The 108,196-nt window shown below is 41.1% G+C and overlaps 1 protein-coding gene across 3 annotated transcripts; it reads left to right on the plus strand.

The window, feature by feature from the left end:
• Positions 1–18,865: 18,865 nt before the first annotated feature.
• LOC144591998 (hippocampus abundant transcript-like protein 1) lies at positions 18,866–82,377 on the plus strand. 3 transcript variants are annotated; one of them, XM_078396135.1, is made up of 12 exons: positions 18,866–19,213; positions 40,944–41,039; positions 42,701–42,763; positions 53,860–53,987; positions 54,430–54,544; positions 62,481–62,699; positions 65,059–65,172; positions 65,983–66,054; positions 67,511–67,623; positions 68,113–68,210; positions 75,322–75,467; positions 79,569–82,377. In XM_078396135.1, the coding sequence occupies exons 1-12, from the start codon at positions 18,947–18,949 to the stop codon at positions 79,776–79,778; spliced, it is 1,641 nt and encodes a 546-aa protein (XP_078252261.1). In that variant the 5' UTR covers positions 18,866–18,946; the 3' UTR covers positions 79,779–82,377. The 3 variants fall into 3 exon arrangements, with proteins under 3 accessions (XP_078252261.1, XP_078252263.1, XP_078252262.1); XM_078396136.1 differs by lacking the exon at positions 18,866–19,213 and adding an exon at positions 39,417–40,254; XM_078396137.1 differs by lacking the exons at positions 53,860–53,987; positions 54,430–54,544.
• The last annotated feature ends 25,819 nt before the right edge of the window (positions 82,378–108,196 follow it).

Raw genomic sequence — 108,196 nt, forward strand, 5'->3', positions numbered from 1 at the left:
TGGACTTTTCCTTTTGCAACACTTTCAAATAAAATAACGGATGTTTAGATATTTTAATGCTGCATTTAATTTACAGAACTTGTTGTATAGAAAAAGCTCAAAAATGTGACCAAAGTGACATTCAAATCCAAACAAATTAGAATAAAAAAAGGCAATATTATTTTATCCTATGGTGAATGGGGATGAAAAGGAAATGCCCTACTTAAGACATTTTTATTTGAGGTATTGACAATTTACTTCATGCCCAGATATATAGTTAAGCTTCAGTTAACTTGCAACTCTGAATTGTGTTAAAATAGAATTCAAGTTAAATTTGAACAAGTGGTAAAACTTAGTAGGATGCACTGAATAAAATGTGTGCATCGACCTGGAGATAATGAATGGAGACTCTGGATTAGATCACACGACTTTCGCATCACCCTCTTGGTTCATTCACTGACAACACATCCTCCCATGGTTTTCAGTGGCAGTTGCAAGTGCTGGTATAGTTACCCAAACAATCAAAGAAAACATTATTGCTACAAAAAAAACCCAATAAATTTCACAAGCATTATCCCATGCAACACACCAGAATTAATTCCAAAATACAAATGACTCAGACATAAATTTCATTTTTCAGGTGATAGACCACGGAACTCAAGTCCTCTGTTAACTGTATCTTGAGAATATATACACATCAGCAATGCTGGATTTCAGCATTATGCTGCTTACACTTACCGTATTAATGCCCTTTACGAGCATGTGTCCATTACTTTGTAAGCAACACATATCAACATTATCTTTAGTGAACAGAATAGGAGTGTGCTGCCTCAACGTGCAGTTACCATGTAACTACAGAAAGTGAATCACCCCTGATATCCATGCACATACAGTACGTATTGCCTTCAATCAATGGCAGACCTCTTTGTTGCAATTGAACCAAAGGATAGCTGATTGGCCACGTAACTTATTTTCTGACCACTGAGTGATAACTCCAATGAGCTACTAAATCATTGTTTGCAGCATGTGGACAGATGAAATGTGGTAACATGGAACATTAATTGCTGAAATAACATTTCTGCTGCCGGGAAGAGCAATCAGCATGTGTCACATTGGATGGATGTCAGGGTCTTGCCACATGGCCTCAACATCCTGAAAGGGAAGACTGTTGTCACCGGCTTTGTGATCTGCCTCTTAGGAGCACAGACATGAAGTGCTTTCTGTTGGGCAGTTTGAAGAATTCTTCCAATTCAATAGCAGTAATCAAAAGATCAATTTCTCAAACTCTTGACTGCCCTGTATTACCATCACTGTGCGTCTTTGGCACTTTGCAGAAATAAAAAGATGCCAAAAATGTAGAATTGCAGAGGCTGATTAATACACAAAAGGACACAAAGTGCTGGAATAACTCAGCAGGTCAAGCAGCATCTCTGGAGAACATGGATAGATGACGTTTCGGGTTGAGACCCTTTTTCAGACTGAAGATCTATCCATATTCTCCAGAGATGCTGCTTGACCTGCTGAGTTACTCCAGAACTCTGTGTCCTTTGGTGTTGAAAATATAACTGATCCAAAATAAATGAATGAAATGATGCCATATCAATAGAATAATTAGTCACCTTTCCCTTGTCTGTCTTTTCTGTGCATTTTCTGTTCTAGTGATCCATACAACTTGCACACAATCAGCACAGGCTGCCTGGAGAAGATGGTGCTGAGGATGACCCCGAGCAGATCTATGGATGAATGAATGTATTAATGATACTTTATTAACACATGTGACAGGTCACAGTGAAATTCTTTGTTTTGCCAACCATACACAACGTATGCAAAGAGTCACCACGTAAAGGGTGCCGACAAAGTTACAAAGTGATCAATGTAAACCCAATGGTCCCTCTTTGTCCTAGGCAGCGCGTCCTCGACCGACCTCCGGCACCGACCATGGGTCCCTGATCTCCCATAGTCATAGAAGGTCCATCTGGAGCAACACCAGCCTATTGAGGACATTGCACTCCACTATCTCTGGCAATGGGTTAGTAGAACAAATACAGATTTCCTAGTCAAGTCAAGTCAAGTCAATTTATTTGTATAGCACATTTAAAAACAACCCACGTTGACCAAAGTGCTGCACATCTGACTAGGAAAAAAAAAGAAACATACAGTGGCAGGCAGCCAAACACAACGGCACGGCCATCTTGAACAAAATGTTAATTCAATCACCCACAGTCCAACAATAAAAGCACTAAACAGGCACCCAAATTACCCAACCCCAAAAACCCCCCAAAACACAGTCCAACAATAAAAGCATTAAATAGGCATTCAAATCACACACCCCAAAACCCTCAAAAACACAGTCCAACAATAAAAGCATTAAATAGGCACTCAAACCACCCAACCCCAAAAACACACAAAAAAAGTTCCTAAGTGAGAACTGCTGATTGATGCTCTGTAATTATGTACCAGGACAGTGTCACTGTTAACATTCTGCTGGAGAACAGATTTATGTAAATTCTTGCAACTTATTTACACGATTTAATCCAAATTACTAATAATTGTCGTTTGTTTTTTCCATTGCAGTAGAGATGGGGATATTTTGATAGTGAATGGCCTGCAATCCTTTCAGCTGATGTGATTACTATATTTGTACAGATCTGGGTGTGCAGCTTGAACAGTACTTGTTTTGTCAGGGTGTGGTATAAATGTTCAGTATGACGTCCGAATGAGAAAGATTATTGGATTATTGCCAGATTATTAGTTTAGATAATCGCAAAGTACTCCAGGTTACAACATAAAGCATGAATTTAGAACTTTTAACATAGTAGCGATCATAAGAACATAATATGTTCTCTATCAATGCTCTCTCTATCAATGAGTGGCTCTCAATTTTAAAAGCAGATATCCTTGGTGAACAAAGGTACATTTTAAGATATGGTTTAGAAGAAAGGAACGGATTAGGGAGGGAATTCTGATACTTGGGTTCTTGCCAAATGAAGGCACAAACACTAAAATAAACATTCAACAAGAATGAACAAGAAGCCTGAAAATGAGGAGCACTCATATCTCTGAATGTTAATAGAGGCACAGGAACCTGTGGATGCTGGAATGTGGGGTATGAAACAAGCAAAGTGCTGGTAGAATTCATCGGGTCAGGCAGCATCTCTGGAGGGAAATGGACACTTAATGGTTCCTATTGAGACCTTTCATTGGGATTGAATGGATAAAGGAGAGAGAGGTGATGGGGAGGGCGTTGAGCAGGGCTGCAGAATACAAAATCTGATAAGAAAAGAAGGGAAACTAAATAAGGGAGCAGTGGAGGGAGGAAACATGGCTCCCCCCCCACTGTGGTTGATGGAGCCTTCACCCGCATGGTCTCCATTTCCAGCACTGGCTCTCAACTCACCTCTCCCCAGACAAAACAGGGATAGAATTCCATTGGTCTTTACCTTTCACCCTACCAGCCTCCACATGCAGCAAATCATTCTTTGACATTTCCATCAGCTACAATGTGATCTCACTATCACTGTCACAACTTTCCCTGCCCATCGCTTTCTGCTTCCTGCAGGGACCGCTCTCTCCACAACACTTCTAGTTTGTTGATCCCTCCCTACAATCTCTCCCTGTTCCTTGGCATTTCCCCTGAAACTGTGGGAGGTGCAACACTTGTCCCAACACCTTAGAGGTCAGAAGGTCATGTTGCAGTTATATAAAATGTTGATGAGGCCACATTCACAGTATTGTGTTCAGTTTTGGGCACCATGTTATGGCAACTATGTTGTCAAACGGGAAAGGGTGCAGAGAAGATTTACAAGGATATTCCCAGGGCTCGAGTGCTTGGCTATAGGGAGAGGTTGAGCAGACTAGGATTCTATTCCTTGGAACGCAGGAGGATGAAGGGTGATCTTATAGAGATGTACAAAATATGAGGGGAATAGAATGGGTAAACGCATGGAATCTCTTGCCAGAGTAGGGGAATTAAGAACAAAGGGACATAGGTTTATGGTGATGGGGGAAAGATTTATTGGGAACCTGAACGGTAACTTTTTTACACTGAGGGTGGTATGTGTACAGAACAAGCTGTTCGAGGAGGAGTTGAGGCAGGTATTATCACAACATTTAAGAAACATTTAAACAGGTAAATGGATAGGGTAAGTTTAGATTAATATGGGCCAAATGCATGCAGGTGAGACTAGTGTAGTTGGGGCATGTTGTTCGGCCTGGACAAGTTGCATTGAAGGGACGATTTTTCCACGCTGTATGACTCTATGACTATGACCTCCACTCTCACCACCAACGTGAAGGGTTAGAAGAATTAATGATAATGTTAGGAAATCACTCATATTTATTTTCCTTGTTTTTCACTAGGTTTCACATCCAACCAGAGATAGGAGACAGATTAATAACTGATGTTTCTCTGTCAACTGTGGTGGAGACACCAGAACTCAAGTGAATGCCTTACCACAATGACCCAACCGAGATGAAGGATATCCTGTGTGGGCAGTTACTGAACCCATTCTGCATCTCACAACTCTTGTAACTGCTAGGAATTATCAGGAGCAACATTCATTATTTTAATATTGTTAACGAGATGAAACCACATGTAAATATTTCACTACTTTCCAGTAATGAAACATTTACATGTGGTGGTTTTGGAAACTATAAAGCACAACTTAAATTTTAATTGAAATGGTAAATCAACATTCTGCACCTCTCTCCATTCTGCCTATAGTGATTTAAAAAAAAATGTGTTACCTGAAACACCTTAAGCAATTAACCTTGACCAAGCTATATTCACTGATAATAATTTATATATTCTGTTAATGCTTTGCTTTTTCTAATTAATCCCCCCCAGTTACTCTCTTCCCCTCACCTCTCTTCCGGCTTTGTACCCCCACCCCCACTACAATAAGTCTGAAGAAAGGTCTATGTCAAAAGATCACCTATCTACGTTCTTCAGAAATGCTGCCTGACCCGCTGAGTTATTCCAGCATTTTTGTAAATCAGCATCTGCAGTTCCTCGTGACCCTCCAGTAGTCGATCTCATCTGCCCCCTGACCTTAAAAATAGGAAAAGATATATAGTAACGATCATGCTATAGTCCCTGCTAAAGAAGAGACACAGAAAATGTAAGCAAAATGGTGCTGTGGAAATATTAATAAAAGATCAAATGCTTGGTGATTAGACGAGGAAAGTCAGACTTGAAGTCGGTTTAATTTTAACTCAAGTGTTTCATTAATATTTGTCCTATTCATGGGAGATTACTGCAGACGTTCAAATAGCAGGTAAGAAATGGATGATAATGTCGGCAGTCACATTAAAGATCATTGGGAATAATAGAATCATTGGGAGATTTATCCATCTATTCACTTAACAACATAGAAAAGAATGAAATATCCAAAACTCCAGAGGACTCCATCTTCGAGTAGTAAGCCTGCAACAGTAAAGGTGTTGCTAAATCTGGTTATAAATAATCAAATAGATTAGGTAAATTAACGAATTGAAAGTCAAAGCCTTAGCAGTGGTGTTCCAAAATGATAATGTTTATAATCTGCATTAGATGCAGAAAGTGATCAGAGTGCATATTACACAGTTTTGAACTAGTTGGCACATCATACCATGGTAACCAAATACCTGCCATTAGTTTAGCATGATCTAGCAATGATTTGATATGAAAGATATTCCTTTGATTAGTTTAATTATATCATGATAGATTAAAAGTAAATGAAGTGTGATTTGGTTAAATGTAGAGTGCCTTTTAGCAAACATCCAGAATGAAGTGTGTTTGACTGCAGCATGTAATTGACAACATGTACAATAATTTTTAATTTCATGGGCTACATTAGTCAGTTATCTTAATCGGTTATCTTAGAAAACTCACATGCAAGAAAAGTGAGCGGTATGGTGGCGTAGCAGTAGAGTTGCTGCCTTTCAGCGCCAGAAACCCGAGTTCGATCCTGACTGTGGGTGCTGTCTGTAAGGAGTTTGAACGTTCTTCCCGTGGGTTTTTTCCAGGATCTCCGACTTCCTCCCACACTCCAAAGATGTACAGGTTTGTAGGCTAATTGGCTTGGTACAATTGTAAATTGTCCCTAGTGTATGTAGGATAGCGTTGGTATGCGGGGATCGCTGGTCGGCGCGGACATGGTGGGCCGAAGGGCCTGTTTATGTTTCGTATCTCTAAACTAAACTAAAGTAAAAAGTAAAATTCAGATCTATAACACAAATTGTTTTGGGGGTTAATTTCAGTGATGATTTAATTCTATGTGTGATGTGCCAGATGCCATCTAGAAGAGAGTCTAGCATGTGCACAGATTATAACCAATGCAGAGCCGACAGAGTATGAGATCGTTCAGTGTGGGACTCTTGATCATGTGTGGTTGAGTAAGCATTCAGCAGCCAAAGGACCTTCACACCAACAACTACTCACTTCCCCACTTCCCCATTACCAAGCCACCACAATTTAAAGATTAGTTGCTGATTGATTTCTACTAGTTGTTGCTATAACTCCACAAGATTTTATAGATCACAAATAGATTGCCCACGGATCTAAATTTATTAATTTCCAGTTAGTATTTCAGAAGTCATAATATTTTTGCTACATGTTCATTGTTCACATGTTGATTTATCGCCCCTTCCCCCTGCCCCAGCCTGCCCATCCCCAAACCCCATGCTATATGCATATTGTATCACTGTGGGAACTAGATGTTAAGATGGATGATCAATTACTTGAAGAAACTTGAGTTGTTTTCCAGCAAGTCATTTGATTTCCTCCCTGTCATACATTTTCTTTTGCTTTTTACTTTATAAATGTTTATAAAATCCATAACATTTTCTTTTATGCTACCGTTTTTTTTTGCAAACAGGTTAGACCTATGAACTCTCTGTAAAGGTTCTTTCCTCATCCAATATCCCATTGAAGCATCTTTGATGTGTGAGCCACAACAATACCATTAACTACAATTAATTTTATTACCGTGCACAAAGAAAATCCATATACAATAAAGGCTACATGGTCACTTACAAACCATTTTGGCCAGAAGGCAGTGGAGGCCAATTCTCTGAATGCATTCAAGAGAGAGCTAGATAGAGCTCTTAAGGATAGCGGAGTCAGGGGGTATGGGGAGAAGGCAGGAACGGGGTACTGAATGAGAATGATCAGCCATGATCACATTGAATGGCGGTGCTGGCTCAAAGGGCTGAATGGCCTCCTCCTGCACCTATTGTCTATTGTCATTGAGCAGATCCTTTCCACCAGCAACAGACTCCCTAAACAAATGTTCTATTCAGAGCTCTTTTGTGGGAAGTGATCAAGTGGACAAAGAAAGATCCAAGGTTGTGTCTCAAACTACCCATCTACCCACCCTGAAGAAGTTTATGGTTCCCTCATTAGCCAGCTCAGCCCCTTCAAACCTGGAGAGGGAATATGGCATCCATGATTCCAATGGATTGTCTAAGAGCAAGGAGTTTTCTAATGTCTTAATTGAAGGAGTGAATGTTTAGGGCTTATTGACTACAGGATTCTGAAACAGAAATTGTTCAGAGATGCTATTAGTTGCAATTAAGATTCTGTGAAGTAAATATAACTACTGGTTGGCTCACATTACTGTTGCCTAATGTCTCAGATGCCAAGAAAATTGGGAAGTGTCCAATGAGATAAGAAACAATGGGTATAGTCTCAGACATCTCCAATTGGCATCAAGTATCTCAGATCCAGATAGAAGAGCCTATGGTAATAAGGGATAATCTGAGGCCTGGGTTAAATCTGAGGAATACTAAATTACTGAAAAGGAATACTGTCCATTTTTTTGTTCTTCTCAATTCATCTTCACTGTCGTACATTCCAGTACATATCAAGAATTTAATAATTTCCCCTCTTCGTACTTTGCTTTTTCAGTCTGAAAAAGGGTTCTGACCCGAAAGTCACTTATCCCAGTATGTTCTCCAAGGACGTTGCCTGATCTGCTGAGTTACTCCAGTGCCTTATGTCATTTTTTGTATAATGGTTAATTAGTTCAATTGTTCCTTTATTAACCAGCATCTGTAGTTCCTTGTTTCTGCACATTACTTTTTCTATTTGGTTTCTGCCTGAAGATGAATTTAGGGCCAGGGTATTTTTACATTTCAACATAGATCAAACTGCTACCACATTGTTACTCTCTAACACCCCCTTCCTCCACCTACATCTTAACTAAAAACCTACGAACAGGAAATTAAATACAGAATGTAATTTAGACTAAAGCCATACTTCTGGGTTAATTTAGTTTAGTTTAGTTTATTATTGTCACATGTACCGAGGTACAGTAAAAAGATTTTGTTGCGTGCTATTCAGTCGGCAAAGAGACTACAATGATTACAATCAAGCCACCCACAGTGTAATGATACAGGATAATGGGTATAATGTTTAGTGCAAGATAAAGTCCACATAGCAAAGGTCCCATAACCACCGGGTGGCGCCAGCAATGGCTGTCTCGCCAACAGACTGTTTGTCCCTTCCTTCTTTTGTTATTTGTTTATATATGTTAAATGTAGGTTTTAGTGTTCTTCAGCTTGTTATATGCGGGGGGTGGGGGGAAACTTTAAAAAATCTCTTACCTTGATGGAGATGCGATTTTTATCCGTATCGGCCTAACATCGAGGTGTTGGTGGCCTTTGCTGGAGACTGACTTCGAGAGCTCCACCCTGGGTGCCTGCGGACTTACCATCACTGAGCCCGCGATCCTTTTGCCAGGGATCGACCTCTGAGCTCTACCACGGGAGCCTGCGGACTTTAACATCGTGGAGCTTGCGGTCTCTGGTCAGAAACCAATTTCGGGAGTTCCAAAATGTGTAGGAAAAAAACTGCAGATGCTAGTTTAAATCGAAGGTAGACACAAAATGCTGGAGAAACTCAGCAGGTCACCCATTCATTCTCTACCGAGATGCTGCCTGACCTGCTGCGTTACTCCAGCATTTTGTGTCTACCTTCGGGAGTTCCAAGTCGCAGGAGCTTCGACTGCCCCGACGTAGGAGCTCCAATCGCCCCAACGCGGAGGCTTCGATCACCGGCTGCGGGAATTTCGATCACCCCGACGAATGATTCGACTGCCCTGACTGCGGGAGAACAAAGAGGAAGTAGATTAGACTTTATTGCCTTCCATCTCAGTGAGGAGCGTGGGGAATCCGCTGTGGTGGATGTTTATGTTAACTTTTATGTAGTTGTGTGTCTTGTTGCTTTTTGTTTAGTATGGCTGTATGGTAATTCGAGTTTCACTGTACCTTAATTGGTACATGTGACAATAAACTGACCTTGAAACCATGAAACATATTTCTCCATAGTTGTGAATATTTCTGTCTGTCTAATTTACATTTCAATACATTTTGCATTCTTGTGAACTTTTCTTTCATAGGCATGTGCATCATCAAGGGAGGGGTTGGAGAAATATTTAATAATATCAAATCTGGAAATTCGTCACAAATAGCAAGGCGCTAATAGATTCAATGATACTTTATTGTCACATGTACCTAGGGGTAGTGTTTTTGCATACAACCTGGTTAAATCATGTTGCAGACCTCACCCATGCAGCACACAAGTGTCGCCAGGTTTTGGCACCGACAAAGTTAGAGAAGGTCCTTCCTATCTACTGCCTGCCGTAGCATGTTGCAGCAGGCCCCTACTTCATCAACCCCCCCCCCCCCCCCACCTCGCCGCCGGCTACTCTTTGTTTTCCGACAGCTCTCCCAGCCGTGTCCCCCTTCGTTCTCGACGGCCCTCCTCCTTCTCTGACAGCTCTCCCTCAGCTCTCCGATGGTCTTCCCAGCGCTTTGACAGCCCACCTCGCTCTTGGCGTTTGCTCGCAGGTCCCTCCTCGCTCCCGCATCGACGTCTGAGGTGGGTGGGCCGGGCCTACTAGAGGGCTTGGCCCCGCTCCCTGGGAACATTCCTGGCACGCTGCTCACCGGGAACACTCAAATAGATTAATAGGATGCTGTGCAGTTATTGTGTAAAATTTAAATGTTAAAGTTATTTATAGCTGCAAACCAAACAGGCATCTAATGAGTGTTTTATTATTTTTTAATTAGTTGATGCACTCAGCACTGCTGGTTATGATGTAATGAAATTTACCAGGGACAGGGAAGGCCTCCTCTCACTTCCTAATTAATCCAATGACCATTCACCAGGGCCAGTTCTTGCTGCGTGCCACAAATCATGTCAGATTTAATCTCTGGTTTGAACTATCAAATATAGAGAACTAACTTGTAGATAACCACAGCGCGTTCATAGATTTTACGGAGAAGATACTGCTGCCCTCAGCATCCTATAAAAGCTATTCCTGACTCCTCAGTTAAGATATCATATCAGTTAAGATGATTCCAGACATAACTCATTATTATTCTGCCAGAACGAATGTAAATTGTGGGCACTGTCTAGTTGCGCAAGCTTTGCTATCAATCAACACACTGCCGATGACTGCCAATGGTACAGAAGTTCCGGGGTAGCTCATTGAAACCTGAGACTGGAGCAGACTTGGGCCATTGCTTGTGTTGTCACTCAACGCATCATGTCATTGGCTCAACAGACCTGCAACCTATTGATGTTTAGCTGAATCTAGGTGTATTAAGAAAATGGGTGATGGTAAAAACCGAAGTGCAGTTTACCACATAATCCCATAAGTGCAATCCGAATGAGAGGGGAATGATTTAATAGGAACCTGAGGGATAACATTTTCTTCAGAGGGTGGTAAGTATTTGGAACAAGCTGCCAGAGGACGTAGTTGAGACAAGTTCTATAACAGCATTTAAAAGACACTTGGATAGGTAGATGGATAGGAAAGGTTTAGAGGGATACTAGACCAAGTGGACCCGTTGGGCCCAAACCTCTCCTGCATTGGTGCAGCACCTCTCCTCCCCCCTCCCTCCTCCCCTCTCCCTCCCCTCTCCCTTCCCTCTCCCTCCCCTCCCCCTCCCCTTCCCGCCTCCCTCCACTCCCCCTCCCCTTCCTCCCCCATCCCTCCCCCTCCCTCCTCCCCCCTCCCTCCCCCTCTTCCCCTTCCCCTCCCCCTCCCTCCCCCTCTTCCCCTCCCCCTTCCCCTTCCCCCACTCCATCCCCCTCAACTCCCCTTATCCTCCCTCCTCCCCTTCCCTTCCTCCCCCCTCCCTCCACCCCTCCCTCCCTCGGAGATAGATTTAATCTTTAAAATATGAATAACTTTAAAATATAACACCAATTTCAATGAAACTTCTTCCACTCGCACCAAAGGGACGACGGTGAGTAAGGTGGGCCTAAAATTGTTGCGCTATTGTGTACCATTTTGGTTGTAGTTCAGGAACAAACAAACAAACAAACAAGAGTTTTAGTATATAGATGGGTTAAACATGGGTAAATCAGACTAGCTTAGGTGGGGCATCTTGGTCAGCATGGACAAGTTGGGCTGAAGGGCCTGTTTCTGTGCTGTATGACTCTGTGGCTCTAAATCTGTAATTGAGTGGGAGAATTGTAAAAACGAAAGAGGACTTTTTCCATCATAAATATAAAATTAATTACATTGTGTTGGAAACTCCATTGCATGCGAAGGGGAAAGTAACAATTCTGCAACCAACTGAAGATCAACAGAAAACTGGTGATTTAAAGAGCAGATGATGGGTGGAAGCAGTTTAGGAGATGCTGAGAGTCGTGACATGCTATCACTACTATCTGTGGCTCAGTTAGCCGGCAACACTCTTCTCCACCACTCACCACAAAAACTCCACTGTTAAGCGCCCCAAATTGAACATATCAAGGTTCGAGAGGCAGGGATACCAGGAAGACATTCCCAATGGTGACCCTGTACTTGTCCCAAGAGTCTTTGATTCCATTCCAAAGCATTCTTTTCAGTCCAACTTCTTCACTAATCCCAGTTTACAAGAGATCAACAGAGCAATATATCATTGATGGAACATGGAAGCAGGCCCTTAGGCCCACCATTGATCACCAGTTCATACTAGTTCTATGTTATCCCACTTTCGCATACACTCCTTACACACCAGGGCAATTTACCAAGGCCAGTGAACGTACAAACCTACACGTCTTTGGGACGTGGGAGGAAACCGGAGCACCCTGAGGAAACCCACGTAGTCATATGGAGAACGTGTGAACTCCACACAAATTGCACCTGAGGTCAAGACTGAATCCGGGTCTCTGGAGCTGTGAGGCAGCATTTCTGCCATCTGTGCTGCCCTCAACTAATTGTTTTTCTTTTTTGGGGGGGAAATTGAGAAACAAGAGGCTTTATGAAGAGGCAGTGTTATAGACATACATAGATTAACAAAGAACAGCACAACATAGGAAGTCTTGTGTCCTCTCGTATTTGAATTTTATACCCTGGGAAAAAGTTCTACCCTATCTATGCCTTTCATAATTTTATGGAGTTTCATGAACTTGTATCCCTTATGAAGTCCTATAACCTGGTGAAGGGGGACTTCAGACACAAATTCATAATTTTGTTTCACACATCAGGGACCCAAAATTCTATGAAGATGCATCTTAACTTCTTGATTCTCCAACTCAATGCCCTGATCAATGTAGGCATGCATACTATATGCCTTATTTACCACTTTTTTTTGTATTATTCTTGTATTCTGTTGTAGATTCTGTTCATACTGAGGTACAATTAACATGATTTTCACTGCACAACAACTCCAATAATCAAGCACATCACCACTGTATCTTTAGTGACATCACAAAAGCCTTTGACTCCATTAATCAAGGTTTGGCTGCCCCTAGAAACTTGTCTTCACCACTGCGATATTGTACATCACCTTGTCTTCACCACTGCGATATTGTACTTCACCTGCAAAACCTTAGAGTAGAAACAAAGAACTGCAGATAGACACAAAGTGCTGGAGTAACGCAGCGGGTCAGGCAACATTTCTGGAGAACATGGATAGGGGACATTTCAGGTTGGGACCCTTCTTCAGTTTAAAGAAGCGCCCCCACCTGAAACTTTACCTTCCATGATGTCCAGGGATGCAGTCTGGCCACTGACTTACTCCAGCAGTTTGTGCCCTTTTACCTCCAAAACCTTTCTCCACAATTCACAGGATAAATGAGAAATTGTTCAACCTATGTTGCCTTCACTGCAGAACCAAGGTCACTCCAGATTCAGTCATTAAACTTTTGTAAACAGACATTAGAACGTGTACTTGTTTGGAGCCTGAACTGCAAGTCATCAGCTACTTTTTCATTGAAACAAATAAGAGAATGGCCTTACACTAAACCATCAGCATGACAAAGAACCTCAACCCAGCTTCCACTGTGCAATGCCAGGACCCAGTCTTACTTGTTCGCAAGACCCTGGAAAATGCAAACTCATATCAAAGGAACCACCTTTTGGTAAGAGTAGACATCACTGATGAAATTCACAATTGCTTCCAGTATGATAGCATAGCTTTTGGCCATCTGGGGACAAGAGTGTGTGAAGTTTAAGACTTCAAACCAGTGCTAAGTTCATGAACTACCAGCATCAGTGATCCCTGTGCTGTGGATGCTTCTGAGAGTTGGACCCAACAGACATTTTACAAAAGAGATTACACTAACGTCCTCCAAATATGAAGAATGGCCCCGGGCCGAAATGTTGCCTATCCATTCATTCCCAGATCCTGGCTGTCCTGCTGAGTTACTCAGCCACTTTTTGCTTTACATTAACATTGTCTCAACAAAATTCTCCAGATCCACTAGCAGAATAAATGAACGAATGTCTATATTTTCTATAGCTGAGTAGTTCTTATGATATGCAGTGAGCTCAAATGGACAAGCTACACTTTTTGAAAGCCTGACACATATCAGTTCATAGAAACAAGGAACTGGTTTACACAAAACAACACAAATGGATTTCTTCAGAAGGCTCCCAACCCGAAACATAGCCCATCCATGTTTTCCAGAGCTGCTGCCTGACCCGCTGAGTTATTCCAGCATTTTGTGTCCTGATGTGTCCCTGCAGTCTGCAGTTAGGATTCCGTTTAATCAAGTGGATTAACCTGACTCCTAACTGCAGGTTCAGTTCAACTAAGCACTATTACTTATTCATGATATTGATTTACACCAGGAGACACGAGCGATGTTTGCCTGTTGGTTGAGCCATCACATTCCCTCTTAATATCAGTTATCAAAACGTTTTCAGTTTCTGACAGCCCTGAAAATTTATAAGGGATTTTCTCTCAACATAATTAACATATTCCATATTGAATGATGAAGGAGTCCCAAAATCATTCCTCTTTCATATTCCATCATAAAATCAGATTGCCAGGAGGATAGTGAACAATAATTCAGGAATGTTCCCCGAAGATTCCTTAATTTTTTTTAAATATCAGCAGCAATTCCTTGAAATTCCTCGTCCACAAATAGTCAACATGGTAAAGCAGCATTCGGGATGGTACGGAAAACCTTGAGTACCTTTGTGTGGAGGATGCAAAAAGCCAGTGTAAATAGTGGAGGGAGCTGATCACTACACGAGCTACCCATCCACCCACTCACCCCATCAAGCACCGTCTGTCCCACAACTTGCATGGACTACTGATCTCGCACTGGGCTCATCATTCACCACGGAACTGGCAGAACTGGAGTGGAAACCAATCATCCTCGATCCCAAGGGACTGCCTAAGAGTGGGGAAAAAAGCCCACGTAAACATATCATTGAAATGTCTCCTTACTGTGTATTTGGTGAATCTAAAGACAGAACAAAATTTATGTCTAGCTTGCCTTGTTTTAAAATTACACTAACAAGGTCTCACCAACATTTTAAAAGCAGCTCCTCTTTAATCAATGCTTGCTTGTCTATGACATTCATTAAAGTAGGGTCCCTCGCATATTTAACCTATACATTCTACATAACCTTGAATTAAAGTTATTTTCAAACATATTTTTATACTCCCAGCTATGTACTTTCCCCCCTGACCTTATGACAAGGTGGAGCTGTTAAATATATATTCTGCCTGATTAAACTGAATCCAATTGCAGGATCAAACTAACAGTACTGTTACTTATTCATGAGATTCGTTTACAGCAGGTCACGGTACCTGTGTTTGCCAGCTGCAAGCTGAATGGCTTCAACCTTCAGATTCACTCAACTTGAAAAAAGAAGATAATATTATTTGTTATCTCAGACTCTGGCTTATCCTAAATTTATAAAAGGGCTGCTGTCAACATAATTTACCTATCTAGAAAGTTCAGTGATGAAGGTGGAAAAGATCATCTTGTTGCCAAAGCAGTCGAACCAAGCACAAGTATGTCTTTTAGTGGATGTCTTTAAGGCTAGAGGGGCAAAGTTCAAAGGAGATATGTTTTTTTAACACAGACAGTGGTGGGTGCCTGGAACATGATTCTGGGGGTAGTGGTGGAGGCAGATGTGATAGTGGTTTTTCAGAGGCTTTGTGATAGGGACATGGATATGCAGGGAATGGAGAGATAAGGATTATGTGCAGGCAGTTGCGAATTGGTCTTGACATCATGTTTGGCACGGACATTGTGAGCTGAAGGGCCTATTCCTGTGTTATATCATTCTATGTTCTATGTATGTTTTAAGATTTTGACCTACAGAATCATATACTATCTTTACAATACAATACAATACAATACAATATATCTTTATTGTCATTGTACAGGGATACAACGAGATTGGGACTGCGCCTCCCATACGATGCAATAATTTAATTAATTTAAACAACAACAACCCAATGAAACAAATTGTAACAGTTTTAAGACAGAATAAAGTACAAGTAGATCTGTGCCGGATCACTGTGCGTTTTGACCATCCGGCTCAGCAGGACCGGTTCATAGCAGCAATGGCCCTGGGGATGAAGCTGTTCCTGAGTCTGGAGGTGCGGGCGTAGAAGGCCTTGTATCGTCTGCCCGATGGAAGGAGTTCGAACAGACTGTTGCAGGGGTGTGAAGAGTCTTTGTGGATGCTGGTGGCTTTTCTGAGGCAATTTTCTAGAGAAAATCGTTCAATTTTCTTCAGAATCAACATGGTATTTGTGTTTTATGATTAATTGTTTCTTTTATCCCACTTTTATCCCACTGTTTTATGCTGCCTAGTTAAATTGAATGCCATCTGCAAGTTGAACCAATTGAGTTTTATTTTAGGACTTTAGCATTATTAATCTAACAGTCATTATTATTTAACAGAAGTATAGGTGTCAGTTTAAACCTGTCATGGAACTCTCGCCTTTAAGTTAGAGTACGATAAATTCAATCCCTACTCTTGGATTGTGGTTGACATTTCAGTGCAGTGATCCACGTCAAATGTACAGTCTTCAACATGTTAAACAGAGCCCAGTCGACTCCATCTAGAGGAAGAGCAGTATCTTCTTATCCAAAGTTTATCCCTTAAGCAATACCATGAAAATGGATATAATCTGTTGCCCCATTGTCGATGGTGTGAATTAATTGACTGCCATATTTCCTACACGACAAACTACAAAATACAGTAACATCAAAGTAATTAATCAGCTGATGGATATTCTGAATGTTGTAAGAGTGTTTTATTAATGCAGTACCCCATTTTAGACACGTGCCAACCAATGCATATTGAAGAATTCATTGAACGATCTCCATCTCCACTGTTTCATTATAAAACTTATTTTAGCCAATATTTCCCTCAGTTTTAGCTTTTGTAATCAATTGTGGTGAATTAAAATAGTTCATAAAAACAATTTTAATCACAAATTATGTATAAATTCCTAATGATACTGTGTTGGTCTATGTAACACCTTGTACGATTTACAAATGATAGAAATGTTTTTGTACCTACTGCATTTTGTCCTATATATCAAAAACTTCTGTAAAATACAGAGATGTGCAGAATTCCTCCAGTGAGCAATGCCAGTGAATGAAAATAAAATATTTATCTCCACCTTAAAAATTCCAAATGTCCTGGCCTTCGCTCCTGTCTGTGGCAATGAACAATAGTTGGAGAAAAGTAGCTGTTCCTTAACCTGGTGATGTGAGCCTTCAGGCTTCTGTACCTCCTGTCTGATGGAAGAGTAAGAAGAGGGTGGAGGGGATGCTTGATGATAGATGCCATCTCCTTGATGCTTTTGATGGAGCGGAGAGTTGGGCCATGATGAACCAGTCTCTGCTGTCTTGCATAAGCGAGTTCGGTATTACACTTGCGTGTGCCCAGGTCATGGGTCATTCGGGATAAACCACGGCATCTACAGTTGCAGGCTTTGACATGGTCCGACTATAAGAAACACAACACTGTGAAACTATTGGATGGAATTGCCCCAAATGGCATGATCATATTCTTATCAAAGGCTAGGGGTGGGCGATCATCTGATACACACATTGTTAGGAAGAGTGGATTTTTGAATTTAGTTGATCCTGGGGATTGCATAATGGCAGATAGAGGATTTCCCATTCAAGAAGACTTGATGTTTCGTCAAGCCTATTTAGAGTTTCCCCCTCCCAGCGGTAGTTATCAGCAAATGACCAGAGAAAAGGTACACAAAACCAAGAAGGTTGCCAATGTCCGCATTCATGTCGTCTAAAGTGGTTTAAGATCCTGAGAAACACTTTACCCATCATTTTAGTTCCACATATTGATGATATTTTCACCGTCTGGGCAGCATTATGTAATTTACTGTCTCCATTGTTGTGTAAATAAGATGTTGTTGCACTTGCAGATCATTTTGATCAGGTTCAACTTTATGTTCAACCAGATTTGATATGAGCTGAAATCCAGAACTCAATCAGTGAATGTACAGAAGTTCATACAACTCTTAATTTCTTTCATTTCATCACTTATCTACCATTGTTTCAGTGTACATTAGCCATTAAGTTCACTAGCAATGCCCTTCGTTTATCCCGAATGACCTTTGACAATTCTCATGATTCCTTGTGTTTATCGAAATACCGGACTCGCTTATTCCTGTGTGTCTGAATTGGCATACCAGGCCATGATGCAAACAGACAGGATACTTCTACAGTACATCTGTAAATATTTGTTAAGGTATTCGGAGACATACTGAAAGTAGAGGCGCTGGCATGCCTTCTTCTTCATTGCATCAATGTGCTGGTCAGCTGAGATGTTAATGTCCAGGAATTTGACACTGCTAACTCTTTCCTCCATCGATCTACCAATGAAAACTGACATATGGTCTGGGTATATCCTGACATCTCCTTTCTGAAGTCAACAATCAATCCCAGTATAGACACAAATTGCTGGAGTAACTCAGGCAGCATCTCTGGAGAAAGCAATGTGACATTTCAGGTCGAGTTCCTCCTTCAGATCTCTTGACCCGAAACATCACCTCTTCCTTTTCTCTGAGTTACCCCAGCGATTTGTGCCGATCTTCTGTGTAAACCAACATCTGCAGTTCCTTCCTACACAATTAATCCCTGAATCTGTATTTTTAAAAATTCTCATTAATTTGTTTTCTGTTATTTTATATTATAACGTCTTTATTAAAACAAACTGCAGTATATGGCCGAATGTGGTCAAGATTCCTGTACATTGCATCTATGACATGGAGGAACTGCAGATGCTGGTTTAAACCGAAGACAGACACAAAATACTGGAGTAACAGAGGGACAGGCAGCATCTCTGGATAGAAAGAATGGGTGACGTTTCGGGTCGGCACTGACGCTGGGCCGCAAACCGAAATGCCACATATTCCTTATCTCCAGAGGTGCGGCCTGACCCGCTGAGTTACTCCAGCATTTTATGTCTGTCTTCGGGAATAAAACCCCCTCAATTCCACTGCCAGCAATCTTTGTGCGGGTGCACGTGCGATCTATAATTTTAGAATTGGCTGCAGTGTGCCATTGCCCTACATGTAAGGCCTCATATATATAGATGTTTGGATTTGGCGCCAATACCTCTTTAATGAAGGAAGTGCACGGCTCTCGCGTTGCTGCGGCCGGTGTCACGTGCAGGCGGCGCTGACCCGGGGACGCTCGAGCGGGGAATGTGGCGACTCCAATGTAGCGGCGGGGCCCGGGCTCACGTTCGACCGCTCCATGTGTGACAGTGGCGAGTCGCCGCTCTGCACAATCACAGGCAGCAGCAACATCACCGAGAGCAAGACCAGCAGCGGCAGCAACAGCAGCATCACCGAGAGCAAGACCAGCAACAGCCGCGCCGGCCCCCACACGCAGCAGCAGCAAGCCGAGGGCGGCGAGCGCCTCTCAACCCTTGTAAAATGTGACAAGATGACACAGGAGAAAAAGAAAACAAGCCGCGCCGTCATGCTGGCTAAAAAGATTATCATGAGGGATCCATCTGTGGTAAGTAGACAATATTTCAGCAGGCTTTAATTAAATCATTTTCGCAGGTCTTTTGGAATTTACGTCTTGCTTATTCAAATATTGTGACACGGTGGACAAAAATCGAGTAATTTTTATTTAAACTTGTCTCGTTGAAGACGCGTGGGTTTTTTTTAGCCGTTAACGACTTTTTAAATGGCTGATGGGTTGCAAAACAAAACTCTCCTTCCCACTATTAACTTGGAACTTCATTATTGCAATAATTGGCATCGAAATATTTGCAGAGGATTGCTTTAAGTTTTAACGACTTGACCCAGTTTTAAATAATGGGCTATTGTTATGAAAATAAATCACCGATTCCGATATTTTGCTGGCTGCCGATTGTACCGATACCGTCACGACCGTGTATCTTTTTTACGACATTCAGATCAAAAGTGTAACAAAGAACTTGAAGAATTTCATACTCTTCCGCGAGAGAGAATCGTCGCGTGTCCTTTTACAGGGTTTCCATTTCCATTTTTTTAATGAAAGAACCAGTTTTGCTCTTGGTACATACAGTGATTACCTACCAAGTGATTGGTTGTGTGTCAGTTTTTGGATAAATGCAAGTAGACATTGATTAAATATGTCAATGATACATAATAAGTAAATATTAAGTAAAAACCATTAATGTTTGTTGTCTCAAGTTCAGAACTGAAATATTTTAAGTCGCATGGACACACTTGTGTTGCTTATTATTGATAGTTGCAAGTTTCAAACTTTTTCATCGTATTCAGCTGAATACCAGCGATGCAATTGGGACCATTTGCACAATCGTTAATAATCTAGGTATTCCTAATTGGTATTTTGTAAAGGACATAGCCAGAAGCCTGGATACTTGAGTGGCTTCAGATTTTTGGTACTCCAATAACTATTGCACATCTAAATTGTATTCTTGGTTTCTCAGCAGATGAATGCGTTTAAGTTTTCAGACCTCCAGTAACAAGAAATTTAAGTGCGATAGACCTTCACTTTACTCGCTGATGTAACTAATGGATATTGTAAGGGTGCCTGGAAACGGAAGTGTGTGGTTTGTGAAAGTTGAACTAAAAAAAACCAAAAGCAGACAAAGCTGAATTTGCAGATCCTTTTGTGAATAAGTATTTATTAAATAATAATGATTAATAATACTTATTTAATAGAGTAATGCCCCATTAATATGCCATTGTTACATTAGAGACATAAGGTATTGCAAATGGTGGAATCCTGAGCAAAATACAGTGCTGGAGTAACTCAACAGATCAGGCAGCATCTGTAGAGGAAATCGACAAGGTGACATTTTAGGTCAGGACCCTTTTTCAGACTTAAATTTAACTGTTTGAAATAAATCTTGCATGCCTTTTTGGGATTGCCTTTACAGTGCAGAATCGGGATGATTAGTTCAGTAAATTGTAGTTTACTAATATTTAGATTTGGGTTAATATTGTTTAAAATGTACTGGAAGTTGTTTAATTATAACTTTGAGTATGGAGGGAGTGGCAATGCACAAAAACAAGTATATTTGCTTGTAATGTTTTAAATTGTTAATTAGGTATATAAAGTATACAAGAGATTATCAAAACATAATACCATTGAACACTGACCCGGGTAGGCTGATCACACAAGCTTTGTTTGGAGTCCCATCTTAAAGGCTCATTAAACCTTTGGCTCAACTCAAATTTCCAATATTCTGCTTTTAAATTTCATATAACTGGCAAGTGCAGAAATGTAGCTTACAACAGTATCTTTTTTCCATAGTTGTATGTATGAAAAATCATTATTTGTTATAATTCTACAAAGCTTTAAATCACTGCTAAAATTATTGCAGCTGCAAAGAGGTTTCCTGTTAACTAATTTCACAATATTACACATTAAGAAAGACACAAAAAGCTGGAGTAACTCAGCGGGACAGGCAGCATCTCTGGAGAGAAGGAATGGGTGACGTTTCGGGCTGAGACCCTTCTTCAGACAGGTTCGGGATAAGGGAAATGAGAGATATAGACGGTGATGTGGAGAGATAAAGAACAATGAATGAAAGATATGCAAAGAAAGGTAATAATGATAAAGGAAACAGGCCAATGTAAGCTGTTTGCAGGGTGAAAATGAGAAGGGGAGGGATAGAGAGAGAGAGAGAGAGGGAATGCTGGGGCTACCTGAAGTGAGAGAAATCAGTATTCATACCACTGGGGTGTAAGCTTCCCAAACGAAATGTGAGATGCTGTTCCTCCAATTTGGGTTTAGCCTCACTCTGACAATGGAGGAGGCCGCGGACAGAAAGGCCTGTGTAGGAATGGGAAGGAGAATTAAAATGGGAGATCAGGTTGGTTCAGGCAGGCTGAGCGAAGGTGTTCCGCGAAACGATTACTGGTGTGTGTAAGTATATATAAATTAAAAAGTACTTGGATTTTCTTTATCCTTTATTCTGGGGATATGCACTTAAGAGCTATAATTATCATTATTATATCTTGTTTTACTCGAGCCAGAAGGCTGGTTCTAATGTTAGAACATTAAGGTGTCGCATGGATGCATTTCTTCCTTCTGCCAGCTGTCCCTGTAGTGTTTGTAACCTGGCTCCAACTCTTTGGTGGTTCCACTCGTGTTCCCTTTTTAAACTCTTTTTTATTCACAAATTCTCTTTTGCTCATTTGCAGTCAGGAACTGTGCCAGGTTCTGTTCTAGGCCTGTACATAATTATTTTGCATATAAACTTGTGGGCTGTTGTCAAGTTTTTTTGTTATCCCTTGTAATTGTAATGTTGTGATGAGTTGGCTATAATTAAGCATCAAAGATTGCTAGGCAGCACCCTCCAATCCTGACGCACTCCTGATGAGTAAGAATCCAGTTTGGAAGCATACCTTTACAAAATTGGCTTTCAAGTATTGACCCAAACTCGTTCAATTAAAGCTGTTTGGCAATTCTGGCATTATTAAGAAAATGTTAAGGGTCATAACTTTTTATCTAGTTTAATACCTATTGAGGGATATTACAACTTTTGTTTAATTTAGAGATGCAGCATGAAAATTGGCCTGTGGCCCAGCGAGTCTGCACCAACCGATGATCGCCCATACACACTAGGGACAATTTTACAGAAGCCAATTAACCTAAACCCCCCCACATTTCTGGAATGTGGTTTTAAACTAGATTGGCAGGGGGGTTGGATTTGTGCAGGACAGAGGCACGTGAGAGGTTAGAAGCTGGTATGGATGGTGGTGTGGGAAAGGTTAGTGGGCAGAATAGGCAAGTGAAAGGCAGAGAGCGAGGAAGGAGGGTTGGTTTAAACTCTACGTATTTTAATGCAAGGGGTCTGATGGGTAAGGCAGATGAGCTGAGGGCATGGATAGGTACGAGCAACTGGGACGTTGTAGCCATGACTGAAACCTGGTTAAGGGAGGGGCAGGACTGGCAACTCAATGTTCCGGGGTACAGGAGTTTCAGGAGAGACGGGGGTGAGGGAAAAAGAGATGGGGGGGTTTGCATTGTTGGTTAAGGAGGATGTCACTGCTGTGTTCAGAGGTGACATTACGGATGGTTCGTCTAGTGGGGCTATATGGGTGGAGCTGAGGAACAAGAAAGGGATGATCACCTTGTTAGGGGTGTACTACAGATCCCCAAATAGCCAACGGGAATTAGAAGAACAAATGTGCCGGGAGACTGCAGACCGCTGCAGATCAAATATGGTTGTTGTAGTAGGGGATTTTAACTTTCCGAGTATAGATTGGGAAAATCATAGTGTGAAGGGTTTAGATGATGTGCAATTTCTCAAAAGTGTTCAGAAGAGTTTTCTTAAGCTGTATGTGGAGGCCCCCACACGTGAGAGGACAACGCTGGATCTAGTATTAGGAAATTGGGAAGGGCAAGTTAATGAAGTGTGTGTGGAGGAGCCTTTTGGGACCAGTGACCACAATTCGATTAGGTTTGAGATCGTTATGGAAAGGGACCGAGAGGGTCCATGTGTTAAAATGCTCAACTGGGGTTAGGCCAAAGTGTACTCAAGAAAGCTCAGGATGCGTTCGTCCCTGTTAGAGTGAAGGTCAAAGCAGGAAAATGCAAGGAAGTTTGGCTGATGAGGGAAATTGAGACATTAGTCAAAAACAAGAAGGATGCATGAGACATGTATAGGCAGCTGGGATCAAGTGCATCCCTGGAGGAGTTTTGGGAACTAAGGAGTAAACTAAAAAAGGAAATCAGAAGGGCAAAAAGGGGCCGGGAGATAGCTCTGGCAGGTAGCATTAAGGACAATCTGTAAAGATTTTATAAATGCATAAGGGGGACAAGGGTAACTAGAGAGAGAGAGTGGGACCTCTCAGGGATCAAAGCGGCCACCTCTGTGGAGCCACAGGGTCCTAAATGTGTATTTCTCCTCTGTATTTACTGAGGAGAAAGACTGTAGGACGGAGGAAATTGGAGCAGTCACTGGAAGTGTCTTGAAAGTAGTCAGGGTTACCATTGAAGAAGTACTGAAGGCACTGTTGTGTTTGAAGGTAGACAAATCTCCAGGGCCTGATCAGATATATCCGAGAACATTGCAGGAAACTAGAGAGGAAATTGTTGGAGCCCCGTTTGAAATTTACAAGTCGTCCTTAAATACAGTAGAGGTGCAGGAAGACTGGAGGGTGGCAAATGTTGTGCCTCTTTTCAAGAAAGGTTGCAGGGAAAATGCAGGGAACTATAGGCCGGTGGGATGATTACGGTTCCGGAATAGGGGTTAAAATGAGACAGAGGACTGTGTATAGGATTTCAATCGTCCTTGTCACAAGACACTGATTGCCATTTTGTACTAAGCCTTGATTGGATTCTGAACCTGTGTATTATCCAGATATATTTGTTCAATATTGGGACTGAGGAATGCAACATGATGGCTGGCCAAAAGTTCTAGCAGCATAATGAGGCCATGTGGAGACGCTGTCGACTGATTCCAGTCAAGTCCTTGACAGATGCATCTAAACTCCAAGGTAGAACCGTGATGAATTATACAGGATAAATGGATATGCAGGGAATAGACGGATATGGTTTACATGCAGGCAAGAGTTGTTCTGACATCATGTTCGGCATGGACATTTGGGCCGAAGGGCCTGTTCCTGTACTGTACTTGTCTTCGATTATTCATATTGTGACAGGGGTTATGGGGAGAAGGCAGGAGAATAGTAGTAGTTAGTTTATTTATCATTCCACTACTTACAGAATGAGATTGGTAGGGAGAGATAGATCACAATTACAATCATACTTTATTAGCCAAGTATGTTTTGCAACATATGAGGAATTTCATTTGCCATACAGTCATAACAATAAAAAGCAACAGGACACACAAAATACATTTTAACATGAACATCCACCACAGTGACTCCTCCACATTCATCGCTGTGATGGAAGGTGAAAAAAAAGTTCAATCTCCCTTTGTCCTCCAGCAGTCAGGGCCTCTAACCTTCCGTTGATGGGACGATCTTGACTCCCGTAGCCGGCGGCGGGCCTTTCTCATTGGGGCGATCAAGCTCCTGCATCGGGGGTGGGGTCTCAGCTCCCCCATGCCGGGCGATCTACCCCAGGTCGTGGCTTGTTGAACGTTGTGCAGCTTGGAGCTCCCGACGTCGGTCTCAACACGAGACTGCGAGCTGCTTGATGTTAAAGTGCGCAGGCTGTGGTTGGTGTGTCGATCCAGGCAAGGAATCGCACGCTCAGATGGTAAGTCCTCGCAGGGGCTCAAAGTCAGTCCCAGGCAAGGCCTCCAGCTCCACAATGTTCGGCCGCAGAGTGACCGGAGATACGATCCAGAAAACAAATCGCATCTCCGGCAAGGTAAGAGATTGAAAAAAAAGTTTCCCCAACCCACCCCCCACATAAAACAAACCAGAGAACATTAACACAGACTTTTAAAACTTATCAAAAATAACAAAAAAAAGTACGAAAAGGACAGCCAGACTGTAGGCGAGGCTGCCATCACAGCGATACCGGGTGGAATATCAGCCAAGATTGAATGGCAGAGTAGAATTGATGGGCTGAATGGCCTCATTCTGCTCCTATCACTTATGAACATGATCTATGGAATAAGGATAAGGGAGATCAATGTACGATAAGGGTGATCAATAAGGGAGATCCAGGTGTGGAATGTGGCTAAAAATAGTCGTTGATATAGGGAAGCAAGAAATGAGGGGTTCAGGTATAACCACGTGCATATTTAGAGGAAGAAGTTTGCTGTCATTCATCCAGCCTAGAAATTATGGAATTGAGCTACTTTGTATCATTTTCAACATGTATAAGATGGGCAATAAATGAATGGGTCCTGTTAGCAAGTCATGCATGGGACCATTTGAGAGGTTGATGGGGGATGGGATCCATGCAGACTACTTTGCCACTGAGATACATGTCATGTTCCTATTTCGTGAGCTCTCAATCACTAGTCATGTGCTGTCATCAATATACTAAAACTCTCATTTGTTTCTTTGTTCCTAAACTACAGCCAAAACGGTACATGATAGCGTGACAATTTTAGGCCCACCTTACACACCGTCATCCCTTTGGTGCTAATGGAAGAAGTTTCATTGAAATCTGTGTTATATTTTTTAAGTTATTCACATTTTAAAGTTTAAATTTATCTCCTGGGGAGAGAGGGAAGGGGGGAGTAGGGAGGATAAGGGGGGGTTGAGTAGGGGGGGGGGATGGGGAAGGGGGGTGGAGGGAGGGGAGGAGGAGGAAGGAGAGGGTTCTGCACCAATGCAGGAGGTTTGGGCCCAATGGGTCCACTTGGTCTAGTTGTACCTAAAGGTAGAGAGCTCCAAGGTAGACACAAAATGCTGGAGTAACTCAGCGGGACAGGCAGCATCTCTGGAGAGAAGGAATGGGTGGCGTTTCGGGACGTGACCCTTCTTCAGACTGATGATCAGTCTGAAGAAGGGTCTTGACCTGAAACGTCCCCCATTCCTTCTCTCCAGAGATGCTGTCTGTCCCACTGCGTTACTCCAGCATTTTGTGTCTACCTTTGATTTAAACCAGCATCTGCAGTTCTTTCCTACACACGGTGTAGAGCTCTATTTGTTTTGGGGAGAGATTCTTCCCCCTGACTTGCCCTCCGTGTTTGGACTGTTGTTGCCTGTCCCGCTGAGTTACTCCAGCATTTTGTTCCTATCACCAAAGATTTTCGGCGGAAGTGGCGGCGCCTAACGGCTGCGGCTCGCTAGCAGTCTGTTCGTCTTTTTTCCTTTTTTTTGTTGTGTGTCGGTGTTGGGATGTTTTTTGTTTTTTTTTGGTTGTGTATGTGTGGGTGGTGGTGGTGGTGTGGGTGGGGGAAACCTTTCTCTTTTAGGTCTTCCTCACGGCGCGGGGTGCGCCTCGGCCGCGGGGCCTAACAATGCCCGGCGCTGCTCGGCCGCTGGACTTAACATCGCCCGGCGCTGCTCGGCCGCTGGACTTAACAGTGCCCGGTGCGGCTCGGCCGTGGGGCCTTCCATCGCCCGGTGCGGCTCGGCCGTGGGGCCTTCCATCGCCCGGTGCGGCTCGGCCGCGGGGCCTAACATCGCTGGTGCGGCTCGGCCGCTGGACTTAACAGTGCCCGGTGCGGCTCGGCCGCGGGGCCTAACATCGCCCGGCGCGGCTCGGCCGCGGGACTTTTCAGCGCTGGTGTGGCTCGGCCGTTGGACTTAACATCGCCCGGTGCGGCTTGGCCGCGGGGCCTTCCATCGCCCGGTGCGGCTCGGCCGCTGGACTTAACATCGCCCGGTGCGGCTTGGCCGCGGGGCCTTCCATCGCCCGGTGCGGCTCGGCCGCTGGACTTACAATCGCCGGTGCGGCTCGGCCGCGGGACTTAGCTGCGCACGGCTCGGTCGCGGGGCCTTCCATCGCCTGGTTCGGCCGCGAGACGTCTCAGCGCCCGGTGCGACTCGGCCGCGGGGACTTCCATCCCCTTGCGGGGACTGTGCGGGTCGGTCGGGGACGAGCTGTCTGTCCGTGGGCGTGGGGAAGAGAGTGGAAGTTTTGTTGCCTCCATCACAGTGAGGGGGTGTTTGGAGTCACTGATGGACGTTATGTGTTGGGGTCATGTGTCTTGTGTTCTTTTTTGTGTGTGACTGCTCTGTAGTTTCGTTCGGTACCTTGGTACCGAATGACAAATAAAGCTCTGTTGACCTGTTGTTGAACTGTTGATTAGCTTCCTCGATGTTTTCGTTTGTGAAAATGCAAAATATTTCTCATTGGATGTTTTGATTTTGGAACCTGGCAACCCAATGGGACCCAACATTCATGTCTGGTTTGGGTCGGTCGGTCGGTCTCAATGTTATATTTGAGTAGATCTGTATTTCAGATCACTTAAGATTCTTTGACAAATGTTTTACAAATAATGCCAAATGAATAGCCTGGGAAAAGAACTTGTAAGTTAAATCCAATAATCTGCAAAAATTTTAATAGAACCTGTTTTATTTGATATTTTTAAAAAATCCTTCAGCTGCTGAAAATCTGAAATAAAAATAATGGTGAAATAAAAATCCAGTGTATCAGGCAGCATCTGAGGAGAGAAAAACAGTTCAATTGAAAGGTTAATTGTTTTTAACTCTCCACAGATGATGGCTGACTTGCCGAGTATTTTCACTCGTTCTCTATTTTCTCGGGTGATGATGGTGCCTATGTTTTGCATGTGGATATTTGAGTTTGTAACTAGAGGGTAGTTAAGAAAGAACCAGTGGACGAGCTTTGGATTTTCAACTGACATTTGATACAGTACCAGACGAAAGGTTGTTTCATAAAAGGGAATTCATAGGGTTGGGAGTGACATTAATGTGCATCGGGGATTAATAGTGGGTAGTGCAGGGATCAGTGCTGATCCCTCTGCTATTCATAAATTATATTTTAATATGGATGAACAGACAGGTTAATGTACTTAAACGAGCTGATATAAAAAATTGCTTGTGGGTTTGAATCATCATAGAACTGCTGTGGCACAAACAGGTCATTTTACTGATCAAGGTCCTGCCATTTCCTCATGGAACAATCTAATCTGTCCCCGCCCTCTTTCTTTGCAGCTGCAGATACGTTTCCTTCAAAATCCTATTAAGTTCTCTTTTGAATGTCCATCGTAAAGCTTTGATGCTACATAAGTGTTATGGTGTTCTTAAGCACCCCTTAGCTGCATCCTTAATCATAGTTATTGAAATTCTGTGTCCATAGTTCTCTCTTTGCCCGTCCCTCTTTACTCATGCCAACATTACATTTACCATCTTCCAAGCTACTAAGACTATTCCTGAAGATTTTTCTTGGCTTATCTGCATTGGATTGACGGAATTGTCAGCTTACATTCTCTAGGAATTTCATTGTAATATTACTTTGTGTTATTGGAAACTAATTTTTCTCTCCATTTCTGGAAAATTTGTATTTTCTGCTGAGATGTATGCAATTTTTATTATAACTAGTGGTTTCTTTAGTGCCCTATAATTTTTTTTTATTATTGTCTCGATGGATTAGCATTAACGTTTTTGTTATACTCTTCCTTCTCTTGTATTATAGAAGCTATTTACATTACTAAAAATCTTGCTCTTTCACTTCCATAATTTACCTTGTGCGCCTGTCGATTTTTATTCTCCCCAAAATAAATCTTGCAGTCACAGGTTTACTACTCTTCATGACAGCTTTATAAGCTGCTGAACACGATACTGTCCTTACCATCCTTGGTTGGCTTACTATTCTCATGGAGTTTTATTTTACAATAGAATATATATTCAGGGGGAATTCTGAAACAATTCATTAGAGTCTGCCATTGTTTATTTCTGGCATACTGCAAGTGCAGAAATCTTGCTTTTTGATTCTTCTGCGATTCTTGGAATCAGAATTCGTTTCATTCTGAAGACATTTTCCCGAAGGACATCTTCTCGTGAGACCACTTGATCTGGAATAATGAGACAGTATTAATTAGTGAAGGTAGACCATGTGAGACCCAAGTTCATGTAGGCAACGTGTATATCAAAAAGTCAATTTACTGTATGAAATGTGAATAACACGCCATTGTCATGATAACACATTCAGCTTCTTAGATAACTGGAGCACATATGCAATACACAGCAATGTGGGTATTAAGATTCATCTACTACATAGTGCACAGCAATTGCCACCAGTGGTACAACAATCGCCTGTGGAACATGGGGAATTGAAGATAACCTGGACAGCCGCTTTTCTGTTCAGATTATTTATGGAAATGCTCCTCCTGACAGCAAAAGCAACCTAATTTAATGATGACCCACACCTTTCCCACTGCCGAGAGTTTTGTCAGACTGCCTTAAATAACATTGGGTAGGGAAAGTCTGTTACAAACTAACCTCTGTCTGGAATCGAGAATGTAGGCTGGTTGCATCCAACAGCAGGTTCACGAGAGTTGACCTCTACCGTTGATCTCTTGGGGCTATCTGCTCATTTTTCCGTGGATGTATCTGAAGTGGTTTCTATTCTGTGTATGCGAGACATCTCTGTCAAGATCTTCTGGAGCAGTTTTGGAAAATATGTTGCCTATTCCCATTTTGTATTCTGCCATTATTCAGCCTTTTCTAACGTGTAGAATGCCAGCCAACACTTTGTTTTGCCCTTGAGCTCTATGGAAAGCACACATCTGTGGTATTTATCCCCAATCTGTTGTTGGGCTGATCTTTTTTTCTAGGCACAATTCAGGCAGGGTATTTTGAGGAATTAATGCATGTCTGCATGCATTCAGTATTTAACCAAGTGTGGCATTGAGAAACCCAAGTTAAACTCAAAATCCTCAGCCAGCTGCTACTGAGTCCTTCCTTCCAGCATAAGTTCAGAAGTGGGGTGTTCACTGATCTGTGCAATATTCAATCTCCTTCAGTTCCTCTGCCAAATAAGCAATCTTTGGCTGCTTGCAATTAATGGTTCAATGGTTTCTTTGCAACAAGACCAGTTCAGGCTTTGCTATAACAAATTTATTACGTAATAAGGTATTATTCCAGTTCAGATGCTGGTGGCTGCAGTTTTTAAAAAATGAACGTTAGCAATGTGCTCTGAGTGTCCTTTAAATCTTCATTATTTAAAAACTGAGTCCAGAAATTGGATCACATAGCTGCTCAATTGAAATAAACACTACTGAATGAAATAGAATAATGAGTATTTCTAGGTCACTTTGGCCCATTCATGTAACCCTGCATGGATTATCCATCTGATTCTGTGATATTTTTGGGGGTTTGTTGTCTAATACAGATCATTCCTGTGCAATGCTCCTTTCAAAGTGTTTACAAGGGAAATTAAGGTGTATTGTATGAAGGAGCAGCATCATTTAGCACTCCAATTGGTGGTGCACCTGTATTTGATATGGAAAAGGCAAGAAACAGAAATGAACTTTGGGGATATGAAGTGTATGGCTTTATGTACTGAGATGCAAAGCAGGAGATGAAGCTGGAGACACTGGTGGATTGTTAACAATTTAACCCAAGTGCAACAACGGTAAGGAGACTTAATTGTATCCAGGGATGAAAACACAGAACCATGGAACACCACTCCTAGGAGTAATAATAATTCTATATAAAGTACAAGAATGTGTTCAGTTTCATTTTCTATAGTGTCCAGGAATATCAATTGAAAAGGTTTGGGGAGATGCAGTTCAATTATGCTTGACCAAATAAGTAAAAATCCACTGGTTCCAGATGGCCATAAACTTTAGAAATGTCGCCAAAATTGGGAGAAGATACGTAGAATATTTAACTACCTCGGAGTGATGAATGCATCAAGGAAGGTGAGATTTTTGGGGGGAGGGGTGTGGTTATTTAAGGAATGTGGAATACAGTATGAAAATGAGGGATGAAATGTACAGTAAAGAGCATAATGACCGGTTGCATCATGGCCTAGTTCGGCAACTCCAACGCCCAGGAACAAAGAAGATTGCAAAAAGTGATGAACACGGCCCAGTCCATCACAAATACTAACCTCTCCACCATCGAAGGGATCTACAGGAATTGTTGCTTCAAAAAGGCTGCCATCATCACCAGAGACCCACACCACCCTAGCTGCACTCTCATTTCACTCCTGCCATCGGCAAGAAGGTACAAGAGCCTGAAAATTGTAATGTCCAGGTTCAGGAGCAGTTTCTTCCCACAACCATCAGGCTATTAAACGTTACAATCTCCAAATAACATAGGAAGTACATAGACTTGGATGCATTGTTTTTGTCTTTGCACTATTATTATATGCTGAACTTTTGTTTATTATGGTTTTTACAGAATACAGTGTTTACATATCTGTTGTGCTGCTGCAAGTGGGAATTTCAATCTTCTGTTTTGAACTTAACTCTTAAATTGAGAAATTATCAATTTTTAGGAATTGACTAGATGGTCTGCAGAGATTTTTCCAGTTGTCTCATTTCCTATGTTCCTGTTCATCCTCCAAAAGGCAATGGTGTAAGGCCAGATTGCTAAATTCTGTTTCCATTTTGTATCCTCTGTCAATATAGTGAATTTTTAAGCAGCTGCTTCAGCATAAAATGGCCCTGATAATTGAGAAAATTGTCTATATTGTTAATCACAAATATTAGTGGATCTGATCAGAGTTATCTATCTTGATTATTTTTCTCTCTTGGTTTCTGGAATAGATATTCCATGGCTAATTGCCATGGCATGTTTGTGCTGCTGCAGTTGCCAATTGGAAAATCTATCCAGACTGAATTCTTCTGGAAAAGGGAACCCACTCTGACCTGACCAGTGTATCAAATTAGGTAATAACATTTTACAGGGAATAGTAAACTCGATAGCAAACTTATTCAGTACAAATATGATTCACTTTTAAAGTGAAATTGCTGTTTTGCTTTGCAGAAGGTGATTCAATAGTTGGAATAGTCAATTAAAAACAAAGTAATTCTCCTGTGCAGGAAATTGGACATGCCATTATAGTGCTTTGAAAATGTCCATACCAAATGGTGAAGCATTGCCATGGCTTGCGTGCAGATGTCAATAAATGTCCGCAGTATAGTTCTAAGACTTCATACCTGTGAATGAAAAGGAGGAAATTAGCTTATTACAATCTGTTCTAAAGGAATTGCAGTTTGGACAAATTTCTTCTGACTGTTGGTAAAATAATTGCAAAAAAGTGAGTTGTTTGAAAAACTAATAAACATATAAAAAATCTCTAGTATTCTTTACTGGCATTAAACTTGAGATGTAGAATGCTTTTTCAAACAATGGACTTTTTTTTACATTGAGCATGGCTCTTGTTAAGGTGACAACATATATTGGACCCGGGGTGTTAATTTACCTGAATCTGGAGAAATCTAGGATTTTAAACTAAATTGCAAGACTTTGGAGTTTTCCAGAGCAAGCAAAGTTTTTGACCAGTGTAACTATAAATGCTGACAATATTTTCCAGCCTTGTTGCTACCTTCATCATTGCATATTTGCAGAGGAAAGTTCATCTGTGTAGTTTCTCAGATAACTTTTATGTTTTCTATTATCACTCCCGCAGGAAATTTACCTGTATATCTCCAGATATAACAAACAAGGCTTCACTGGGAAAGGCAGCTTTGGAGCTCCTAGATGGTAACTTATCGACAATGATAACCTTCGCCTTTGGTGAACTATCAGCGTGATAATAAGCTTTGTTTTATTTCCCTGGCAGTATTCATGGCTCTGAGCCATGGAGTTGCTTGGTATAATGCAGGATGCCACTTTGTTTATACAATCTGTCATTTGTTCACGATGCCCAATACAGTTTTTTTTAGTTAACATTGGTTTCTCCAAAATAATGAGACATGCTGCCGGCTCTTGAGAATTTATTAACCCAATCTGAAATGAAGCCTTCCTGTGGCTTGTTTTAGTGAGTAAATTAATTGATACATTGCTTGCATGTTTTTGTTCTATTGGTTTTTCACAATGAAAAATATATTTTATACTTAACTTTTCTGTACTGAATGTGCATAAAGTCCATGCACCATAAATCCCACAAAAACATTGAATGCCACATTGTCCTTGGGTTATTTTGGGATATCTGAAGTGACCCAACATTTCTTTTAATAGCACCCCAAAATACTAGACTGGTGTATTGTTGGACTGTGACTTGATTTAGTTCAGAGATACAGTGTGGAAATGGCCCCTTCGGCCAACCGAGACCACACCAACCAGTGATCCCTGCACTCTAACGCTATCCTACACACACTAAGGTCAATTTACAATTATTCCCAGCCAATTAGCCTACAAACCTGTATGTCTTTGGAGTGTGGGAGGAAACCGGAGCTCCCGGAGAAAACCCAAGCAGGTCACAGGGAGAACATACAAACTCCGTACAGACCACACCCGTGGTCAGGATCGAACCTGGGTCGCTGGCACTGTAAGGCAGCAACACTACCACTACGCCACCGTGCTGACCTGTGACTTATAATCTGACTTACAAGTGCTGACACAAAATCTGTATTCCCATTGCAAAATCTGCTTTCCCATTGCACAATGTTCTCAGAGCTGTTAACATGTTATGATCAAATCATATTTTGCTCTTTTTCGCCTATTCCTTAAAATATGTCTGAGGTAGTGGTCTAAAATTGATCAACAGGTAAGCTGCTATAGAAAGATATGCAAGATGTCAGAGGTCCCTTCAAGCCAGTGAAACTTGCACAAAGAACTAATTTAAGGTGGGGACACGTCTGTATATTATGGTTGTGTGATTTGAAAGAGATTATAACCAGTTCTTTCCACATCGAGTATAATGAAGAGCAGGCCTTTTGGCCCACAATGTCTGTGCCAAACATGGCACCAAGATCAATTCTTATCTGCCTGCACATAATCCATATCCCTCCATTCCCTGCATATCCATGTGCCTATCCCAAAGTCTCTTAAATGCCCCTATTGTATCTGCCTTCACTGCCACCCTTGGTACCACTACCCTCTCTGTTTTTAAAAACAAAACATACCCTCTATATGTTCAAAACTACTCAGGATGGTATTTGAAATTACCATCCTGGGCAAAAGACTCTGATCATCTCTGATAATTTTATATTCTATCAGTCTCGCCTCAACCTTTGGCGCTTCAGAGAAAAAAAGTCTATCCAACCTCTTGCAGCTAATATCCTCAAATTAAGGCATCATTCTGGTAAACCTGTGTACGTTCTCCAAAGCCTCCGCATCTTTCCTGTATTGGACGACCAGAACTGTACGCAATATTACAAATGTAGCCGATCCAATGTCCTATAAAACTACCATGACTTCCTGACTTATACTCAATACCTCGATCACTGAAGGGAAGCATTGCACTGGTATTTTGTGCTGGACCAAAATAAGGAATAACAAAAAGTTGTTTTTGTACTGACCAGTGTAAGAAAAGAAAAATCTGCAGGTAGAAAAGAGTTTCATATTTTACAGTTTAATTTTTGGCTTGCAAAGCAAAGTCAATCAAATACCCGAGTTAATTTTTGTGACTGCAATTAGAGGGTTTTTCAATTAAAGTGAACTAATTAAGTAACAAGGTTAATCCTAATGTCAGTGCATAGTTACCAAATTTTGTAATTATATAGTACATCGGAGTGCTGGAAGTGATTGGGTATGGAATGTGTGGTTGATGTGATACTTTATGAATTATTGTTCACATTCAATCATGCATTTGCTTTGACTAGACCTTCAGCTATCTGTGCTTCAAGAGGTAATATAAAAATATATTTTGGACAAAATTTTGCTGGCTACATGCAACTTAAATATTAGATATGAAAACATTGCCAACTGATCCCTCCTTTAGCCAAAGAAATTTGTACACAGAATATTCACTCAATCTCATTAGAACATTAGAACAAGTTGGTTGCCATATTCATATCTAAACATAATTTTGGTCAAACACAAATACTTGTTTAAAACATGCTTTGTTCATCACTTTGGTCTATTAAACACATTCTGAAAGTCACAAAAGCAGAACCAACAACCTCCAATTCCACACCTACAATTATACTAGTTTTGGTGGGGAGAAGGTCTCTCAATATTGCAATCAGATAAAGTAGTTTTCTGGTCGCTCAGTTGCATTTCTGGTGCTTTAAAACAAACTTAAGAAATATAACTTTTCTTTCTATCTTTGCTTCTGAAAGCTTTGTTTAACTTTGTATTGTGACTGAGAATTAAATCTGTCAGAAAATGGCGCACTGATCTTGGGTGACCTTTTAAGCATCAGAAAGTCCCCATTGTTCTTCCCCCTCCCTCATGGTGGTCCCCCCACGCTGGGTCCTCCTTTGTTCCTTCCCTTGGCAGCAGCGTCTTCGCTTCCACGTGTCCGTCGGTCGGTGTCATCATCGACCGCCGCACCGGCCTCTCCACTAATGCTGCCGGGTCCCCTCCTGAGGCCTCCGTGGCGTAGGCCCGGGCCCCAGCTGTGGGCTCCAACAACCCGGGCTATGACCCGCGAGATGCGGTCCCTCCAACCCGGGCTTCTCCGTGGCCACCCGGGAGGCCACAGCGCCTCGATGACGGCCTCCCCGGCAGGAAGCCATCTGTCCGTGCGGCCCGGTGAGAAGCAGGTTAAAGTTTACGGTCACTGTTGTCCCTGATCTTTTCAGGAAGGGCAGCTGATGTATGCAGAATATTAGGATCTCTGCATGTCAGACATAATTAATACTCTGAAGTGGGAGAGAGATTCAGTTTCCTCTTGAGTAAAAGGCAGTAGGCAGCATAAGAACATGGATTAACCTGGATTATAGGTTTCATGATTGTTCAGAGAGTGAACATGAGTATGTGTACACTTTTGGCTCTACTTGTAATGCTTAACTAACCGCGAGCTATTAATTACTGACTGTTCACTGGCACCAGATCCTCGCTGACTGATGCCATACAATTAAGAAGTTTGCCCAAGTCATTCATTCTATGGCAGTCCACTGTGCCAGCCATATTTTAGTTGACGTGGCAGTCAACTGAATAGGGATGAGGGGCAAAAAGGTTAAACCTCTCAGCAATATTTCATAAAAAGAAACCAGCCATAGTTCATGCATATCAGTCTCCTTTACTGACCATTCCTGACTCCGATGCAAATCATGAAAGCCAGAGCCAAGGTAATCATGCTTGTATGGTTTCATACATCCAATCAAGACTAAAACCATAAAATATTGACAACACATCCTGGCGTGCATTTGTTTATTGCCTGTTACTGCTTCTACCCTAACCTACGGCTTTTGTGTTCTCTTTGTTTTAATTAACATTAAGCGTGGAATGGTGATTCACGCATTCACCTACACACTTAGCAGTGGAAAGTTAAACTACCAGCCCACACGCACATCTTTGGTGTATGGGAGGATATGAGAGCATCGGAGGTCAGGATTGAGCTCGGGATGCTGAAGCTGTAAGGCAACAGCTCTACAGGTTGCACCACCATCGGGCTTTCTAGCAACATTAATTTTGCAAAAAATAGTATTAATTCTACATAGCATATTCTATAAATGCAAACTTTTTAGAATTTAGTGTTTCAAAGTATAATTTGTAATGTGATTTCTGATGTGAAACTTGCATGACAATATGATTGGCTGCGACACTCCCAATATACTCCAATGTAATGCTTGCATTACGCTGAAAAGTCTTTTGGGGATCTTAACAGCATGTAGCTTGAGTGCGGGGATGGAAGTGCTGCTTGGTATTATTGAATTAAGATTGAGATTGTTTGTATTGAAATGTAATTTTTGCTTCTAAACTAGTATTGTTATTGATTACCTGTCGAGGACAATTGGTGTTGAAGAATGGTCTCGACCTGAAACATCACCTAATCTGTTTCTCCAGAGATGCTGCCTGATACGCTGAGTTACTCAATCTTTTTGTGTCTGTCTTCTGGTGTTTTAAACATTCAGGTGACTTTGTATTGAGGTAACACCATTGTTTGTTGTTAATAACCACAGCAGTTTTCTTTAACTATTTTTGCACACATTTATCAACCCAAATTCTAAGAATCCATCGTATCTTTGCCAGATCATTCCTGCCAATGGGCAAGACATGTTCAAAGACGGAGGTATAGTGATAGATATTTAATTGCGAGACATCTGTGTTAATTGCAATATAGAAACATAGAAAATAGGTGCAGGAGTAGGCCATTCGAGCCTGCACCGCCATTCAATATGATCATGGCTGATCATCCAACTCAGTATCCTGTACCTGCCTTCTCTCCATACCCCCTGATCCCTTTAGCAACAAGGGCCACATCTAACTCCCTCTTAAATATAGCCAATGAACTGACCTCAACTACCTTCTGTGGCAGAGAATTCCACAGATTCACCACTGTGTGAAAAAAAAAACGTTCTCATCTCGGTCCTAAAAGACTTCCCCCTTATCCTTAAACTGTGACCCCTTGTTCTGGACTTCCCCAACATCGGGAACAATCTTCCTGCATCTAGCCAGTCCAACCCCTTAAGAATTTTGTAAGTTTCTATAAGATCCCCCCTCAATCTTCTAAATTCCAGCGAGTACAAGCCGAGTCTATCCAGTCTTTCTTCATATGAAAGTCCTGCCATCCCAGGAATCAATCTGGTGAACCTTCTCTGTACTCCCTCTATGGCAAGAATGTCTTTCCTCAGATTAGTAGACCAAAACTGTACGCAATACTCCAGGTGTGGTCTCACCAATGCCCTGTACAATTGCAGCAGAACCTCCCTGCTCCTATAGTCAAATCCCCTCGCTATGAATGCCAACATACCATTCGCTTTCTTCACTGCCTGCTGCACCTGCATGCCTACTTTCAATGACTGGTGCACCACGACACCCACGTCTCGCTGCATCTCCCCTTCTCCTAATCGGCCACCATTCAGATAATAGTCTGCTTTCCTGTTCTTGCCACCAAAGTGGATAACCTCACATTTATCCACATTACACTGCATCTGCCATGCATTTGCCCACTCACCTAACCTATCCAAGTCGCGTTGCAGCCTCCTAGCATCCTCCTCGCAGCTAACACTGCCCCCAGCTTCGTGTCATACGCAAACTTGGAGATGTTGCATTCAATTCCCTCGTCCAAATCATTAATATATATTGTAAATAGCTGGGGTCCCAACACTGAGCCTTGCGGTACCCCACTAGTCACTGCCTGCCATTCTGAAAAGGACCCGTTTATTCCTACTCTTTGCTTCCTGTCTGCCAGCCAGTTCTCTATCCACATCAATACTGAACCCACAATACCGTGTGACAATAGACAATAGGTGTAGGAGTAGGCCATTCAGCCCTTCGAGCCAGCACCGCCATTCAATGCGATCATGGCTGATCACTCTCAATCAGTACCCCGTTCCTGCCTTCTCCCCATACCCCCTCACTCCGCTATCCTTAAGAGCTCTATCCAGCTCTCTCTTGAAAGCATCCAACGAACTGGCCTCCATTGCCTTCTGAAACAGAGAATTCCACACCTTCACCACTCTCTGACTGAAAAAGTTCTTCCTCATCTCCGTTCTAAATGGCCTACCCCTTATTCTTAAACTGTGGCCCCTTGTTCTGGACTCCCCCAACATTGGGAACATGTTTCCTGCCTCTAATGTGTCCAATCCCCTAATTATCTTATATGTTTCAATAAGATCCCCCCTCATCCGTCTAAATTCCAGTGTATACAAGCCTAATTGCTCCAGCCTATCAACATACGACAGTCCTGCCATTCCGGGAATTAACCTAGTGAACCTACGCTGCACGCCCTCAATAGCAAGAATATCCTTCCTCAAATTTGGAGACCAAAACTGCACACAATACTCCAGGTGCGGTCTCACCAGGGCCCGGTACAACTGTAGAAGGACCTCTTTGCTCCTATACTCAACTCCTCTTGTTATGAAGGCCAACATTCCATTGGCTTTCTTCATACTAATCTCTTAAGTTTGCATACTAATCTCTTATGTGGGACCTAGTCGAAAGCCTTCTGGAAGTCCAGATATAATACATCCACTGGTTCTCCCTTATCCAAGCAGCTATGTGAGTACTATTGTAGGAGTAATCTGTAAGACCTCTTGTGTTTTTTTTAATGTGCAACACAATTCATGGCTGGCTGCATCTGTCTGATATCAGCAACCAGCTTTCAAGGTTCAGATCTGTCAAGAAAAACCTCCTGCTCTATGTGACTAAGTTTTGTTTCAGAGATGTGACGAAGTTTCGTTTCAGAGATATGACTAGGTTTCGTTTCAGAGAATAGAAAAATCACATTGGACATTGTAAAATTACCATATAAGGCCATAACGGAAAGCCTCCGGTGCACTGTTAGGGTATAAATGTGTGTGTGTATGTAAACGATCCCTTATATGGTCTTGTGCATTTGGGCTAAGTTGAGGAGTTGGTCCAAGTTAAACTCTGTTAATCATTATCTGGAAAAGAGATACCCCCGATGTGGGGGCTAGATCTCCCCGAAGCGGAGGGCTCGACCGCTGGCTCTGGGAGCCAAGATCGCCCTGACAACGGAAGGTTCGAGTGCCCCGACCGCGGGAGAACAAAGAAGGGAAGTAGATTGAACTTTTTTGCCTTCCATCACAGTGAGGAATGTGGGGTAGTCGCTGTGGTGGATGTTCATGTAAAACATTTATTTGGGTGTCTTGCTCTTTATTGGAGGCCGCCAACTCCTCGATGTTAGTGTTGTAGTCTGTGACCTATTAACAGAAAACAGTCAGACAACCGAGTTCGTTTAACTTCTTTATTGCACTCACCAAGGTGGGAGAGAGTCTAGTTGCAAAAACGTCCAGTGACACTTGGGCAGCTAGTGCAGTCTCTCTCTCTGATTGTTTACATACACACACATACCAGTGCACCGGAGGCTTTCTGTTATGGCCTTATATGGTAATTTTACAATGTCCAATGTGATTTTTCTATTCTCTGAAACGAAACCTGGTCGTATCTCTGAAACGAAACTTTGTCACATCTCTGAAAGGAAACTTAGTCACATAGGGTAGGAGTTTTTTCTTGACAGATCTGAACCTTGAGAGCTAGTTGCTGATATCAGACAGATGCAGCCAGCCATGAATTGTGCTGCACATTAAAAAAAACCACAAGAGGTCTTACAGATTACTCCTACAGTAGTACTCACATAGCTGCTTGCCCAATGCTAACCCTTACATTAGGCCGCAGTGGGGACGGAGATACAATATGGAAAAAAATCACATCTCCTTCGAGGTAAGAGAGTTTTCCCCTGTAAGATACATTACAGCTGGAGATGTGACAAAATGTTGTGCTTTAGGAGGGAGCTCTTGTATAAATTAAGGTGGTTAGAGGATAAGGATTTGAATGCGAACTTTGAGTCAGAAGATCATGAAGGTAGAAGAATATATTGTATTCCGGAGATAGACACAAAATGCTGGAGTAACTCAGCGGGACAGGCAGCATCTCTGGAGAGAAGGAATGGGTGACGTTTTGGGTCGAGACCCTTCTTCAGACTGACCGGAGATGTTGGCAAAGTGAAGGATCATAAATTTAAATAGGAATCAATTACCGTGATAGCACAATCGCCAAACTAATTGCATGGTTTAAGAGAGAATGCATGATGTTGTAACAACTTAATTGGGCTTATCCACCGTCTCTATTTAGCATACAAAATGCTGAAGTAACTGTCAGGCAGCATTTCTGGAGAACATGGATAAGTGATGTTTCAGGTTGAGACCTGTCTGTATTTAGCATCGGCTGTAATTTACTATTTTTTTTACTTAATATGAATTTATCCATTAGATTAAATATCTGTATTGCTGCGAGATAATACCACCGAATGTTTTGCTTTAAAATTGGCACAAAATAATGGATTGCACTGCCGTTTAATCATTTTTGTTCCTGTAGTAAACTCCTTTAACACTTTCTTCATTGTTTTTCAGCAACATGGGATTGGTCGGCCTAGTGTTTATCATGCAGTAGTCGTCATCTTTTTAGAATTCTTTGCCTGGGGACTGTTAACCACTCCAATGCTAACAGTAAGTAAAATATGTTTCATGGCACACTTTGCAATTATTTCATAAAACACAATATATCCTTTTACTGAATTGGCCCAGTAGTAAGGACATAACATTCTTTTGGAACAATGAGCATTGAAAAGTGTAATGAACACTTTTTTGAATACAGCAATGTTCTTGATATGGAAACCCTGGCACTGGAAATGAAAATTTGTGTCCTAAATTAGTGAATACAATTTTCTACTGTTTGCCAATTTACTAATAAAGTCATTGTGACACTTGTTACAATGTCCAAGAAATTAAGAACATTCCCCACTGAATTAATGTCTGTTGACAGTCTTAGATTTTTCAACTGCTCAGATAAAACCTTTTTAAATGCAAAAAAATGATAATGTCATCAGTGATTTTACTTTTTTCAGTCATTTGTTTTTACACTATTACGGTTACCTGTTATAACATTTATTGAGAAGGTAGGGTGGGAGTGAAGAAAAGAAGATTGATTTATGTTCGTACTTTTGTTCCTTAACTATTTGCAAGAACTAGTTGTGGGTGCGAAAAATCTGTAACCAGGCAACTTTTTCTTGTTTTATCAATATTTCTATATTTTCTAAACCGTCTACAATGGTACCTTATGTCTTTTTTCAGTGCCTCGCTTAATTGCCTATTACTTGCTTGTCTTTTCAGCTAAGCTATTTGCACTTTTCCTTTTCTTTTTTGCCTCACCAGAATTTTCTTGCGCCATCATCAATTTCCTGCTTTTCTATGTAGCAGCCTTCAACTAAAGAGGGAAGAATATAGTCTAATCCTGGAGTAATTTCATTTATTGCTCCAAGCAGAGAGCTACACAATACCCAAGAGAAAAACTAAGCTGTCTAACACTTGCCTGGCATTGCATTGTCAGTACTTGATATTTTTTTCTTTAGCGAATGAAGATCAAAAATGCAGTAGAGTTGCTCATAGCATCAGCACTCTGGGTTTAGTCCTGGCCTTTGCACAAGTTTCCTAAACACTTTCTGCTTTCTTCCTTCATCCTGAGATCATGCCAATTGATAAGATAATTAGTTGCAGTAAATTACCTGGGGTGTAATCAGAGTGGAGTTGGTAGGCATTTGACAGAATAGATTACAGGGAAATGGAGGAATGGTATAGATGGAAGATAGACACAAAAAGCTGAAGTAACTCTGCATCTCTGGAGAGAAGGAATGGGTGGCGTTTCGGGTCGAGAAGCTTCTTCAGACGTTTGTACATTCTGTAGAAGGGTCTCTACCTGAAACGTCATCCATTCCTTCTCTCCTGAGATGCTGCCTGTCTCGCTGAGTTACTCCAGCTTTTTGTGTCTATCTTTGGTTTAAACCAGCACCTACAGTTCCTTCCTATGGAATAGGTTTGTAGGTTTGTTTGGCCGATGGGCCTCTTTCCATTTCATGAAAAATGTCAATATCCTTGTTTGCTGATCTTCACCACCCATGTGTGTAAAACTTCTTTGACTTACAGCATTTGTTGCAGTCCGTTTACACTAGTCTACAAATGTGGCTTTTGGTAAAGCAAGGCATGAGAATCTTGGTTAATTTTGTTTCTCTCATAGTGGAAGTGTTATTTGTTAACCTTGTGTTTGAAAAGAAACTATTACCTTGTATTTTCTCTTTTTTTATACGTAATGTTTTTTCTTTTTTTTTTTGCAGGTTCTGCATGAAACCTTTCCTAAACATACATTTTTAATGAATGGCCTTATTCAGGGTGTAAAGGTAAGAATGGCTCTGCAATTCACTTCACAAAAACAAAGTTGGATATCATTTTATAGAAATGGATAAAGATGTGTGTATCACATGTGAGACTGGCAAATGCTTATGCAAATCTATCACAATACATTTTAAAAGTGATGTTGGGATGATTGAATTTTCTCACAGAAAATACAGAACTAAGTCAGTGCACTGTTATCTTGAAATTCCCCACTGCACTCAGTTCCTGCTTTACAGAAACAACACGTAACTTATGAAATGCACTATATTCTAAAGAGCCAATTCTGTTTGGATACGATCATTTATATTTTTAAAAGATGTTTGCCAAGAATTTCCTGACAAAGTTTAGCACATGTACATAATTCAAAGAACAATACAAGAATGTTAGGATGGCATATTTTTTATTTGTTTCTGGAAGCATTTTATACTAGTCACTAATATTCTAAAATGCATATTTTATTTGATAGTATGGCTATGTGGCTGAAAAAATTAGCCTCCCATTTTACACAAAAAACATAACTCTAGTTTATGTTTCTGAGATTAATCTCAGAAATAGTTAATGTCCCAGTTATTAACTTCAGATTTGGTCATGCTGTTTTTATACTCGTGCATTGTTGAATTTAGTTCAAAATATTTTTGGAATGCTGAATACATTCTTTGACAAAATCATTCTGTGGTTAACCTGCTGTAAGAATCGATCAATATGTAATTCACACTGCAACACAGCAAAGGCCTTGTTTAGTTTTCTCTTCTGAAGGCAGTAGCCACACTGGCAAAGCCCAGAAGTCTAGGCTAACTGAGCTGCTGAAAGCCACCGACTAAAAAGTTCGTCAGAGCTATTCAATTAGGGATAGGGTAAACCAAGTAACATGAGAGTTAAGCTACCTCATTTATGTCATGTTTAGCCTTGTAGTTCACTCACAATACTTTGATGCCCTGGAATTTGGGGGCAGTCCAGATTCCTGGATGTTACTATGGGCACATTTTAATGCACATGCCTGGCATTTTGTTGAAAGTGGCATGACATTGTGGAATCTATTTTGCAATGACATTGCTAGAAGCAGCATTTGACAGGCAGTATCTCTTCTTTACAAACAAATCAGCTTTGAGGAAATTCTTCATTCCTATATTTTACATTCCTGCTCTACCAATGCTGCAGCTTTTCATTTGGCAAGAGTTATAGCTGTCATAGAAACCATACTGATCCCTATCTAATCTGCCAGAAATTCAAAGGAATTTTATAAACAATTATTTGTGTAGAAACCAATCCATGGTTGGGGAAAAGATCAATGTAGTGGCTTGATTTTCCATCGGGTTACACAAGAATGTTCTGTTGCATGCTTAGACTTGCTTACGGATGGATTTTGTATTTGTCTGAGAAGAGAAATTTACCTATACATCTCCCGAGGCTGTAACCTGTGAAAAATAAAAGCACCTTTCTGGTGAATAGCGTATCTCTGCTAAATCAATCTTGCAAAGGAGTAAATGTCCAGAAAGAAAGATAAATATTTACCATATTTATGTTTGACACAGAATAGTGAGCTCCTTTGTTCGTTCCTAGAATAGTTATTGATTGCACATGTCACCTCGTCGTGTAACACTGACCCTGACACGTCATGCACATACCAAAAGCCAAGCTTATCGGGGATGTATGAAGTGCTCAGAGATACCAGCTCTGAACAGGTCTCAGTGTTTGGTAAAGCATATATTTGTTTATGGGGCTTCTTCTAAGCTGTATAGCTTTGCTCATGGGTGGGTTCGATACTTGTGACAAACTATATGACATTGCTGCGTGATTGGAAGCTTGTAAAATGGAACCATATGTGGAACTAGAGAGAATATAATGCTATACAGAAGATTAAATATAAAGGTGCCATCATCTAACGGGTCATTGCTGTCTCTTCTGACAATATCATTCCAGTCAAGGGGAACATGCATCTCTTCAGTGTGAGTGCAGTGATGCTGTCAAAGTTCCCCACGGGTTAGCTTTGTTTGTGCGTCATCTGCAGCATGTTTGGCTAATGTCTCTGCCATGATTGGTTAGCAGCTACATGTCCTAGTCACGCGAGAGTGGGATGGAGCCACAAATAGCTGAATCTGAGAACCAGATGATAAACTTTTAAGACAGAAGACAAGGGAATGGTGCAGTGTTAAGAGTTGGTGTTGCAGTTACTGGGATACAGCTTTTGAAGGTGCATTCAGTGATGTTATTCACTTGAGATCTGAACTTTCTCTGACACTGTTGGTCCTTGGGGCTTGACTCCTAATCACAAAAGGTTTTTGACAATGCGTTTGAAGGGATTTCACGTGTCTTGTGAAGATGGGAATCTTCTCTCTTAATTTGTATCTTACCTGTCATGCTCTCTGATGTAGCTCCAGAAAACTATGGAGCAAGTTCTTATTTAATGCCTTTCCTAAATGTTATCCAGATCAGAATGATGCGCAGAATGCCTGACAAAACCTTCTGCAGACACAATGCACCTCTCTCTTTTAAAGGTGTACACTGGCAGGTCAGCAGCACAGGGTAGCTTCAAATGCTGCTGTCTCCTCCCCATGCACAACCACATTTTAAACAAACTGCATTTTTTTGGCGTACATGCAACAAATGTGTAGACAGTACAAAGTTGTTGTGCTATCCGCATTGGAAGCAGCAGGTGGTCGGAAAACATATTGTGAACCGTTTATCAGTTTTTGAGGGCCATCTAAATTTGTCCCTTTTTTAACTGTAATTTCTGAGAAAAGTCAAAAAGGTCTTAGTTCTTTGACCTCTCTTAAACATCTCCATTTACATTGAGTATTCAAATAATATATACATCAGTATAAAACTATATTAGTCTTTGGGTCTGAAAATATGTTTGATTTTCAACCAGATAAACATGCTACCTGCAGTGCTTCATGGATATTATATAATGCATTTACTAAAATCTATCTTCTGTGGTTATTGGATAAATTATTTAATAAATTACAGAACTAAATAGACCTGTAAGTGCCAGTTTTGTTTTCTATTTGATGTTGAGTGGCAATTGTCAGCAGAGTGGTTACAAGGGAACAAACAGGTTCAAGGATCTGACTAGTAGAATAGAAAAAGGCTCACTCGTCTGTTTAGGTGCAAATCAGTTTTATTGGCAAGAGAGGACAAAAGCAATACTTGTCTCGGTATGCGCATGATCCCGTTTTACAGCAGGACACGTCTCTCTCGCTCTCGTCGGAGAACCCCTCGTACATAAACTTGAACTAACACAGCGCTACAGACTTGGCGGGCAAATCAATACACACAGCGCAACAGACTTGGCGCGCAAATCAATACACAGCGCTGCTGGTTTGGCGCGCAAAGGTTTAAATAGAGCGCTGTCGGCTTAATGCGTGGGATTTTAAACAAAGAGCTGTCGGCTGCAGCGCTATGGGTTCTAAATATAGCGCTACCGTCTGCAATACTATGGGGTTTAAATATAGCGCTACCGGCCACAGCGCTGTGGGCTTTAAACATGGCGCTATGGCCACAGTGCTATGGGTCACAGACTGTTTGAGAAAATGCTTTTATAACAAGAGTTGATGATTATAAGATTACACACGTTCTCGGTGCTCTTTGACTGGATAAAGGCGACTGTTGCATTCTATTCCTAGCCTTTGTGTACAGATTGAAAGTACATGACTACATGTTCAAGAAGGCCGGTTTCATCGGTGCTAAAATTTTGCTGTCCAGAGATGGATTTATGTATTTTCAAGGATCGTTATATAAATGAATGAATTATACTTTATTGTCACATGTAATAGAAACATAGAAAATGGGTGCAGGAATAGGCCATTCAGCCCTTCAAGCCAGGACTGCCATTCAATATGACCATGGCAGATCATCCAGAATCAGTACCCTGTTCCTGTTTTCTCCCCATATCCCTTGATTATGTTAACCCTAAGTGCTATATCTGACTCTCTTGAATACATCCAGTGAATTGGCCTCCACTGTCTTCTGTGGCAGAGAATTCCACAGATTCACAACTCTCTGACTGAAGAAAGTCCTGGTTCTGGACTCCCCCAATGTGGAGAACATTTTTCCTGCTTCTAGCCTGTCCAATCCCTTAAGAATTTTATATGTTTCTATAAGATCCCCTCTCATCCTTCTAAATTCCAGTGAATATAATCCCAGTTGATCCATTCTTTCATTATGTGTCAGTCCCACCATCCCGGGAATTAACCTGGTGAACCTACGCTGCACTTCCTCAATAGCAAGAATGTCCTTCCTCAAATTAGGAGCGCAAAACTGCAAACAATACTCCAAGTGCAGTCTCACCAGGGCCCTGTACAACTGCAGTAGGACCTCCTTGCTCCTACACTCAAATCCTCTTGCTACAAAGTCAAGTCAAGTCAAGTCAATTTATTTGTATAGCACATTTAAAAACAACCCACGTTGACCAAAGTGCTGTACATCTGACCAGGAAAAAAAAGAAACATACAGTGGCAGGCAGCCAAACACAACGGCGCGGCCATCTTGAACAAAATGTTAATTCAATCACCCACAGTCCAACAATAAAAGCACTAAACAGGCACCCAAAATTACCCAACCCCAAAAACCCCCCAAAACACAGTCCAACAATAAAAGCATTAAATAGGCATTCAAATCACACACCCCAAAACCCCCAAAAACACAGTCCAACAATAAAAGCATCAAACAGGCACTCAAACCACCCAACCCCAAAAACACACAAAAAAGAAACATCCATCAAAGAAACATCCATCACAGTGAGTCTCCTCCAGTCCTCTCTCTCCTCACTGTGATGGAAGGCCACAATGTCTTTCCCTTCTCCCGCTGTGCCTCGCCCGCAGTCAGGTTGTTGTGGTTGCAGGCCGCGCCGGACGGTCCACAGCGGGCCAAGCCCAAGGCGCGTCGCGTCGCAGCCGCTCCCGCAGCCTCCGAAGACGGCCGGCTCCGCTGATGAAAAGTCCGATCCGGGGCGGGCGAACACGCTGCTGCCGCTGTTGTTGCACGTCGGGGCGGTCGTGGCTCCCGACATTGAAGCCCCCGCCCAGCAGAGAAATATCCCGCGGCCATCCTAGGCCGCGCCGGACGGTGAAATGTCCGCGACCCATGCCCCGCGATCCGGGGTGGGCGAACACGCTGCCGCTGCCGGAGCTCCCGATGTCGGAATCCACGCGGCCCGAACCTAAGGCGAGTCGCAGCTGCTCCCGCAGCCTCCGAAGACGGCCGGCTCCGGTGGTGGTAAGTCCGATCCGCGGGCTCCGCGAACCAGAGCCCTGGAGGCCGACAGCTCCAGGAGTTGGGCCGATGGTAGGCCGCAGCAGGAACGGAGACACGGCCCAGAAAACAAAGGTCGGGTCTCCGTTCGGAAGGGACACACTAATTTACAGTGTTAGTTTCCCCCTCCCCCCCACATACACACATAGTACATAAACACAAAAACACCACATCACAACTACAATTAAGACAACAAAAAACAACAAAAACACAAAGACAAATGGACCGCAGGTGAGCGGCAGCTGCTAGGGCAGTGCCGCCATTTTGTCCAATATGCTTTTAGCTTTCTTCACTGCCTGCTGTACCTGCATGCTTACTTTCAGTGACTGAAGTACAAGGACACCTAGGTCTCATTGCACCTCCCCGTTTCCTGATGTGACACCGTTCAGATAATAATCTGTACGAAGTTGCAGTGAAATGGTTGGCTTTGCATGCAACCATGTGTCGCCACATGTCTGGGTGTACGACAAAGTAACAAAAGTACCGAATAGTCCGATTTACGTCAAGTTTATTTGTCACATACACATACAAGATGTGCAGTGAAATGAAATGCACCGCACGTAGCACCAGGCCCCACTCCATTCCCCTTTCTTTCTCAGCCTCCCCATCCCCCCCCCTTTCCAGGCCCCACTTTGTTCCGTTTGTTCTCGGCAGACCCCAATAGCCAAGCCCACCATCATTAGGATATCAGTTAAGTGAAAACAATTGATCTTTGAAGTACTGCCTGATTTCCACCAGCTTGCAATTATTTTTAGTCTTGGATTTGCATTGTCAGAATACAGTTGGCAGACAATAGAAGCACATTAGCAGGCAAATAGAAGCACAACTTGCACACAGGAAGGACAAATGATCTCCACCGTTAATTGTATAGCATGAAAACAATAGGGCAATGATCATTTCCTGACAATTATCTCGATACCTTACAAGTCATTTTCTTATCTGCCTCCATTAAAACTTTTTTACATTACCATTCAATGGATATTTCGGATATTGCAAATAAAAAGAACTGAAGAAATTATGTATTTGTTTTTCAGATGCTATCCTGACCTACTAAATGTCATCTGTTTGTTATGTTTTGTTCAACTCTACTGTGCAGTATGGTTTTTTTTGTTCGTGTAATGTGTGACCGCATTACATTGCTTCTGCATTCTATTTCCCCATTCTATTCTGCATTCTATTTCCCCATTGTTAAGGAAAGAAATTAAGCAGTCAATATTCTTGTGATGCAAGATTAAGCAGTACTGGATATTCTTGCATTTAATTTCACTTAAATGTAAATAGAAGGAATATGTGTAATTCCAGAGCCTCTCCTTTTTCAATCCAGAGATCTGATTTGTTTAACACAATCTTATTCTGGGAATTTTAAATGAAATACAAAAAATGGGATTATTGTGTTTTGGGGAAGTTATTTAAATGAGGACAGTCCATTTTCTTGGAAATGGTCTATATTTCTTCATTCTCATTGTGAATAAGCTCATTGCCTAATGTCTGTGGTTCATGTGAATTAGATTCACTGAGTACATGTTTCTGCTTCAATTATTAGTGGATTTTAAATCTCAGTGTGTTGAAATCCAAGTATTGATTTTTCACTGCAGTAAACTTAAGACATTCTTTCTGATTGTACAGTAAATGTTCTAATTAGAAAAAATACAATGTAGAAATCAACAACAAATACATATTTACATTGTATCTTTAATGTAGCAAAATGTTTCAAGTAATTTTGCCGAAGTATTCTCAAACAAAAATTGAGACTAAACCAACGAAGGAGATATAATGCAGATGAATAAATCTTTGTCAAAGTAGTACATTTTAAGGAACATAAAATTGCAGACATGTACTGAGATGGTGGTTTAAGGTAGAAACAAGGGACTGCAGATGCTGGATTAAACAAAAGGACCGTGCTAGAGTAACTCGGCAGGTCAGGCAGCATCTCTGGAGAACATGGATAGGTGACGTTTCAGGTCAAGTCACCTCTTTAGACTGATTGTGGGGGGTGAGAGGAGAGTCGGGACAAATCGTGGCAGGTAATAAATAGGTGGACATAAGCGAGGGGAGGGGGGATTGATCGGCAGATGGTTGCTACAAAGGACAGATTAAATCGGAAAGTGCGGGACGTAAGGATTGAAGAGTTACAAATCATGAACCTGGAGGATGGAATGTTGGGGAGGGGAGTAATTCACTATTCCCCTCCCCCTCCTCTCGCATTCCTTCCTCCGGTTTCACAATCTTTGATCCTTTTACCTCACACCTTCAGTTTCTAATCTCTGGCCTTTGTTCCAACCATTTGCCTATCAACCTTCCCCATGCCTGTGTCCACCCTCCTCCACTACCTTCCTAGCTTTGTCCTGCCTCTCCTCTCCCCTAGCTTTCTTTCTCCTCCCCTTACAATCAGTCTGAAGGAGGATTCCGACCTGAAACATCACCTATCCATGTTCTCCAACGGTGCTGCCTGACCCGCTGAGTTACTCCAGCAAATTGTTTCCTTTTGGCGTTTTAAGATGTTTGGGGCTGGGTAGCTGAACGTACTGCCACCAAAACATGTCTGGTTACATCTTGAAAGCCCAATAATCCCTGAAGATGGTAGCACAGTAGATGAGGTGATGAAGAAGGCATATGGGATACTTGCATTGGTAAGGTCATAGAATATTGAAGTAGGGAGGTTGTGGTACAACTGATAAATATTGGTTAGGCTGCAGTTGATGTCTACCTGTCTGTAGTTCTATTTGCAAAATGTGAGATGGATGTGATTGCTATGGAAAAGATGCATACGATATACACCAGTATGTTACGTAGGATGGAGCATTTTAGTTATGAGAGAATTTATTTTCTTTAGAGCACAAGAGGCGGAGGGTGACCTGATGGTGTTATACTAAATGATGAGTGGAATGGATAGGGTACATAGTAAGAAACTTCCCTCTTGTGTCTAAAAGCCAGGGGTAGGAAATTTAAATCCGAGAAAAATCAGAAAAAACGTGGGCTTTTTTTACCCCCCATATGTAGGCTGCAGGTATCTGAAACAAACTGCCTTAAGTTTGTAAGATGAGCTTTTGAATTGCCATTGTATAGAAGGTTCGTGGCCAAGTGTTGGAAAATGCAACTGGTATCAATGAGTACTAGTTGGCGTGGATATGTGGGTTGGTGGGCCTGCCTCTCTGATGTATTGCTCTGACATTTTATAGTTTATTTCAAATTTCTAGCTTCCACTACATTATGCTTTTTAAAACAATCATATTACTAACTATACATGTACAACATTTTGCATTTGATTAATCTTTCAAATGTCTTTTATCTTGCCCTTTAATGTTACATTCAATTGTGGACAGGGACATTTACTCACAGCTACCTTGCGTGTCTTTTTGTGCCAATCTATCTATGTACCTGATATGAAATATTAAGTAAATAATTTGAAAATTTGGTAGATTCTTCTGCATCCGAAGTAATTAGACTCATAGAGAGATACAGTGTGGAAACAGGCTCTTCAGTCCAACTTGCCCAAACCTGTCCTATCCATGTACCTGTCTAACTGTTTCTTAAACGTTCGGATGGTCTCAGCCTCAACTACCTCCTCTGGCAGCTTGTTCCATAAATCCACCACCCTTTGTGAAAAAGTTACCCCTCATTCCTGTTAAATATTTCCCCCTTCACCATGAACCTATGTCCTCTGGTCCTTGATTCCCCTATTCTGAGCAATTGTTTTTAATCCAAAGAGAAAACATGAAAATGTGTATGACTGAGCTGCTGTGGTCTAGAGTTTATGCTTGGCAGCTGGGTTTCCGTTTATTTATCTTGGAATGAGCGAATTGACTTTCTTTGTTCCAATCGGTCTGTAATCTGGAGACTAGACATTTAAGAATGCAAACCGGACCTTTCAAAGGAAGTTGGTGAGGCATGAGACGTTGGTTCCAATCTACACCATGCATTGAGTATGAATAGCAAAGGAACGCCTTTGACAAAAGGCCATAAAGTCTGGCTGGTTTGCATATATGATTGCTTTCACCCGAGAGGGAAAGCATCAGTTTCCGACCTAGTGCTTGGAATTTCCATCTCCCCCTTGAGCTTTCTAAAACAATAGAAAATTGCCACTCTATTGTGAAGTAGATGTGTGGCCGTTTATAACAATATTAAAAGGCTTTTAAAATCAGCACTATTATACATTGTACTGTGATCCCAAGATTAACTGTCGAAAATAATCGGGTGGTGTCAAAATTGTAAAAGGTTTGAAACTAATGGGATGATAAGGGGGAAATCAATCTATTAACAGGAAGCAAGGTGATAATTTAAATGTTGCATTGAGACTACCTTCATTTTAATGGTGATTGTATTTTAATCACCCGACGTGCTGAACTTACTGAAGGTATGAGTTAAGTGCCTTTACGATCCTGCTTTTGGATCAAGAGATGTAGTATGTTTCCTTCTCCTCTCCTGAAATACTTCTCTAAATCCACCCTCTCCTTCAGCAAGATCTGCTTACTGCTTTACCACCTGACTGCCATCTTTGCTTACCCCAACCCTCTTGTTCCTCCCATCACCTTCCACCAAACTTTGCCTATCCACTTCCCTCTCACTTCATTGCTTGTCCTGTTGGGCTTTTACAACCTTCTGAATGGGACAGACACAAAATGCTGGAGTAACTCAGCAGGACAGGCAGCATCTCTGGAGAGAAAGATTGAGTGATGTTTTGGGTTGAAACTGATGTCAGGGGAAAAGGAGGTACATAGATAAGGAGGTCCATAGATAAGTAATTGTATGGTGTGAAAACATGACAAAGAGAATGGAGATCAAGGGAATTGTAAAATAGATCATTGAACTTCATCAACTTCACCAATTTCCATCCTGCACTCAAATTCACTTGGACCATCTCCGACATCACCCTACCATTTCTAGATCTCACCGTCTCCATCACAGGAAACAGACTATTGACTGACATCTACTACAAACCTACTGGCTCCCATAGCTATCTTGACTACACTTCTTCCCACCCTGCTTCCTGTAAAGACTCTATCCCCCTGCTCCCAGTTCCTCTGTCTACGCCACATCTGCCCCCAGGATGAGGTGTTCCATACCAGGGCATCGGAGATGTCCTCATTCTTTAGGAAACGGGGGTTTCCCTCTTCCATTATAAATAAGGCTCCCACTAGGGTCTCCTCGATATCCCGCAGCTCCCTCTTCCCCCATTCGTAACAAGGACCCCTTGTCCTCGCCTTCCACCCCATCAGCTGTCGCATACAGCATATAATCCTCCAACATTTTCGCCACCTCCAATGGGATCTCACAACTGGCCACATCTTCCCATCTCCATCCCTTTCTGCTTTCCGCAGAGACTGTTCCCTCTGAAACTCCCAGGTCAACACGTCCCAAACCACTCCCACCCCAGGTACTATCCCTGCAATAACAGGTGATGTAGCACCTGTCCCTTTACCTCCCCCCTCAACTCCATCCTAGGACCTAGGTTGTGTTATTTTGTGGTGCTATGTGTGAATTCAAATTTATTTGATTTGCTTGAATAAGACATTTCTGTGTTTCAATTAGCTGTTTGGTCCTTGCGTATTTCAAAATTAAGATAAAACGTACTTATGCAGTACAGTCAGAAATCCAAATTTTTTTGTGCAAAAAAAACTGCTTTTTTCAGCAATTAGGACTAATATTCAATATTAAGGAAATGTATACATATTTTGCTTAGAACAGCTAGGTGAAGGTGGCAAATGGTTTAATTGAATTTTGGGGGCTCTGTATAATAGCTAGTGTGCATTACAGTTTTATCATTTTTTGTTCCTTGTGATGAAGCCTTTGGTTGTAGTAATGTATAACTAGTCAATTTTGCGTAATTCTATGCTTTCTATCTCCTTTTTAGGGTTTTTTATCATTCATGAGTGCTCCACTAATAGGTGCTTTGTCTGATGTGTGGGGGAGAAGATCATTTCTCTTACTAACGGTGTTTTTCACATGTATCCCAATTCCATTAATGAGGGCAAGTCCGTGGTAAGTGTGTCAAGTTATGATCACATGATGTTCGGTATGAGAACTAATAGGAAGGATAGGATTGCAAGAAAGTACCTAGGTTGCAGTTTTAACAGTTATATAAATTAAAAGTGGGTTAATAAGTATCCTGGAAATTAAATAAATTAGTATGTGAACCAATTTGTATTGTCTCAAAATGTAATGTGACCAAGTACGATACATCAAAGTATTATTAAGCTGCAAGGTAAAGGTACATTTGGTATGAGACAGGACAGGGAGTATTAACAGTTTTGAACCACCTTATCTTCCGAATGAAAACAATTTTGGAGAGAAGTATTTTCAAGTGATCATTTTTTGGATTTAACCCGAGAGTCAGAAACAAAATCCCCAAGTTAGAAACAGCCAGGTAGCTTGTTTGTATTGGAGGTGTAGTTTGTAAGGCTTTTTCTTTTGTTTTTTGCAGGTGGTATTTTGCAGTTATTTCAGTGTCTGGAATTTTTGCTGTCACTTTTTCAGTGATATTTGCATATGTAGCTGACATTACACAAGCACACGAGAGGAGTACAGCATATGGACTAGTAAGATTTTTTTTGCATTTTTCTGCACATCAAAAACAGTTGTTTATGTTTTTTTACTTTTGTACGTTCATCTGGTCATGTTCATCTTTTTCCCTCTCACCCTCCTTTTGTTAGAATATCTGTTTAAACTTATTGCAATAATGACTGTTCTTGGGGAGTGACTTTGTGGCACATTATATTGACATGAGCCTGGTTTCCATTTTGCTGCACAAATGACCTGGCTCTGTTTGCAATCCCTGGAAGGTTGTATTCTAGCACCTACCTCCTATTGAGGTCATATTTGTGGTTCAGTGATAATTGTTCTCGTGTCAGGATCCAAAGTTTGCGGCTGACACAAAATTCGGAAGGTGGGGTAGATAGTCTTGGGCTACAGGATGACTTTGATAATTTGGTAAAATAGGCAGGCTGATGACAGATGGGATTCAAAGCTGAAAATGATGCTTTTGGAGTGGGTAATGATTGGACATGCATAATGAATGGTAAAGCCTTGGAGTACAGAGGAATACAAGGCCTTGGTCTACAGGTCCAAGAATCTTTGAGTGTAATAGCTAAGGTGGTGAGGAAGGCAAATGGATTATTTTCCTTAATTGGCTTCTCATAATAATAATAATAATAATAATCCATTTATTTTATATAGCGCCTTATCACATGCTCAAAGCGCTTTACAAAAACAATTAACATAGAAACAAACAGACAAACTATCCTGACGGAAAAGCGGCGAATACTCAACGCCAGCGTCCTCTCACGTCAGGGTCCGGCAGTAGACATTAAAAAGCACAAGACACAGATATAATTTTTTACACAAAAACAGCCATCACAGTGATTGCTCTAGGCATACCCTCACTGTGATGGAAGGCAAAGTCTTATCTCCTCCTCATTCTTCTCCCGTGGTGCCACGAGGTGATCGAGGCTCCCAACTTTTTGAAGCCCCCACCGGGCGATGGAAAGTCCCAGGGTCGAGCCGAGCAGGCCGATGAAAGTCCTGAGCCCCCACCGGGCGATGGAAAGTGCTGCGGCCAGGCCACGCAGGGCGATGAAAGTCCTGAGCCCCCACCGGGCGATGTAAAGTGCTGCGGCCAGGCCACGCAGGGCGATGAAGGGCCTGCGAGCGGGTCGATCGTACCTCGCGCTTCGGGGCGGTCGAAGCTGCTACGGCTGGAGCTCCCAAAAGCCGGTCGCCAGCCAGGGACCTGCGAGCTCCCGATGTTGCGGTCTGCAGGGCCCACGGCCGAAGCCTCCGAGATGGTAAGTCCAGGCCCTGTGACCGGAGTCTTTGAGGTCGATCCCAGCTGGAGGCCCCCGACTCCACGATGTTAGGCCGTAGCGCGAACGGAGATACGACACGGTAAAGGTCGCATCTCCGTTGAGGAGGAGATTTGAAAAAAAGTTTCCCCCAACCCCCCCACCACCCCCCTACATACACAGAATTAAAAATAAAACAAAACGTACATTTAACAACGACAATGACAAAAAAACAACAAAAAAAAAACAACAACAAAAAAAACGGAGAGACTGCCGGTGAGCCGCAGCTGCAGAACACAGCCACGCCCCCTGTTCTCATGGCATGTAAGAATAGGAAAGTTACGATTACAACTTTGATTGGTCTACAGCTGGAGGTCTATGTGCAGTTCAGGTTGCTATACTATTGGAAGGACGCGATTGCACTGAAGAGGATGCAGAGGTCGTTCATCAGGATGTTGCCTTAGATGGATGCTTGGGTTACCAAGAGAGAGTTTGAAAAGGCTGCAATCTTTTTGATGCAGTGGAAGCTGAGGGGGACCTTGTGTGTACAAATTTGAGGTTCATTGATATTAGGAAACTTTTTACCAGAGCATACGTTCAGAGTAAGGTGAAAGAAGGAATCTGAGGAATTAATCATTTTACCAGAGGATGGTTAAAATCTGTGATGCACTGCCTGATTGTGACAGAGACTCTCACAATGTCTAAGTATTTAGATGAACATTTGAATTGCCAGTCCATAGAAGGCCATGGACTAGGTGCTGTAAGTGGAAAGAGTATAGATAGGTAGTTGATATCAGCATGGACATGGTAGGCCAAAGAACCTGTTTGTCCTGTATAACTCTTGACTCCATCACTGTGTGATTGTGGATCATAATTTAGGCTGATTCCTCAATGCAGCAGCAAGGAAGTGCTCCACGGGTTGCAGGATCTCTTGCATCTATTTGAGAGGGCACCTCAAATAGATTTGAAATATCCCATTCATTATTTGGGAGAAAGCAGGTGGATTGTTGCTTGTGTCATATCATATCTTCCCAGTATCGTAATAGAATCCCTGGTTATTATATCCTGCATTTTTAGAGACCCTGCAAGGTTTTGCACAACTGTGGCAGTGCTGCAAAAGTATATATGAGACCGTGATAAAGCCTAACAAAATCAGAAATGCAAGTTCTTTTTAACGCAGATGAAATGGAAGCAGGTATAGGCTACTTGATATCTTGAACTAACTGTGCCATGCTATAAAAACATGGCTAATCTGATTGTCACCTCAGCATCGCTTTACTCTCAGTCCCCATTAACCTTTCAAGCCCTTGCAAATTATATATTTATCTAACTCTGATTTAAAAATATTTAAAGCATGCTTTCACCATCTTTTTGAGGAAGAGTTCCAAAGATTCATGTGAAACCATTTTGCTGCATCTCTGCCTTGAATAGACATCCTCTTTGGCCACTCACCCAACCTATGTATATCCCTTTACTACTTACTTTCATCTAACTGTCACCAGAAAATGTTGTGACCTTTGGTTTCTTCATCCTCGTCATCCCTTCATGTTTGTTTCATCATTCAATGTAATAGTCACTGATCATTCACTTCAGTGCCCTGTTCCTGCTGACTTCCCATATCTCTGCTTGAATACCATTAATGACAGACTTCATTGTCTTGTGGAGAATTCCACATGTTGAGCATATTCCATTTGGAATACCCTCCCTGCATTTCTCCAACCCTGTTAAAGTATTATATCTTTCATTGACAGCCCCTCATTTCTCTATCCCAATGAATTTAGGCCTAATGTACCCAATCTCTTCGTGTATGCCAGCCCTACAATTCCATGAATCAATCCGGTAAATCTTTATTTCACTGTCTCCATGACAAGATCATGCTTGTATAAGGAGACCAAAACTCCAGATGGGGTCTCACTATGGTCCCGCACAACTGCATCAGGACATCCTGTACCTATACTGAATCACCTTGTAGTGAAAACCAACACTCACTAAAAGAACAAACTGGTGCAGCTGAGTACTTGCTTTTAGCATTTGGTGTCGACGACAGCCAGCTCTCACTGCACCTTCTCTTAATTTAACATTATTCAGGTAATAAGATACAAGGAACTGCAGATGCTAGTTTACAAAAAAAAGACACGGTGCTGGAGAAAACTAGTGAGTCAGCATCTCTGGAAAACAAAACCTCCTTTACCCCCTCCCCTTCTTCCCTGTGCCCCACCAGGACGAGCATCCATTTTCTACCCTCCCACCTCTATTTCTTTCTCTGGCTTCACAATTTGCACTTTTATCATTATCTCACACTTTTGTCTCTTCATCTCTGGCCTTTGTCCAATCATCTGCCTATCAATGCCCCCCCCCCCCCCCTCAGCTCTCTGCATCTATCACTTGCCAGGCTTTGTCCTGCCCCTCCTCTCTTCCAGCCTTCTCTCTTTTTACTCACCATAATCAGCCTGAATAAAGGTCCCCACCCGAAACGTCGCCTATCCATGTTCTCCAGAGTTGCTGCCTGACATGCTGAGTTACTCCAGCACTTTGTCTTTTTTCTTGACTATTCAGATAATGTCTTTCTACATTTGGAATGAAGTAGGTAAAAATTTGAATCTCTGCCTCCTTTAATTTGATTCTTTACTACTTGGATTTTTGCAGATGATACAAGATGTTTATAAAACTTACACGATTACAATATAAAATGCTTTTTTTCCCCCCTTCTATTGGAAATTTGCTTTATTTTTAGACCTAAGATATCTTTTGGCAAATTCTTTGAGAGTTGGGACAGAAAATAGCAGCTCTGATGAACTCATTTGAAGCAAGAAAGTGTATTGCATTATTAAAAACTATTGCTACTTCATTGTACCACCAACAATGTAACAAGTTTTTTTAATTACTACATGGCCACTTGAAATATATTTGTCCTTGAAGCTTTGAAATGATTTTAAAATTATATACATCTCATTGTTGCTTTTAATGCTATGTTGTTACTGTTGAATCTGCTCTTATTCCTTACACTATTGCCCTCAGCTGAGGTTTTGTTTAATAGGGAATCCAGTTCTACAGAAACAGTCTTGTACCAAAGCAAAGGGCAAATTTCCACAAGCTAAAATAAGGTACTTGGAATTACAAATCATGTTATCCATGAAATCAGGTTTAGAAAGAAGGCAGCTTATAACCACTGAATGAACTCTCTGTAGTATCAATAAAACCAGGGATTTAACAGGACCCATTTGTTTTTGGGTTTTTTTAATCAAAAAATTTATTCAATTATTAAAAATAATATTTACAATACCTTAAAACAAAACAGAATCCACCACCACCACTGCTCACCTTCCCTCTCAAGCATGTTCTGAAGTCGGTCTGAGACATCTTGGACCCCGGCACCAGGGAGGCAACACACCATCCTTGAGCCTTGCCTGCCGCCACAGAATCTCCTGTCCGCGCCTCGGACAATGGACTCACCCACCACTGGCTCTGCCAGACGTCAGTCGAGTCTCATCGCTAGGATTGGAGCCACTGACCTGTCCACCGCTCGGACTGGAAGCGTCGCCTGCCCCGACAGCTCCCAAGAAGGTGTACCTGTTTGCAAGAGGAGCTTCCACTGGGCTCTCCTGCACCCGCTTCATCCTCTTTCTTTCTGTCTCTACCTGTCACACCTCCTGCACTCTTGGAGTGACGCTCTGACTGTAGGTCATGTCCAGGAAGCTTTCGTCTTCCCGGATAGACCACAGGTCATCCAGCTGCTGCTCCAGTTCCCTAACTCGGTCATTGAGGAGCTGCACCTGGACACAGTTCCTGCAGATGTAGTGGTCAGTGACACCAGCTGTGCCCCTGATTTCCAACATCCTGCAGCATACGGACTGCACTAGCGTCCCTGCCATTACGCTTAAATATTTAAATTAAGCACACAACAGAATGTGTAGCCTCCTCGCCAAAGACTCTTGAGTCAAAGACTCGTACTTTACTCACCAAGGCACTTCGCCTCAACAAGGCCGCTCCCCAACAGCAATCCAGAAGTGTAATTATTGCAAGATATAAAATTAATAAGAATGATATGGAGGTTTTTGTGCAGATGTTTGCAGTCTGTTTTACTATTTGGGAGATTTTTTTAAATTGTAGTTATGTTGATTAAAGTATTCTTTCACGGTGTAACTTTAACCAAATGTATAACGTGTGAGGTATCACTCTAGATTCAGCCATTGTGGTATCACTTGCATCTCATTCTCGTACTTTAAAATCATTTGGGCTGTGAAACTGAAATTGAATCCATTTACGTGCAGTGATATACTGGCATAAATAAGGATCCAAAGTGCATTTCCACAAGTTGATTTTCTCCAAGTCATTGGCTTGATGCTGCGTAATATTTATGCCGCAAGGTAATCTAATAGACTTGCCTTTTCCAAAAGGTAACATGGCAAATTGTATGAATCTGCCAGTAGTAATCTGATTTTTTTAAAGATAGAAGGTTAAGAATTTTTATGGGCCAAGATTTCTAATCCTCCAGTTAACTCATTAATGTTTGCAGTCAATTAATAAATATGCAACTGTTATTTCCAGAATCTATTCAATTTTTTTTAATTTAACCTCTTATGGTGGTTCCAAGTTGTAGGATATTATATTCATGATGTGGATTTCTGTCAAATCAATTGTATTATCTTTCCAGTTTTTAATGCATGAAACATGAACGAATTTAGTTTCGCCATCCTCTTCAATATTTGCCTTTCAGTTTAAACGATGCATGTTAAAAGTCTGAAGTGGTTCATTTTAATCCTTGGGTTTGGTTTCCTCTTTTCACATCATCTGATTTGGTCCTTTGCTACAAGATGGTTTATATCTGATCATAAACTGTTGATTCGTGCATGCAAGACAGAATTCAGTGATGTGCAGTGGGATGTGATGTTCTAAAGAGAAAAAATAACAAGGTTAAAATTATTTTAAAGCCATCTACCCACAGAATAAACAGATCATTTTGTCAATAAATGCAGAACAGCACATGGCCTTGCACAGTACACATAGTTCAACGCAAAACATTGTGGAATAGTAGTCTGTTAAATCCATTCGGTGAAATGTGTTTTCTGCTCAAATCATCATAGTCTCAGGATGAATAATTGGGGGATGGGGAAAAAGTAAATTAATTACATACAGAATTATTTCCAATAGTTGTTTGGAATATGTAGAACTACCAAGGTTGAAGAGCCATTGACCAAAAACACAATTCCTATCCCAGTGAATTTTAAGAATATTTTTCAGTTTTGTCAACTTGCTTTGAAAAATATCTGAACAGAAAAATGTAAAACTTGTCTTATGCTTGATAAGCATTCTTTAAAATGTAAGAGCAGTTCATTCAGTTTTTGTCAAAGCAATTACAGATAAAACACAACTTATTCCAAATTACATACAGGATTCTACCATTATCTTCCATATCTAAGAATATACATTTGCAACTTCTCATTGTTCCATTATGATCCCTGTGATCCGAGGGTAATTGCAGATACCAAAATAGAGAAATGAAGGGAGAAAAAAAATCAAACTTTTAAATATTTTCTGTTTGCTTTTTATTATAAAAAATGAACTGCCATGCTACAAAGATAAAGTTGTATTTAATGCTTCATATTTCAAAGTGAAATAATTGCCACTTCATTATTTGCCTATTAGTAATATTAACTCTACTGCAAGCGACCTTCTAATGTCACAAATGCAGCATCGTCAGGCCTAAGTGTTTGAAGTGTTAATGCATTCACAAGGAAATGTTATCAATGATTCAGTAATAGTAGTAACCAGCAAAATGTGCCAGCAGTTAATAATATATAATATTTAAAGTGATATATTAGTTCCTCAGTTAAGACAGATAATTGGGCAATCTTTATGGTCTATTGGTCAAGTGTCTTTTAAAACATGTTTTCCATTAAAAAATAATTGAAACGGGTCTAAACTGGATTTTATCTTGATAGGTGAAGATCATCGATTAGCTGGAGTTAGCGATGTCTATTCTGAATTGTGTATATTTTGTCACTATTTGCTATGAGGCTTTAAAATGACGATGATCTTGTGTGAACGGCAATGTTTTTGTTTAGCTGAGTTCTATTTACCAGAGCCAATAATTCAACTTGGGTGCCAATTCAGATCCTTTTCACTTCTGATGCCAATTTCAAGATTCCTGACTGGGAATTTCTGAATGATTCCTGATTGATTGCTGTTTTTAATTTTGATCCAGTTCTTTTAAAGAACTCTCATGACAGCTCGGCACCTCATTGTGTAGACGATTGTAATGAGATTGACGATGACCCAAGTTTTATTTCATTTAGTTTTGTTGTTCGTGCTCCTTCACTGGACAACTGTGAGGACATACTATGAAGCTCAAATGTTGCAAGTGAAATTTGTTAACGGTCAAAGTATGGGATGGGTTCTTATCAAACCAACAAGTCAAATTATGTCTAAGAAAGAACTGCAGATGCTGGTTTAAATCAAAGGTAGACATAATTATGTGTCTGGTTTGTTGTGTCTATTGAAGCTAGTTGAAAATAAATCAGTCACTATAAACAGACAAGCCTCTTTACATAGGTGCATATTAATTCCGTCATAATGTATCTTTTGCCGTGCTTAGTTCATGGATTTTGCCAGAATTGTTTGCAGAAAAACACAATTGTTAATGGTATTTTTAAGTAAAAGTGATTTTTCTTTCTCTCACTCCTCCCTCCTTCAGGTATCAGCAACCTTTGCAGCAAGCTTGGTAATTAGTCCAGCCATTGGTGCTTATCTTTCTAGTAAATATGGAGATAATCTTGTGGTACTTGTGGCCACTGTGATTGCAGCATTGGACATCTGTTTTATCTTAGTGGCCGTACCTGAATCTCTTCCTGAAAAGGTGCGACCAGCTTCACGAGGATCACCATTCTCCTGGGAGCAAGCAGACCCTTTCTCTGTAAGCATGCATCAATGTGTATATAAACTGCAATTACCACAGTCTAACATTGGTTGCGGAAGGCAGCAAGGGTAATAGGCACAGTGCCGCAGCAGGAAGAGATGCTGCCTCAGCTCCAGTAACTCGGGTTCAATCGATCGGATTTGATTAGCATAGGTGTCGGGTTATGGGGAAAGGCAGGAGAATGGGGATTAGGAGGGAGAGATGGATCAGCCATGATTGAATGGTGGAGTAGACGATGGGCCAAATGGCCTAATCTGTTCTTATTCCTTATGACTCTTTTCGTTATTAGCTGTGTAGAATTTGAAGGTTTTCTCTGTAACCATGTAGATTTATCATGTGCTTTCAAGTTCCAGAGATGAGTTGGTTGGTAGATCCATTGGCTTCTCTACATTACCCCCAATGTATACTGCTAGAGTGTTGGGAGAATCAGGGGAAGTTGACAGACTTGTGAGAGGGAACTGATTAACAGATATTAATGATTTGGATGAAGGAATTAGGAGTAACGCCAGCAAGTTTGCAGATGACACAAAGCTGGGTGGCAGTGTGAGCTGCGAAGAGGATGTTAGGAGGTTGCAGGGTGACCTGGACAGATTGAGTGAGTGGGCAGATGCAGTATAACATAGATTAATGTGAGGTTATCCACTTTGGTGACAAAAACAAGGAGGCAGAGTATTATCTCAATGGTATCAGGTTAGGTAAGGGGGAAGTGCAGGGAGACCTGGGTGTCCTTGTACACCAGTCACTGAAAGTTGGCGTGCAGGTACAGCAGGCAGTGAAGAAAGCTAATGGCATGTTGGCCTTCATAATGAGAGGATTTCAGTATAGGAGTAAAGAGGTTCTTCTGCAGTTGTATAGGGCCCTGGTAAGACCACATCTGGAGTATTATGTACAGTTTTGGTCTCCTAATTTGAGGAAGGACATCCTTGTAATTGAGGCAGTGCAGCGTAGGTTCACAAGATTGATCCCTGGGATGGGGGGGGGCTGTCGTATGAGGAAAGATTGAAAAGACTAGGCTTGTATTCACTGGAGTTTAGAAGGATGAGAGGGGATCTTATAGAGACATATAAAATTATAAAAGGACTGGACAAGCTACATGCAAGAAAAATGTTCCCAATGTTGTTGCAGTCCAGAACCAGGAGCCACAGTCTTAGAATAAAGGGGAGGCCATTTAAAATTGAGGTGCGAAGGAACTTTTTCACCCAGAGAGTTGTGAATTTGTGGAATTCTCTGCCACAAAGGGCAGTGGAGGCCAAATCACTGGATGAATTTAAGAGAGAGTCAGATAGAGCTCTGGGGGCTAGTAGAATCAAGGGATAAGGGGAGAAGTTGGACAAAGGTTACTGATTGTGGATGATCAGCCATGAATGGCGGTGCTGGCTCGAAGGGGTGAATGGCCTCCTCCTGCACCTATTTTCTATGTTTCTAAATAAGTGGGGGAATGGGATTATCGGAATGCTCTGGGAGCTGTAAGAACAAATGGCAACTTACTCTGTTAGAAGGAAAATAAGGGACTTAACTATATGTATAAAGTTTTATCCATTTTCATTTTTATTCTTGTCAAAGTAAGAGTTACAGGAGTCAATGTTCTAATTTGCCTGACTTCTGGATCAAGCTACCATGAGGTAGTAGTTAATCCATCCAAAGATGATAAATTTTGTAGAGTTTATAACATTAATTCAGATTTAATGCATTTTAAGAAATAGTAGACATTTTATTGAATTGTATAATGGAGAAGCTCAGTAACAAAAGTTGATTATTCGCACTCTTGCGCAATGAAAGTTACTACTGCTTTATTCCGTTTTCACTGTAGCTTCAATTGAATCATCAATTATCTAATTTTTGAATAGTTTTGTCAGATAATGTGTCATTGAAAGTATTTTTTTTCCCCATATTTGATTTTTTTAAAATTATAGTGTCTCATATTGACAGTAATAATAGATTTGTCGGGAAACTTGCACCATACTCCCTTGGGTTTGCTATTCTCCATTAGTAGTGTGTTTGTCAGAGATGGCCAACCTATTTGCCTGCTGTCTTAGTTTTCATTTAGGCCAATCTCAACTTGCATCCTTGCCACTGGTTTGTACCGCACTTTCTCCTTGTCACCATAAATATAAACGATGATCTACATTGCAATATCTATATTGATCCATATTGTATATTGTCTCATCTTTTTTTGGTATTATTTCTTTAATCCTGATATTCCTGCACAGTTCTGTACTTTATATTTGTTCTGTCATGCTAGTCAATTTTAGGATCCTGGGTCAAATGTTGTTTGTTTCTGATCTATCTCAACACTTAATAAGAATAAGTGACTTAAGGCTGACTACATTTACAAGATTTTTTTTTTCTGTTGCAGTCCTTGAAAAGGGTTGGAAAGGACACCACTGTGCTGCTAATCTGTATAACTGTGTTTCTCTCATACCTGCCCGAAGCTGGACAATACTCTAGCTTTTTCCTTTATCTTAAACAGGTTCGTATAAGATCATTCACGTAGTATTTCTTGATCTCATGTTCAGCCTCAGTGGTGCTATTTATTTGGCCAGCAGGGTTATTGGATTTTGGGAGAGTTAAGGATATAAAAAAACGCCAATTTTTCTTTCCCGACCAGCTGGTAATTATGTGAAAGTGCTCGTATAACTTTTAAGCTACGCTTTATTCTTGGGGGAAAAAATTCTGATGTGCATTTCTCGTGAATACTTGTCTCAAACGGCCATTTGCTGTCTTCTGTGGTGTTAGGGGGCAACTTTAACAACATCGTTGTAAGTCACCTCTGTTATATGTACAACTAATCTATACCTAATTTATATATGAAACCACAATATAAGGAGTTGAATTATCCTGAGAAAACACTGTATTTGAGCTCGATGTCAACCGATTAGTTGATTGGGGATACAAGCTGGGCAACACAATTTGGTTTTCTTTCATTTTAACTATTTTTGTGCCCATGATTCCTCACAATGAACAGGAGAACATTAGCTTTTTATCCCACCTTTCTTTGGCCCGACCCTCCCGCACACCTCGCGTTAACTAGGGAAGATGAGATCATTTGAATATTTTTTGTGTTCCCTATTAAAGATCAATAATTTCCCATGAGCAAAAGCAGCCGAATTTTGCCTGCCAACTTACAGAATATCCACCAGATACTTGACCAATTAAATCTAAAAATAAATAGTTGACAATCCCAATTACCGAGAACAGTTTATCTACTACTGTGACTGCAGGTCACAGGGTAGTTTCTTCACTAACTACTTCCAACTAAATCTTTTGATTATTTTCTCAGGTTATCGATTTTTCTGCTGGGAACCTTGCCGCCTTTATAGCTGTGGTAGGAATCCTCTCTATAATAGCACAGGTGGGTATTCAAAATGTTTGTACATTCTAGTATTTTAAAACATTTAAATGAAAATATTGCTTTGAAAAATTAAAACTAAATATTCTGTCTTTTATAAACTTGCGATGTGAAATCTTGTTTATTTAGCTACTTGGGACTTCAGAGATATTTGAACTAAATGTAATTAAAGAATGAGGATACAAATTGGGGGAAAGTAAATGTGCAATTAGAAATAAGCTTTACCGTGTCTTTTCCAAAATATAGTTAGTTCTGTTATTTAACATATTAAACCTAGCTTTTGCTAGTTTCCTACGAGGATATTATGTTGTTGGAGGACAGCATGTAAGATGTATTTTTAAATAGCAGATCTAATTATAAAATAGCACTGGTAAAATTTCATTCATTTTATTTTTCATCAATTTAGTTTTATAGACAATAGGTGCAGGAGGAGGCCATTCGGCCCTTCAAGCCAGCACTGCCATTCAACGTGATCATGGCTGATCATCCACAATCAGTACCCCATTCCTGCCCTCTCCCCATACCCCCTGACTCTGCTATCATTAAGAGCTCTATCTAACTCTTGAAAGCATCCAGAGAATTGGCCTCCACTGCCTTCTGGGGCAGAGAATTCCACAGATTTACAACTCTGAGTGAAATAAATTTTCCCCATCTCCGTTCTAAATGGCCTACCCCTTATTCTTAAACTGTGGCCCCTTGTTCTGGACTCCCCCAACATTGGGAACATATTTCCTGCCTCTAACGTGTCCAATCCCTTAATAATCTTATATGTTTCAATAAGATCCCCTCTCATCCTTCTAAATTCCAGTGTACACAAGCCCAGTCGCTCCAGTCTTTCAACATACGACAGTTCCGCCATCCCAGGAATTAACCTAGTGAACCTACGCTGTACTCCCTCAATAGCAAGAATGTCCCTCCTCAAATTTGGAGACCAAAACTACACACACAACTCCAGGTGTGTGCTCACTAGGGCCCTGTACAACTGCAGGACCTCTTTGCTCCTATACTCAACTCCTCTTGTCATAAAGGCCAACATGCCATAACTTTCTTCACTGCCTGCTCAACCTGCATGCTTACTTTCAGTTTAATGATGTTTTGGGTTGGAGGAATTCTAACCCACACTGATTTCAATGTATTCACTTTTATTATGCCAGTATTTTGCTTTGTTTATAATTCTGTTTCAATTAAAGGATATCCTGCTAAAGATTTGATGTAATCTGTAGTTCTAGTTTTTAAATTCATGTTTTTGATTTTCTGTTTATATCTCTTTGACATGGCAAATTTATTGTTACAAGTTGGCCCTTGGCAACTTTGGATTTTTGTTTTGTTGCTGATCCAGCTGGTTTGCCACAAGTATTTTATTGCCTATCCTCATTCACATCCTTCATATTAATAGGTACAAATATTATTTAAAGGCAAATAGATTCATTAATATTTTTCCTGATTTCTGTTTCCACAGACTGTATTTCTTAGTATCCTAATGAGGTCCATTGGTAATAAGAACACTGTTCTACTTGGTCTCGGATTTCAAATGTTGCAGCTGACTTGGTATGGCTTTGGATCCCAGCCCTGGTAAGCAGCCATGCTTCAGTGAGGTGCTGGCATGTGTTCAGTAAAGTGCAGTCATGCATATCCAGTAGTGCTAGAAACAACTGGATTTTGAATACTTAAGCCCCCAAATTCCTCCTTTTGAGAAGCATATTCTAACTATGCATGACGAATGCCTACTTGTAAGCAGTAATCACTTGTTTTCATAACATCCAGAAAAAAATTCATGCATTTCTCGAATTTGTACTATTTCTGAAATTTAAAAGAGATTGTAGGAAAGAAAATGGCTACAATCCTACTCATGGGTCTAATTACGCAAATTAAATTTATTGAATTGAATCGACCCGAAATGTCACCCATTCCTTCTCTCCAGAGATGCTGCCTGTCCCGCTGAGTTACTTCAGCATTTTGTGTCTATCTTCAGTTTAAACCAGCATCTGCAGTTCCTTCCTACACTAATTTTATTGAAGAAAGATTCTGATGTTATTCCCTCATTGTTGCTTACTGTTTTAGGATGATGTGGGCAGCAGGATCTGTAGCTGCAATGTCCAGTATTACTTTTCCAGCAGTTAGTGCTCTGGTTTCAACTAATGCAGATTCTGATCAGCAAGGTAAGTGACTTTGCCTAAACTTTTGTATTGAGGAGGCAAAATTAATTCATTGTCAACACTGGAATTTAGAAGGATGAGGGGGGATCTTATTGAAACATATAAGATAATTAGGGGATTAGACACATTAGAGGCAGGAAACATGTTCCCAATGTTGGGGGAGTCCAGAACAAGGGGCCACAGTTTAAGAATAAGGGGTAGGCCGTTTAGAACGGAGATGAGGAAGAACTTTTTCAGTCAGAGAGTGGTGAAGGTGTGGAATTCTCTGCCTCAGAAGGCAGTGGAGGCCAGTTCGTTGGATGCTTTCAAGAGAGAGCTGGATAGAGCTCTTAAGGATAGCGGAGTGAGGGGGTATAGGGAGAAGGCAGGAACGGGGTACTGATTGAGAGTGATCAGCCATGATCGCATTGAATGGCGGTGCTGGCTCGAAGGGCTGAATGGCCTACTCCTGCACCTATTGTCTAATGTTCAACTTGAAATTTAACTCTTATTTGTTGATAATTATAAAAGTGTTCCACATATCAGTTCCGTAGTTGTCTAATTTGGAATTCATGACACCTTAACAAAATGCTCTGGAGATCTGAGTAAAGTGCAGATATTTGTATCTGCTGCATTTATTACTTCAAGAACATCAATAAGTTGGTCAAAAATAATCTTCCGTTCACAAAACAGTGTTAACTTTGCCTGATAATCTTGATTTTTTTTTTCAAAGGTGTCCTTCTATTTTATCTTAAATAATAGCTTCTAACATTTTTGCTACATTAAGTTGGTCTGTAGGTTTTTACTATCTCTGTCTGTTTTCTGAATAAAGGGGTTATATTTGCTGCTTTAAAATCTCATGAAACCGTGCCAGAATTCAGGGAATTTTAGAAACTTGTATATTTGTTATCCCACATGTCATTTTTAAAATCATACCGTGAAGTCCACCAGATCCCTTTGGATCTATCAGCTTGCAGCCACTACAAATTTATCTGCACCATTTTCCCAGTAATTTGAATTGGCCAGAGAGCCCTCCTTTGCAATTCTTGATCTCCTCTATTTCTGGAATGTTGCTTGTATCCTCAAGTGAGAATGATACAAAGCACCTGCCTCATTCATCTGCCCTCTGCTTTTCAGCATAATTGATTCCCCAGACTAGTTTTCCATAGGACCAATGGTCATTCCGTAGGCTCTTGTTTTAAATACCTGTGGAAGCTACTGGTCTTTTTCAGGGCTACCCGTTTACACCTTTATTTTCTGTTTCAGTTTATTCTCTGTAATTGCAATGTACATAAATCCCAAGTGTCATTGGACTTGCTGTATCCAGTTGTTCACCATTTAGAAAGTTCACTCTGCTATCCGTTCTGTATTTGAATTGGATAGCCATTGTTGAAATTTATTTACATAGTTATGGTCATTCGAGTAATTATTTCTCTCTCTCAATTTTGTACTTGTTTCTTCACCAAACTCATCGTAGAATATTTTTACACCACAGAGGCAAGCCATTTGATCCATCAAGTCTATGATAATCTTAATTGCGCACTCATCACACCCTGATGCACATTTTGTTTCTAGATTTGTGGCTTCCTTTCATCATTTCAATAAATACAGTGAATAGTTGGGGATTATCTGATGCTTGCCATAACCTGCCCATTAGAGTACTTTTAATCCCTACTTGGATTTTAGCCATTCGTCATGTTCTCAGTGGTGCCTCAATTATAGACTCTTAATTTTCCAACAACTTAAGTTAACCTTTCTCATCTAGGATTGTCTTGGCATCTATTTATCAAAAATCACAATTGTGAAAACAGTGAAGAATTGTAATTTACATGCTGAAATCCCTGTGTGGGATTAATCGGGCACAATGAACTTCAACGCAGCTTTAACAGAGTTCTCGTGCATAACATCAACATAACTTTACTATTCTCAGTTGCAATTCACAATGTTTGAGATTTGATTGAGTTTATCATGAGGCCATGAACTTCTGTATTATCGTTGATCAAGCCACCTAATTCTAGCTATACAATGAGACAAATTGTATGGCTGAGCCAGTGGTTGTAATCTCCTAATTGGCTTCAGATTAGATATCTGCTGAGATGTTTACAAGGATTTTCCAAAGCCAACCATGGACTAATCCATAGCAATAACACACAGGCTTCATGCATAGCTCACTTTTATGAGTGAGGACAACAGCTTTTTTCCCCAAGAAATTACCCAATTAACAAATTTAATCCATAACAAGTGGTGTTTTTCACAGTCACTGTTTTATTAGCATTCTAAACTAACAAACAATAGCAGTAAACGGATCTTGGCTTTGTGGTTAAATTTATTTGTAAAGGTTTACGATAATTATTCTCACAGTACGATGGATAGTTTGGCCAAGCATTTATGTACTTTTATGTACAGAGACAAAATTACTTAATTATGTGGGTGTGTGAAAAATAAAGTATACTAAGAGAATGTTCTCTTGAGATTTCATACAGAATGGAACCCTTACAAATTCTGTTGCGGCCAATGTGACTGATCTTCGAGTAATGATATAACTTCAAATTTGTTTACTTTGCTATCTCCATTGTAATCCTTCTGGGTGGGAAGATATATGAAACCTATTTTGGTTAAAGTAATTACCAAGAAACCTATTTTTGATTAGAAGGTATGGCAAACATGAGCCCCAATGTTAAGAGGTTAAGTTTAAACCTTTGCTCTAAATATCCATTCTGTTACAGAGAAATACAAGTATACCAAAATAAGATGGGTTTTATCATAAGCTAAGAATAGCTAAGTTTTCATCGTAATCGTTTCCCTCATTGTAATGTCAGAGGCCTGCAATGATCATCTGTGGATGAAGAACAATTATCTATGGGTGGATTGTTTGTGGTTTACTTAGTGTTGGCTCGGGCTTTTATTTTTGTCTTCTGTCATTAAATATTTAATTCTTCTCCAATTTCTTGGACTCTGCACAGTGTAACTGAGGAAATATACAATAGTAGCCCTTGTGTCAGATGGGTGTCATTATTCTGTTTGTCTTCATATATTGAATTTCTCAATGTATCCGATTTAGCAAGAAAATGGGTTTATTTCATTTTTAAAAGGCTCATTATTCTCTATAGCATTCTGTGGATTTTGATAAGTGAATCTGTTCCTATACATTTAATCTCGACCCAAAACATCACCCATTCCTTTCCTCCAGAGATGCTGCCTGACCCGCTGAATTACTCCAGATTTTCTGTCTATCTTCGGTGTAAACCAAAATCTGCAGTTCCTTCGTACACACTACAGAGTTGGTCGTTTTTGTTATATTTTAAATGGAATCCTACTCCATATGGTTTTCTACTTTAAATTTGAATAAATGACATGGCATATTTTAATCCACAAATTCAAAATGGTTACAACATATGGAGAACCATTTGGCCTATCAAGTCTGTCATATTTAAGAAAAAGCAATCCAACTTGTTCCACCCCACAGTCCTATAAATTAAGAACTTAAACATGCATCACAGGAACAAATCGTTTGACCACAATATTCGTGCCAACCATGATGTCAAGTTAAAATAATCTCCTCGGCCTACAGGTTATCCTTATATGCATCTCCTTATACCCATCTAAAGGCCTTTTAAATGCCACTATCATATCTGCCTTCACCACCACCACCCTAGCAGCGTGTTCCACCACTCTGTGTAATAAATCTTGACCCACACATCTTTAAACTTGCCACTCTCACCTTAAAGCTATGTCCTCTATTCTTTGATGCTTCCACTCAGAGATCTCCCCTCAGCCTTAGACACTTCAGACAAAAACAGTACAAGTTTGTCCAATCTGTCCTTTATAACCAATACCCTCTAATCCAGGCCGCATTCTGCGAAACCTCTTTAGCATTTCCTTCAAAGGCTCCCTTCCTGTAATGACTGACTAGAACTGCAGGATCGAGGGGGTAAACACAATATACGGTATGGGAGTGGATGCATTGCAAGGGATAGTTGTGGAAGTAAATTCAGTTATAGCATACAAAGAGGAGGCCACAGTTTAAGAATAAGGGGTAGGCCATTTAGAACTGAGATGAGGAAAAACTTTTTTAGTCAGAGTTGTGAATCTGGAATTCTCTGCCTCAGAAGGCAGTGGAGGCCAATTCTCTGAATGCATTCAAGAGAGAGCTAGATAGAGCTCTTAAGGATAGCGGAGTCGGGGGTTATGGGGAGAAGGCAGGAACGGGGTACTGATTGAGAATGATCAGCCATGATCACATTGAATGGTGGTGCTGGGTCGAAGGGCCGAATGGCCTCCTCCTGCACCTATTGTCTATTGTTTCCATTGGCATGGTTGTTTTTATAATGCAATTTTTTTCCCTTCTCTATACCAAGTTTTCTTAGGAACTCAACTATCACGTTATAGTAGAGGTACCTGTATTTGTACAGCACAGGAGTTTTATGCTTTTGCAACTACTTTCTCAAGTTGCCGTGATTCTTTTAACAAAATATACATGATACCCTCAAATCTCTGTTCTTGTACATCTTTTAGAATTGTTCTCCAGTTTATTTTACTTTTTTTTATGTTTCGAACCCAAATGTAACATTTCTCATTCCTCAGCATTAAAATGTAACCACCACTCATCTGTCCATTCTACCAGTCTATCTGTACCTTCTTGAAATCTCTTGTTGGACCTCCAATTTTTGTCATTTGGAAATTGTCTTGTGCACCCAATTCCATTTCATTCTTTCATGTTAAGAAAATCCCTAGTACCAACTTCTGGCAAACACTATGGTACATTTTCCTGCATTCCAAAAGTTAACATTTCACTGTTATTTTTCCTGTGTGACGTCTCAGTGGAGCCGACTCGATGGGCTGAATAAATAAACTAATTCTGCTCCTATGTCTTATGAAATTTATTCCATGTCCTTTAGACTTGATACCAAACCTATTTTGTGGCATCTGATCAAATACATTTTGGAAGTCCACCTAAACCACTCCGTTGACCTGTTCTTGCTCAGAAGAAACATTCATTACCTTAAATGATTTGTGCAGGCTAACTTCTGGTCATACTCTTTCTTATTCACCTATGTTCATTTGTACCATTTTATTTCCCATTTCTTTCCTCTTATTTTCCAGTAAAATGCATTGCGTCACATCTCCCTGAATATCATCTGTTATTTTTTTAAAAACTCAAACCCCTGTAGGTTTGTTCCTCATTGCCCTTGCTGCATTTCTAAGAGGCATATGCCTGCACACTTTGAACTTATGCCTTGTATGTTCAAGTCCAGATCATTAACACTTACCCTTGGGGTACACGACTGCATACTCCTGTTTGAAATCATGTCATTTCAGCTCTCCTCTGATTTGAACTTCAATAACTTACCAATTTCTGCAGATGCACTGTAAAAAGCATCCAGGTGCATTTTGGCTTGTTGTGGCAACAGTTGTGCCCAAAACCTGAAGAAATTGAGAACACAGCCCAGTCCATCAGGCAAACCAGCCTCCATTCCAGCCCCAGCCCACCCACCAACACCATCTATATTTCACACTGCCTTGTGACAGCAACCAACATAGTCAAGGACCACAGTTTGGTAATTCCCCCTTCTCTCTCCTGTCGGGGAAAAGATACAAAAGCTTGAAAGCACATATCGTCAAATTCAATAAACACTTCTTCCCACTGTTATCAGACTCTGATAACATGACCTCTTGTGCTATTGATGAATTCCCAATCTTCCAATCCACCTTCTTGTGGCTTTTACATTTTTTAATTAACTGCACTTTCTCTGCAGCTATAAAACTCTATTTATTCTCGCTATCTCAGGCAATCTCTGGAGATAATAAACAAATACCAATTGATTTTCTGTCAGACAATTTTGTTGGATGTAATAATATCGCCTTGGATCCTTCGTTCATTGTGTGATGTGCATGATGCCACTGTTTCTTTAGCCCGGTGTACTTGTCTACTGTTGTGATTTTTTGAAAGTCTATTTGTTCAATCCTCATTAACCCTGTAGGATAGAAACAAAATGCTGGAGTAACTCAGAGGGTCAGACAGCAGTTTTGAAGAAGAGGGTAAGGTGATGTTTCGGGTTAAGACCCATCTTCAGACTGAGAGTAAGGGGAAATGGAAAAGAGCGATACAACTTGATACGTCACCTATTCCTTTTCTCCAGAAATGCTGCCTGACCCGCTGAGTTACTCTAGCTTTTTATGTCTATCTTTGCTTTAAATCAGCATCTGCAGTTCCTTCATACACAACCCCTGTAGGATACTTCATCAAAAGACTCGTGTGTTGGTCAAAAGTGATTTGCCTCAGCCTGTATTCAGTTAATTGTATCCCAGATGTCTAAAAGCTTTCAGAATTAGTTTGTTTAACTATTGATGGTTCTGAATATTAAAAACTAATCTGTGATTAAACTTGCATCGATATAAAAACCAGTGATGTTGGATATAAGATCATTCGGCCAAAATTCATTGTCGGGTACACTGGGAATAGAATAATGAAATTCTAGCTGCAATTTTATAGGCACTTGCAACCAATAAATATACATAAATAATAATAAATTATAATAGTTAACCAGATCATAATAGTGCAAGCCGAAGTATATAGTTCAACCAAAAAATAATCCATAGTAGTTCTGTGCTGAGTTCGGATTGTGGTTAGGATTGTGCATTGTGGTTCAAGAGCCTAATGGTTGGTGGGAAGAAGCAATTCTTGAATCTGGAAGCAGCATTGCAGGTATATTGTGGGTCTTTGATATTAGCTGCCTTTTCAAGTCGGCGTTTCCTGTAGACCTTCTTCATGGCAGGGAGTTCATACCTCTAATGGAAAGGGCAATGTTCACCACTTTCTGCAGTCTCCTTCCTTCTTGGGTATTGAGTCCCCAAGCCAGGCCTTGATAATGATGACGATATTTTACTTGGGCCCAAGGCCAGGATCTTGGAATTCGAACAAAGCAAATCAAGTAGTGATGAGTGAATTTGTTCAAAATCTGGACATTGCTAGAAACTGGAGTTGAGGAAGATAAATGACCCACGATCTTATTCAATTGTGGAACAGCTTCAAATGCTTTAAAAAAAAAAAAACACTCCTATATAATCTAAGTACAACTTCATTCATTTCTGAAGTAATGGTGTTAATTAATAATCCAACTTTAATGTTTTAAAGGTGTTGTGCAAGGAATGATCACGGGAATCAGAGGGCTGTGCAATGGCCTTGGGCCTGCTCTGTATGGATTTATTTTCTACATGTTCCATGTGGAGCTGGATGCAACCACTGACAAAACGGTCAATGTGCAAGATTCCAAAGTAGAGGTAAAATCTTAAATATGATGATTTCTAAATTAATATCTGGTTGTGTATTTGTGCTAAAGTTAACCAATCTAATTCTATAAATGCAGAAATTGACCTTGATTAATCACAGGTCCTCCTCGGGTTACAACAAAATTTTGATACTTAAAATTGTTTGTAACCTGAACAGTTTAAGTCAGAAGTGCAGCCTCTTGGCAATACATTTAAATAAAAACCCGGACCAATCAGTGTGTTAAACTCAACCATTCGCATGTTGCTGTGAGCTGAGTTCCCACACAGCAGAAGATGCCTGCACCCCAGCAAACGGCAGCAGATCCATCCCACCAGTCTCCCTAACACTCATATATCGGCTGTACTCAAGTGATGCATTCATAGCTGGGGAGGACCTGTATACATTTATGCTGTAGATCATTGGTAAATTAATTTCAGCAATCAATTTCTTTAAAAATCCTTGATATTCCAATGTGCTTTTCATTCTTTGTTGCACATTTGTATCAGTAATCCTGAGTTTCATTGTAATGTTGTATTTGGTTATTGGGATTAATCTAAATTGCGTTTTCACTCCAAAATGTCAAGTAACTAATGCCATTAGTAAATATACCTCCTCCAGGTTGAGACTGAATAAAGGCTCTTGAGCTAATAATGCTGCACTGTGCCTAGAATTTAGCCAGTCTTGTCTCTTCTTCAAGGCCAGAGCACCTTGGAATCCCACTCATTATCTCTTGACATATGTTGTCTCCCAAGTTACAAGAAGAAAATAGTCTGTTCCACGATTTTATTAATTGCTCTGTATTTGTATTTTGCTGCTTGATGTGAACATTCAACCTTTGCTGAGAAAGTTAACAAAAAATCATGGTGAAGAGTTTTATGTCCCAAAAATATGTATAATGTGACTGTCTAGTAAGGTATTATGTATGAGGAGCAAAATAATAACTTTGGAGATCTCTTCAAACACAAGCAAATCCTCTCCATGGTTTATCCATTGAAACAAATAACTTTTCAATAAGAAATGTCTCGTATCGTAATAGATTTTCTCCAAACTTTAACTGCTATGTGACTTAACCTCTGATCACATGTTGCCACATTTCCTCTTAAACCTCTTCTGAACATAAAACTTGCAATGATTTACTATGCCTTGCAGTGATCATTGTCATAATGGTAGAAAGATTATCTATGACAGTGTTTAATTTTGTCTGAGTCAGAATATTCAATACTGACGTATGTATTCTATATCTCTAGCTTTTTTTGCTTGTTATGGGAATTGTTTTGAAACCCCCAAAATATCAATATTACTGTCTAATACCTCTCACATGCACTCACCCATACTCTTATCTTTAGGCTGATTATTTTCATTAGCAAATTACACTTTAATTAATGTGTAAGAAGGAACTCCAGATGCTGGTTTAAACCGAAGATAGAAACAAAAAGCTGGAGTAACTCAGCGGGACAGGCAGCATCTCTGGAGAGAAGGAATGGGTGACGTTTCGGGTCGAGACTCTTCTTCAGACTAGTTAGGGATAAGGGAAACGAGAAATATAGATAGTGATGTAGAGATAAAGAGCACTGAATGAAAGATATTCAAAAAAGTAACGATGATAAGGGAAACGAGATATATAGACGGTGATGTCGAGAGATAAAGAACAATGAATGAAAGATATGCCAAAAAGTAGCAATGATAAAGGAAGCAGGCCATTGTTAGCTGTTTGTAGGGTGAAAACGAGAAGCTAGTGTGACTTGGGTGGGGATGGGATCGACAGCCCAGTGGTATGAAAATTGATTTCTCCCACTTCAGATGGCCCCGGCATTCCCTCTCTATCCCATCCCCACCCAAGTCACACTAGCTTCTCATTTTCACCCTACAAACAGCTAACAATGGCCTGCTTCCTATATCATTGCTACTTTTTTGCATATCTTTCATTCATTGTTCTTTATCTCTCGACATCACCGTCTATATATCTCGTTTCCCTTATCTCTAACCAGTCTGAAGAAGGGTCTCGACCCGAAACATCACCCATTCCTTCTCTGCAGAGATGCTGCCTGACCCCCTGTGTAACACTTTCAATTAATGTTCTAATCTGCAAGAAAAACACTTGTTATTAGCATTCAGACAAAATTAGCAAGGAAAACAGCACCACTGTTAAGGTGCTCACATTTTCGAACTGGTATCTCCATAGGTCCTTTGTTATTCTGCATCACATTTTACCCGTAACACCTTTTAATGCCACCTTGAAACTCCTGGTTGTTTCTCATTGTAATGTTGCTCAGTGGTGACATCATGTGGATATATAGGGAAGTACCCACTAGCATCATGCAGGCATGATGTGTTGCCTTTCTGCTGCTTCTCCCAGCTTCTTCATGGCAATCACACTGTCAGTTTATTCTGCATCCACTTTGTGAAGAGACTTAATTTATCCTGCTGAACATTACAAAGACTAATGACATTGTAATTTGTCTCCCTATCACATTCAAAATATTATCTTGATTCACCACCACTGTGTCCCAGATTAAACCAGACAGTTTACAATCTTTTTTGATTCTGAACTAAACTTCTAATTCTATATTTATTCTTGTTACAAAGACCATTTCCACTGCCCTAGTGCTATGCCATCATGGTCTCAACTTCCACTGCTTCGCCGATGATATCCAGCTCCTCATCTCCACCAAGTCAATCTCCACCACCACACACTCTACACTGACAAACTGCATCACTGAAATAAAATCTTGGCTTCAATCAAATTTCCTCAAACTCAACTGCAACAAATCTGAAATCATCATTGGTCCAAAAACGCTCACCAAATCCACCCAAAACTTCATCCTCAATATTGATGGTCTCCCTGTATCCACCTCCCCTACATCCGGAATCTTGGAATCATCTTTGATCAAACCCTCTCCTTCGACAAACACATCACAAAGACAGCCTTCTTCCACCTCAAAAACATTGCCCGTCTCTGTCCATGCCTCTCCTCCACAGCTGCAGAAACCCTCATCCACGCCTTCATCACCTCCCGTCTGGACTACTGCAACAGCCTCCTCTATGGCGCACCCTCAAAAATCATCAGTAAACTTCAATACATTCAAAACTCCGCTGCCCGTCTACTCACCCACACCCCGATCCGTGACCATATCACCCCCGTCCTTTACAAACTCCACTGGCTCCCCATCCCCCAGAGAATCCAGTACAAAATCCTCCTCATGACCTACAAAGCCCTCCATAACCTGGCCCCATCCTACCTGACCGACCTCCTCCACAGGCACACTCCCACCTGCACCCTCCGCTCTGCTACTGCCAATCTCCTATCCCCCCACATCCGGACCAAACTCAGATCCTGGGGGGACAGGGCTTTCTCCATCGCTGCTCCCACCCTATGGAACTCACTACCTCAAACCGTCAGAGACTCCTCCACACTCACCACATTCAAAACATCACTGAAGTCTCACCTATTCAGTACTGCCTTCAACCACTGAAGGTCACCTCACCCTCTGTCTCCTTTCTCTGTTCGTTTACTTATTTATCTATTTATTCACTTCCCTATGTTCTCTAAATCCCTGTAAAGCGTCTTTGAGTATATGAAAAGCGCTATATAAATGTAATGTATTATTATTATTATTATTATTATTATGCCTACTTCAATCTATCTGTCACTGAAACTAATATTAACAAAGTTTCTGTTTAACAAAATTTAACTTTCGAATGCCCGAACTGCCTTTTTTATTTGGCTTTTGAACATTTATTCACATTTCTCATTTTTACTTGTTTCATCTCCCATAATATTAATCTTTGTTGACATACATAGATTCTTGCTCTCTGCAACCTCCTTAACCCCCCCCCCCCCGCTAAATTTAGTTGATTAAAGTTCTTGTTCAGCTATTTAAATTTCATCCTTGCTTTGCAATCTTTCCCAATTGCATCTTATTTCAGATACCTCTTCTATGCTAACATGTCCACTCCTTTTCCCCCATCCCCCCTGCTTGAAACCCATTCGGATTTGATCTCTTTCCTGTCTTGTTTAAAATGTTATTTAATAGTTGTTCTGCATTTAATGATGTTTTTAGTGATCTTCTGCTTCAGTCATTCATTCATTGATTAATATTTTGTTCATTCAGGATTCCATTATCCCTGGACCACCTTTCTTGTTTGGAGCCATCATAGTCCTTGTAGCTTTTTTGGTTGCCTTATTTATCCCTGAGCATACCACGTCTGTTAAAGCCAATAATGTAAGGAAGCATAGCAGTAGTCTTGGCAACATTTCCACCACTCCTCCCATTGGCAGTGATGAGGACAATGAGCCACTGCTGCAGGACAGTAGTGTATGAAAAGACCTGCTGTATTGGCTTTGAAGAAAAATAACAGATCTAAACAAAGAAAGGTGTGTGGAATGCGAGTGGATCTTCTGGACGTTCAAAGACCAAAGGGAGCCATTTTGAAGAAGGACTTTAAGATCCGTGAAAGTTGATGTACCAGGATGGATTTGTCTCATTTTTATTGCAAGCTACTTGATCAAGTGTTTACAGCACTGCCAGTTCTTCAAGTACTTGTTCAAAGTGTCATCCTGATGGTGGAAATTCCAGTTTATTCTGGTAGTCAAAGCTCAGATAAATTAGGAGAAAATGCATTCAGATTCATATCTCAGGGTTGTATCTTGTGCATCAGTGGAAATATTTTGTGCAGGTTCATCTGATCAATCTATGACCCCTTAATTGTGAACTCTTCCCTGATTGGATTTCAGTTTTGATTCATTTATCTGCAGGTAGTATGGACTGTTAAACCTTAACAAAACAAAATCCATTGTAACCAAGACTGCATTCATTTCAAGCCACATTTGTTTGTGTTAATCCCTCTTCTCCAAATGGAGCCGAGGCAAAGAGAAGGGACCTGAATTGTAACGTATATATTGATCTTTAAAGATGGCTATGCAAATCGCAAGTTCAGCTAACTTTGCAAAATTTCGAAGAATGCAATCTTTTAAATTGCAGCCCTAACATCCCTCAGCCTTCTTACAAATTCCAGCAGAATAAATAATGGGATTGTGAAGCTCACTATTTTGGCTACTGTGCAGATGAAGCAGAGTTACCTTTGTTACAATAGAAGCAGAGTTACAATAAATGAGTTATAAATATGTGATATACTGGCAATTAAACTGTTTGTAGTCAAAGAAATACTAGTTTCTTTTAATTTTTTTATGGATGGTTAAATGAGCATTTTAAAATCTGCAAATCCCATGAGTTTCATTTTGTGAGAAGGCTGTGGCTTGACAAATCCAACTTTATTTTCAGGTACAAATGCAATTTGACCTGTGAGAGTAATTACAGTTTTGTAAAGAACAATATGAATACATATCTAATCATACTATTTTTTGACATAAATTTTATATTTAACATTTAAAACAAAGTATAATGGGGAATTTAGAGAAACCTTTTGTACTTCTGGAAAGCTGTCTATTATTTAAAGTTCAAAGGGTTTTACTAAAACTGAAGAAAGTTGTCCAGTTTGGCGGAATAACGATCTTTGTTCTTTCCTTGCACTTGGCCTCAGATGCTAACTGTGCACAGCCTCAAACATGTTAATCTGCTACCTCAGCTTTAGCCTATCTGCTGCTTCATAGGCCTGCTAGTGTTAATTTTCACTTCTTTGCTGACGTGTGCTTTAAGGCACTAGCCTATTTGGACGACATTCGGTTTTAAACTTTTGTTTGAGAGGTTCTCTTGGCACGTACAAAACTTCTTTAAGGATGTTTATGAAACTTGTGTTTATTCTGTTTGAAAGTTGCACGCTTCCAATGAAGAATTATTGATACAAATGTATATGAATAAACTGACAGATAAAGTTGTTCCATGAATTCAATTTTATAATCACAGAAGTCTAATTTGTTAAAAATTGTAATTAATATCTGACTGTGGCATTTGATAACCATTGCACTCTTAAGACATTTATTCATAATTTTGTCAAATGAATTTCCCTTAATGGTCTTGTAAGCCAGTGAAGATCTTATTTTCATATCCTCTCAGAAATACTAATTTCAAAAAAAATATTTTTCAAAATTGCCTGTGAATTTTCTTTCCTCCAATGAAACCAGTACAAAAACTAGGTGTGCCCATTAAGTTTTTTCTTTGATCCTTGACTATTTTTGCCATCAAATACTAAATGACGAAATGCACTGAGCAAGGTTATTTTGTGGTTATATAACACCTTAAAATTAGGTAATCATGTACTTAATAATTTTAGTTTCTGTTTATTGGGCTCGGAATAATGTGTGGAAAGGAAAAGCAAAATTATGACTGTCTGTAATTGTGCTTGCCATCTCAAGAGTTGCTGTAAGAGAGATGTTATTTGTTGTAAAATTGGGTGTCAATGACACAGTTCTGGCTTTCTTAAAGATATTATTCACCACTTGTAAATTTATTCACCACTTGTAAATCACAGTTGGTTCTTTAAAAATATTTATCTTTTAACAAGTAAAATTTCCCACCTGAATGCTCATCTTCCCCTTACTATCCATTCCGACCCTTAATTTCAAAAATAAAAAATATTCTAGTATCATTATTTTTTAAATGCGCCTGGTAGTGAGTTAGAACTAAATTTCTAATTGAGAACTTCTAAATTAGTTTTGAATTTAAAATGCAACCCCTCTAATTTTGGTTACTTTATGGAACAAGGCAATGATCTATATTCATACGTGTTGTGCTCCAATACAATATTGTGAAGAGAATTCCTTAAAAATATTTTGCATTTTAAGAAGTATTATAAAATATATTTTTCTGAACTAGAAACTCTCACAGCAGGGAAATGCAGAAAAATTGACACTGGTATTCGTATCCTGCTAGTTACATTACCACTTTCTTCAATTGTGCCTCATCCAGAACTGTATATAATGTACATATAAAACTTAAGTAATTTATTAAAAATAAGTATACTCAGCAAACCTGTACTTGTGGTGGTGTGCTTTTTTAAAAACTAGTTCATAAGATCATAGGAGTAGAATTAGCCCATTCAGCCGATCCAGTCTACTCCATCATTCAATCATGGCTGATCTTATCCCTCCTAACACCATTCTGCCTTCTCCCCATAACCTCTGACACCCGTACTAATCAAGAATCTATCTATCTCTACTTTAATATATCCACTGGCTTTGCCTCCACAGCCTTCTATGCAAAGAATTCCAAAGATTCACCACTCTGACTAAAGACTAGTTATTACTTAATTACACTTGACACATTTCTGATAAAGTTACTTGAGGAATTGTTATATACATTCCTGCCAGAGAGTGCAGAGGAGATTAACCAGGATGGTGCCTGGGTTGGAAGACTAGTTATGGCAAGAGTTTAGATTGGCTAGGCATGTTTTCCCTAAGCAAAGGGGGCTGAGGGGTGGTCCGATGAAAGTAAATGAGATTAAGAGCCAGCGATGGGGTAGAAGCATCAAAAACAAAAGGGCATAGTTTGAAGATGCGTGATAGGACATTTTAAACGGATCTGAGAGGCAAGTTTATTTTTTGTAGAGGTGTTGGATTGAGATGACAGAGGTTGTGATAGAAACAGATGCTATTATATATAAATAGTACCAGCTGCCTCTGCATTCCACTTGTCTATGTTTAGTACAAATGACTGCTGGCAGGATCTAAAATCAACAAAATAAAAGTCCTGCATATCTAATTTTGCTGTTGGCCAGTCAAATATTAAAGAGACACAAGACAAAAGAGATTGCAAATGTGAATCTAGAACTAAAAACAATGCGGGAAAAACTCAGCTGGTCATGTAGCATCTGTGGAGACAAAGGACATCAGCTGGTATTTTGGGTTGAGACCCTGCAGGGCCAAGTTCTTCCAGCATTCTATTTGACTCGTACCACATGCTGCCATCATCTGCATGTTTAAAAAGATTAAACATATAGAAAATTGAACTTTGTTGTTTTTTTGGGAAAGTTGGAATCTTGGTACATTCCTCATAACAGCACTGAGTAAAATGTGTAACCAAAGGTGTCTGTGTGGATTTGTGAATAATGTGCAGTAATCTATTTTACGGGACACCTAAACAGTAATGGTTCCCTTTTAACTAGTGTTGATCTTTTACTCCTTGTCCCTTCTCTCTCCCCCTCAATGTTCTGTTCCTTTCACAATGCAACCATGCAGCTTGTGTCAAAAAGATGGAAATATTGTTTCACGTACTGGATGTAAAATTATGAGGAATTTAAGAACTGGAGGTGCATGTTCACCTGTCCTGAGTATATATTGTAATCAGATAAATGATCCCAGTACAAACTTACCTGTTCAAAAATTGAAAGGGGTTCTGAATTTAGAAATTGAAAGCAAGAATAGTAGAGACTAAGAATAAAGAAGTTGATGATAAATTTGCAAATGATTAATTTCAGGATGTATGCATTGAGCATGAGGGGAAAAATGTGAAAAGATCATTTCCCTAGAATATAGGGATGGAAATTAAAAGGCAATTAGTTTTGAAAGCATTACATAGTTATAACCAGCATTGAAATGTTAGACAATCTGAAGTGTTCATGCCTCAATACCAAATTAAATGCAACTCACTGACACAAAATTTGAGGCAAGTGTTATTTTTCTATTTGATTTTCAAAAGGCAAAAGCTTCCATGAATCAAAATCCTTTTGAAGATTATAAAGTCTTGTCAATTTTTAAAAATGCAGTTCAGAAAAAGTAGTTAAAATCAAAATAATAATGTTCTCCGCTGGTAACATATTTCCAGTCCTTTGACAAATAATTATGCAGGCCTCTTTCATACTTCACTTGTAATCTCTTCTGATATGCAGCCATTCGTTTGGCTGCTAAATTATCTCTCAAATAACTTTTGATGGTCGATGAGCAGTCATCCTGAGTATACAAATTATGATACAGACAGCAGACTCAGTTTTCGCTGTCTATCGATTTACATGAAAGCTGTGTGCATTCTCACCTGTGTAGAAAGGAACTGCAGATGCTGGTTTACACTGAAGATAGACACAAAATGTTGGAGTAACTCAGCTGGACAGGCAGCATCTCTTGGAAGGAAGGAATGGGTCTACTGCATTCTCTACTGATTGACCAGCACCATATAATGCTTGGAACACTCATTGGATAATGTGGGGAAAGATGAAGGAAATTTGTTGGAAACAGCAGCAAAATGGCATTGTCCTAGGGATGTGAGCTAGTTTGGCCCTGTGCATAAGATATTTGTAGGAATACTTAGTATGGTTCATTCATTAATATTTGCACTGTTATTAACATTCAGTGACAGAATAATTGTGTTTTGTCCACTGGTGATTGAAGTTGTATTTGTAGTGCTTGGGAGATGGAAGCATTCATTTCAACTATTGCCAGAGTGGCCTTGCAGCTTGAGAAATACATTTTTAGACCAATGGTGAGGCGGTGCAGTTCCTCTGAAGCTGACTGAACATTCTCGTGGAAGAAGGGGATACAAGGAAAGAGGACACACGTCATCCACGTCTGAGATGAATGTTCATTCGTTCTTTATTGTCGCATGCACAGCACAATGAAGTTCTTTTGCACAACCTTCAAATGCGCACTCGCCATATTTTAGCGCTGTTTAAAAAGGAACAGTCCAAAGTTCTTAGTGTTGTAAGTACTGGAGTGCCCCAGATCCAGGTAAGCCCCAGGCTGCTGCAGGCCCGTGACCCGGTGTCTCACCTCGCCCCACCGCCTCCGTGTCCCAGAGGGCGTCTTCTGCAGCCAACCTTGAAGGCACTGGAGGCAATACCCAGGTCCCGCTCCCAGCAGCCCACTCCTCGCGTCCGTTGTCACCAGCAGCTCCCTCCTCGACACTCCGGTCTTCCCCCTGCACACAACGGTGACCCAGGCCCGTGGCTGCGGGCGGCCTGCCAGGCCTTCATTATCAGCGGCCTCTGGGTTTGTCCTTTTTCTCAACCAGCGGCCGGATGTTCGCTGCGGTGGCTGGGTCCATTCTTGTGCAGGTCCTCGCAGGAGATTCCCTTCTGCGCTGCAGAATGTGGTGGCCAGAGAGGCAAATGCATGGAGTGAAGGCCATCGTACAAACAGTGGTTTGCATACAGTAGTAGAAAGCAGTATGGGTGAAGCATCTGCACTGTTGACTACTACCGGGAGAGGGAAAGAGTATCTCATCCACCAATTCCCCACAGGATGTTACCTGTCAGTGTACTTCAGGAAGAATAGGCAAGGACTATGATAAGATTGTCTATTGACAAAGACTAATGATTGTGCACATCGGTACTCTTCAATGAAAGATCAAATCACGATTCTTTTTCTTTCCTTATTTGATCTTGCCTGATCTGCCATGTACTTCCAGAATTTTCTGTCTTGTCCAGATCATTTTATCCCTCTTGATGTATCGGTGTCTGAAGTTTAGACTCCTGCTCTTCACTCTGAGTTGCAGACTCAGTGAATGCTTGGTTGTTTAACATTTCACTGGCCTCTACAATACATCATTCACACTTTACTTAATGATTTTTGTTTATTATCCAAGCATTTTTTTTTTCTGGTTTGGAAACCTTCAGTTACCAATTTTAGTTGTCCTCTTTATACTCTAATTGTAACTTGCTCAAACCACTGAGAAAGGGCTACCGTGCTCACCTCCTCAGCACCTGAAGTCACATCTTGATTTCACAATCCCTGTTCCCCTCCACTGACCCACCACAGATTGCTGAAGCCTCAGTCCACTGCACTTGTTCACAGTAATCTCGGTGTCGAGGCTGGTCTGTTTGTTATCCCAGTGCTGCTACATCTGCCCCTGTTATCACTGTATATCCAAAGCAACATATCTCTTCTCTATGGCATGAACACACAACTCTAACTTTGCGCCTAGTATACTCTTCCTCATTCGTTAAACTGGGTTTTACCTTGATGCTAATGGTAAACATTAGAGCAAGGAATGTGCAGGTTGGTGAGATCATAGTGGTGCCTCATGAACATTCAATTTTGATCTGTCTATTGAATTCATTTAGTTTTTTTAGAGATACAGCATGGAAAAGGACCCTTCAGCCCACCAAGTCCACGCGGACCAACATTCACCCCATTCACACTAGTTCGATCTTACACACTACAGAGGCCAATTAACCTACAAACTCGCATGAGAGGAAACCCACGCAGTCATGGGGAGAAAGTGCAAACTCCACTCGGACATCACCCAAGGCCAGGATCGAATCCGGGTCTCTGGTGCTGTAAGGCAGCAACTCTACCGCTGGAAGGCAGCAACTCTACCGCTGGGCCACTATACTGCCATTTATCACAATGATAATGTCATACAACTCTAAACAGTATAATTAGATTCGAAGCAGAACTCCAAATTAATGGAAGTCACAAAAAATTGCTGGTCTGGTACGTATTTGAATGATACACATTTTTAAAATGTTGAACAAATCTTGATGTAGCAACAAGCAGTTGTTAAATGTTAATCTGTTTGTGGCATAAAGGTGAAAGCAGAGGGGCACCTACCTGTCTGCTTGTCCCTGCATGAAAATGGCTGAACATATTTTTACATTTGGACAATTTCCATTAGCAATGAAATGAAGCTTAAATAATCATCAGCCTAATTTTGAAATAATACTTAAAGCACTGGGATTCTAGATTTTGAAATATAGATATAATTTCAATGTTAAATAGCAGAAACTGTGGTGATTCGAAATTCTTAACTTTATACTTTGCAGTGTGGGGAAGTGAGGCGTCAGTCATTTTGATCTGCACCATGATAATGGCATCCTCTAGTGGTGATCAGTGTTGTGCCAAGAAGTGAACTTAACTGGATTGTATTTTGAAAGAATACAGAGACTGCTGGAATTGGAGGAAAGATCTGAAACATTAACTCTGGTTCTCTCTCTAGTGGTGATGCCTTATCTGCTTAGTATTTCTGTTTTTATTTCTGTTTTTTTTATGAGTTACTTGAAAAGAATAGTGCACGCTTGATCTCTAAGTGGTCCCCTCTAGAGGGAATTATGCAATTATTGTAATGTGGGATTTTTTCAAACATTGTCGTTTTTCTGAAACAATACATCCCAAAAGGAGATTCCAATAGTGTTCACGGAAGATTTTCTGACGATAGATAGTTTTTGTTGACAGGAAAAGACACGATTAACCTTTGTGTAGATGTGATTGGCAAATACTTTGATACATATGGTTAGGTTTAGTTGCCTCCTCCCCTCACCTCATTACCCACAATTCACAGCTGTTCAAGTGTTTCACCCATATTTTGTTTCTGTACTTTTTCTGAAGGACACTTATTAAAAGCTGAATTGTAAGAAATTTTTGAACACCCTACTTAACCATTATTACTTTCATTATCCAGCTGTTAGAACAGCAGAAGGCAGGGCATGATTGAATTTAAAAAGCTCCCCCTTTGCGATTGGATCCATCACTTTCTAACAAACCATAATCAGTGAGGATCGGCAACAATACATTCTCCATAAAAAAATCCTACCACTGGTGAGCCACAAGGATGCGTTCTCAGTCCCTTACTGTACTCCCTTTGCATTCACGACTATGGCCAAATTCTGTCTAATGTCATTCCCAGGTTTGCCGATGACCCCACTGTACTAGGCTGGATCTCGAACACTTAGGAACATGGTGTCAAGGCAATAACTGCTCCCTTAATGTTAGCAAGGCGAAGGAGCGAGTTATCAGGAAGCATTGTGGAGTACATACCCCAAACAGTATCAAAGGTGCCAAAGTAGAAATGATCAGGAGCTTCAAGTTCCTAGGTGTAAATAGCACATCCTGGATCTCTCCTGGACCAACCACATAAAACCATGGCCAAAAACTACACCCAACACAATACTTTCTCAGAAGACTAAGGAATACAATACAGTAGACAATAGACAATAGGTGCAGGAGTAGGCCATTCAGCCCTTCGAGCCAGCACCACCATTCAATGCGATCATGGCTGATCACTCTCAATCAGTACCCCGTTCCTGCCTTCTCCCCATACCCCCTCACTCCGCTATCCTTAAGAGCTCTATCCAGCTCTCTCTTGAAAGCATCCAACGAACTGGCCTCCACTGCCTTCTGAGGCAGAGAATTCCACACCTTCACCACTCTCTGACTGAAAAAGTTCTTCCTCATCTCCGTTCTAAATGGCCTACCCCTTATTCTTAAACTGTGGCCCATTGTTCTGGACTCCCCCAACATTGGGAACATGTTTCCTGTCTCTAATGTGTCCAATCCCCTAATTATCTTATATGTTTCAATAAGATCCCCCCTCATCCTTCTAAATTCCAGTGTATACAATATATCTTTATTGTCATTGTACAACGAGATTGGGAATGCGCCTCCCATATGATGCAATAAATTAATTAGCTAGTCAGTATTAATTTAAACAACCCAATGAAACAAATTAGAACAGTTTTAAAACAGAAGTCTGGCATATCGCCAAAGATTATTGCCATCTTCTGTAAATGCATCCAATAGACAATAGGTGCAGGAGTAGGCCATTCAGCCCTTCGAGCCAGCACCGCCATTCAATGCGATCATGGCTGATCACTCTCAATCAGTACCCCGTTCCTGCCTTCTCCCCATACCCCCTCACTCCGCTATCCTTAAGAGCTCTATCCAGCTCTCTCTTGAAAGCATCCAACGAACTGGCCTCCACTGCCTTCTGAGGCAGAGAATTCCACACCTTCACCACTCTCTGACTGAAAAAGTTCTTCCTCATCTCCGTTCTAAATGGCCTACCCCTTATTCTTAAACTGTAGCCCCTTGTTCTGGACTCCCCCAACATTGGGAACATGTTTCCTGCCTCTAATGTGTCCAATCTCCTAATTATCTTATATGTTTCAATAAGATCCCCCCTCATCCTTCTAAATTCCAGTGTATACAAGCCCAATCGCTCCAGCCTTTCAACATACGACAGTCCCGCCATTCCGGGAATTAACCTAGTGAACCTACGCTGCACGCCCTCCATAGCAAGAATATCCTTCCTCAAATTTGGAGACCAAAACTGCACACAGTACTCCAGGTGCGGTCTCACCAGGGCCCGGTACAACTGTAGAAGGACCTCTTTGCTCCTATACTCAACTCCTCTTATTACGAAGGCCAACATTCCATTGGCTTTCTTCACTGCCTGCTGTACCTGCATGCTTCCTTTCATTGACTGATGCACTAGGACACCCAGATCTCGTTGAACTCCCCCTCCTCCTAACTTGACACCATTCAGATAATAATCTGCCTTTCTATTCTTACTTCCAAAGTGAATAACCTCACACTTATCTACATTAAACTGCATCTGCCATGTATCCGCCCACTCACACAACCTGTCCAAGTCACCCTGCAGCCTTATTGCATCTTCCTCACAATTCACACTACCCCCCAGCTTAGTATCATCTGCAAATTTGCTAATGGTACTTTTAATCCCTTCGTCTAAGTCATTAATGTATATCGTAAATAGCTGGGGTCCCAGCACCGAACCTTGCGGTACCCCACTGGTCACTGCCTCCCATTCCGAAAGGGACCCATTTATCCTCACTCTTTGCTTTCTGTCTGTCAACCAATTTTCTATCCATGTCAGTACCCTACCCCCAATACCATGTGCCCTAATTTTGCCCACTAATCTCCTATGTGGGACCTTGTCGAAGGCTTTCTGAAAGTCGAGGTACACCACATCCACTGACTCTCCCCTGTCAATTTTCCTAGTTACATCCTCAAAAAATTCCAGTAGATTTGTCAAGCATGATTTCCCCTTCGTAAATCCATGCTGACTCGGAATGATCCCGTTACTGCTATCCAAATGCTCAGCAATTTCGTCTTTTATAATTGACTCCAGCATCTTCCCCACCACTGATGTCAGACTAACTGGTCTATAATTACCCGTTTTCTCTCTCCCTCCTTTCTTAAAAAGTGGGATAACATTTGCTATCCTCCAATCCACAGGAACTGATCCTGAATCTATAGAACATTGAAAAATGATCTCCAATGCTTCCACTATTTCTAGAGCCACCTCCTTAAGTACCCTGGGATGCAGACCATCAGGCCCTGGGGATTTATCAGCCTTCAGTCCCATCAGTCTACCCAAAACCATTTCCTGCCTAATGTGGATTTCCTTCAGTTCCTCCATCAGATAGATGCTAAAATCTAAAAGGCATCCCATTGTGTTGTATCACAGCTTGACTTGGTGACAGTTCTGCCCAAGACCACAAGAAACTGCAGAGGATTGTGGATGTAGCCTGGTCCATCAAACGGTTCAGTATCACTATCAGCATTATCAGCAACTCCCTGTATACTTTATGCTGCCTCAGAAAACATATCAATTCCCCAGGATTGCTCAAATAAAGGCAGTTAACGACCTGGCCAGTATGCAACATCAGGTATCCTTGTGTGTAGTTATAGAACATGGAACAGTACAGCACAGGAACAGGCCCTGTGGCCCACAATGTCTGTATGGAACATGATGGCAAGACCTACAATTACCTGCCTGCACATTATCCATACCCCTTGATTCCCTGCATAATCCATGTCCTTATCTAAAAATCTCTTGTGTGTAGTTATAGAACACTATCATATTTGCCTCCACCACCTCCACATCAAGCGTTCCAGGCACTCACCACCCTCTGTACAAAAAAAAATGGCCCTGCACATCTCCTTTAAACTTTGCCCCTCTCATCTTAAAACTATGCCCTTTAGTATTTGACATATCCAAAACAAAATTATTGCTTTTTTGTCATATTCTTACAGCACAACTGATATGTAAAAATAGTATTGAAGAAAGGTCTGGACCTGAAAAGTCACCAATACATATCCTTCACGGATGCTTTCTGACCCATTGAATTAATCCAGCACTTTGTGTGTCCTTTTTAGGAAATACAGTAAATTTCTTTGAGCATTATTTTTGCAAATTTTTGTTGTCTGTGTGTCACTGGAGACACCAACCTTTATTGCCATCTTGTTTTCCTTTGAGGAGGTTGTAGTGAGCCACCCCTCTAATTGCTGCAGTCTGGTTGCTGGTGGTATTCCTGTGGGAATACTGTGGGACGGAGATCCAAGATTTAGACTTGGCGACAGTGAAGGACAGGTGATGGATTATCATATCATATCATATCATATATATACAGCCGGAAACAGGCCTTTTCGGCCCTCCAAGTCCGTGCCGCCCGGCGATCCCCGTACATTAACACTATCCTACACCCACTAGGGACAATTTTTACATTTACCCAGCCAATTAACCTACATACCTGTACGTCTTTGGAGTGTGGGAGGAAACCGAAGATCTCGGAGAAAACCCACGCAGGTCACGGGGAGAACGTACAAACTCCTTACAGTGCAGCACCCGTAGTCAGGATCGAACCTGAGTCTCCGGCGCTGCATTCGCTGTAAAGCAGCAACTCTACCGCTTCCTGTGTGCTTGCTGTCCTTGAGAGATGCCGTCAGAACAGCCTGAGTGAATAACTACAGTGAATGTTGTAGATGGAATACACTGCAGTTATTGTGGTGGAGGGAGAGAATGGCTGATGGTCTGGTCAGTGGGCAACATTGTCCTGGTTGTTTTTGAGCTTCTTGATTGTTGTTGATGCTCCATCGATTAGGCCTGTGGATGCTCCTGATTTGTGTCTTGTGGATGGAACAAGTCCCAATTTTGTGGTCAGCTGAAGCAATGTTATCTGCTGCTGGCCTTGAAGTACAATTCCTCCAAACATCTCACAAGTCTGTGACTTGTCTGCTCAGCAAGAGAATGCATGCCAAGAATGCTTTGTTCTGGCCTCTGGGAAACAGAACAACAACTACATTAAAGATCCTCACAACACAATTTTTTTAACTCTGCTAAGATTAGGGAGTAATAAAGATAAAAACATAATTTCAAAAAATATTTATATTTAAAAAAATCTTATGGTTAATCTGAAGGGGGGGGGAGTGTGAACTGAATGTTAAAATGGTGCTGTGCAAGACCAGCGACAGTCTCTGGAGGAAAGAATCTGCTATAAATCATTGTGAAAGAAGTGGGAGGTGCAATCAGCATGAATCCCAGACCTTTAGCCACGTTGGAAGTGGTACATGAGTGTATTTAGGCACATGGATATGCAGAGAATGGAGGGACATGGATTATGTGCAGGCAGATAAGAGTTGGTCTTGGCATCATGTTCGGCATAAACATTGTGGGCCGAAGGCTGTACTGTTCTATGTAACTGACAATAATAATAATAATAATAATAAGCATTTATTTTATATAGCGCCTTATCGGGTGCTCAAAGCGCTTTACAAAAACAATCAACATAAAAACAAACAGACAAACTATCCTAACGGAAAAGCGGCGAATAAACAACGCCAGCGTCCTCTCACGTCAGGGTCCGGCAGTAGACAACAAAAAACACAGGACACACAGATACAATTTTTACACAAACAGCCATCACAGCGATTGCTCCAGGCATACCCTCACTGTGATGGAAGGCAAAGAAAAGTCTTATCTCCTCCTCATTCTTCTCCCGTGGTGCCACGAGGTGATCGATGCTCCCAACTTTTTGAAGCCCCCACCGGGCGATGGAAAGTCCCAGGGCCGAGCCGAGCAGGCCGATGAAAGTCCTGAGCCCCCACTGGGCGATGGAAAGTCCCAGGGCCGAGCTGAGCAGGCCGATGAAGGTCCTGAGCCCCCACCGGGCAATGGAAAGTGCTGCGGCCGGGCCACGCAGGGCGATGAAGGGCCTGCGAGCGGGTCGATCGTACCTCGCGCTTCGGGGCGGTCGAAGCTGCTACGGCTGGAGCTCCCAAAAACCGGTCGCCAGCCAGGGACCTGCGAACTCCCGATGTTGCGGTCTGCAGGGCCCACGGCCGAAGCCTCCGAGATGGTAAGTCCAGGCCCTGCGACCGGAGTCTTCAAGGTCGATCCCAGCTGGAGGCCGCCGACTTCACGATGTTAGGCCGTAGCGCGAATGGAGATACGACACGGTAAAGGTCGCATCTCCGTTGAGGAAGAGATTAGAGAAAAGGTTTCCCCCAACCCCCCCACCACCCCCCACATACACAGAGTTAAAAATAGAACAAAACGTACATTAAACGATGACAATAGACAAAAAACAAAAAAAAGACAGAGAGACTGCTGGTGAGCCGCAGCTGCAGAACACAGCCACGCCCCTTTTAGCCACAACCCCAATGTGGCTGTCATGATGGAAGCTGTTCACTCAGTAGTTATCCATGGGTTCTGGTGCTTTAACAAGAGAACGGGGAATGGATTGCCTGCACTGGTAGGAGTATGTTCTGAAAATTAGTATGAACTCTGCTGATTGCAAAATAATTTATCAGTCCTATGGAGTTAGCAGCAGGAGGCAGTAAGACTATGTGAGCCTGGCATTCAAAAAGCATTTTATTGCTTCTTACTACGTACTAAGCATTTATGTAGAGATAATAGAGCAATTTGACAATGCAATTTATAACAATCTTTCCTGTCCTAAAAATATATCCTACTGCTTGTTATTAACATCCATCATTTTTGCACTGTCAGAAAAGTGAAAGGTAGAAGTCTCCCAAACATCAACGATACCTTTAGAGTCTTGGATGGAAGAAACATGTTCCCTGCACCTGGAGTTTTAAGCACTTTAAGAATCTTGTTAGTTTTGATAAGGTCTTGTCTCTGGCTTTTATCTTCTGAAGAATGCAGTCCAAGACTACTCAATCTCTACTCACCTGTGTAAGGGGTTTCTGCGCCGAGCTTTCGCCCGACCTAAGGTCCCCGTGCCTTGCTCTGATCCCTTGACCAGGCCGCGCACACTGGTTCCCCGTGAGTGGTTCGACCCACTCACCCCCTACGGTTCTAGACACTGGACTTAGATGCAGGAGCGTTTATAGTGCAGAAAATTCAACCAGACCAGATTTGAAGACCAGGGTTTAAATGGAAAAGGCTTTTATTGAGCGCTTGGGACTATTGTCCATGAATACTTATACAGTTCTATAAGACATATCTATAAGACACATACCGAATTACATGAATACTTTTGACTATGAATTCTAAAACGCACAGTTTTACAAGACATATACACGACTGTAAGATGGGGAACGTACGACACATCGCAAAATTGACCAACACATATTCCTTTACACACCCACGTTTATTCAAACCACCCTCCCCTCTACACTAAACTATGTCCAGGATATGCAGGATCGGAGTACATGCTCACCATGGGGCTATTACTGGGGTTACTGGCTGTTCATGCTGCTTCTCCGCTGCTTTCCGTGAGGGTCGTGCTTGTCCCCTGAGTTTCTTCCTTCCGTTTCTTGCGTTCCTTGCAGGTTTTCTTGCAGTATTTCTTCTCGAGTTGCGTGCCGGTTCCTCTCTTGCACTTCGCTTCTTCTTGCCTGTCTTTTCTTCCTCCTGCATCCGTTTGACTTGAGTTGCATTGCATGAGTTTAAAACCCAAAAGTCGTGGCCAGTTATACTATTCTGACCCGTCCTATCTCCCGCCAGATCTTGGGATCTCTTTGTTTAAAAGATATGTATGAGTTTTCTCTCTGATCTGCGCTTATGTCCGGTGGTACCGGGGATGGCCAGACGGTGTTAATTGGTATTTCGTTGCGAGATGATGGGTTTAACTGGTTTCCCATCACCTACCAGGTAGTTTTCTATGGGCTATTGTGCCCCCCTTAACGAGATTAACTGTGAAGGTCGGCTTGGGGCATTGTGAGTATGCTGATGACAGTGCCCCAGTGTCTGGACTTCGTCCTGGTTTCGCACGATTCTGCATGGCCAATATCCATCCATTGTTCTGGCCGTGGCTTTGCAGAAACCTAGAGACTGGGCTGTAAGGTTTTTTGATTTTTGTGGCTGGACACGAGGTCCTGCGGCCACCTTAGGACCCACGGATTGTGACATCCCCTGGTAAACTGACTGCAGCCTTTCTCCGCTATCAGCCCCAGTCTCCCGTTTAAAAATGTCCAAACTGCAGCTCTTTGGTTTGGTATTGCTTGCAGAATGAGGGAAAACTTCTCAAATCTTACACCTGACAAATCTGCCATTCTTGGAACACGTAAGTGAATCTTAACAACACTTCATTAAATGATAAGTGCATCTAAGGGGGCCAGAAGGCCAGAACTGTACACAATATTACAGTTGACCCTGGACAATTGCAATAGCAATGTCAAGAGCATAGGAAATCGCAAGAGCTCTTCTCTACTCTGTATTCAAACACTCATAGAAGCTAATATATTATTTGCACTGCTAATCACTTGCAGCGCCAAGATGTTGATGTTCAACGACTTTTGTATCTGCCTACCTCAATAACTTTTCTGTATCTACTCTACCCAATTTCCCTCTATTTAACAAATATTGTTTCTATTCCTTATACCAAAGTGGATAACCTTCCATTTATTGGTAGTGATTTATTATTTTTATCTGTATTGAAAAACAATGAGAAACTTTGTTTATCGTGCAAGAGAGGCAAATCATACCACAGCACATCAGAGAGCACATAAGAGAAAACGGAGGCAGAATATATATTACAGCTGCAGAGAAAGTGCAGAAAAGAAAAAAACTAAGGGCTGCTACAGACTAGATTGGAAGATAGGGAATTTAAGAGTTTGATAACAGACGGGAAGAAACTGTTCTTGAATCTGGTGATAAATGCTTTCAAACGTTTAAATCTTCTGCATGAGGGGAGAGGGGGAAAGACCAAGGGGACCAATGACTAATCAAGGCTATTGATTACTTTCGTTGCTTTCCCAAGGCAGCATGAAGTGCAGATAGGGTTGTTAAGGGGAAGGTGGTTTATGTGATGGACTGGGCTGTGTTTGCAACTTTATGCAATTTTTTATGGTTTTGGCAGAGCATTCAATGGTGCATCTGCAGAAATTATAAAAAGTCACTGGCAACAGCCAATTCCCTTAGCATTTTGAGAAAGGGGTTGTTGTGCTTTCTTGGCTGTAACATCAGTGTGCTTGGAATAGGAATAATTATTGGTGATATTTACACATAGGAAATTGTAGGTCTCAACCATCTCCAATTCAGCACCTTTGATACTGACTGGGGCTTGTACGCCACCCTGCTTCCTGAATTCAATAACCAGCTCCTTTTTGTTGACATTGAGAAAAGGTTTGTCATCTTGATGCCATGTTACCAAGCTCACTTTCTCCTACCTGCACACCACCATTGTTCACGATCCAGCCTACTGTGGTGGTGTCACCTGCAAACCTGTAAATGGAGTTAGAGCAGAATTTATCTGCACAGTAGCCCCCTACCAATGTGCTGAAAAGGATGAGTTTGAGAATTATTATGGAGGATGTTTTGTTGCCTATCTGTACTCATTGAAGGCTTTGGGGCAGGATGTCAAGGCACTAGTTGCAGGGAGGGGTGTCGAGTCCTAGGCTCAGGGGTTTGGAGAGGAGTTTAGGGGAGATGCAACGAGACCTGGGTGTCGTGGTACACCAGTCATTGAAAGTAGGCATGCAGGTGCAGCAGGCAGTGAAGAAAGCGAATGGTATGTTGGCATTCATAGCGAGGGGATTTGAGTATAGGAGCAGGGAGGTTCTGCAGTTGTACAGGGCATTGGTGAGACCACACCAGGAGTATTGCGTACAGTTTTGGTCTCCTAATCTGAGGAAAGACATTCTTGCCATAGAGGGGGTACAGAGAAGGTTCATCAGATTGATTCCTGGGATGGCAGGACTTTCATATGAAGAAAGACTGGATAGACTCGGCTTGTACTCGCTGGAATTTAGAAGATTGAGGGGGGATCTTATAGAAACTTACAAAATCCTTAAAGGGTTGGACAGGCTAGATGCAGGAAGATTGTTCCCGATGTTGGGGAAGTCCAGAACAAGGGGTCACAGTTTAAGGATAAGGGGGAAGTCTTTTAGGACCGAGATGAGAACGTTTTTTTTCACACAGAGAGTGGTGAATCTGTGGAATTCTCTGCCACAGAAGGTAGTTGAGGCCAGTTCATTGGCTATATTTAAGAGGGAGTTAGATGTGGCCCTTGTGGCTAAAGGGATCAGGGGGTATGGAGAGAAGGCAGGTACGGGATACTGAGTTCGATGATCAGCCATGATCATATTGAATGGCGGTGCAGGCTCGAAGGGCCGAATGGCCTACTCCTGCACCTATTTTCTATGTTCTCTTTTCTATGTTAATTTGAATTATGGCATTGAAGGTGGGGCAATGGTCAATAAACAAGAATCTGACTTGGGTGTGCTTGTTATCCAGATGTTCCAGGAATGAGCGTATGGCCTGTAATGGACCTGTTGCAGCAGTAGGTGAATTGCAGTGGATTGAAGCTCTCTGGGAACCTTGATTTATCTTTGTTGTATTCCATTTGCCTTGCTCTTGTCCACTCACTCAGCTTGTTTGTCCATATCCCTCCTCTGAACTTACACCTAGCCTAGTATCTCTCAAAAGATGTGCTGTCACGCAGAACATCACAGATCAAACACTGGCGTACTTGGGCAATACTTTTACTGCTTGAATGTATCAATTTGAAATCCAAATTTGATGTTGTAATTATAAGGTCAACTCTGGTCAGCAGCTGATGATTTGAAGGAAGGGAGGTGCCAACATGGGGAGACCTTGACCCAATCTGGGATCTCACCTTCTCAACAGGTGGCAATGGTCTGGGCAGGCTGGCGTATGGTCAATAGGACAATGAATGAGTTACCTTGTGGTAACATGAATGCTGACATTTGAAAGATAGCACCACAATTGTGCTCCATGTATCCACTACTAATCCCTTAGGGAAGACAGGAGCAGTCCTAGTAACCTCCTTGGAACATTAGAATCCAGCAGCTGGTGTCAGCAATCTAAACTTCCACTGTAGTTATGTGTAGGTGCAATCTGCCTCTGCCTCTCAATTCCATCCTTCTCCCCCACCAGGCTCCATGTGACTTGTTGGTCCACCAGTGGCCTCTTGCTACAGTCTTGCCCCTCCCCCTCTTCTCTTTATAACAGCTATATCCACTCTCAGCAGGGTTCAACCCAAAACCATGACTCTTCCTTTCCACTCACAGATACTGCTTAACCTGTTGAGTTCCTCCAGCAGATCGTTTCATACTGTGCATATTTGTAAGCTGCACAGTATTTGTTCAGTTCAGTTTAGTTTTTTTGTCACATGTACTGAGGTACAGTGAAAAGCTTTTGTTGCGTGCTATCCAGTTAGCGGAAAGACAATACATGATTACAGTCGAGCTATTTACCGTGTATAGATACATGATAAGGCAATAACGTTTAGTGCATGGTAAAGCCAGCAAAAAGTCCGATCAAGGATAGCCCGAGGATCTCCAATGAGATAGTAGTAGTTCAGTGCTCTCTGGCGATGGTAGGATGATTCAGTTGCCTGATAACAGCTGGCATAGTGTATACAGAGCTACATTTTAACTTTACCAAGATTACGTGGTCAGTTCAGTTCACTCAGAACTGTACAGGCTGTCCCCAGATAACAAATAGGTTCTATCTTCACAGATGTCCATCAGTCCATTTTATTGTAAGACAGAAAGTTTACAAAGATCTCTCTATGATATCCATACCTCTGACAATATTGTAATGAATGGTATCAAAAGCACATGAGATTGTTAAGAAGAAACAGTGGAGAAAGCAAGAGAAGTAATTCTACCATTTGTAGAAGCGATCATATAAGTCTGACTTTTGAATTTATTGATACTATGGGAGCTCGATCGTATTGAGGGGTATCAATAGGTCGGGCATTTGTAACCCAGGAACAGCTTGTAATGGTGACACTTGATATAAACTAAACAACATCTTCATCGGATGATCAAGTCTCTTAAAGGAACATCAACCTACACTACACTGCTCACCTAATATTTTGAAAAATATTCTTCCCAATAAATAATAACGGTCTGTATTTCCCATTATTCTTTGGCCCTTTATACTTCTACTGCTAATGATTGTCAAAATCTTAATTTTTGTGGGGGCAGTGGGAGAGAGAGAATTACAGTGGATCGAATTTCTAGGTGATTTTCTAAGTGGGATTTGTACACTGTGACCCTGCTTAGACTCCACAGAGCACTAAGTTGTTACACATGGACCCTGCTTCGCACAGCTCCACAGAGCACTAACTTGTTATAGTACTCTTGGTCCCTATGTCCAAGCACTCACAATCACACCTTGGTTAGCATGATCGTGTTAGGCCGAAGGGCCTGTTTCTGTGCTGTGTAACTCTGACAAGTTCCCTCAATACTTTAATAAGAGAGTTGTTCAGGCTGCATGCACAGTGCTCGGAACCTCGCACCCACCCATGCAGCCATGGAGCAGTGTCCTCGAGGCCATGCGGCTCGGTGCAGTGAACACCAAGGCAATGCACAGCTGCAGCCTGTGACAACTGGAAGTGGGTGGGCTGGGATGCACAGTGCAGCTGCTCAGTACGACTTAGGGCTGCATCTGGCCAAGGCATTGAGTATGGGCCTGTGAGCAAGAGCACTCCCTCATCACTACCTATTGGTGTGATGCTGGCTCCCCCACCTAGTTCCACTGTACAGTTCTTCCCAGATCAAGAAGCTTGTTATCATAGGGAAATCTCTGAGATCACTTCAATGGTTTCATTGCTGTAGGAACACCAGCAGGGCGCTGGGCTCTCAGCCAGACCCGCGACAGCATTGCTGTCAGTAACGTACAACTCTGGATGTAGTATTATAATGATGAATTTCTGATCTCTCAATCTACCTCATTGTGACCCTTGTACTATTTTTAAACCTGCACTTTCTCTGCAGCTGTAACACAATATTCTGCACTCTGTTTCCTTCTTCTTCTTGCAGTACTAATTGTATGGTTGATTCTACTCCTATATGATATGATTTGCCTGGATAGCGCACAAAACACATTTTTAAACTAAACCAATGGTCAATGGTGGTTTTATTATCATGTGCAGACACACAGTGACATTTTTTTCTTACACAGTGATACAGTGTGGAAACAGACCCTTCACCTCAACTTGCCCACACCGGCCAACATTACTCAGCTACACTAGTCCCACCTGCCAGCATTTGGTCCATATCCCTCCAAACCTGTCCTAACTGTTTCTTAATTGTTGGTATAGTCCCTGCCTCAACTACCTCCCCTGGCAGCTTATTCCATATCTCCACCACCCTTTGTGTGAAAAAGTTACCCCCCAGATTCCTATTAAATATTTTCCCCTTCACCTTAAAACTTGTATACAGTCCGAAGCACATCCCTGATTATCAAAATGTACAGAAATAGTCTACTGAGCCCGCATGCAAGAGACGCCATTTATTGGTGCCATTTTCAAAGTCCAGTCCATGCTCTAGTTCTTATGAGCAGTGCCCAGTCCAGGCAAGCACTAGGTTACTGCAGGGCCTCCAGCTGTTGCCTTCTTTGTCTGTGGATCGACTAGTGAACCAAGATAGACAAAAAAGGTCTCGACCTGAAATGGTAGTACTGAATTAAAACGTGTCAAATTTCTCAATCTGCACAAACCAAATTTGAAGTAGTTGTCAGATTGGATTGCATGACCTGACCTTTTAAAAATTCTCAGTGTCAAAGGATGCCATGACTCTACCAGCTTTTCCTTAATACCAAGGAGCGAGAGTGCAGAGGGCATTGCTCACTCACTCTTAGTAATGCAGAACCAGCAATAGCATTTGGTGGCAACTTTCCTTCAATACGGATGTTGACATAGACACAATGGTAGAGTTGTTTCTGCTGATTTGTTTCTATTACTCTACAAAATTGATGTATTATTAATACAAAACTTATTCATGTAATTTGTTTGAAAATAACAATACAATTTGACTTTAAGCTAATGGCTGCATCCACTTCTCTGCACTTGTAGTGTTAAATCAGTTCTCTCAAACCTATCTGTGGACCTGGTGCATGAAAACAAGCTGCTGACGATTCCAGCATCTGCTGTCTCTTGGGTCCCATTGTGGACGTGACCTAGGTAAGCTGATTACTCTGAAATCTTCATATGCTCTTTGCAATGTTCTGGGACCAAAGCTGCTAAAAATAGGTTCATTAACTTTTTCAACAAGAGTAACAACCAGTGCCTGCAATCCACTTAATGTTTGAGCACCAGTTACAAATGAGTAGGGAGAAAGCCATTACAATCATCGGTGATCGAATGGAAGTGCTTCCAAGTGGAATAACTGGTTATAATATGTTATTGTCCAGTCTCCCCACTGTCACTTCATCTTTGCCAGATCCATGATTTAACATTCCATTTAAAGGCTTTTTGATTAAATGAAGTTTTACTCACCAAGGGAAGTAAATATACACATAGTTAAAAACAAGCAATGCTTGTAGTGGGCAGGGCTGCCCAGGTCTATCAAATGGATCCTTGTGCAGTAAGAATTATCTGCCTCCTACAGTGTATCCCAGGAAGCAACCTCGTCAAATACTGAAGCACATCAACTCAAATGGTGGTGGATGAATAATGGCAGGATCTGGATGGAAATCAGATAATTCACTTGATATATATATATATTGGTAGAAGATGCAATCAGCGTACATAAAATAAGCTGCTCTGCTTTGTAAATGCTTTCCAAAACAGTCCCTGGAATCTGTTTGCCGTTACTACAGCACAAGATAAAATGCTTTAACATGTAGCAAACAAAGAGATTGATTTATATAATTTAACTGCCTCCATGACCCAAGAAAAGGCCAAGCTGGCAGCCATAAATTCAAATGCTTGCAATTTGTCGTGACAGTGAGGGTAAACTACCTTTACTAACATAACATTCCACAAACTAAATGTTAGATGATTCATCTACAATAGTTAGTTAAATGTTAGTTAAAACAAACTGGGATGATGTAAATAGTTAAATCAGTACATTAAAACTTCACAAAATTAACACAGATGGCTTTTATAGATTCAAATAACTTAAATTTGAAATTGCTTAAAGTAGACTTCCATTTTATGTCTTCCCATGTAAGTTACTAATCATTTGAGGCTCATGTACACTAAAGAAAAACCCATTTGGAATGATAATTCATCTGCATCTTTCATTCTTAAATCAAACATTAAATTTTTTTTACACCTTTTTGTTCATTTTCTAGGCTCTTTAACTTTCATGCGTTGAAAAATTCAGTGGTGACTTATCCTCAACAGGTAGGAACAGACGCGGTGGTTCACTGATGAAATCTTTGTTTAAAAAATCAACTTTAAAAACATTGTAAAGGTTTGTAAAAGTTAATATTTAAACATTTCAACTATTTATCACCTTTTTGTGTGCTTCATCCTCATCAATTGGTGGAAAGTGTTTGGTGGTAAAATCTAATATTTGTTACATATTTGTCCAGTTTTAGGACCACTCCCTGCTCCCTATTGAAGATACCACAAACAGGTTTGTGTTTTAAAGTTAAGCATTACTTAAAAATGTTGAAGTTCAAAACATGATTATTATTTTGTTAGCTTTTTCATTGTTATGGAAACACAAGTATACACATGGAGAAAAGCCAATTTTACTGAACATAGGATATGATTTAGCAAAACCTAGACTGTAAACTATTTGAAGCAGCAATGCCAACAGCTACTTCTACAGCAGTTTCAGAGGGGTGGGGCATAAGGAATAGTGAAGGTTCAGGCCACAAAAGGAAGAACAAGCAATTCTGGTTTCCCAAGCACGTTGAGGACCAATACAACAGAATAAATCAGAAAAATCTAATTTAAGAGTCCAACACCACAGAAAACCTGAAGGAGTACAGAAAGATGATGATACTTTCATCAAAGAAAATTAGGAATGTAATGAGAATGCATTTGGTATAGGAATTTGTTTAGGCTGCATTTGGAATATTGTGCAGCTATAGGGACAATTTACTAGGGACAATTTACATTTATATCAAGCCAAATAACCTACAGACCTGTACATCTTTGGAGTGTTGTAGGAAACCGAATATCTTGGAGAAAACCTATGCAAGACACGCAGAGAACGAGAAACTCCATACTGACAGCACCCGAAGTCAGGATCGAACCGGGTCTCTGGCACTGTAAGGCAGCAACTCTCCCGCTGTGCCACTGTGTCGCCCATTCTGGCCTGGTCACTGCAGGAAGACTGTGGTGGCTTTAAAGAAGGTGTAGGTTTACCAGAATGCTGCCTGTATTAAAGGGTATTAGCTATAGGGAGAAGATGGAGAAACTTGGAATATTTTCGCTGGAACCATCCAAGGTTGAAGGGAGACCTGGAAGAAATATATAAAGTTGAGAGGCATAGAGGATAGTCAGTCAAAACCTTCTTTCCCCAGGATGGAAATGTCAAAAAATGGAAGGCATAGTTTTAAAGTGAGATGGGTAAAGTTTAAAGATGTGCGTAAAGTTATTTTTGCAAAGAGGTGGGTGCCTGGGGTGGTGGTGGAGGCAAATAGAATAGTGGCATTTAATTGGCTTTTAGATGGATATGGATCATGTGCAGGAAGAGATTAATTTAATTTGGCATCATGTTCAGCATGAAAAATGTTAACAGTTAACAGTCTACAAATATCCTAGAATGGTACATTTCTTGATTAGAATGGGTGTCAAGGGTTATGGGGAGAAGGTAGGAAAATGGGATGAGGAGGCAGAGATCAGCCATGATTGAATGGCAGAGTAGATTTGATGGGCCGAATGGCCTAATTCTACTCGTATAACGTGGAAAAAATGGGAAATGGGATAGAGAAAAGGACAGTGGATCCTATCAGGACCTAAATGATAGCCTTAGGTTTGGATATTGATAGGCTGATAAGATGTATCATAATTGAATAACTGACATCAGAAAAGTTGGGAGAAAGGGGAAACATAGGCATACGGCAGTGGTCAGACTGCATTTGGAGTACTGTGAGCAGTTCTGGGCCCCATATCTGAGGAGGGATGGCTGGCGTTGAAGAGGATCCAGAGGTGGTTTACGAGAATGATACCAGGAATAATTGTGTTAACATACGAGCAGCGTTTGACGGCACAGCACCTCTACTGACTGGAGTTTGGAAGGATGAGGGGGGACCTCATTGAAACTTAGAGTGGATGAGGAGAGGATGTTTCCAAGTGGGAGAGTCTGGACCAGAGGCCATAACCTCAAAACAAAAGGACATACCCTTTGAAAGGAGATGAAGAGGAATTTTCTTCGTCAGAGGGTGGTGAATCTGTGGAATTCATTGCCACAGAAGGCTGTGGGGGCCAAGTCAATGGATAAGGTGGGGATTGACAGATTCGTGATTAGTATGGGTGTCGGGGTTATGGGGAGAAGGCAGGAGAATGGGGTTGAGAGGGATAGATTAGTCATGTTATGAATGGCTGTGACTTGATGGGCCGAACAGCCTAATTCTGCTCCTATAATTTATGAATTTACCAGATTAGGGAGGAAAATGTGAAGTATATATAAAAGGAAGAACATGTGTTAAGGCATTAAGCATCTTCAAAGGTGGATGGAATTAAATCTAGATAATAGAAATGAGGGCTTGCATTTTGGAATTGTCTAGCGTACACGTGATGGAGGAATTGTTGATCTTGGACAATTGTTTAAAAGGGATAGATTAATAGTAGACAAGTAACAGCTCCAAATTGGTGATGGGCAATTTGCAAAACGTTGATAGGTAGTATAAAGAAACATATTTAAATAACAAGAGATTAGTCAAGGAGAGTCTGTATGGATTTATTAAGGGAATATTGTCTTTTATTAAAGTTTTTTTTTGAGAATGTTACAATGAATGTAGCATTTGACATAGTGCCATAGTTCTCTAACTTTAGATAGTTCCTCTATCCCTCTCTTCCCCTCTCCATTCCCAGTTCTCCCACTGTCTTCGTGTCTCCACCTATATCCTTTCTTTGTCCCGCCCCCCTGACATCAGTCTGAAGAAGGGTCTCGGCCCGAAACGTCACCCATTCCTTCTCTCTAGAGATGCTGCCTGACCTGCTGAGTTACTCCAGCATTTTGTGGTAGCATTTGACATGGTCTGCATTGTAGATTTGGTCACAACTGTGGCAAATTTAATTCAATCTAGGGAAGAAAATGCCAAAGTATTTAGAGAACAGTGAGTACAGACATGCTCGGATAGTAAAGGGCCTGTCCCACTTAGGCGATTTTTTTAGACGACTGCCGGCAACTGTCAAAGTCGTAGCAGATCACTGAAATTTTCTTTTATCCTACGACAATGCCAAGTCAGGTCGATACAAGTCACTTATTTTGTGAAACTTGCACCTGGCTAAGAGATTACACTGTCTTCGAAAACATCGCAAAATTCCCACACTTATCAATGCTTCTCCGGCATCCTAATTTTCGCTGAAATCACTGACAAGTCTGTAATTACCTGAATTTTGAAAATATAACATCTTGCCCGGGTTACTTGAAAACCAAGCTTCACGGTAACAAGGCATAAACTGGATTGACTTCCAGTTTACTAATAGTAGTATTAAGAAATTTAATTTTAAACGTGGTTAAATGGATTTTTAGACGATAGACAATAGGTGCAGGAGTAGGCCATTCGGCCCTTCGAGCCAGCACCGCCATTCAATGTGATCATGGCTGATCATTCTCAATCAGTACCCCTTTCCTGCCTTCTCCCCATACCCCCCTGACTCCGCTATCCTTAAGAGCTCTATCTAGCTCTCTCTTGAATGCATTCAGAGAATTGGCCTCCACTGCCTTCTGAGGCAGAGAATTCCACAGATTCTCAACTCTCTGACTGAAAAAGTTTTTCCTCATCTCCGTTCTAAATGGCCTACCCCTTATTCTTAAATTGTGGCCCCTTGTTCTGGACTCCCCCAACATTGGGAACATGTTTCCTGCTTCTAACGTGTCCAACCCCTTAATAATCTTATACGTTTCGATAAGATCCCCTCTCATCCGTCTAAATTCCAGTGTATACAAGCCTAGTCGCTCCAGTCTTTCAACGTACGACAGTTCCGGGAATTAATCTAGTAAACCTACGCTGCACGCCCTCAATAGCAAGAATATCCTTCCTCAAATTTGGAGACCAAAACTGCACACAGTACTCCAGGTGTGGTCTCACTAGGATTTTTGTGCGAGTGTAGGCATTCTATGAAAATGTACGGGAGATGCATATCTGGTTTCTGGGTTGCATATCTGGGTTGGGAGCCTACTTTAAAAGTAATCGCTGATGGCCATTAACATCGCAAAATTACCACGCTTACCTGACCATCAAACTGTCGCCTCCAATCTACCTGTCAAATGTCCTGACGGTAAATAAATTGGTTAAACACAAGTATTCTCTTCAAATGACTTTACTTAATTTAATATTACGTGCTTCTAAATGCATCGGCAACAACCTAGCAAACCTGGGAACAGCATGCGACAGCGCCCGCAATAAGCAACGATACCTGGCGACAAGCCAGCTGTCGCCGAGAAATTTCAATCCGGTTAATTTCTCAGCGACACTACGATTCTTTGAAGACTCCTCACGGTCATGCCCGCGAAACCCCAGCGACAGCCTAGTCACCGGCAGTCGCCTTAAAATTGCCTAAGTGGGACAGGCCCGTAACTGTAGAGACTCTGAAGGATCTTGGAGTGCATATTTACAGATGTATTATATTAACAATGGGCGATAATGTCATTAAAGCAAATTGAATACTTATCTTTCTGGAATACAATGTGTAAAAGCAAAGGTTGTGTTAGAACTTTTTAAAACAGTTGAGTTGTAAGCTACCCAAGTGGTATATGAGATGCTGTTCTTCCAGTTTTCTTGTCACCTCCAGCCTTTGTTAACCCCCTCCTCCTCTTACCTGTAGCCATTGCTTTTCCAGCTTTCTCTCCTATCCCAATCAGTCTGAAGAAGGATCTGAAACATTGTCTGTTCCTTACAGGTGCGGCCTGACCCAGAGTTCCGCTAGCACTTTTTTTTAAAGACTCATGACCTTTTGAGCTTTGTTCAGCCATTCATCAAGGTTATGGGTGATCTACCTGGTAACATTTTCATGCACTCTACCCATATCCCTTACTGTTCAGAAATCAATTTATTTGTTTCACTGTACCTCCAAGGTAAAGTATTTCAAACATTCACCATTTTGATCTCCCTCTATTTTAAGACCACCATCCTTACTTCTTGCCTTGGGGAAACATACAAGAATTCTGTAATTTTCAATGAAACTTCCACACTGTTGTAAATTCTAGTTCATGTAACTTCTTGTTTGGGAAGCCTGCAATCATGTCTGATGAATCTTCACTACCTCTGTTTATCCTTTCTTAGGCACTGCTCACTCAGCTCACCTATGACCCCCTTTTAGTCTCTTTAGTCCCTACTTGCAAACCTGGAAATATGGCATTTGGTCACACACGATGAGAGGCATCGTTTCCTTTTTAATAATGGAAGCTGAGTGGTAGAAAATTAATCGGAAACAATGAATTGGAATGAAGTATTTCATTTGGCAGGGAGGACAACCGTAGATTTAAGAGAACATGTAGAAGAATGTGAAGATATGAGAATATTTTTGTGCTCAGTGTGGTGTGTAACTTGATGGCCCAAAGGGCAGAGCTGAAACCCTCACTATATTAAACATCTGCATGACCAATTGAGGAACTAAACCTACAATCCAAAGAGTTGAAACTTGGAGCAAGTCAATCTTTGGCCTGCATGGAAGCGATGGTCTGAGTTGACTCCTGTTCTGTTTAATATCTCATTTTATGAAATTGCTAATCAGATAATTAAATGAAAAAGTAGGAAAGCATTAAAATTTCTTGCCACATTGGTAAGGTTAAATGATCAATTATGATTTCAGCACTATCACAATATAATCAAAACTGGATGTTGGGCAATCCATGATTGGACTGGTGTTTTACACTTAAATGATCATTTGTAGATGAACTGTCAAAAAATTTGAATGGAATACATTACGTTTCTCCTTTGACCACAGCACCATCTTCATTCGAGCAATATAGATGACAAAAGGC

The sequence above is a fragment of the Rhinoraja longicauda genome, chromosome 3 (assembly GCF_053455715.1).
Source record: "Rhinoraja longicauda isolate Sanriku21f chromosome 3, sRhiLon1.1, whole genome shotgun sequence".
In the NCBI taxonomy this organism is placed as follows: domain Eukaryota; kingdom Metazoa; phylum Chordata; class Chondrichthyes; order Rajiformes; family Arhynchobatidae; genus Rhinoraja; species Rhinoraja longicauda.

Bases quoted from the DNA above. Each gene is read 5' to 3' on its own strand.
- LOC144591998 (XM_078396135.1), top strand. From the start codon at position 18,947: ATGTGTGACAGTGGCGAGTCGCCGCTCTGCACAATCACAGGCAGCAGC. The intron at 42,764-53,859 runs GTAAGAATGGCT...TCTCCTTTTTAG, and splicing joins GCCTTATTCAGGGTGTAAAG to GGTTTTTTATCATTCATGAG. The intron at 67,624-68,112 runs GTAAGCAGCCAT...TTACTGTTTTAG, and splicing joins GGCTTTGGATCCCAGCCCTG to GATGATGTGGGCAGCAGGAT.